Genomic DNA, 144,179 nt, shown 5'->3' with positions numbered 1-144,179 from the left:
GCAATGATATTATGGAAGACTAAATGCTGGAAATCGCAGTTATTTTGCACTTAAGAGATTGCTAACATCAAAAGTAATAACGAGAAAAACAAAGCTTCAGGTTTATAAAACTATAATCAGACCAACTGTTATCTATGGATCAGAGACGTGGACTCCAACACAGAAACAAGAAAAAATGCTGATTACCTGGGAAAGAAGAATTCTTAGAACTATTTTTGGACCTGTTAAAGAGGGTGATCTGTGGAGAAGGCGATACAATTTTGAAATTGCAAGACTATTTAAAGAAAAAGATATAATCAATTATGAAAAAGCAAGGAGAATTCAATGGCTATGACACCTTGAGAGAATGTAGGAAAACAGAGGCACTAAGAAGATATTCAAGGGGCAGTGCAGGGCCAAAGGAAAAGAGGAAGGCCGGTCAAAAGATGGTTTGACGAGGTGGAAAAAGACCTCAAGACTCTAAAAGTCCGAAACAAAGGGCTAGAGACAGGCAACTTTGGAGGAAAATTGTTAGTGAGGCCATGGTCCAACATGGACTGTAATGCCAGGAAGTTAGTTAGTTAGTTCTATCTCTTGGACTGTATTAACAAATTTAATCAATATGGATGATATACTAAATGAGTTCTCAAAGAAATGTCTTAATAAATAGCACAGTGCTGTTTATAAATTTTGCAAAAATGCAGCAGCAAACCAACCTTAAATAAAAAAAAGAAATTTTTTCTTCTCCTCCCTAACCCCACTAGTTCTTTCAAGAACTTCTGCTGCTGTACGCTTTAATGGTGCTTTTCCCTTATAACAGGGGCCGTACCAACCCTTGTGAGTCTGGTTTACAATATGTTTACGGAAGCTAGCCTTCTTTCCGTGTGTGCGAGTTAAAGCATTTACGGATTAAGTCGATTGCAATTCCCTAGTGTGTTTCGTCCTTCATTTTTTTCCAAAACAACTTTTAAAAAAACGACTTTGGAATTAACTTTTAATTTATGAAACATTAAGAACAGCCAAAATGCAAGTGTCTCCGTTAATTTCTGATGTTCTTCGCAATTATTTAAAGCCAGCCTTTTAATAATAAGATAAAAATGAACAAACAATAAAATAGAGCATTGTTGCAATATTCTTGATTATTTTAACTGTAACAATGATTGAAGAATGTTTCTTAAGTATAAGATTTCTTTGTTTATATTTTTTGACGACTTAGAAAACTTAATTAAATTATGATATTGCCCAGTAGTTGGAAAGTGGCAAGGCATTTTTTTGTTCGCCACATTGCCTGAGTGATATTGAATGCTAATATGCAATGCACGTAGCCCCCCTGTATCGCGTTCTTACATTTCAAAAAAAGGAAACTCTTCATTGTTCTATATTCTTATAGAAAAAATTATTTCGAATACAAGTCCGAGCCAAGGTAGATTAACGAATAGATCATGCGCCTCCCAATGAGTGACCCAGGTTTAAATCCCAGAGATGGCTGTTCGATTCAAGTGCTCACAGTGCTGACGTAAAAATAGCCTTAGTCGGATCATAGGTTAGATTACCCTTGCCGTCGGGAGGTTTTCATGGTTTTCCTCTCCATGTAACGCAGACGAGGTGTACTTTCATCAAAAAGTCATCAACGGAGACTAATTTGATTTCGATTCGGAAGTTTTTTCTTTTTTGTCTTCTGGGTTGGATTCAAATTTACAAGGCTACAGAGCTGAAAAAACCGATAGACGTAATCGCAAAAAATGGGTCGGCTGTTCAGCGCTGGTTATAAAATAAAATATTAAAACAAAATAAGAAGTCCGAATTTTCCTTTCAAAATCAAAAATTAAATTCATAAAAATTTAGAAAGACTACCTAGGCTTGTTCTTTTGGATTGTGTGCTTTTTATTCTCTCTTATTGTGCTAACTAAAACTGTGCTCGTTGCCTATTATTTTTCTGGCTTGTTAATTATCTTCCTGGGGTTTCTGGGTTAAACACAGGGAGCCCAGGGACTTGGCATTATGATAATTGAAGGAAAGCATGCTGAAGTTGGACAGGGAATCTTCATTTCAGACATTCAAGAAAACAGTGCTGCTGAACAGGTAATTGCATGGATTTTGTACTCTTTAAAGCACAAATTATTTTAAAGAGCCTGATGATGCATTTTGAAATTATATTTGTCGCATGACATTTTCTTTTTGTTATGCATTGTTTTGACTAATTCATTACTGTTTTTCTTCTTGAAAATGTATTTTTGTACTAATAATAAATGCTCTATTATGCTTCATAAGCTGATTTTTAACTATGGACAGTCTCGATTATTATTTTTTTTATATATTTTTATTAAATGCACTAGTAATCATTGCAATTTGTACATGCACCGAATGCATATTTACTAGTAATTCACAAATTAATGCAATTCATGCTATTTAAGTCAAATACGAGGTATGTTATGTAAAAAGTGGAAATTTTTAAACTTTCTGAAACTCGTGTGTGGTGTAAAATATATTTAATAATCAGCAAAACTCTCCAAACTCAATCACCGTTAAATTAGAAAAATGTGGGTCTTATTTGGTGTCAGAAAGTGGTTGGAAATTTGAAATATTTTACCCTCATAGACACGAAAGTGAGTTAAGGAAAACTTTCAAAGTTTAAAGTTTATAAAATAAAGTAGATATGTTTGAAGTTCTTTATTAAGTATTGTTAAGAAATAGGCATTGCTTGAAACACGAAGTTTGTTCATAATTAATTTATAAAATATCCATTTTTAAAAAAAATTTAAAAATCGATTACGAAAAGGCGTTTACTGGAAAATATTCGATAGATAATATGCTTGAATTTTAATGTGTTAATAAAATTTAAAGTTTTTTTCATCATTTGCGATTTTAAAAATTTTTGAATAAAATATGACGTAAAAAGACATATTTTAGAGCAATTAATTTTAAAGAAATTTTTGCAAGTTATACGAATTTGAAAGGCAATTTGAGTTTATTTCTAATTTAATCCAACATTTTGCATTTGCTAGCAAAATCTGAAAAACCAATATTTTGCATTTGCTGCAACATAAGCATTTTGCTAGCAAAATCTGTGTTCTCAGTAAATAATATTTTCATACAAAATTATAAACTGCTTTTTTTTAACTGGATGGCCCACTCCTCTAGGTTTTAACGAACCAATTGGATGCTTGTAACTCAAGAAAAAGTGATGTGATTATATCATGTGACTTAATTCAGATTTAATTGGAAGCCTGTAAGCGACGTCACGCGTGTGTGTCTAACCCGATTGACTCCTGAATCGATAAATGCCACGATTTACCTACGATGACGTCACTTGCAAGTATCCAACTAACAAGAAACTTTGAAAAGTTATTTAAATCTTGTCAATCTGATTACTGTGTGTGTTCTAGAAAGAAAAAAAGTATTAGAAATCACATCAGTTTTTCATTTTATAATTTTGTATTAGCTGGATTATTTCAAAATTGTTAAATCGTAAGTTGCTTCAATTACATGTTTTACCAAGTTTCGACTGGAGTAAATAAATGACAGCTGAACTGTTTCGTTCTTTGGAAAAGTTGACAGAGACTAAAGGTGCTTCATTGGCAATATGCATTTTTAATACCGAACGGAACGTTTAAAAATTCTTTCATCATATAAGAAAAAATATATCTTTCCTCCCATGCACTATATTGCATTTTTTTTATATAAAATAACATTATTTGCTTAGCCATTACATTAGAAACGCTCTATTGTGTATTAAAGTAAAAAATTTGAACAGTGGTGGACTGGATAAGTTGCCAGGTTTTCTAATGTTCTGTAGGTCCTCTTGAATAATATTAACTTTCACATGAGGATAAGGAAACCGATTAAACCATGAAATAGATTACGTATAAAAATAAGAATATAGAATAAGCCTTAAGTTGGCATTTTTATGGAGATAAAAATGTAAAGTTAGACATGTATTAGATTTCTTGCATAGATAGGAATGCAAAAATCATCCAGATTTTGGCCTTCTTATGCTGATGAAAAATAGAAAATAAGCCGAAAATTGAACTATTTATAAAGATAAGAATATAGAGGAAGGTACAAATTGTAATTTTTTAGAAAGAACACAAAATCAAAAATATAAAGTAAAAAATATGCCATAATTTGGAATTCTTACATAGTTAGGAATATGTAATAAATCATAAATTGTCCTTCTTACGTTGATAAATAATACAAAATAAGGCAAAATTTAAACCTATTATAAAGATAAAAATATGGAAAACCATAAATTTTCCTTTTTATAAAATTAAAAATACAAAATCAGTCATAAATTGGATTTTTTAATCATGAAGTGGCCTTCTTATACAGATTTAAAAAAATACCAAATAAGCCAAAAATAGACTTATGATACAGATAAGAACATAGAATAAGCCGTAAATTTTTTTTATGGTAATAACAATATGGAATAAGTCTGTATATGGTGATAACATTACAAAATTAGTCCCATGTGTTACTACTGGCAACTAATTTCTATTCAATCCACCACTGCATTTCATTATGTTTGTTTTCTGTAATAAATATTATTGAGGTAAATGAAAGCAATGATCTTATTTGTTTTACATGTTGACAGGCTGGCTTGAGTGTAGGTGATATGATTTTAGCGGCTAATGAAACGGATCTTGTTGGAGCAGATTTTGATACAGTGAGTACATCTTTTTCCTCTTTTGCAAATTTTAACAAGTTCCTTAAAACAATGCTGCTTCCAAAAGTTGAAATTCAACCAACTTACCTGATAAATAAAATGAATGATGGAAGCTTCAAAGTAAAATAAAACGTTCTGTAAATAAATCCCGATATTTCTATAGCTGAATTTTCAAAATTCAACCAAATATCACTTAACATTTTCTACCCTGAAGCTTTTCAATTCATTGTCTTGAAAAATACGTTGAAGTCTGTATTTCTTGAAATCCTCCGAGTTATTTTAGTTAATATAAATAATGTTTATTTAATGCAAATAATTTAGTTAATGATATCTATTTGCGTAGTAAATCAATGTAAATAACTGGTACATTTTTTGAATCAGTCAATAGCTATCACACTTTTTTTAATTAAATAACCGTAAATGTTTTTTGATTTGAAATTAACAGTAAAAAAACAGCGAAAGGTAGCTTTCGCAATTTGTTTCTTCGAGTTGTCCACTCTTTCCATTAAGCCACGCACTTTGGGTTTCGTCCATTCATTTAATTAATTTTGCAAATATTAATTTAATTCAAAAAAAATTAAGCAAGTCTGGGGAAATCTTCAACTCTTCTGTATTTAAGTCGCTGAAATTGAATCACCTGAAACTCTATCCAAATGTTTCTTGAATCTCTTTAGAATTTTCACGGAGAGAGTTCTAAATAGCGTTTCCCATCCCCTCTTGTCCATGTTCTGAAATAATTGAGCACACTCAGTTTTGAAGGATCTAGTCGTTTTATCCGCAGTTACTTCAGAATATACGTAAACGTGAGGTGTTGTAAAATTGAATTTTTTTTCCTCTTTGAAACATTCCCCTCGAATGAATAACGGAGACGCGTGATAGTACCAGAAATACTGTAACGATTACAAGGCAACCCTACGAAGTTATAGCGCACCGCAAATTGTGTTCAACTGACTAACCAGTTCGCATAAGAGCATTTAAACTAAATGTAATGTCTTGCTGAGATGGATGCGTACAGAATACCCTTATGAATATGTATAGTAAGATTTTCAGTGTCAGAAAGTGATCAAAGTGCAAACATTCATAGTCGATTGTTTGCTCTTTATGGCTAACAGTGTCTACAACAAATGACCGTGAATAAGTGCTCCTTTTGTGAATATGTTCAGGGTTAAGGACGCACTCCATTGATTCCATTATTGTTCATGAATTGATTAGAGGTAATTTGAGAGTTATGAGCTGTAACTTTGTAGCAGCATTTTGTCTAATAAGGAAGCAGTTCAATCACTTTCTACCACTAGAAATCATACTAATTCGCCTTGTCCTGTCTGGACGCATCGTTTCTAGCACGACTTAACATTCACTGCAAATGCTTTCACTCAAACTGGTTAATCAGTTACACGCATTCTGTGGTACATTTTTTTATAATCCTGCATGTTGTCGCTATCTCACGTATCCACTTTTCGTTTGGATAGCCCTTATCTTTGTAAATAATTTTAACAATTGACTTTTTATTCATTACTTATTAATTTTAAGCTATTTAATTATAAAAAACTTCTTTAGGCATCTACTGTACTTAAACAAGCCGAAGGTCTTTTAACGCTTATAGTAGCCAATCCCAATAAACCATCTCCTGGTTACATATACGAGGAGGAAAGGAAATCTGCTGAAATTATTGAAAGGAATCAAGAGAAGAACCTGACTATGAAGGTCTTAGATAAAAAGAAAGAGAAAAGTACAGTTATCTATTTATATATTTCTGTTTTCAAACACTACATCATTTTGCTGTATATCTACATTTTCAAACATATCTGTAGAAAAGAATATTCTAAATCAAATATTAATGACTCTCGGTTCGAAATCCCCAGTCTATATGCTTCGATTTCGAATTTATATATAAAAATTGTTATGCTTGTTATAAAATGATGTTGTTTTTAATGTTAGTGTATTAAAGTCTTTCGGTTCTGAATCCCTAGTCTGAATATTACGATTTCAAATCTATGAGGAAAAAATTTTAATGCTTGTTATAAAATAATGTTAAATAAAATCGACTTAATATGTACTTATTTTATAGTTTGGAAGAAGAAAGTTCAAGTAATATAATTTTTTAATAAGTAAATTTTTATTGTATTTACATAACAATAAGGCAGTCGTTTTTAGATAAATATTGTTTTTAAAATGTGTTTATTGTACAGAAATGTAATATTCGTGATTTCACGATACACGAGTTGAGTTGAAAGCGCTGTTGATAATTAATAAAAAATGTTTGGTATCAAAAACCTTCACGAAAGATATGTACGGTGAGCCAAAAAAAACGGATCAATCTGAATAACTTTTGATCTAATGATCGGTTCTTCACGTTCTAGGACTCAATCTTGATGGTGCGAAAGGGGGACTTCAAATATGCTAATTAATAATTGCAGACGATATTTTAAATTACGAAATCAGACACAAAAACTTACTTCCTCTGAATGAGCCTATTTTTTTTTCAACGGATTCAGAATTCTGACCCCCAAAATTGAGTTACATTAAAGATAAATTTCAGACACTATCTCACGTATCATTTTAAAGAATGTAATTGTACATGAAAAATACAAAATTCGTGCGAAATTGGTTGAATAGTTCCTGAGAAATTAAATTTTAAATATACGACTTTTCTAAAATTCGATTTCTCAGGAACTATACAGCCGATTTCGCTCAAATTTTGAAATTTGCCGTGTAAAATTGGATGCTTTAAGATAATGCTAAGTACTGCATACTTTACGATTCAAAATATTTTCGACTATTATTAAATAAGATTATTAAAAAAACAATAAATATTTACTAATTATTTTTTGTGTGGAATTATCTTTGGATAAACTAAATTTATAAATTTATTTAGGGTTCTAAAATCCGAATAGTTGATAAGAAGATATGTGTTTATTCAGAGAAAGTACGATTTTTGTCTGATTTCGTAACTTAAAATATCGTCTGCTCTCAAGTAATTAGCATATGTGAAATCACTGTCTCGAACTATTGAGATGAAGTCGTAAAACTTGTAGATCCAATAATTAGATCAAAAATTCTTCAATGTGATTGTTTTTTTTTTTTTGTTTTTTTTTATGCACTATACATTACTTAAATTGATTTTCATGAATTTTTTGTGAGTGCTGTATGCTTCTATTGAGAGTAATTTTAATAATTTATACAAGAACTGCATTTTTCAATAAGTTTGCTCTCAAGTAAATAGTAAAAGACAGAAATCGTAACTCTTGGACGCGATACCTGAATCTAACAATTACGAACAAAATATTTTTCAAATATATCAATAAAGAAAACTCATTTGAACTTTTTAATAGAACAAGCGTTCACTCATAATTGAAATTCTTTTTTTTATTGAATAGAAGTTGTGAAAAACAATTTTAATTTTTTTTGTACTTTTAAAAGCTAATTCTATGAATATTTGTATGATTTATATACTGTAACATTCTTTTTCAACTCTATGCATGCAACCTCTGTCCACTGATTATAAAAAATCATATGGCAATTCAATCACAGTAAGTATGAGCATTTTGGCTTATGTAGTTATAGCTTTGTGTTTTAATTCTGCCTTCATTGAGTTTAGTATTAATTTTGCAACATCTTTGTTTCTGTGATAATGTTTTAGTTCTTAGATAGTGATACAGATATCTTTTTATTAAATTTAGTGCTTTCATTTCTTTTTAAATGTGTTAAAATGTACGTTTTAAAGAGGGTTAAAAAAAAGTTTTTTTTTTTTTTTTTCTTGTCTTACCTAAATCTAAAAATGGGAGCATCCATTTCGAAAGACGAAGAAATTTTGGTCCATGATAGGTGTTAGTAGTGAACCCCATCTCTTTTTCTTTCTTTTTTTTTTTTTTGGTTTAAGTGTTGTCAAAAATAAAACTATTTTCTCCTCTATAGTTCTCTTTAAAAGCAAACTATTTAAAAAAAATTGCTATTTTCTTCTTCTTAATTTTATGTCTGTGCCGAAAATTCAATTGGTGATAAATTTTGCCTGTAGCGGTGAGAAAATGGTAGAAACTTTTATTTTTTTCAGGCACACCTCAGTTTTAATTTTAGCACTCTAGCTTGTTGTAAAATCTTTAAAATTTGTTAGCTATAAAATGGTTATATATCGTGCTTTTAATTTTAAAGAAAAGATTTTATCTCAAATTAGAGCTTCTCAAAATTCAAGTACTCTAACCAATCGGAAAGCAATCGAAATTTTTTTATTTGTAAAATTTTCATTCACAAGCAAACAGACCCGAACCAAAAACAAGTTGATTTAAACCTTATATTTTATTGTTTCAGGTCACCCTCCCCTTCCACCTCCCAAGCCCACCTTTCTTGCTACAAATACCTCAGAAACTAAATCTCAAACACACAATTCTCCCGAAACACTTCCTGTAACCGAGAGTATCGATTCTGTGGCCAAAACTGAGGATACCAATGGTAATGATGCTCTGTCTTTTCAAGAGGAGACCGAGCCGCTGTCGGATCCCAAAAAATGCGATATCAAGCCAGGCAGGGAGACAACAATAGAGATAACCAAGGAGAAGATTGGCTTAGGACTCAGCATTGTCGGTGGATCAGATACGCCTCTGGTGAGTATGCACTCCATTGTAAATTGTTATTTGGACAAAACCATAATTCAAAAAAAAAATACTTCTGTGTGTTTCGTATTGAACATACACCGAAGAGCCATTACATTATGACCACCCTGCTAATAACATGTAGGACCACATTTAGCCCTCAAAACTGCTGGCACCCGCCGTGGCATTGATTCCATAAGGTGCTGATAGGTAGTCTGAGGTATCTGGTACCAAGCACTCACCAACTGGTCCTGTAATTCCCTCACATTGCGAGGGGGTAGCGCGGCAGCACGAATTTGGTTTTCCAAGTAGGACCACAAGTGCTCTATTGGATTAAGGTCAGGTGAATTTGGGGGCCAGGACATGACTTGAAAGTCACTGGAATGTTCCTCGAACTAATCCATAACGATTCGACCCTTATGACATTGTGCATTATCCTGTTGATAAACACCATCCCCCGCAGGAAAAACTGTTGCCATGAATGGGTGAACCTGGTCTGCGACTATGTTCAAGTAGCTTACAGACGTCAGGGATTGTTCTATGAGGATTATGGGTGCCCCATGAAAACATATTTCCTGGGCGAGAAACCATCAAAACCAGGGCGAGCCCATCGTTAAAGATGATGGAGGGTGGTCATAATGTAATGGCTCTTCGGTGTTCATGGGAAAGGTTTTCAATGGGAGAGATGGTTGAGCTTGCGATTTATTTCAGGACTTTTTCCAGAAATCATTTGAAGAACAAAGAAAAATGAGTTCATGTAAACCCAGAGTAAACCGTAAAGTTTCAAATGCTGAAATTTTTGTTTCAAAATATCAAAATTACTTGCAGGATTACACACTGGAGAAGTAATCTTGGAATAATTTGTTTGCAATTTGATATTTTTCCAGAAATGTTTCAGCGTTTAAAACTTCGTGGTTTACTCTGAACTCTTTTCTATTCTTTTTGAATTATTTTCTATTCTTCAAATTTTAATACTTAACGTTCCAATGCCGCCATACAAATGACAAGGAACTTTTACATATATATACTGGTGAAATGAACTAAGAGAAAGGGCATATTTTATCGAATTTCATGAAAAGAACTGAACTGAATATAAAACTACTGCTTCTAGACAAAAATGCAAATCTTGTACATCAATATTGTAATCATGTAAACGGAGCCATTAGAGGAACAAGCTTTATAAGTGCGCGTAAATTAAGACGCATTTCGTTCGCTAGCACACATTGGAGAATTTCTTGGTGTTATTTTGCAGCAATAGGTTAAATTCAAATTGTAACAATAAAAATGAGTAACCACCAACATTTAGATGACGGAATGAGGTGGCGAATTGTGGGGAGGCAAGAAGCAGGCCAATCTCAGATCCAGATTTTTAGAGAGTTCAATTTAACGCCCAGCCTCATGTGTGACTTACAGAAACAGTTCCAGGGTACCGAATCCATCGAGAGAAAGCCTGGGCAAGAGCCACGACGCCAGAGAAGATCGCCATTTGATCATTATAGCAAGGCGTAACAGAGGGGCTGCAGCTTCTCAGCTTTCTCGTGACTTGTACGCAGCCACAGGAACCCGTGTATCAAGGATGACTGTTTCCAAACGACTTCATGAGAGAGGGTTGTTTGCAAGAAGAACTGCTGTTTGCGTCCCTCTCACTTCTACGAACAGAAGAGTCCGTTCAGCATGGTGCAGAGATCATAGAGATTGGAGTATGGAACAATGGGTGACCGTTCTCTTCACTACTGAATCTCGGTTCAACCTAAACACCGATTCTTGCCGTACGCTCATATGAACTCGCTACCTACCCGCCTATGTCGGCGAAATCAACCATTATGGCGGAGCAGGTTCAATGGTCTGGGCAGGCATCATGTTAGATGGCCACACACCTCACTGTCTTTGAAAGAGGCTCTGCGACTGGTGTGAGGTATAGGGATGGGGTCTGGGAGCCCTATGTGCTCTTTTTCAGGGGTGTGGTTGGCCCTGAGTTCATTTTAATGGACGATAACGCACGGCCACACTTCCGGTCGACGAATTTCTAGAGAGTGAGGATATTCGCCGGACGGATTGGCCAACCAGATCACTCCTATACTTCACTCCTATAGAGCATGTCTGGGACACTCTGGGGAGGGCAATTGCAACTCGCTACCCCCCTCCGAGAACCATCCAGGGAATAAAAAAAGCAACGTTGCTGAACGAGTGGGACCCATTGCCACAGTAAACGATAAACTGCCTTATTTCAAGTATGAAATCATGCTGCCAGGCCTGCATTAAGTGCTTTTTTTTTACTCCTTTTATGAAAGTAAAGTAAAGCATTCCCGCAACAGCCCGTTGTGAACCAGGGGGTCATGGAGGTTAAAACTCCGCAATTTCGTTACCAACTTTTGTCAGCTGTTCAACTAACCGTCATTAAACAGCCGATCCAATCTTTGGGCTTACGACTACTAATGTTCAAATCCGTAGCCTTGTAATTTTGAACCCAATATTGAAGACAAGTGAATTTCTGGATCAAGTATGGGAAGAAATTTCCCTTCGTGGAAGACGTTCTAATGGAAATAACCCGCATCAGCGTTACACGGCGAAGAAAACCACGAAAATCTCCCATGTTGAGCCAGATGGCGCCAACTTTATGATTGTGATAATGTGGTCAGCACTGCACACAGGCCACCTTTACTTCCCAGACAAGCTGGTACCCATCGATCTAAAGCGGGTTGGACTAGGTGGTACTAGGGATCGAACCCCAGTTCTTCCCAATGGCAGTTGAGTGCATTAACCTTTTGTTAATTTATTAGTTTTCAAGTCCATTACTCCTTATAATACTTCATAGATTTTCATGTCATTATTATTTCTTTCTACCGCATTCGTCGTTTTTCTTTATCTATCATCCACAATGAATTGTTCCATGAGAAACGATGAATAAAGGTTCTACTTTTCTATCATTCACAATGAATTGTTCCATGAGAAACGATGAATAGAGGTTCTACTTATCTATCGTTCACAATGAATTGTTCCATGAAAAAATATAAATAGAGGTTCTACTTATCTATCATTCGCAATGAATTGTTCCATGAGAAACGATGAATAGAGGTTCAACTTATCTATCGTTCACAATGAATTGTTCCATGAGAAACGATGGATAGAGGTTCTACTGTATATTCCTAATAAATTCTCCTTGAAATATGCTAATTTTACTCTTACATCATTATTTTATTAATTCTTTGATTTAACTGTTCATGATTTTATCACATTATTTGCATAACTATATCTTTGTACGTATTTATTATTTGTATATTTTAGGGAGCAGTGATAATACACGAAGTTTATCCAGATGGAGCTGCTGCTTTGGATGGTCGTTTAAGGCCCGGGGATCAAATATTAGAGGTAAGCTGAATGATTATTTACGTCGTATACTTTACTTGCACACTCACTGGTGACATACAGGGTGTCTATAAAAGAACTCCGGGGTTTTAAAAATTCATATCTCACTAACTATAAAAGATAGCAAATTGGGATGTTTGTATCAACTGTTGGCGGCGCTGCAGGGCGTTGACCTTGAAATGACGTCGCGAAATTTGAAATGATGGCGTCTTCGCAACAAAAGGCTCAATGTGTTATTTGGCTCATAGAAACGAAGTCTTTAGTTACCGTACAAAGAAACTTTCGACGTAACTATGGTGTTAACCCGCCTTCTGACAAAACCATTCGTCAATGGTTCAGTGCATTTAAGGAAACAGGAAGTGTTTTGAAGCAAAAGTCGCCGGGTAGGCCGAGTGTGTCTCAAGAGAAAGTGGACAGAATCCGAGCTTCATGCCTTCGAAGCCCTAAGAAATCGTTGACAAGATGCAGCCTGGAGTTGGGGTTACCAAGATCTCAGGGAACGAATAGTCAATTGTGTGGCAACCGTCCCCCCAGACATGCTCGCCAGGACATGGGAAGAGGTAGAATACCGTTTAGACGTCTGCCGTGCCACTAACGGGGCTCATATAGAACTTTACTAAGTGTTAAAAAAAACTTGATAATGTAAGCTTTTCAGTCATGTATAAAACATGTATGTATGTTTTTTATTTGTGGCTCTTATTCATAGGTAGAAAAAAATTTCGGTTTCAGACGGATTCAGCATAAAAATTTCATTAACTCTTTTACTACTTTGAAACAAGCGTTTAATTCAGTTGCTATGTTTAAAGAATTTAAAATTTATAAGGTATAAAAGGTCAATACATTATAAGGTCTCGCTACTTCTGTTTAGGTCATTTTTCTTTCTGAAGATAACACTAATTGTCGAATTAAATTTTTTTATCTTAAGATCTTGACTTTGATTTTTTTTTCTTCTAATTTAGCCGTGTAAATAACCACTTAACGATCGGTTAATTTTTAAGGAAACGGTCATAAAAGTGCCTATTTTTTGGCTTTTGTATTTGTATTACGTATTTGATTATTGCTGACATCTACTTTTAAAATAAACTATCTACAATTACCTTAAAAATATCCTGGTACTGCCATCTGGTGTGTAAAATCAGAAATACAATTTTTTCCGGGCAAAAGAAATGAATTTAATTTTATTTATTATAATTGAAGTTTTATCCTTATTGGCGCGTTATTACTGAAAACTACAGCCCGTCAATATCACGGGAGCGAGAAATAGAGGGCGAAACCCCACCCCGTCATTTTCACGGGAGCGACAAGGGACTAACGTAATGGATATTTTTCTGTTTCTTCTTTTATTAAGAATTTCTGTTTTGAAGGTGAACGGAGAAGATCTGCGAGATGCCCTTCATGAACATGCAATCACTGTACTGAGACAGACACCAACAGTTGTTCAGATGCTGGTATATCGCGAAGACAGCCAGAATCAGGATGAAGAGGCCTTCGAGACGCTGGACGTTGAATTGTACAAGAAGTCTGGGAAAGGTCTTGGCCTAAGCATTGTTGGACGAAAGAATGGACCAGGCGTATTCATATCAGAAGTCGTGAGTTAACAATTATTTCTTGTAGATTGTTCGATTTCGATCCCTGTGTAAAAACGATTTGCCGCATCACACACCTAAAAATGGTTCTTTAAAAAATGAACATAACTTTAAAAGATTTTTTAAAGAAGCGGTTATGAAAATCATTCAAAGGAATAAATGCATCGATACAAACAAAACAGATACAGGCACACAGATATAAAGCTGCACAGAGTAATACACAGGAACAAGCCACTAACTTGGCTTTTTTCACCGTTTAGAGCATCTTTTACAAATATATATATAATTGTTTTAGCCACGGTTTCTTTTAAATATTAAATTGAACTCTACTAATACTATACGACAAGAAATATTGAAAACGAAATCCTATTTCAAAGTTTACATGTCTGAATTCATGACGTGATTTGTTTTGAACAGGGGTATACATAGAGCTGTAATCTTGCTAATTTTGTCTCAGCTTTTGTAGTTTTAATGCTATAAAAGGATCTCAAGAATAATTTAATTTTCAAATTTTTATCCTGTTTTATTTATTGGTCCATTTTATATATCATAATTCCATTTTTATTCTTCCTCGACGAAAAAATATTTATTTCCGGAAGAAAAAAAATTAAGATTTTAGATAAACTTTTTAATTGATAGTCTTGTTGGTAGGGCACTGGCCTTATGTCCAATAGGTCGTGAGTTCGATCCCTGCCAGCCGAAGACTTTCCGGGTAGTAAATGGTGACTGGTGCACGCTAATTCTGTCGTGTCACAAAGTCCTCCATGTTCCCATAACAAATCAATACCTCTAAGGGTACTGATCCAGGAGTTCCCTTCCCTTGTCTTCTAGAATGGTTCAAAATTACAAGGCTGTGGAGTTGAACATTAGTAGTCGTAAACCCAAAAAATTGGGTCGGCTGTTCAACGACAGTTATAAAAAAATATTAAGAGCTCGACTTCGCGTGCAGGTCGTCGGGCTACCGAAGCGGGGGAGCCATCCCCTCTGCAGAGGATCGAAATTGTAATGGCATGTCTTCGGATCATCCTCTGCGATGTGCCCCAGACCATCGCCAATAGCCCATTGTGCAGCTCTAGTGCGACGCAAATGAACTACAACAACAACAACTGATACAATTTTAAATAAAGCAAAAAAATTTTAGATATTTTTTCTGAATTTACTGTAATCCACAAAAAAAAATTTCACTTATAAAAATCTAAATCAAATAGGTTGAGTTGTAATTAAACTGCAGTTTGTAAGTTAAAAAACTAGAGCATGCATTTGTGGAACAAGTATTCTTTAGACATTATTAAACTTCTGGATTAAACGGTAAGCAGTAAAGCAGAAATTATTTTTCAGAGTAATCTAATAATCGCTAAAAATTTTAATAATAAAACAGACCAAGTTAGATATCTCATACATGAGTAAATTATTTTGCGGAGTTTGTAAGAATCGCCATCAATTGAAACAATAAGTTGAGTAAATAAATATGTCCAGTGAGAATCATTCTGCAGAATAATCTTCCAACAAATTCGCAAAATTCAAACAAATTAGCTATATTTTACCTGAATTATTCTTAAAATGCTCAGACAATTGTATTAATAATTCAAACAACTAGTTCAATCATCTCGTTCAGAAAATCTGAAGAAACTTCTAAGAATTTCACAAAATTTTAAAAATAAATGTTAAATCCAAAATGCTTTCTTTAATACAATTTTAAAGCTTTCTTGGATATTGAAGCAACTTTAAACAATTGCACAAAATTTAAACAATGCATAATACAATCAAAATGCATTTGTTAATGCAATTTAAAAGCTTTCTTAGATTTTAAAGAACCTTCAAATAATTGCACAAAATTTAAAGAATCAAAATCCATTCTCTAATACCATTTAAAATCTTCCTTGAATTTCAAGAGACTCCTTAGAATTGCACAATATCTAAATAATAGCTAATGCAATCAAAACGCTTTCTTTCATACAGTTTAGAAGCTTTTTTAGATCTAAGGAAACATAAAATAATTGCACAAAATTTAAAGAATCAAAATGCACTCTGTAATGTCATTTAAAAGCTTCCTTGAACTTCAAGAAACTCCTTACAATCGCACAATATTTAAATAATAGCTAACGCAATCAAAATGCTTTCTTTTATACAGTTTAAAAGCTTTCTTAGATTTTAAAGAACCTTCAAATAATTGCACAAAATTTAAAGAATCAAAATGCATTCTTTAATGCCATTTAAAAGCTTCCTTGAAGTTCAAAAAACTCGAAACAATTGCATAATATTTAAACAATATCTAAAACAGTCCAAATGCATTCTTTAATATTGATCATTTCAGTTTTACAATGAACGAATTTCATTGAATTTGAATTGATTAATTGATTAAAATCTTTCTTGGACCTTTGTGCAAGCTTGCAAAGAGTTTCAAAGAGTTTGAGAGCTTGCAAAGAGTTCTTTGCAAAAACTTTGTGCAAAGAGTTTGAAAAACTTTTTTTAAGTTTAAAATTACTGACAGATTTCCTGTTTATTTCATGTTTAAAAAAATCTTATTGGAATCATATAGCAATTTAATGTTTTAACAGGTCAAAGGAGGCATAGCTGAAGCTGATGGTCGATTAATACAAGGAGATCAAATTTTAGAAGTAAATGGTCAAGATTTAAAAACTGCTACACAAGAGCATGCAGCTGCAGTTCTGAAAGTAATAAATAAAATATACTTCATAAACTGAATTGAGTTTTAAAGTTTATGAAAGTACCACTAATAAAACAATTTGTTTCAGACTACAATGGGAAGAATTCACATGAAAATTGGTCGTCTAAAAGCAGGTTCTAGAAGAAGCACTTCTTGTTTAACAACGACTCCTAAAATAAAGGAAAACATGGACACGTAAGTATTATTATAGTTCTTACTTAAAATTTACAAATAGAACACAAATTTGTACTGTTTTATTATTTAAAATCATATTTTTATTTTCATTCATGCACTAAATTTATTATCTGTTGTTTATTCCATGTATTAAATTACTTTTTAAATTATATATTTTATTATTTTTCAATAACTGTCAAGTTGTATGCCATTATTTTCTTTTCAATCCAATTGTATGTCTTAGAAATTTTTTGGATGGCCCATACTTTTAGAAAATAAGCAATTTAAATTTCTGAGAAATATGAAAATTCTCTGAAAATGTACAAATCTTAAATTTTTTAGTTGAGGCAGTTGTTTTTAATTACATGCTTTTTAATTACTAATATTATTGTTTGAAACTCTTTATTATTTGTTTAATAAAATGACACAGGATTTCAGTTAATTAACTATTTGTATTGTTTTATGAAAAAAGTCTTTAAAGTTGAATTATCCTCATATCTTTTATTTATTGAATTATCCTCATATCTTTATTTTATTTACGCCTGATACTTCCAATGAAGTTCAGCAGATATCGCATCATTTTGATTAGTTTTAATTGGATACATGACCCCTTGGAAAAATTATATCTCATATGTTCAAAATTCATTCTAATCATTAAAATTTCATTGTTTCAGTTATTAGGTCAAGTGCTCCTAAAACTAGTTTTTAAAACATTTGCTATCATGAACTGTTTTTAAAATATCGGTAAATTATTTTAATTTGAATAATTCTATTTAAACCGTTTGGAAATTTTCAGCATTTATCTAATTTTATATTAATTAAAAAAGCTTCAGCCTGTAATTAGAACAATACAACTTACATTATTTTTAGAAAAACCAAAAATGCAGCAGTAATTGTTTTATTTCAAAAAGCAGTTTATTTTATATTCTCTATAAATATTAGGCCTTAGAATGAATTAAAACTTTCTCTATAACACTAAATTTTTAAAGAAATTCAGAAAAAAATTCTAATGCTTTTTTAATGTTTAATTAAGGAATAATCAAACTTTTTTTTAAAAAAAAAAAGAAAAGGAAAATGTGTGCTTTATAATTACTTCCAAAAAAATGAAACTTATTAAATTAACAAAAAAGAATTCCACTTATTACGATTTTCTAATGGAACACCTGAACAACTTTTGATCTAGTGATCAGATTTTAACTTTCTAAGATACAATCTTATTGCTTCGAGGATTAAACCTTAAGTATGCTAATTAATTAGTGCAGACGATAATTTAAGTTACAAAATCAGACACAAAAACGTATTTTTTCTAAATAAACATATACATTTTTTGACGTATTCTTATTCTTGACCTTTAAAATGTGCAGGATAGCTCCAATCTGGAAATTATGGTCCCATTACTTTTATTAAATTGATCGGAAATGCATTTCTTAAATATTAATTTAAATTTTAATTTTACAAAAACTATTTGACCAATTCTTTAACTTAAATTGTTTAAAAATAAACAATTTACGCTCGGTATTTTGACGCTAAAAATAAGTGGAATTAAAAATAAAATAAATAAAGAAAAGTAAATTTCATTATGGTAAATACACAGCTGAAATAAAATTCGTTCGCTGTGCTCATTCAATTATGGAAAATACACAACTGAAATGAAATTCGTTCACTGCGCTCATTCAATTATGGAAAATACACAACTGAAATGAAATTCGTTCACTGTGCTCATTCAATTGAGTAATAGTAATTGAGTAAATATTCGATTGGATTGGTATGGAAGCGAGAAATTCTATTTTTGTGTCTGACTATCTTATATTTTCCAGCCATGTTAAATCATCATGAGAGCATACAAATGCTTAGGTAATTTTAACAACATTCTTTAAAATTCTGTCCCCCTATGGTGCCAAATTTCTTCTTCTTTAAGTTGCAGTCTTCTTCACTTGCATGTTCACTATGTGTCTATACTAATGTGCTTTTTCTTTTATTTATCTCCCTTCAATTTTACTTTGATCTGAGGATAAGTATTAGATGTTCTTTCTACTTACTGAAAGATAGTCTGCCTTTATTCAATACAACTTTAATAGAATATCTAAATAAGATGTTCTATCTACATACTGAAAGATATTCTGCATTTCTTTGATATAACTTTAATAGAACACCTAAATAAGATGTTCTTTCTACACATTTGGCGGGCCACAGATTTTACTATTTTTGAAATTAAGAAAGCTGTAATCTACATAGCTGATCATTAAGACACGGTTCCCATCAGATTACCGAAGTCAAGCATCACTGACTGCGGTCAGTGTGCTGGTGGGTGACCACTTGGATCAGTCTGCCTAGGGACCGAGGGTATGCGGTATTGGTCCTCCTTAAACTGTTCTACTGTAAAGTGCTCGACTTCGCACGCAGGTTGTCGGGCTACCGAAGCGAGGGTACTATCCCCTCTGCAGAGGATCAAAATTGTGATGGCATTTCTTCGGATCATCCTCAGGGATGTTTCTCAGACCGTTGCCAATAGCCCATTGTTGTGCAGCTTTCGTGCGGCGTAAATGAACTACAACAACAACAGAACTACAACTCAAAATACTCAAAACCTTTCAATTGCGAATACAAATTTTCAAATTCGAGACTGGTACAAATCTTTTGATACAAATATTTTTTTTAATAAGTTTATACAAAATGTACTTGTGAATTCCATGATTTTTTAAAGTTGCATGTACAAGATATCAAATCCAGGACTGATACAGATATTTCGGAAATGAATTTTTACAAAATGTACTCTTTAATTTCATGATTCATTCAAAGTACTATGTACCTTTGTTTTAAATACAAAATATCAAATTCAAAACTGATACAAATGTTTCAATGCAGATATTTTGGAAATGAATTTACAAAAAATTTACTCGTTAATTTCATGATTCATTCAAAGTACTAAGAACCTTTAATACGAAATATTAGAAATACAACTGATACAGATTCATTTCTAATCTCTACGATTTAATCACTCATCGCTAAAATTCTTGTCTAGAAGCGATATTTTGTATCTTTAACTGAAACGTTGTTTCTTTTTTCAACGTTGGTTTCTAAGTGTCAATCGGCTTCAACTTATCCTCAGAACAAAAGTGATTCATTTTTGTCTTTCTTAGTATTGTTTTGTGTGTGTTTGTCACTAAGTTATGCACTTTTTAGCTTATTGCGATCTGCATTAATAGCTCAGAAAACATTCCAATACATTTAAAAGAGATTTTTCCTCATGCATTCCATAGAGAAAGGAACTGAAGGTATGTTTATGAACTATAACAATGTATCCAGACTTAAAGATCTTCAGTTTTTATTATTTATTTCAATTTCATTTGTTTTTCAATTATGGTTTTTATGCACTTTATATTTTAAAAAATTATTATTATTTCTTTTCTAAGCACTGTTCCTTGAACTAAATGCATGCCTATGAATTGCATTGAAAATTTACTAGATTTTCAATTGTATATGTTTCCTTGGTTTTGAGCAATGCATACCTAACTTTTTGCTCTATTTTATTTCGTGGGAAATATTTATTTTATTATATTTGTTATTTTACTATTTATTTATTTTAAGTTGTTTGTTTCTTTCTGAAACTTGGATCTTTTTTTATCCCTTATTTATTTATTTTATTTATTTGTTTATTTTACTTTATTTATTTGTTTATTTTATTTTATTAATTAATTTATTTATTTTATGAATTATGATAAGAAAACTGTATTTGAAGCAGATTGTATTTCGTATCTGTATACATTTTTTAATAAAAGAAATAGTAATGTTTTCAGATTTATAAATTATAAGATTTTAAAATCAGGAACATGTATTTTGTAACTTTTACCTGTTGCTTTTAATTAAGAAACGAAATAAAATAATTTTTTGATTTACAGCTGACCTACAAATCACCCAATTACATTTATGCTTTAAGATAATAAACGGAACTATTGAAATTAATGAACAATACCTCTTATTTTCAGGTGACATTAAATTTAATGAATTAAGTAGATGGAAATTTTTTAAATGAACGAATTCATAAAGGCAATTATGAATAAACTAGTTATTTAGTTAAACAAAAATTAATGTTAACTTTGGTTTAAGATTTATCAAAGCAAACTTAATTTAATAAAATTTTGAGTGAACCAAACAAAGGATTATCACCCTGAATAATTTTTGTTCTAATAATTGTATTTTTACGTACTCAAAACCAATCGTTAGGGATTAAAAGGCTAACCTCAAATATGCTAATTAGTGCTAACTGCTAACTAAATTACGAAATCAGACGCAAAACCGTACCTTCCTTGAATAAACACACTATGCTTTTGGCGGATTCCTCAAAACAGTGGGGGTAACCGCAATCTGGAAAATACGGTCCAATTATTTTACGGAGAAAACGGTCGAAAGTTTGCGTTAATTTAATTTTTTTATGTGTATTTCAAATAAAATCCATGTCTTGTTCAAAATCTAGTGGTGAATCGAAAAAACTTTTACTCGCAATTTTAAAATTCGTTTAATTATTTAATGAAAAAATAATTTTCGAAATTTTTTTTATTATTTAATTATTTCTCATAAGTGATTAATTTTTTCATAGTTTTTAAATACGCTCAAATTGAATTAACATTAAGGGGTATAAAATGTCGACCGTTCTCCTGACTGAATTATTGGAACCATATTTTTGAGGCTGTGCTACCCCCCCCCTCCACATATCAATTTCAATTATTAAAAATTCAAATTTGTCACAAAAGGTATGTGTATTCAGAGAAAGTACGTTTTTGCGCCTTATTCCACGACTTAATTATTGTTGTTGTTGTCGTAGTCCATTAAGGTAAGAGGTGCGATTGTACTTGTTTTCCAGTGGCACCATCTATGGCCAAGAATTATACAACTTAATTATTAGTTAACATATATGAGTCAAACCATTGTGATTGGTTTTTCGTAAGTGAAAATCCGATCATAGGTTATTCAAGGTTATATCTTATTTTTGTTGAAACTGGTTTATCAATGTCGGTTAGTTTTGAGTGTAAATTTATTTCTCTTTTAAAAATTGAGATAACCGTTAAATTTCACCAGGAAATCCATATTGTCATTTCTGTCCGCCTTCATTGTGTATTTGCTGTTTTACTTAGATTACGTAGTGATGACGTTAGAAAGATCCATTAGTAATTAATATGCAGGGTGTCCCCTAATAACCGCCCTTAATTTGTATTTTTGGAATCCTTTTCAGAAAGTGAAAGCTGTTTTATATCACTACACTGAAATTTGATACTAAAACATCAAAGCCTGTTTGATTGCTGGAGGAAACCGGAAAAGCTTCACGATAATTGTTAAAAAGAAAACTTCATGTTTCATCAGGCAATCAAACGGTTTTTTTTTTTTTTTACCCCCGACCTTCGTTAACAATTGGTGACTCGTTAGATTTTCTAATCCTCGCTGTATTATTAATTTTTGATTCCTTACGTTTATTCGTTTTCAACTTCATTTTTTACCAGGTTTCTAAAAATATCTACTATTCCCGATTACTGGACTCCCAATATTACTGTATATATTTTAAAGCATTTATTTTGAACGGTTTTCTTTCTTTTTTTTAAATCAAACAATGTTATGTATTATAAATACATATATATATATTTTTTTTTTTTTGCCTTTTTGAACTGTTATTAACTATATTTTTATATAGTTGGCATTATCATGTAATAAGCTACTTACTCCGCAAAAATAAAAATTTCCAAAAATAAATTTTGTTTTAAATTTTATTTTAATATTGTAATAAATAAAAATAGTTGTCAATCTGTTTTTCTCAAAATCTATCATGAAGCACTTACGTAGCTTTTTTTTTTTTTTTTCAATTACGCGGCAGTATTATTCTAACTTTGAAGTGCATATAATTAACATACATGTGTTTAAATAATATAAAATTTTCGAAGTTGTCTATGCATATTAAAAGGCTTCTCCTGACTTACTGATTACTGACTGATTCATCATCGCAAAACCTAAACTACTGAAGCTGGAAAGATGAAATTAGAACAATGCGTACCTTTTATGACGTATGCAACCACTAAGGAAGGATTACGGAGATTGAATAGGGATTCAAAGATTGTTATCTAATTATGAGAATGAAGAGTTTATGTATCTGGAGGTATACTCCAGAATTATTTGTGCTAGCATCCTGAAGTTTGGACAGTGGGTAAAAGGGGCAATTTTCACCCACGATTTTGAAATTCGCTCAAAAATGTCAATTGGATTATTCAAAGGAGACGTTCCATAAATGGAATTTTTTCATTGGTTTAGAACTAGCCATTGTTTAAAATTAAACAGCAGATAATTATGTTTTATCAAGTATTTTAAAGACTGCATCAGTATCAATTCCCAGTTTACTTATAAAAAAATTGCTGGTTTTGAAAAATACATTTATTTAAAAAATTAGTGAGTTCAAACTAGTCGAAGATAAACTGTTGAAAAACAATTAAAACTTTTCAATTAGTTGAAACCGGAATAATGCAATTTAATTATAATTTTACTTATCATTTATTTGTTATTGTAAACCTGTAGAACTTTTCTAGGCTTTTAAAATATTTTTGGCACCCTGGCAAGTTACTGAACGAAACAATAGAGGCGACAATTATCTCCTAATTGGAGAAAACAACTGTGCATTCTCTTGTTGGATTTAGTCGCCAAATATCTTTTTTTAACGCCCTACAAAAGTTGGCTCGATTTACAAAACATTATTTATTTTTATCTATGTGTAATGCAACGTCGTATTTGGGTCTAAAGATTCTAAAATATTTTTTTTAAAAATTACTGACGTTACTTACGTGCAGTTGATTTTTTCATGTTAATAGTTTAGGGACACAGTTCTTAGTTTTAACTGTGCAAAAGTGTCCAAAACTAGCTTCAACGCGAATTTTTTGAAATTTCCGATTTTTCATCCCTATTTTTCTTGCAATGATTTTCATTGGCGAAAATCATTGTCTATATCAGTGATTTCCAAAGTGGTCTATATCGACCCTCCAGGGATCCATGTTAAATGAACAAAAATTGGGGATCCATGAAATAAAAATGGGGGTCAACGATAGTGGATCTCATATAAGCAGGTCGTGACTTTTAATTCTGACATTTCATGAATGGAATAATCAACATACACTGATAGTACCTATTTACTTACATTATACTACCTTATAATATAAAGACATATATCTATCTACGTTCTACATAATTTACAAAAGTAGCTATGAAGTAAAAATTTTATTACAATTTAAGTTACTAGGATTATTTTTTGTTGTATGAAACTGAAATATTATTAACTAGCATTTGTCTGCAGCTCCGCCCGCGTACGTTTTAATTTTCTCTGCGTATAAGGTTTTATTTTGTAACAAAAAAGTATTTTCCCTCGGTAAATTGTAGCCTAGCCTGTGTGAACTCTTTAGCTAGCTAGACCTCCAACTTTATCTGCTCACAAAGATCACGGAAATTTCTTAGTTTTTACGTTGCTTAGTTTGGAAGTTGCTTAGTTTTTACGTGAAAACGTAATAAACAGACCGACAATACACTATTACGGTTTTGTACACAAACTTACTTCCGCAATTATAATATTAGTAGCGGAGTACGGATCTTATAGTGCACTATTTTATTCCGTTTACATAATAATTAAATTAAATTAGTTTGAATTTAATTAATAAATTTATAGAATTAACATGTGTTTTTTTTTCTTACGTTTTTCACACTACATTTCACTACAGTTAAAAATTTAAATCTTTCACAGTGAGTAGAACTATACCAGCTGTCAAAAATACATTTGAAGTTGATGAATTTACAAAAAATCAATATCAGGTAAGCAGGGGGTCTACCCAATACCGAAAAACATGGCAAGGGGTCTACGAGACAGAAAAGTTCAGGAACCACTGGTCTATAACAATCATTCAGCTTTTTTTTTTTTTAATCAAGATCGTATTTTTTTTTAGATTTTGCATTTATATCCAGATCTCATTTCTTGTGATAATATTTTTTTTCCTCTTAAAAGCTATAAAAGTACAACAAATGTCCTCGTTCTGCCGCGGGGCGGATAATTACTATTATCATGTATCCTCCAATCTAAATTATGGTAATGTACGCATGCACCAGTATTGTCTTGGCTCATCAGTGATGATTAATTAAAAACCGTCACTATCAATCCATTAGTGTAATTTTAGTGCAACATTAACAACGATAAAAAAAAATCAAAGTTTAAGAAAATCAGCAAATGCACAACAATTTGATATTCTATATCATTATTTGCTTATTATTTTTATAACCTGTAGTGACATTTAGTTGCTGAATGAAAGAAATTAGTTCTATTATTATTCTAAAAGATATGATATCAGTTCGACGAAAAAAACTTATTAAACTCTCAAATATGTTGTCCTGATTGCTATTTTTCCGCCACCTTTTTGTTATCCATTAAGTACGATTTTGCTTAAAAACCATGTTTCATTACCTTTTTTTAATAATTCTTATCCCGAAAAATCGAGGTATACAAACTTGTACTGCATACAAACTTAAATTATAATAACATTAATTATTTATATATAGTTAAAGTATATTTTATTTTATATTATAACCGTCGTTCAACAGCCAACCCAATGTTTGGGGTAACGACTACAAATGTTCAACGCGGTAGGTAGCCTTGTAATTTTGAACCTCAGCCAGAAGACAAGGAAACTCCTGGATCAAGTATTGGGTGAAATTTGCCTTCGTGGAGAACTTTTTGATGGAACTAACCCGCATTTGCGTTACATGGAGAGTAAGACCACGAGAACCTCCCACGGTTATCCTGACGGCAAGGGGACTCTAACCCATGATCCGTCTTCCACTGAGGATATTTCACGTCAGCACTGTGGTCGGTGCAAGCCGGATGCGGAATTCTTATCGACCAGTCATCGCTGGGATTCGAACCCGGTTCACCTCATTGGAATTAGAACGCTCTATCTCCTGAGCCATCACGGTTCAGTTAAAGTATATCTTTTTAATAACCGTTGTTGAACAGCCGACCCAATTTTATGGGTTTACGACTACTAATATTCAACTCCGTAGCCTTGTAATTTTGAACCCAATCCAGAAGACAAGGGATGTCCTGGATCGAGTATTGGGAGAAGTTTGCCTTCGTAGAGGACTTTTTGATGGAGCTAACCCGCATTTGCTTTACATGGAGAGGAAGACCACGAGAACCTCCCACGGTTAGCCTTACGGCAAGGGGACTAACCCATGATCCGTCTCCCACTGAGGATATTTCGTGTCAGCACTGTGGTCGGTGCAAGCCGGATGCGGAATTCGTATCGACTGGGATTCGAACCTGGTTCGCCGCATTGGTAGGCGAATGCTCTATCGCCAGAGCCATCGCGGCTCAGTTAAAGTATATTGATTTTAATCATTTAATGATGATTATTGCTATTGCGTTTTATTTTTAAGTAACTGAAAAGATGTTAAATGGGTTTAAACTATCCGCCGAGGCCGTTGAATAATTTTAAATCAATTTTAATACGAATAAACATGTCAGTTTTAAAGCATGTATGACTATTTTTTTTTTCTACAATACATCCATTTCACGCATCTTGATTCAGTTAAGTACTCTATCTGAGTTTAAAATGAAATTAGTGTTTATTAAAAAAGTTCCTATGAGGCTGACACTACTGTATGAACTCCAAAACGAAGGAAATATCACAGGAACGGGTAAAAAGTTAAACGGTACAGTTCTCACAGATCATGTTCCTTTGGGACAAAAACAGGTGTTGTGAAGATCGATGTGGTGTAACGATATATATTGATAGAACCATTTAATGATTAAAAAATTTCCTGTCATCTAATGCTACAGAACAGCTCAACTAGAATGCGCGAGATATATAAGATTGTTCTGCTTTTGTTGTTGTATCTAATATGAATTACACACTCAAAACATGAATAATACAAAAACTGGAAAAACCTTGTTCGTCACTGGATAATTCTATTTTTAGTATAGTGATGGTCTCACCAGAAAACAAGTATTTTATGTATAAGTATTATATGAGAGCCTTCATTTGAATAGTAGCCCTACTCCACCTTTGTTCATTTTAAGACTGCCTTGTCTGATTTGTGGTGTTTGACAGTCGAAATAGGCTGTACTAATTTTAATGAATTTGTATGAATATAAAGGGGAACTAACTTTAATAAGTAAGAGTCGGGCCATTCTTCAAGTTTGACCTGTATTAAACATGTAATTTTTATGAGGTAAATGCATATGTAAAACCTTGTTTATTCCAACAGCCCAGCTGAATTCAAAACCATTTCTCTGGAGCGAGGATCTGCTGGCTTAGGCTTCAGCATCGTCGGAGGATATGGCAGCCCCCACGGGGATCTTCCGATTTACGTGAAAAAAGTGTTCGACAACGGTGCTGCGGCCAAGGATGGTCGTCTGAAGCGAGGTGATCAGATTCTAAGTGTCAACGACCGCAGCCTGGAAGGCCTATCCCACGAGGAAGCAGTCGAAATCCTGAAGAAAGTCACTGGAAGCGTCGTGCTTTCAGTACTATCCTAGTTGCAAATGTCGGCGGTGTGTTTGTACATTCCTATTAAACAAGTGAGAAATGAGGAGATATAACGAAAAGACTGGTGCTTTTTCTTGTTAGAAAATAAATATTCTATATACCTGCACAACCTCAAAATTAACTGCAACCGTGGCAGCTGTCTTCAACCCGAAGAATCTTCTGAACTGAGGTTCCGTTTTACATAAAATGTACATTCATTTAACAATCAGAGAGAAATGATTGAAACTTTTGAGATGGCTCAAATATTTTTTAATCTCAGGTACAATCACAGTGATTTGTGCTTGAGAACCGCAAAGACTTTTTCATGTTGTATCATGATATTGTGCCTTTTTTGTTCCCATCAGTTTGCATTGAGAAAAGAAGTTAAATCATAATCAAAGCTAGTGAAGCAAATTTGTTAAACAATATTCTTGCATCCATTAGAAGAATATTGCTGAAGAGTTGTTTCCACTTTTATTCTTTTTTCGGATGAAATTGTAAATCGTAAGCTTTATCCATAAACCGTTTCTTCGTTTTAAAACTTATTGCCTTAATTGTTGACACTTATGTAGATTATTAATTTGGTTCATTTATAGTTTAAATATTTATATGTGTTAGTTTCTAGGCTATATTATTCCTTTATTTGTCATAAAATGTTCTGTATGCCGGGGTGTCCGTACAACTAACTACTGTATTGATAAAGATCATGAAATATTCTGAGTTGACTAAACTTTTGAGTTCTAGAAAAGTTTCGTAAATCATTATTCAAAAACTGAATCCATTTTTCTCGAAGAGCCTTTATTTATAAATTAATGAATAGGGTTTTCCATAATTCCCTTCCTTAATATTTAAAAAAATTTTAAAAGAAAATAAAGTAAATTTTTATAAAAAATAAAGTAAAAAAATGCATTTGAAATCGCAAATTATTATTTAAATTAAAAAATAAAATTTTTATCTGATGAATCAGAAATATCAATCATCATAAAGGCATGATTAAATTCTCTAAAACTGGTTTGATTGTCAAATGAATCGGAAATATGCTTCTAATAATCGCTTTAAAAGTTCCTTTCAGCAGTAAAACTGGTTTTATTTTATTTATTTTCATCTTAGCGGGATTGATCTTAGTCATCAGCACACTTTCATTTACATTAACGTTCATTTTTTTCTAAATGTTCTTATTTAAAAAGAAATTGTAAATTGACAGTTTTTTTTTCTCCTGGCATACATTTTCTTATAAACAAAATTTTAAATTCAAACTTTAAATAAAAAAAATTTTCAACTCTATTAATTATTTAAATGTACTAATTTATTTATTAAATTCATTAAAAATATCTGATTGCTAAATCAAATATTTGGTTAAAATTTAAAAAAAAAAAAACGTTATGTCTGTTTGCAATTTTGTTTAATAAATGACCTTTAAAATTGTTGTAAGAGTTCAAAAACTTTAGCATCTGTTACTTATTAACTGTTATGAGTTATTAATATTCATGTGCAATTTCAGTTGTTAAAATTGCAAGCATTCCTGTCCTTTGACCAAATCACCTATTAATACTTTATTGATATTAAGTTAAGTTTTATGTGAAGTCATTGAATTTTATGATACCAAATAATAAATTTTTGAATGTATTCTAGTTATAAAAGTTTGTAGAAATGTAGACTGTCAAATTTTAGTCTATTTACAGTCTTAATTAGTGCCATTTGAGTGTATTATTTTTTTTATGTTTTATCATTTTTTGTGTGAGTTTAGTGTTTGAACATTTGTAAAATTTGTGTTTTCAGAATATATATATATATTTTTTTTTTTGAAACTTGTATTTTCAGAATATCATTGATTTGCTATTTGTTTCTTTAAAAATGTGTGTTTGTATCTAACCTTTAAAATCAGGGCTTCGTTCTTGTAATTTTTACATCAACAAAGTTAATTTCCAAATGTGGTAAGTTTAACTTAGTAAGTTTATTATTTTAAAAGCTATTGGTTACTGAAATTTAACGTTAACATTTTTATAGTTATAACTGGGAAGAAAATGTCTATTGCTACACAATTTATTGTTGTTTAATTAACTAATCATTATGAATATAAAACGTTTAATTATTTATTTTATAATGCAGCTAAAATGCTTTAAATTTGTTAACAGATTAAATAAAACAGCTTTTATCAAAATTAAGTTTTTTTATTATTGATCGTTTTAAATAACAAATATTTTATAATTTTTTTTACCCCTACATTTTATGATAGTTACTTTAAAATTACAAAAAGTTGAAAATTAACTGAGATAATACTTATTACAATACAAGGTTTTGTTTTCTTATCATATTATTGATCATTTAATTATTTACTTTATATAGCATTACAATTTATGATTATTACTTTAAATTCAAATAAAGTTGAAAGATAAAGAAATAACATTCATTAAAATTTAAAATTTTGTTTTGATATTTTATTTATTTAACTATCAACTTGGGTCTTTTATTCCTTCTTGAATTAAAAGCTCTAAACCTGACTAGTTATTGTACAACACGTTTCCAAAGTAGTGAAAATAATAGAGTCATTATTTTTAAATAAATAAGTTGTTAAATATAATAATTTTAGATATGGTTATGATAAATAATGCATTTAAATAATGACCTTTTCAAATATTTATATGCTAATGATGTGTATGCCTGTTGATATATCCGTTCTTTTCAAAATATCGTCGGTACACTTCAAAGTTTACTGTAAAAAGAAGGATATTGTTAAATTCCATTTGATAAAAAAAAGGTAGTCACTAATAATTTAACATTCACGCCTATTTTAAAACATTCTTTTGTTTAAGTTCTTCAAAATGAATTGAATGTCGATTATTGTGTAAATGATTCTAATGTTCATTTGGTTTAACTCTGTAAAGCCAAATAATTTAGGTCTTCCTGCTAATGAAGTACTTTTGTGGAAAAGTTTGAGCCTTTTAGAGTAGTATCTAACATAGTGAATTGCTGTTTTTTAAAACAGTTTATGTTTCTTCTTTTAATTATTTTTAATTGTAACTTTACTTGAAGTCCAAATTTTATTTGTTTTATAAATCAAATTTTAGTCGAAATGAAATCTAAAATCTCATAATTCAATATTATATAAAAAATTATATGACGTGTAAATATTTTTGAAAATCGTTTCTATTACAAATATTTTAGCTTTTAAAATTAAATTAAAATATTTGCTGTTTATTAATCCATTACTGCCCATAGTCTCTTTTTGAGAAAATTAAAAAATCTCAATTATTTATGGAATTTTTTTTTTTAAAAAAAAGCAGGTATTAGTTTTATTTAATCACCAAAAATATTAAAGAAAGTGGATAGAGATAAAAGTGTACAGTTTGCTACGTTCTGCTTATTGATAAATTTGATATTTAATATTTATTCTAAATTTGATATTTATTCTCACCAAGTAAGTGAAATGGTTTTAAATCTCATCAAAGGATCTCTGCTCTCTGGAAAAAATAATTAATCAATGTTTACTGCTGCATATTAAACTATCACATCTGAAATATTTTCTGGGGTGTCTGTTAATTTTGTTTCCAGAATGCACCGTTCTTTTTCTGTAAAAAAATGGTTATTTTTAAAACATTGGCTCATTATTTTTAAAACATTCCCCATGTGTTAATAAAACTTAACTAATTTAACAACTTAGAGATAAAAAATATTCTTTTGTTCTTTAAACAAAAAGCAGAGGATGCGTTTTTATCTCCTTGCGTTTCTCTTTCATTGTTTTTTTTTTTTTTCCTTTCAAATTGTTAGTTTTTTTTTTTTTTTTCTCCCATTCCCATTCCCAACTCCCATTCAACATTTAATTTTAAAAAAATTTTAAACTTTAGTTTAAGCGTAAATTTTGACAGAAACGAGAAGAAAAGTAATTAATCTATATCACTTTTCTTCTGGTTTTTTTTCTTAATTTATATAAAATATATTTTATGTATTTGGTAACTACAATTAGGAAAAATAAAATTTTTCTTATAATCTCGCATAATTTTGGATTTTGATAGCTTTCATCATTTTGCTAATCAAAGTTTTACGATATTTTCACCTTTTTTTTCAAATAAAACAAAAAGCTTTCAAGCAGAATTTTTTATAGTAATTTTCATTTGATTTCATGACATTTGCAACTATTATAATACAAATTATGTTTTAAAAATTACAACTTGGGCATTAATAGATTAAGTTTATGACATTGTTACGGTTAAATGCATTTTACTAAATATATAAATTATTAATTACGAAATATCTAAACTAAAGACAAATAGAGGTAAAATAAATATTTATTCTTGTACAGCTAATGAATTTTATTGCACTTTAAACGTTAATTAAGCTTAAATTTTTAAACAAAATGCACCAACTCTAGAAAATAAAGTTCTCTAAATGTGTAATGTGTTTAACTTCATAATGTAAATATATGTAGTTTCGTCGATTATATATTGTTCTGTAAGTAATAGTTTATTACAACTTTAACTGTTGTTCAATGGCTTTTTTTTACTGTTCCAAGCTATATTTAATTAAAAAGATAACTGAAACTGAGAAGAATTACGTGTTTTCCAAATCAAAATGTGTTTATTGCATAAGCTATAAATTCCTTGTGCTAGATTTGTTTAGAATACATATACTATAACATTTCTCAGTGCTGATTTGCTAATATTTTATTCATATTCTTATTCCTAATTATAAACAAAATTTAAGCGTAATTCACGTGGTTTTTGGAAGAAGTTAAAAATTTTTAGACGAAAAAAAAAATTTTGTATTAAAAATAGTTTATTTATCATCAAATTATATCTACATCAGATAAAATAATTACCTTTAATTTTAATTTTTAAGTATATCATTATCATTTATGATAGATATCAATTTCTCGTAAAAATTGAGATATTTTTAGACGAAGAAAAAAATATTGTATTAAAAATAGTTTATTTATCATCAAATTATATCTACATCAGATAAAATAATTACCTTTAATTTTAATTTTTAAGTATATCATTATCATTTATGATAGATATCAATTTCTCGAAAAAATTGAGATATTTTACGGATGCTGAATCAGATTTTAAAATTTATTTTTCGTAAAACAAAGCTTTGAACCTGAATCGATAATAGACTTGGAAAATTAATTTATGTGTTAGGAATTTTTTCAAATTCAAAAATTATTTTTTTAAGAAGTAAATAAAAATTTGAAATCAGAAGCGAACACTTTTTGTACAAAATTAATTGACAAAATCGTTTTCCATTATAACATTCTATTTCTTAATTGTTTCTTAAATTAATTAAATTATATATATTGCCATATAAGAATAGAAGTTAAGTAAAGTAATTAGTGAAGAAAATTGTTTACTAAATTAAGATTGCATGAGGGTTAATTAGGATAACATATCTTAAGTCTTGCGCACTACAGAAAAAATTATTAGCCAATTCAAAGTAAATTGCTCATTGAAAAATGTTTTCTTAGGTTTAATTGATACTTATAGTGACAATTATTTCAAATTAAATAGATAAATAAAGTCTTAAATTTTCTTCATTGTAAAACTAAAATGTGTTTTTAACGTTTCATTATTTTAAGAATTGCTTCTTATTAAAAATCGTCTTTAAAAAAATTTTTAAATTTAAAAAAGAATGCAATGAAATTATATTTGCACTTTACAAAAAAGATTACGTGTTAAATCTTAAAGAATAGTTAAAATTATCAAATTAAAGCCTGTGAATATAATTATGTTTTTTAATTTCTTTACATGGTTTAAATTTATGTAAACTTGTTAACATTTAAACGCAGAACTCTAGCATTCACTTCCATTGTATATGTATAAAATGAATATATATATTATATATTTTCACTCTATAGTCAATACGTAATAATGATACTACGCTTTTTAAATCAACTGCCATTTCTGTGTACGCAGATCAGATGTATACTATTAAAGACATATATTGTAGATATTATGAATTTTAATGCTCCAAAGTGATTCTTACTACATTAAAAAAGTAAATTTTTAATATTTGTTTTTGTGTTGTGCTCTTTCTTATTCACATAACACCAAATTTTCTAAAAAATTTTAAATTTCTGGACACATTTTTAGGTGCCTGCAAATATTAATATTTTCAAGTAGTTTTAGGAATTTAAAAGGCTTAAAATTAATTTTAAAGGCTTTCTTGACTTAAAAGAATTATTACAGTTATTGTAGAAGCTCGTACATATTGTTAATTTTTAGTTCAAAGAGTTTTAAAAATGATGCCTTTTAATATAAATTTTGTAGTGATTTTTTTTCAGTGAGAAGTAAACCCCTTTTTGCTATTAATATGTCTCACAGATGGCGCTCTGAGCAGTGATGTAAAAGTTAATTAATGTTCAGAATCCATTCATACACTACAACTCAGTGCTCGAAAAATCACCTGTCCTCCCGTCCTCAGCGGTCAAAAATTCCTCGCGGACAACGAATTTCTCGAATCTGACGTCCGCGCGGACGGCCATTTTCCCGTTAATTGTTCGTGATACATTTTCAATTTTTATTATCCTACAAGAGTCTAGCTCCTCACTTCTAAAATGACCCTCTAATCTAGAAATACAGCGACATACTGCTCATGATGGGATTGATGTTTTCTCCGTCTGGGAGTTCTGCAGCGGTTAAAAGGGGCTTTTCAGCAATGAACTTACAAAGAAACACATTACGTACTGGTCTTACAAGGAGCGCTAAACGCAATTATGATCATCTACCTAAATGGAAAAGCTCTTTCAGATTTCTGTGCAGAAACCTTAGTAAATCATTGGCTTGATTGCGGAACTGGCAAACGTCATATTTGTTTCATTTAAAAAAACCAAGTACCCTCGGATAAATTGACATTCCAGATAACTTGACCTTTGTCATTTAAATTATTTCATAAAAGAAATACTAGGTTACTATTAGTAACCTAGTATGTCTTTTATTACTGTATAATGAAATCCTGGTATTTGTAATCCTAGTAACTACTAATTCATTGTGCAATTTATATAAATGTTTGTAATGAATAGGAGAAAATTATATTTTTATTTGATTAGAAGCTACGGGTTAGTGTCAAAGGAGGACGGGTACATTGTTGGACAAGCCGTCCTCGGGGACGGGTAAAATTTCTGAGTTTTTTCGAGCTCTGCTACAACTTAAGCAGAATTTTTTGTTATTGTTATTAAATATATTTTTCTGTTATAAAGCGTTTTGTTATAACTTATGCAACATCCAGCTTATATGGATTAACGAACTCCGAGATTATCATATTTCACACCATTAATTTAACTCTTAGTTTAGAAACAATTTTTAAATCACCGCAAAGGAAAACATTTCATAAGAAGAAAAAAAGAACACGGAGCTCAAAATACATTTCAAACTTTGAGTTTATTATTTAAAACTCATATAGAGATCTTATTTGGAGAATACATATGTTGAATGTTTAACACATTTTGACTTTCACTACAGTAAAATGAATTATCGACATGAAGGAAAACTTTAAACAATTATAAAAGAATTAAATGTGCTTTATTTCACGCAAAGCACCAACAATATGATTTTTATATACTTAATGAAACTAACTAATGAATTTCTAAATACTACTAGAGCAGCAAATTGGGATTATAAAAAGAATACTAAATTGGTAAAACGTCCATAAAGCAACAACAAATACATATACAATATCATTTTTGTTCATAAAAATGACTTTAAAATCACCGGTGTGTATTCATTCAGAATTCTTTGAACTCTGGCTTAATTTTATATAATAAACATCAAACATTAATATAACACTAATATTTAAAAAAAAAACGATAACATAATAATTTGGTTTCTTTCTTTCGTAACACATACATTGCTAATTTTATGCTTCTTGCACAACTTATTTATTAGAAATATTGCTGGAAACCTTTCGCTTTAAACTGCCGTTTTATTTTAAAGAATATGAAAACTCGAACATCAGTACAATTTTTTATCTGTTTACAGTAGAATGTTTCAAAGAACAGAATTAAAAAACCGTTACTAAATTTTCGATTGTTTATTTTTTAAATGTGCAACGTCAACTAACCATTTCCTTTTAGTATCACTTGATGGCTCTACTGTAATTAGGGTGATAAGAAACTTTTAAAAAAGCGTTGCGATGAAATCGCAGTGGAACGTCCTTGATTATTATTCGTTCATAGGTTCACTAATTAATATTACATGTTTAAATCAGTTTTCAAAACTAAGGTGTACGTTTACATACATGCACTATTTTAAATTAACCTTTCTTCATTGTTAGATTACAAATAGGGTATAGACAATTTTCATTTCCTGGTTCAAGAACGCAAATTTTCAATGTACAAGTTACTTTGTAAAGTTTCCAGCAAATTTCTAACATTTTATTTTCTCTCAGATAAACAAAAGATTTAATTGACAAAAAAAATCAATTCTACAAAAAAAAAAAAAAAAACTCCATTCTTTAAAAATCACAGCTCATTGTATCACTCATAACTTTTGCAAGGCGAATAATGTGACTCAATCTTTCCTCCAGGTAGCGAAATTTTTTCGCCATTGAGCTAATAAAACAGCTCACTTTAATATTTTCTTTAAAATTTTAAAATGAAATTATAATACGAGAGCAGTTTTAATTTAAAATTAAGTTGCGCTCATGGGGTAAGGAAGATACAATATTAAAAAAGTATTAAAATTAAATTAATAAAAATGATTAAAAAGTAGTTATGAACAACAACAAAAAAACTCAAGTACATAACATTTTTAAATATTCATTGTTAGTGACAGTTGCAAATCGTGAAACTAATAATAGATAAATTATATTATATATTGATGAAGTTAAAATAAACAATATAAAAATTACGTTGTTCATTATTAAAAATTCTAAAATTAAAACTAATATTAATACTTAATTTATACTACATATTGCTGCATTCATAATGAACATAATAATTATATTGCTTTTATAATGAAAAGTGCAATATGTTTCATCATAAAAAATTATATTTATGATTAACAATATTTATTAAGTGATGTTTTTTGATAATTAACTACATGACTACATACTTATTATGAAAAAAAGTAATAAAGTTTTACAACTAAAACTGGTATAAATCATAAAACAAAACACTGTTATTGTTTTGATAATAATTTAAATAGTTAATTTTAACTCAAAAATTTAAAAACAATTATATATTTTATTCTGGCAGGTATTAAATATCACTTTAAAAATCTGCACTATATTATTTTTAAAATCGTCAAAGTTTTTATGTTAAATGAAATATAAATTTATTTCTTTTAAAATTATAACATTCTTAATATAGTTCTATTCATCAGATATTTTAAAAGGTGTTTACAATGCGTAACAGTTTAATCTAATTTTAAAGAAACAATTTCAATGAGATAACATTTCTTCCTAGCAAGCTCAGATGTTATAAACTTTTCTCCTTTATTACTAAAAAAATACGACTAAGTTAAGACACATTTTCGAAAGGATTTATTTTTAAAAAATTTTAACCTTTCATACCTTTTTTTCAGAAACTCTGTTTCATAATAAACTCTGTTCTTCTTTCGTAATGTAACCTTCGTCTCAAAATATATATCATTTGCATTACCTGTTGTTAATAGAATAACGAAATTTAATACAAAAGAAAAAGGTTCAGGTTTGTCACAGGTCTGAGAGGCATCATGATTTTATACAGTCGTTATTCGAGTAAAAAGATTGCAGGATACTTATCGGTTATAGAGGGATCATGAAGCCAAGTTCGCCAAAACGTACGCCAAATTCTTGTTTAAACAGGTCATCGGCTACCGATAATGCATACGGTGCATCAAATGCCGCAATATCGTGATCATTAATGATAACAATACATATTAAATACGAAAATATCGCGATCATCAATGACAACAATACATAAAACATTATGATAACTATATAAAATACAATAACTTAACATATCAAAAAGACAATATCACGAATAATATTCATAACGATAGTTATTATATTATTGTTGATAATTTTAACTGGATAACGAAAATATCGATCAATATTAAAGGTAATATTAATGAGATAAATTTTAACAGTTTTGTCATATATTGTTAAATATCGATATTTTTCGACGATGCATCGCGATAATCAAATTCGGTACTAAGTAGTCATAGGGAAAAAATTTCATGTCGGCGACAACTCGAAAAACTCATGGTTTATATATCCGATAAAAGCCTAGTACAATTACATATTGTTTTTCTTTTTAAACTGTAAGTAGTTTAAAAATGTGTTCTTTTTTCTCGATAAAATCCAACTTTTCAATATCTTTTTGATCTAGTTTATAATTCAAGTTAAATTATCCTGATAAAATTTGTTTGCGTCGATTAGCACCGAAACACCAGACATATAACAAACCTGTTCCAAAAAAAAATGATTCAGACCTATCCGTCTTTACACACTAAAATGTACAAACGTAATATTTACATACTATAAAATATTTTTTGCAAAATACAAATAGCACATATATAAGCGTGGAACATCTATATCCATGCCCGGCTGCAGTAATAGTTAAAGGCACATAAAATCACACATTGTTGAATATAATCAATAAGCTAATCACACACTATAAACAATGAAGGATTCAAAAGTATACAGATACATTATTAGTGTACATCATCAACAGTATACATCATCAACAGAACAATAATAGTATTAATGAACAGGGAGAGTACTAATTGTGATATCTTAACTACACTAACTATTATTTGTATCATTACTACTTAATATTACGCAATAAGAAAACACATCAACCAGTTAAACACATCGTAAAATTTCTTAAAAAAAGGTTGCTTTTATTTATAACTAACTAATACATATCATAATGAAAACTCAGCCATCGAACATTATGTGGATTAAATTTACCGGATGGTCAACGAATTTTTTTCACGTAAATTTCATAAAAAAAACTTTAATGACTAAATATGTTGAATTGATAAATGTTTAAAACTATTTAGTACTAAAATAAAACTTAACTATTCAATTTATGAAGACAACATTTATTTTTCAAGAACTGTTTACATAAGCCGGTTAATCGTATGTGGATTAAATTTACCGGATAATCAAAGCTTTTATACACGTTAATTTCATAGCAGTTTTTTTAAAAATTTTGAATTGATAAATTTTTAAAAGTATTTAATCTGCTAAAATAAAACTTAACTATTAAATTTTTACCATAAGACATTTATTTTTCAAAAGCTGTTTATATAAGTCGGTTAATCAAAGATTTAAAGCATGTCAGTTTCACAGCAATATTTTAAATAATTAAATCTGCTACAATTGATTTATTTTAAAACAACTCAAGCTGTAGAAAAATCATTTTTCGTTAAACCGAAATAAATGTATCTACATAAATTTCAAAGGCTGTACTAATATGAAAGAATAAATTTTTTTTGAGAAAGTTTAAAGGTGTGTTTTCCTCTTTTATTAGTTACAAATACTTTTTTTTATAATTCCTACTTATTAATATCATTTTTCAGGTTACGTAAACAAAGCTTTCTCGGTTTTAAAACTACAATTAAAGATAAAAGATTAGATATAAAAGTATTAAACTATAATTAAAGATAAAGATATCGCAAAACTTCTAAAAATCTGAATAAAAAATTCAAAATCTGGCAGTTTTTTTGATTATTTATTCTATAATTCTCTCTAATGCTTTAAAAAAAAGTAACTTAATCTTTCTGATGAAAATATCATTCATTTTTAATAATTTTTTTTTTTGCAACCAACTCTTTTTCTTAAACTTCTACATTATTAAAAATCATACTCCAGTTTTTTCAATGCTGTTTTTTAAAATCTATTTTACGTACTGTTATGTTTGGACAAAAAGTAGTTTTCCTTTATTTACATTTAAAATATTGTTGTTTTTTTCTCTTTATTCTAGGTATTTTTAATAAACCTTTTGATAATTAATATATCTATACATTTATTTTTTAAGCAAACTATTGATTAGTAATTTTAAATTACAGTTTTTTCTCCAACTTTAATTTAACTTTACTTAATAAACAACGAACAACTTATAGTTAATAAACAATTTATTTAATTTTTAATTAAACTGTTATTTTATGTCTTATAATTGTATATATTTACAATAACCATTTCATTTTTCTATATTTCATTCTTTTTAAGACACGTAATAAATTTATTGTATCAAGAGGTTATATATTCAACTTACCACACATAAACAAAACGTGCACATTTTTTTTTATCAAATATTACGAAATACATAACTTGGTGAATATTATAATGCTATTTATAACGAATCATTTTGTAACAAAACATATATCTGTATAAACAAAAACTAACAATTTTGAAATTGTAAAATATATAATAACTAAGAATTACTTTAACAAAAATTCTAAAATAACTAGTTTTCGACAAATATTTTTTATGTATTCAATATTATATACAGATTCTTCTATGCAGATTTCTTATAGCAAAAGACCAGTAATAAGACCAGTTTAATTAAAAATTTATAAACGTATGCCTCACAGTTTTGAATTTTAAGGATTTAAAATATCGATACAATTTAATTCGTGCAATTATTTAATAGCATAATATTTTTATTGCTACAATATCAGTGACTTGCAATTAGACTTAAATAAAAACAACTATTGCTGTAATAAATGCAATTCTAACTGTTAGAAACATTCAATTTAAAAAAATATTTTTTGCAATTATCAACAAAAGAAAGGTTAAAATGCATAAAATACAACTAAAAATTAACAGTTGCGAATTGCGAAATCAGAAGAATGTCTGAAACAGAAAGTTTTTAAAGGATAAAATATTTTTCTCTTTATAATAATTGACAAAATTAAAATAGAAAGAAATTGCATTTAATGAATTAATATAGTTGTGTGTAATAATTGCATGTAATAATAATGTAATGAATTAATTGCACATAATAATGTAGTGAATTAATTGCATGTAATAATAATGTAATGAATCTGAGGTAAAAGTTAATTGCTGAATGCATTTTTATTTCAAACTTAAAAATACATGTTCTATGCCTAGATTAAATTTTATAAGACTAAAATCCAAAAAAAAAAATTTACAATTAACATATTGTAGTTAGTAAATAATATGATATTATATTTTTAAAAAAATATATAATTTACCATATTTCGTTATAATTTTTGATTAAAATTAGGTAAGTAATAAAACTGTAATTTATTTAATAATTGCTTTCAAGATTTACAATATTATTTAACCTCCCAAAATGTTATTATTTATGATTGTTATTTGTTATTAATGTTTCCAAAATAATTAACTTTCGTCGTGATGTAATAAAATTTATATTTACTGAAGTATTTTTTGCTCGCAATTGCTCGTAAATAATAGGTTCTAAACAACTCTCGTGAAAATTTAATTTTCGTTTAAAATAAAATCCGCTTCGGTTTTTTTTTTTAAATGAATGTCGCACTGTTTAAAGAAATACATAAACGAATTTTCCATAATCCTTAAATGTTCACTTTAATGGATTTTGCATGGCACATTTAAACTTGAAAAAAACACAATAATTAATTCGCATATTTTCTTTTTTTTTTTTTTGAAATTCAACATTTTTTTTCATTAAATCTCTGTGGAAGCCTAACCTAAATTTCAATAGGTTTCACATAGAACTTTACTCATGTAGTCATGTTTATTATTAAGAAATGCATCCATTTACAAGTAAATTTTAATATTAAACTAATTGAACTTTTTCCTTGAGGATATGCTTTAGTAGAAACAGTATTTAATCCTGATATTTTCACAAAAATAATTATTTGTTTTTTTGTATCTTTCCATTGAAAATGATCATTTTGTATGATTTTATAATACTTGCACAATGCTTATTTTAACTAACATTTATAGTACTGAGAAATAATTGAATTAGAATCAATACTGTTTGTTGTAATCAAAACTATTTTATTATGATTGTAATATTATACTTTTTAAAATTAATAACTAAAAATCATACATGATTTAATGTGTTTTAAGATTTACTTGAAGGGTTAATATAAACTCTTTATTTTAAAATAAGTATTTTTAAAAACTAAATATTTTGTGGACAAAAAAACATTATTGTATAGAACAAATATTTTACCTCTACAGTGTATAAAATAAAAATAAATAACGGTAACAAAATAATATTATATAATATTATAATAAGATTATATTAAATTATATTTTGCATGAAACTTTGAATAACCGAATTTTATAATTATATTAAATTATTATATTATTTTAATCATATTATTTTAATTATATCATTTTAATTATATTAATTTTTTTGACTCGCTTAAATAGTTAAAGAGATGAGGCGAAATTAGCTAAAAGTGAATTTCATACTAGGAGGACTAAACCCCTATCCTAACAATATTCTATAAACACCATATTTTTCAAATGGACCCCCATTTTTTTTTTTTTTATTTGAGGGGCAAATATACGAATTCATCAAAGAAAAGGTACATTTATTGTAAAAAAAAAATATGTCTTTGTATATTTTTTGTAACTTAATATCGCTGACACAAGTTAATTAACATATTTAAGGTAGCTGCTCAAATCATTACGATCTTAAATTATTAAGAACCTCCATCCCCGATTCCTAGATCAAAAATCAAAAAAGGTTGTCCTTTTTTTTCGGCACTGTTCAAATTTTAATCTTGGATAAAAAAAAGTAGCATTTTATTTTCATATTGCTTAAAATTTTCTAAAGAATTAAATTAATTTACAAAAATATTTAATTTGATTCATAAAAGAATGCAACTTTAAATCTAAATTTAAATGAGAGCTTAAAATCGAGAAGAAGAAAAAATACAATACAAGAAAAAAATAAATCAATTGCAAGCCACATGATAGATTAAAGCTAGAATGGAGAAGGGGCAAAATAGCCAATTTTTAACGTTGAAGAGATTTACAAACAATGATAGACTTGCATCATTATTTTTATTGTTAGGTATACAGGGTTATTCATAATTCCCTCCGGGGTTTCGAAGCGTTATAGTAAAAAAACGAAGACGAATATGGCAAAAAAGAACATATGAAATTATTCCAAAAGTATTCAAGTTTTAATTTAAGCAGTTGCCGGTAGATGGCAGTAACATGTACCACTGAAGCCAGTTGTAGTAAAGAAAAATGCCGTTTACTGGCGGAGGGAATTATGAATAACCCTGTATGTTAATACACCTAATAATCAAAAAGGAAAAGTCTATCAATATTTGTGAATTCCACAAAAGCTTGAAAAGTGACAATTTTGCCTCCTTCCGTCTTTCTAGTGTTACCGAAGACTCAAAACACATAAATCGAACTCTATTAAATATGAGAGTCATTTATAAAACAATGTCAATAAGGTTTTGTGGATGTAAAAACAGACTGAATTCCTTTAAGTGTTGGAGAAGAAGCATTCTAACTGCTCGTCCGGCAGTTTGTAGAAAACCTGCCCTATGTTGAAGGATTTCCGGATGGCCAGCAACTCGTCTATGGACTCGATGGGATTGGCTTTAGTAGACCAGACACAGAGCGAGCTATTAGGAACTTGAAATAACAATCTCTGCATTTCTGGTATAGAATACTTGAGGAGCGATGCATGGACAGGAAACATAACAGGCTGCATCAGTGTGTACTCTTTCACCAAAGCTATCATCCGATCAACATGTTCTCGGGTATACCTATTACAGAATGAAGTAGAGCGTTATCAGGAATAACTTACATTGACGAGATTTACAAATAATGTTTATGAAATTTTGAAGTTTCTTGCAGATCTCTGTTAAGAAATATTGATGTATAATGGTCCATAATATGGAACAAATTTGCAACACTCACGGTTGAATCATAGTGCTCAGCAAGTTTATTCCTAATCCTGTGCAACAACATTCGAAATTTTATACTTTTAATGTACATAACTTAAAATTTGTGAGTGATAAGATTTAGATTTGAGATTCTCAGAGTTTTTTTTCTAATTATAGACCTTAAAACAACACAATAAATGAGGATTTCCTTTTTCAAATTATTCAAATATATTCCCAACATTTTATGCAAACAATAGTTTTAGTTTCAAGTTTTAAAATATTTTTCTTTTTTTTTTTTAATTTTAAACAGTTTTGATCTATTGACAGAGCATTAAAAATGCATACATCAATATGTTATATGTTTAATAACTGTGTGTAATTTGTTTGCACCGATCAAATTTTGCTATCTAGTAAATATCAGATTACAACACTTGTTATGTTAATTTCAAAATAATATTAAACTTTTGCTTAAGGCGGGTACACCATATGGACCACATGTGATGGTACAGATGATACACCATAAGCAAAAGGTTAAATCAGCGTGTTAAGTCTTGTTACGTAGAGAAACTTTAACATTTTTTCTTGTGTGTGCTGAATCTTTTAACATAATTTGGAAGATTGTTACAAGCCGAAGGTTAATGTTTGAATTTAAAAAGTATAAATTTTATGCTTTGTAAATAGCTAAGAACATCACTTTTGGAATAACTATTCATTACAATATCCACGATTACAACATTCGAAAACACATTTATTCATCACATGCATCAAAAAACGTTATTATTAATCGCTCGTTATTTTAAAAACCCGATTTATTACTTAAACAATAATATAGATAATAGAATTTCAGTTGTACCTTCATGAAACTAACTTTGTTTGAGAGATATAAAAACGGTAAAAATATTTTCTATTAATGAATACTAACAAAATATTAACACTTTTAAGAAAACATCATACATGCTTTATGGAAAGTATTTCAAATAACTTTAATACTAAACAAAATCTTAAAATATTATAGGATTCTTCAAGTTCTCACCCTATTTTAAGATAGGTAGATGGCAATATATCTGTTGTCCACCCAATAGATATGATTGACCGCGGAAATCGAGTTCGGCATAGAGTGAGGAACGTCCATGAGTCCACTGGCACATTCGAAGAGCTGTGGGGTCCGAGTTGAATATCAGCATTCAGAATAATCGGACCACGTAGCTGTAAGATCAAAAAAACAATACAAATTACAAAAAACTTCTAGATACGCTGACAGTAAGCAACATCATGTGTGTTATACATTACATCGAATTCCTGTTTTGAACCAGCGAGTCCATTAACAATATCTTAAGCGAAATAGAATATTTTGGTCAAAGTGTTAAATGTAATCACTGATTTAAAAAGAAAAAATATATTTAAAATGGAATGTTGCAGGAGTGGAGAGGATGAACTACACTAAACATAATTTTCAGAGTTTATATGCGAAACTGAAAAGCAATATTTATGGCAATTATGTATCACCAATAAAGAAACAGATGTCCTAGATCAGAAGATCCATACTTCCGCTTAAAGCACTTTCAAAAGTGCGTTTTCTAAATTATTTTTTCGAACTTAAAATTCTTTAGTAGTTAGCTTGTAGAATACTTTCGTAAGGAAGCAAGTTCAATTTATGGCTTTTAACGTTTTTAGTGAACCATGGTGAAGAGGAACACTCTATTGTGTTTGAGAAAAATTTCTTCTCAGACAAAAGTTCGTTGCTTAACAAAGATGGAGTACATATGAAAAATAGTAAATTATTTTTATTTGTAAGGCAACGTAGAGGGATTTTATTTTTTAAAAAAAATGCCTCTAAGCGCTGCAGAGCATTCCCTTAAGACATATCTCAGTCTTTTGAAAACTTTGCTTGATGAGTATTTTGTATACTATATCCCGAAAAAAATTCATTGATATAAAAAATCATAAGTTTTTTAGCATTTGGTTTAAAGATTCAAATAGAATCAAAGAGAAACCCTTCTTATAATAACTGTTTTTCTTTAAAACAATATGCACGGAATATAATTTTAGATTATAAGTCAAAAGTAAAGTTATCAGTTAGCAGAAGTTACAAATTATTGTTTTGACATAGAATAAACAGCCATTTTTGCAAAAACCAAAATAAACGTGGCGAGTTTTTATTCATTCATCAAAGATAAGAAAAATGTCCCCTACATGATCAGCCACTCTTGCCAAAACTCGACATGCTGGCTCAACCACCTCCGTGGACTGAAAATCCAGTTGGATTCCCTTGTTGTTATACCGAAGTACTTCTTGCAGCCATTCCTCGAGTAATAGATCACTAGGTACAGAAGCTGACTGTGACATAATGGGTACTGGATACCTGCTATTGCAAGACATACTCACATCACCTTCCACGAGGCTAGCTGGACCTGTAAATGGAATGTTGCTCTGTAACTTATCGTTTGCTTCACTTACACATAGTGCCACACAAAAGTTTAAGCACACCTGGAGTTATTATATACATTTAAAAATATCACTTTTTTTCAATTATTTTATTGTAAGTATATTAAACAGACAAGAAAATATTCGAAGCAAAAGGAAAAAAATAGCTACAAAAAATTAATGCTGGAAAAACAGAAATTTGAATTTTTTGTTCTAAAAATGTAAATAAATGCAGTTTTTTTTTCTTTTTTTGACAAATTACGCAATGTTAGAAGGTTTTAAAACTCTTAGCCATCATTATAATTCCTAATAGGACAAGGGGAAAAATTGTTTCGACCAATTTGCTATATCACCTAATTATGATACCTTAGTGAACCATACTGAAACAGTGAACTATCAAGTATGCATTTGTTCTTAGTGTTTCAAAAACATAATAAATTTCCCTAATCCTACTGAACATGGGTGGATAATTGATGAAGAAACTATAAGCATTAGTTGGAACAGTATTCCTTAATGTATCATAGGGTTTGCTAATTCTCCTGTATTTCAAGAAAATACACGCAATGCAAACACAGTTTCTTGTTTAGATTTTATCTCATGCATTAATCTCGGAAATCGTAACGGACAAGAAAATTAATGTTGCAGTTTGCGGAAAATGGATTCAGAGATAAATAGTTATGTTTCAGATTATCTGGAGGTTTCTTCTTTTAAAAAAATGTAACACAATAATTTAAGTATGTAATAAATTTGTTTCACATAATAATAATTTTCCCTCGTATTTTAATTTTCCCTCATATTTAAGTAAATTAATTTTATATGAAAATGAACATTGATCTATATAAATAACCTTATTTTCTTCAAAAATATTATGTATTTATTAAAAAGCGCACATTAAGTTGTTTGTGATGAAATATTAACATTAAAGATAATATTTTATCACCAACATGTAATGTTTTGTTAATTTCATCTCTAATTAAAAACATTCTTCTCCAGGTTCCCAGCAAATATTATTTCACTAAAACAATAATAGTATCTTTAAGTTCTTAATTTTGGGGTACTACTTTAATCTCGTGCTAAACATTAATGTGCAAATATTTTTTTTTTTGGTGAACTTCGCGTTTCTTAGTTAAGAAACACTGTTTAAACGTATTATCTAAAAAAAAAATTTTAATTGACAGAGTTGGTAAACGAAAACCATTTTTTAGCCATCTTTCATTGCTTCAGGTTGCTGCACAGGGTTACTTTTCGATATCAGTTACAATGATAAGGTCAAAGCAATTCACACGTAAAGAAGTTTTTTAAACTTTTAAGTTAATATTTTTTAAAAAAATACTACTTAAGATATTTGTATAAATCACTCAAAGTAAGGTATATGTAAAGTTTTAACTCTTGGTGAGAATTACAAACCTCAATTCCGATGGGAAATTACACGAAAGACGATTTTGAAAGAAGATAAAAAGGTTCAAATATCTGCTTCAAACCCAAAATTGTTCAACAACTGACATCAAAAATCAGATAAGTCATATTGTTTTTATATTTATTTTATTTATAGATGAACTAAAACTATATCAAAAGATGCAAGATGCCTCGATATTCTTTGTCTTAAACTACATTATTGACTAGATTTGACCCGCAATAAGTACTTGTCATATGGATGAATGAATTAATGCAGTAGTAGTTGTTGCTGTTGACGTATGCCTGTTTAGGCAGAGGGGGTGCGATTGTTCTTGTTTTCCAGTGGCGCCATCTATGGCCAAGAATAGCCGTAGTAGTTGGTTAGGCCTACTGATGAACGCAGCGAGTCAGAGAAAGAATTCTAATTTTTTGATTCACACTTAAAATACGAATGCCGAGTATTTAGAACAACACTGTCGAGGGCAGCAGAAACAAGCGGAGATCCGCGAAGCTGTGAGTTCTGGCAGGGGAAGGACAAAGTGAAACTGCGAAGCGTTGAGTTCGTATATTCGGACCAACTAGTCACCGCCAGTGGCTTGTAAGATATAAATGACTTGTATGAACAGGAAAGAAACATTAACTCCATATATTTATTCTTAATTAGTTGTATAGGACTATTCAAATGAAGCCTTCAGGACTTCACTTAAAAGTTATTTCAATTTTCGAGCTAAATGCAAATTTTTAATAGCATTTTTTTTTTAATTATTCTTATAAGCTTTTACTTCTAAGTCCATTGGCTAGTCGTTGTTTGCTGTTTGTGCCACGAGCCCACGTCACTCGGAGTCCATCGCCTTTAGCTTCAGGAAAATAATCCAACAATCCTGCAGGCATGGAATTCTGTGAAAGAAAAATATATATTAGTTTATCATAATTATAAAGGAGCAAAATGATTATTTGCCAATCCATTTATGCATTAATTTTTAGTTGTCTATTGTTCTGGACTCAATTCTGGCAAACATATTTCTTTGTATTAAATAATTCAATAAGTTTGTTACAGAATATGTAGTTTCAAAAAAAGTAAAATATTGTGCTTATTCCTACATAGCATGGAACTATTTTATTTCAAAATTATCTCATATATAGCAATCTTAGACTATTAAAATTTGCAGAGGGAAAAAAAATTTGTACGTAACATGCGAACTTTAATAGGACGCTGCGTCCATGACCGAAAGTTCGTGGGTTCGATCCCCGCCGGCTGAAGACTCCCCGTGTAGTTGGTGACTGATGCACGTAAAAATTCTGTCGAGTCGCAAAGTCCTCCATGTTCCTATAACAAATCAAAACCTCTGGGGGTAGGGGAGAGTGGGGTCAATTGTAACATTTTTTACTTAACTATTTTTAACTAACAAAAAATCCAATATATTATTAGTATTAATTGACAGACGAGTAAAGTAGACTATCCTCTACTAGAAAAAAAAATAAATACCTGATTTTAAATATTATTATATTAGTTATTAACAATTTTTGACAGTCGTGCAGTTGTTACAATTGTCCCCACTTACGGGGTCAATTGTAACAGTTCATAAATTCAACTAAAACAATTATACATATTATCATAGTTGTGATAGATTTTTTTATTGATCAAAATAGTAGTGATATTTCAGGAGTAAAAATAATAATGAACAGAGACCTAAAGGGTTAAACTTTTAACTTTAATGGGTTAAACATTTTAATTTATGCTGTGAAAGGTGTCAAATAAAATAATGCACATGCAACATAATATAAATGATATAGGAAACTATTGGTGGTACTTAAAGAGTTAAGTAATGGTTTGTAAACATAAGATTATTTATTTTCAGCTGTTACAATCGTCCCTTTACTTATTGTTACAATTGTCCCCAAGACGCCATTTCAGCTTCATTTGTTAAAAACAATGCTAGTTAATTAACAAAACTAATCTTTTTTTTTTTATTGAAATGTTAATTAAGGTGTCCACTTACATATTCGGTTACTAATTTTTATTTGTTTAAACAAAATTACTTTGTTACAATATAATATTCTAATACCAAAAAAAGTACTTGCGTGGCGTGAAAATATCTTTTGTGATGTAACTCTTTCAAAAGTACATAAAAATGGTTGCCATCAGGGGTGTACATGTAGATTTATTAAATACACCTTGTGCGCCACCTAGGAACCAAATCTAGAACCCGACACTCGAAATTTTTGCTCTGTTACAATCGTACCCTGTTACAATTGACCCCACTCTCCCCTACTGGGTTAGAGATCGATCGTTCTCTAATTCAGGTCAAAATTACGATCTGTGGATGAATGAATGGGTTCACCTTATAAACAGGTGTGACGTATGATGTGGCAGAAGTCGAATTCTTGGTTATAGATGGCGCCACTGAAAAACTAGAAGCGCTCCCTCTGCCTTAAATCTGCTCGGTTTCACCAGGCTGGCTTGCTAGTATGGCAAGTGGCATTAGAACCAACCAACCATCCAAAGTAATAATAAATCAAAATAGAAAAGAGCTGAAAGCAGCTAAATCCAAATTTGTTTTATTTTAATTTATAAAGTCAGAAATAATTCTCGCAGAAAACAACACAAATTTTTAAATACTGTTTAATAATAACTGTAACTGTGTGTTCCTGTAAATGGAAAGTTTCCTTCTTTCAATATTACTTGTCTTGTATCACAAAATGCTAACAAATACATTTTATATTTCATAATTTGTGACTTGATAGAACCAGATATGTTTTTTCCATAGAAAGCTTTCAAAAGGTAAAAAGAAAAGAAACGAGATCCATTAAAATAAACGTTGGCAAGTATGTCTCTCTTTACTAATACCCTTTGGCAAATTAAATATGGCCTCAACCTTCTCAAAAAATACATTAAATTTTTGTTATTTTCATGTAGGTTTATAAATTCTAAAATCTTATTAAAGTTCAGCGAGCATGTTTGAATTTTAATGCCCTTTCTATGACTACTTTAAAATGGTTTCTATTCGAAATGGAATTGCATAGTTAAAATTGGGTTTGCAAGAAACTTGCATCGTAATAACCTATTTTCTACAATCTTTATCTTAAGTCTTTTTCTATAACTTGCTATGTCTACATATTTGATGATGTAAAAAGAAGTTTAAAAATTACTGTTTCATTCCCTATTACTATTCTAGATTAAATAAAATATTTCATGAAAAAAGAAAAAAAAGTAAGTTAGAAATAGGAAATATGAGAGTGATTTTTTTTCAACTTCCGATTTACCACAAATAGTAAGAGTGCAGAAAAAATTTTTATTTTTTTACCATAAAGCTACGGAGAAACATGTTTACTTTTTGTGATTCAGTAAAGCAGCTTTCGAAATTGCTCTTGGGAAATTGGAGACCTGCGAGTGACGTCATCGTAGGTAAAGCGTAGCATTTGTCGTTTCAGAAGCCAATCAAGTTCAACACACGCGTGGCGTAGCTTATAACCCAATTAAATCTGATTTAAATCACATGGGTGGGCAAAGGCGTCATTACTTCACTTCTTCTCAAGTTGCAAGTACCCAATCGTACACGAGAGCAGCAAACAGCTCTGTTAGATGGGCATGATGAAAATTGAAGCTCCTCATTAACTAAATCCATGAATATGAGTAGAGACTACTCATATTCATGGATTTAGTTAATGAGGAGCTTCAATTGTCTCTTTTCTTCGTGAAATATGAAAGCCAATTTGTTTGTGCGATAGGTCTATTGTAAGATAGGCGTTTTTTTTTTTTTGTTTTTTTTTAAATACTACTTCCCCAGGTGAAGGGAACAAATGAGTAGCTTCAGTTCAGATTAGGTTCGTCTCATATGATCATTATTGGCTAATTTTTTCGTAGAACTGTTTTGAAAGTTAGTTTTGATTTTATTATTATTATGTTGTAACCCCAAGTCACAATTTCAAATTTCAATTTTAAAAAATGGTTTTAACTACGATACAGTAAATAAAATAAATACAACATTTTTGTGTCGTAACTCTATACAAAGAAAAGCATTGCGAGCGAAATTTATATATATTAATAAAGTGTATAAAAAAAATACAAATTTACAAGGAGTAGCTTTCTGCCCCACTTGGGCAGGAGAAAAAAATCAAATATGTATAAAGAAAGGATGAAATAATTCTTTTACTATATACTTATTTGCATAAAATAATAATCAGTAAAATTGTTTGGTAGCGAAAAAATTAAGATAGCACTTTAGATTACAGTTCGATAGTCAATCGTCTGCACCGTTAATTATAAAAACAAACAGTGTTTTCCTTTTATTTCGGAAATACGTTCTAGTACTTTGAATGCATATCTAATTATTCGGAAAAATTTTGTAAAATTAAATAAAATTAAAATTTACAACCGGAATTACTGATTATAAAAAGAAATGAAACTAGCTTTTTAAGATATTCAGTTCGATAATCAATCACTTGCACCATTAATTATAAAACCAAACGATTTTTTTTCCTTTTAGTTTTTAAACATATCACTCACAAAAGGAAGTCAATTTTCTGTTGCAATGCAGAGAAATGAATGCATGAACAAATCTATATAATGGAAAAGCATGCATAGAAATATATATATTAAGGTCAGTAAGAAAAACAAGTTCGAGATGAGAGCGAAATCCGGTGCAAAAGAGTAATAACCTTTGTTCTTTTCTGAGTCTTCATCTGGGGCAAATTTTTTATTTATTTTTTTTACTGGGATAAGCTCAAATTTCATCAAATAATTTAGAGTTTTAAGTGTTTTTAAAATTTTCCTTTCCTGTTGAATAAATTATAGCAGAGATAAGAATTAAATTATTTATAGCAGTTTTAGGAAACTTTTACAATACGAATATTCGAACAGTTATTTTTGAAAGTGGAATAAGTCCATTTGCAGCTAAAAAGTCGTTAATTTATTATTTTTTCATAATTTTAATTATCATTGTTGCATTTTCATGTTTCATTAAAATCTAGAGTCAAAAAATTATAGAGATAAATCATTGCCCAAATTGATTAACCTTTGCCAATATTTTTAAATTCATTCAAACACTAACCCTTAAAAGCCTGGACCTTTAACCACTTTCCTAATGAATTTATTCCACTTTCAAAATTAACGCCACATTTCAAAACTGATAATTATTTTCAAATTTAGCTAATTTTGAAACGCATCTTTTTTAACTAAAAGGAATAGTTTTTAACTTAGCTTTAAGCATTGCTTTTTCATAAATCAAATTTTAAAAAAATACTAGAATTAAGAATAATTTCTAGAATTGAAAGTATCTTAAACTATGTATAAACTATTCATAATTTGGTTTGAATGTAATAAAATGAAAGAAATAACTGATTTTCTCAATCATACAAAAATATAATAACATTAAATCAATCTCCCCGTTTTTTATTTATTTTATTAAGTTTAGTATAGTTCTGATTTTCTAAAAACTATACATTTTAAGCAATGTTCACAGTATCTAAAGAAGGAAATATTTTTATCTGATCTAAAATTTCATTCGCTTCAAAAATATATATTTATATAGACAAGTATTGAAGACCTCAAAAACAGACGCCCATTTTCAAGGCTTTTGCCAAACGTGAATGAGAAGAAACAAAAGTGATTTGAAATATAAAACGAAAAGTTGACAATGAAAGATGGAAAAATAAAGGTGAGAAACAAAACTAGAAAAAAACACAGTAGCTAAGAGAGAAAAACAAATTAAAAACAGAACAAGAAAAACCGCAGTGGCCGAGAGGGGCGAATCAGGCTAAAATGCATTTCCATGAGCTATGGAGACATGGTGAAGAACTTTTGTCGTTAATGTAGAAATAAGTTCTTTGAAGGAAACATTAGTTTTAGATAATTATCATAAAATCAAAACTTTAGCTTTAATGTATAGCAACCAATAAGGTATGGCAAGTTAATTTAGTTTTCAGGTATATTAAGGTATCATAAAAAAAACTGAGCATAATTGTCTGATTTGATCCAAATTTATGATATATAATGCTTAATTTAAATATTTTTCAAAATAATGCTTTCGCCATCTTTTTTTTCCTTCCAGTAATATTTTTTTTATTTCTTTCATAACTTTAAAAATTTTTATAAAAGTTATCTAAGAAGTTCTGAGATTACCCAAATATTTTTTTTTATAAAAATAATAAAAGTAAGCAGATAACTTGCATTAAAAATTATATGAATAAGCGATATTTTTATGAATGCAATAATATCAATATCAACTTTATATAACAGGGGTTACCAACTGGCGGCCCGCAGGCCACATCCTGCCCGTGAAGCCTTGGCCCGCGAAGTAAAATATATTAGTTGTCATTTTTTTGCGGGCAATTTTCGTAAAAAATCTATATGGGTTTAAAATACTTTTCTCGTTAAAAAAAAATAAACTAATTTCTTCGTTACTGTGAAATTTAACATACCAATGGTGCAAAAAAAAATTTATTTCTCAGGTTTTGCAACGAAGAAAATATTTATTCAAATAACAAAAATAATCCTGCATGTTGCTCTTTTTTATTTCGTTTTTTTTCTGACTATAATTTAGCATGTGCATATCAGAAATTTTCCAATTTGATTTTGGGCGAAATTATTTACATTTTTAAATTTTAAATATAAAATGTAAATATCTATTCTTTGGTGATTGCAGCAGACAAACCTCTCAACTCTCTCATTGAACTTTTTATGTGCTACTATGTAAGTCTTAATACCAACCTTTTTAAAGTTTTATATCTTAACAATTAGATATCTGTTGCACATTAATTGTTTAATACATAGGTGCACATTAAATTTATTGTAGTCAGAATTTTTTAATATGCATTTAAATATTTTTAAAAATCTACTTCTTATTTTAATTTGTAAATTCAATACTTTTGTTTTGTACAACTTGATAAAAATCTGTCAGTAATATTTAATGTTCCTTCAAACATAAAAAAGAGTCCTATATAAAATTTTGATAAAGTTGCGGCCCGCCATTTGACTGGTGTTTTTAATTGTGGCCCCCGGCCTTATGTAAGTTGGGAGCCCCTGTTATATAACATATGCTTCATTTAATCATATTACATAAAAATGCATAGTTTTCAAAAATGCATAAAATGTCATAAAAATTTTCCATATAAAAAAAGTATCAGAAGTAGGTAAAAAAAGGAAAAAGCCCCACTACGGCTTATAATTTGATAGCGAAATTTTAATGTCTTTTTTTATCATACTAGGTTCCGATTTGGTAAGGTATGTCTTCTTTCTAAGGTTTGCCGCTTAATTAGCGGTCCCTGCGATTTTTAAGTTAGATTACTATACAAATTGGTCTTCGAATATGTAGGCGAATAGTTACAGAAGCACGTAAAATATTTCAACTTACCAATTTTTTTCAAAAATGGCGAAATTTTAAAAAAGAATTCCACATCTGAAAAGTTACCAGAAAATTTACAATAGTAAAAGAAATTGAGCAATAATATGAAAAACACTTTTGTAAAGCTGTTGATTTTAAATATATAGTTTAAATTTAAAGTGAATTGGTAAAAATATGTTCGATTTATGGATTTGGTTGAATACGAAACGACTTATGAAATTTTCTAAACGCAAGCAGTGCACAGTGGGCCAGCATCCAAGGCTTCGTGGCCAAAATTAGTATTCCGATAAAATTTTTTTCAAAATTTGGGGGTTTTTAGGTGCAGGTAAATTGAATTCATAGTTAAAATTTTGAAATACACTAAAAATACCAACAAAAAAAAAAACGGAATGGCGACTGAAATATGGCGAGCAAAACTAAGAAAAATAATATAGTACGTTTAAATAATTAAATATAGCAATGAAAATATAATAATTTTCGTAATTTTATATTAAGAATGAAAAGCAAATTATATTTCCGAAGTAATATTACAAAATAACGGGCATTAATTACAAAATAACTCGAAAATATGAAGGGAAAAAAAAACATAATTTTTGTTTTTCGGTATATTTAGTCCACCTTTGCAATACGGGCAAAATGAGGCAGGTTTTTTCGAAAGAAGAAACCTCAAAGAAGACAACAAAAAAAGTTTAGCCAATTACCTCGTGGAACTTTTTGAAACTAAGTTTCGAGAATCATTCAAACATTGTAAAATATCAAATTATAAGATATAAACTATAAGTCTGTCAAGAGTATTAACTAATCCAACAAATTGAAAAATTGTACTATAATTTCAGACTAATTACTCTGATAAAAATGTAACAGTAAGGTGAAATTTCTATATATATTTCTGAAAAAAAAAATTTTAAAGTTGCATTTAAAAAAGAACTTTTAAAAAAAATTTCACTGCCTACATTGTACTCTCGTCGGTTCAAAAAGTAAATTATAATGTTTGGAATGATTATGAATACTTAATTTGGGCTACATTAAAACTGCCTACCCATATTTTAGTTGCAAATTAAATTTTTGACTTTTGGCCAAAGATCATGGTCTTCTGGCCCACAGTGCAGTGGAGTGTGAACAACATTCCAAAAATTCAAAATTCGCGCACTTAGCTTCCAGTTCTCAATTATAAATCTTGGATGTATGATTTTAAGGTTTTAATTCATCTCGTGTATAGCAATTATTAAATTTTTCTTAATTCCTTTATATGAAACAGATTGACAACGCTGTATTCATACGAAAACGACAAATAGCGCTTCTTTTTTGTAGACGATAAATAGTGCAAACTAATCGGAAAGGACCCAATGATGGTTTATTCATATGAAATCCGTCTGTCTTTATTTGTACAAAATATACCATTAACGGCTTAGTCCACCAATAACGCTTTGTTCCTATGAACGCAATTTGTAAATAGTGCTTTATTCATATGATAAGAACAATACCATTAAATAATGCTATTTCGCATTCAAAGTCCTAACAATTTTTTTGTTCGCTTTTTTAACAGCATTTTTTAAATCTAGGTTTATTCATAAGAACAGTAAAAACAAAAAATAACAAAAAGTTAAGTCTACATTCACTAAAGTAATAAACAGTATGGGATTTTGCATATACCAGTGCTTGGTATTGAATTTCATTAAAACTTAAACAAAATTTTCAGTAAGGTATTCAGTATTAAAAACTTACGTAAATTTTGTTTATTGCTTTTCCTCCATAAATTAACACTTTTGTTTACTTCCAGCTACATCTTGTAGCCCATTAGTACGACGTAAACAATTAAATCAACTACTTCGCTTTGCCACAATCTGGAGCAATGCGGCAATTCAAAAGCAAAGTGAAAAACTCCTTTGTGTTCTGATATGTTGCCATGAAAATATTAAAAGAAGTTCATTGGCAAAATTGTAATTCAGATCTCGCCAGAATCTTACTCTCACTGTCACTTTCGTCTGAAGTTTATGATAATGAGTTCAGAAAATCTCGGTCATTATTCCAAAACCTGTTAAGAGATTTTCTTTATTCTTTTCGTATAAGAGGTGAACGAGACTTCTTCTTATGGCTTCTTCCTTAACCTCCTGAGCTTTAAATAATGTCAGTAATGCGATTTTCACTTAGAAAGAGTAATGCTTAGAAAAAGTAAACTCATAATGGGATAAAATATTTTTTTAAAAAAATTTAATTGATTAAACTTAATTAACTTAAAGGTAAAGAATTTTTTTTCCTGCATATTATAGAATGTTTCTTAGTGTATTTTTTTACAATTGTGTAATAAAATCAAAATCGCTAAGCTCAAACAAAAATATAAAATTGCTTATAAAAGGTGGAATTTCTTACCTTTATTTTTTATTGCAATTAAAAATGAGAGTAAAGCCAATTTTACGTCCACATAAACAATCGCTTTGTAATGGAATATAAACAGAAAAACGTTTTAAAACATTAATTTTAAAATGATAAAATCGAATCAGATTATACGCTGGGTCTCAGGTAATTTTGCGTAAAAAATGAAGTTTTAATTAAAAATTAATTATCCTGAGTAATTTAGACAAGAGCCGCAGTAGAATTTAATTTTTAAATTCTACTGTTTAATTTTTAAATTCTGCTAAATTAAAAAATTTAAAAAATTGTTAAAAATTGAAATCAAACTGTCTGAAATAAAAGATAGCTATAAACTAGAAACAAATCTTATAAATTTTAAATTTTATCTAATTTTAAAAATGCAACTTTTCCAAAATTTGATTTCTCAGGAACTATTCGACCGATTTTGCTCAAATTTAGTATTTTGCCATTCAAATTTACCTTCTTTAAAATGGTGTAAAAAAATTTATACCTCACAATTCAAAAGGTTTTCGACTGTTATTAAATAAAAATAATAATAAATATTTACGAAAAGTTATACTTTGCATAGAATTATCTTTAGTTAAACCGATTTTATAATTGTGTGCAAAAAAAGTTTTCAATACTTTAAAAAAACAAAATTATATAATAAAATTATAAAATAATAAAATACGCGAAAAATAAAATTAACATTAGCGGGTCCAAACTTTTCACCGATTTCCTGACCAAACTATTGGGACCATTTTTCCCAAATTGCGGTTAGATATTTTGAGGATCAGAAATCTGAATCCGTTGAAAAAAAAGGTATGTTTATTCCAAGAAAGTAAATTTTTGTGTCTGATTTCGTAACTTTCGTATAATATCGTCTGCACTAATTAAAAGGCATATTTGAGGTCACCTCTTTGAACCTTTTATATTGATTCCTAGAACGTAAAGATCCGATCATTAGATCAAAAGTTATTCAGAGTGGTTCATTCTTTATTTTGCACACTGTACATATATTGTTCATACATTGTGATCGTTAAGTTCTAAATCACTTAATTAATCTCTTTAACGGTAACTTATAATAGCATATTAACGTAATTTACATAAAAAAAGGAATGCAAGTTGTAAAACGATAAATATGTTTAGACTATTTAGACTATGGTTAATATGTTAGATCGATTCAAAAAAGTTCATCCGAAAACGTAATAAGGTAATGTTATAGATATACGTTATAATAAAGAAACAACTCTTTTTAGATTTAACTCTTCATTTAAAAAACAATCAAAATCAAAAATCATGGATCATACCATGTGTTTTTCCAAAGAATAAAAACACCTACAAAACGGTCTGATTACAATAAGAAAAAAAAAGGGTTTTTTTTGTATAGAGAAAAATTTCTTTTTTTATATAAATTTTATAGTTACATTTTGTAAACAGTTTCTTTTTATTATGTTAATTAAGTTACGTGATCGTTTGCGAGTTAAGCTTACGATAGTTTATTTTATTTTCCAAGTTTTTGCAATTTATAGGTTACCTTATTCTTATAGTTAGTGTACTTCGTATCATTCCTGCTACTGCAATTTATTTTTAATCAATTAACTTTTAATGGTTTTATTTCAACTTACTGCTGCCTCAATTCATAGTTTCCACAGTTTATCACTTATTTTAAAGGATATAAAATGGAGCGTAAATAATAAATAAATTATAATACTAATCCCACTGAATAACTTTTGATCTAATGATAGGAACTTCACGTACTAGGACTCAATCGTAATGGTTCGAGATGTGACCTCTAATATGCTAATTGATTAGGTCAGACGATATTTTAAGTTTCGAAATCAGACACAAAAGCGTACTTTTTCTGAAAAAGTGTTTTTTTTTTCTGACGGATTCAGATTCCTTACTCTCAAAATAAACGATCGGTAAACAAGTACAAACCGATTTCAGTCGGATAAAAACAATAAAGCTGTATAGTATCACCTGATAATTAAGTATAATTAAGTATCACCTGATATTACATAGATTCGTATGGTGCGTCTAATAATTTGGTCAGGGATTGCAATTATAGAATAATTTGTAAACTGAAAAGTGTTGTAAGATGCCATGATTGTTTAAAATGAGAAAAATAAAATAATGTTATCAGACGACTTTTTCGTAAAATAAAATTTTTTTCCTATTTTTTTTCTTGTCGTTCGTAAAACTTGTCTTGACGGTATCGTTTTAGAACAATTGCAACTATAACAAAATTTCAAAACTCATTTTAAAAACATTTTTTCAATCGAAATTCAGTTTTCTTATATGATTTAAACAGGAGAAGACAACAGTCTTTAATACAAATCTGCAAAGAATGTTTCTGAAAGTGATCGGATACAAAGATCTCGCGTATATAAGAACAAACAAAGGCTACGAAAATGTTGAGTCACGCCAAATACAAAAGCCGTGTTCGACACAAGCAAACCGTTCGTTCACCTAGTGCGGAAGAATAAGAATAGCGGTAAAATAGAATGAATAAAAAAAAAAATTAATAATAAAATAAATTCTGTTATAGACATTGAAAAAAAAATGGGAACGCAACAGTCTCAGACTTCCGTGAAAACCGGCCTTTCCTTTTTCGAAAGGAGAGGGTTTGGTATGAAAGACCATTTTTCCTCATGGATGATCCAAACCTTCAATCTCATCACCTGCTTTGCGGTTTATTATTTCTTTTACCCCTGACTTCTTTTTTTTTTATCTTCTCTCTTTGGATTGTCTTGTTTCCCCCCATTACACAGTAAAGTTTGATTTAAATTCACTGCAACCATAAAAATGACTTGTTGGAAAATAACCACAGGTGTTGAGTAGCACTGGGCGATGTTAAGATTTCGGCATCGCGATGTATCGCTACTCTAACATCGCGATGCTTCGTTACACTAATTTCTTGACATTTGGTACTGTGTAATTTCGAATTCTAGCACTTTTTGATTGATAAATAAAGGCAATTATATTCTTGTAATAAACTCAATCCTCAGCTACCTTACACAAAATGTTCCTTACGCTACCTCAACGCTCCTTATGCTACCTAAACGTTCATTACGCTACCTTACGCTCGACTTCGCGACGTATCGCTACTCTAACAACGCGATGCTCCGTTACACTAATTTCTTAACATTTGATATTGTGTAATTTCGAATTCTTGATCTTTTTAATTGATAAATTGAGGCAATTATATTCTTGTAATAAACTCAATCCTCAGCTACCTTACACAAAATGCTCCTTACACTACCTTAACGCTCCTTAACTACCTTACTCTCGGCATCGCGACGTATCGCTACTCTAACATCGCGATGCTTCGTTACACTAATTTCTTGACATTTGGTATTGTGTAAATTTCGAATTCTTGCACTTTTTGATTGATAAATTGAGGCAATTATATTCTTGTAATAAACTCAATCCTCAGCTACCTTACACAAAATGCTATAAATTAGTCTTCTTAACAATAAATTGTAATTTTTTTTTAATCGATGAATCATAAGAGTGGCATGATACTTTGAAAATAAAAAGAAATTTGAATAACTTGTGCAGGAGGAGGAGGAGGGGGCTTGCAGCAAAAATTTGTCAACCGCTGCCTAGGTCATTAACTTTGAATATATAAAAATCAAAATTTTAATGCACATCGAGATCACTTATAAAAATCTTTATAAACAGAAAAATAAAAACTTTGCTGATGAATTGAGAAAGATTGAAAACTTAGGAACAGCTGACTCTAAAATGCACGTAACTTCCCAGTTACCCCTCCCCTCTTCAATTTACTTCATTACTCTCAATAATAAAGAAAATATCAATAATAAAAGCTCTTCGCGCGAGCTTACGGTCAATCTGTTTCATTGTCAGAAGTGCTCATCGTGCGCACTGGAAACTCTCGATGCACTATCCGAAAAAATGCTCATCATCGCTCGTATCTCGATAAATCACAATTTTCGATGCTTCGAAAAATTGAAAATCCGAACATCGATAATTTCCGATGCATCCCCAGCATTATCGCCCAGTCCTAATGTTGAGTACTACTATTATTTTTCCTACAGTTTCTCAAATGTACATGTTTACAAACAGACACCATGTCCCAAAAGAATAGGGGGAAAAAAAGCATAAAATTTATTAATCAGAAAGAAATTTTTTTTTTTAATAATTGTATATGTTTTAGTATTAAAGAGTACTGTTAATTTGCTTCAGTTTTGTAACAAATTTGTTTATAAAACAAATTTTTTATTCAAGCAACACAAAAATTCTATGTCTTTAAATTATACACGCGAAATGAGTTATAAGGGAAAATATATTTTAAATTAATGAGTAAAGAAAAATAGTTCATTTTGTATTTACTTCTTGCAACTTCTCTAAGGAGGACGAATTTGCTTTGAAAGTCTTAAACGTTTACAGGAGACATGTACAAAGAATTTTCTATTTCAATCTGTCAGTTTTTATACATAAATATTGCCTTTTTCGGAAGCTTTTCATCTTGTTAGGAGTCCCCATATACTATTCACGGACTTTATATCCGGGTAAAGTAATGACGACTTTAAAGCATTGAGTTTGAAGTGTGAATTGGTGCTTCATCTTATTGAAAAGAGCAATTAAAATCGCACAATAACCCGAGTAATAGTTCAGATTTATTTTTAAAAATGTCTTTGTACTATACCGAGTTTTTCCAATGAAAAAATGGTTAATGAGGTTTCCTATTAAATCAACCTAGATCCAAATTCACTACGTTGACGGCAGCTGAAATACATTTTTGGTTAATTTCTTAAATCTGACCGATAATTTTTATAATCATCAGGTTAATCTAAATTGTAATTTTTCTCATCACTAAAAATTGCCAAAAATCAGTTATCGACAAAACTTATCATTATTATTTTTATTTTGCCCATTAAAGTCAAACAACATTCTGCACATAATTTTTTAATATTTTATTCTTCTATAAAGTGGAATTCAAAATAACAAAAAATAAGGAGGCTAACGTCAATACGACGTTGGGAATAATCAAATATGTTTCGATTATAAATTAAAATAATAATGAATAATAATTAAAAATTCTTTTTTTGTATGGAATTATCTGTAGATAAACGAATTTTATAATTGTGGGCAAAAAATTTTTTGATTCGCTTAAAAAGTCTTAGAGCTGTGGTGAAATAAGCAAAAAATAAAATTTACATTTAGAGGTCCAAACAGTAGACCGTTTTCCTCATCAAATCATTCGACCATATTTTATAAATTGCGGTTATCCCCCGTAATTTGAGGGTTCAAATCCGTCGTAAAGAAGTAATATTCTTACAGAAAAAGTAAGATTTCAGTCTATTTTCATAACTTAAAATATCATTTGTACTATTAACTTAGCATATTTAAGCTTAAATCCTCGCATCATTAAGATATGTAAAAATTCAATCCTAGATCAAAATCAGTGTCCCGTTTTTTTCCGCGCTTTACATGGAAAATATCTTGAAATAATTATAGTTGTTTTTGTTTCCTTATGGGTAGTTTCGTCACGTTAGAATAAAGACAACTAAAAAAAACGCCTTTTTAACGTTTTTTACTAAATTTGCAATAATATCAAAGGAGTGTTTATTCGTATTAAAATTACGATACACAGCTATCTTTGTAATTCGCTTTTTCCCCATTTCTCAGATTTTTTTTCTTCTTTCCTAGATAATCGCCAACCCATCAGTTTTTCAACAGGTGACGCTGTAAGCGGACTCATATTATAGCACATAATCATGCTACTATACCTAAACAACACTTTTAATAACTGCTGCCATTTAAAAGTTTAGAACAGAGATAAGTCTTGCCCATAACAAAAGTAAACTCAAGTATTTATCACTACGAAATTTCACTGAAATTTTTTAATTTTAAATTTTTAAACTGGCATCTACCACCGTTTGTCTTCCTTATTTTGTATTATTTTGATTTCTAGCTTTTTTTATTATTCTCTTCGAGAAAAACTTACGCGTGATCAAAAACATACATTAATGATGCATCCCTAATTTCCTTTTAGCATCTTATTTATCGTCAAAAAACTACATACCGCTTTGTTTTTAACCAAGAACAAATTCCATTAATCACTTAACAACTCAACGCCTTATTGGTGTGAGTTAAATGCTTTTAAATGTATTTTTTCTCCCTTTTTAAATGATGAATCACGGTTATTGAGGCAGGTGTTTTTGATCGCCGTCTCGTGATGATCTGAGAAATAAACAACCAAAACTTAAGAATTACGTAAAAATTCAATAAAAGTTCATAAAATGGGAGGGGATGTTAAATTTCACTTTTATGTATCAGTTCAAGAAAAAATATAATATTTTGATTAGAATAGAATATATAATCTGTCATTATAGCGGAATTCTCGTTATAGGCTGTTCACATTATATCGATCGTTTACAATTATTTTCATATGATTTCATAAAATTTTTACAATTATTTTCATAATCTATCACTAGCAGCTTTCAATTACCTCAATTTAAACTATGACTCTTGAATCATTGAGATAGTATCGTAATACGTAAAAATCTGATTTTAAAACCAAGAAATATTTAGAATATTCACTTTTTTTTTCTTTTCATTTTGTTTCAAAGTGTTTCTCTTTGAAACTATCACTTGTCTTGCACCCTAAAAAACATTTTTTTCCGAAAAAAAAGAAAGAAAAAAAAGAAAAAGAAAAAAAATTATAGTAAAGTTTTGCTGCGTTTTATTATTATTATTATTTATTTATTTATTTTCGCATGCGATAGCTAAGCGATACAAATTGAGCTGGTGACAAAGTTGAGCCTGCGATGAACTGTGCCCGAGACGAATTGAACGGACGTTGAAATATCGCCACGACGTATTGTGTCGACGACGAACTGACGTCCCAACGAATTGTGAGCGATGAATTGTCCCAGGACGAACTGTATGCGATGAATAAACACGAGACCAAAATCCATGGTACCACAGTTAATATCCCTCGGAAGGTTAGATATAGTGTCTCTAATGCAGAGCCGGATTATACCTTTCGTAGGCCCTAGGCACAGAGCCGGATTATACCTTTCGTAGGCCCTAGGCATAGCCGTTTTTGGGCCCTCCCCTCCTTCCCCCACTCCTCCCCTCTTTTCAAAATATATGCTGAAATTTTCTTGCATATTTTTTTTTTACACTTTTATTAATATGGATTTTAATTTACGAATTTGTTTGTCGAACTTTATCTGCAATACCGACAAGTGTAATGCATAAAGTAAGAGAAAAAAGAAAGGTACTCCTAACTTTAAAGAGAAAAAAAAATGGTAGAAATATAACATTTAAAAGAATAAAAAATTTACAAGTTTAGACAAGAAAAACAAGTTTAAAAAAAATACAAAATTCTCATATTTATTTTTTATAAATAATTACAATTACTAAATTAACTTATGTAAACAAAACCAATGATTAAATAACGCAATATATTTCATACCTAATTAAACGGGGGGGGGGGAAACAATAAAATAAAAGGAAAACTTATTAATCTAAATCAAAACACTTGAAAATTATCGAACCGAAACGATAGTTAAAAAAGGCACTAGCATAAATATTAAAACCCGGAACAAGGCAAGATCAACGGAATTTTTTTAAAAAAAAAACCTAATGATAAAATTTATGAATAAAAAGAATTTATTGAAAGCGAAATTTATAGTGAAAAGAAAAAAAAATCAAACGCAGTGGAATCAGAAAAACAAAACTGTTTTTCTGATTCCACTACGTTAGATTTTTTTTTTTAAATTTTTTTCTCCCAAGTTTTTCGTAGGCCCTAGGCACGTGCCTAGTGTGCCTATAGGTTAATCCGGCTCTGCTCTAATGTAATAGAGGAGCACATGAAACTGTAGCATTGCAGGAAAGCACGATCAATGTTTTATTTGTAATTTATGCTCTTAATTTTGATCCACAAATTTGACTTACGATAAATTACAAACATATTCCATATATGTCCCTTGATTTTTAAGCTCCTGTTAGTTTCTCTGGGAAAAAAGGTCATCGCAGTAACTTTTTGCTATCGACAAGGTTGGATAAAACAGGATATTAGTATACCTTCAAAAAAATAATTTTTCATTTAATTTTTATTTACTTTATTTTTTTACGTTAAATAATTTTAATCTTTTGAACAAAAGAGATAAATTGTCATTGAAATAAAAATGTAAGTAATTTCATACTAAGAGTTGCTTAGGGAGGAAAAAAACTTTAAGGACCTGTTTTGTCTATCTTTCCAATATTAAAATATATATATATATATATACATACATACACCGAAGAGCCATTACATTATAACCACCTTTAGCCCTCAAAACTGCTAGCATCCGCCGTGGCATTGATTCCAAAAGGTGCTGATAGGTAGTCCGAGGTATCTCGTACCAAGCGCTCACCAACTGGGGTAGCGTGGCAGCACGAATTTGATTTTCCAAGCAGGACCACAAATGCTCTATTGGATTAAGGTCAGGTGAATTTGGGGGCCAAGACATGACTTGAAAGTCACTGGAATGTTCCTCAAACCAATCCATGGCGATTCGACCCTTATGACGTGGTGCATTATCCTGTTGGTAAGCACCATCCCCCGCAGGAAAAACTGTTGCCATGAATGGGTTGGATGAACAATGTTCAAGTAGCTTACAGACGTCAGGAATGTTCTATGAGGATTATGGGTCCTAATGTGCCCCATGGAAACATTGTTCCTGGGCGGCCCATTGTTATAGATGGAGGGTGGTCATAATGTAATGGCTTTTCGGTGTATATATGAGCCGCTCAGAAGCCAATGCGGTTAAGTCCATTTTTTGATATTTTCCGATTTTTGGAAATTTTGATGAAATAAATAATAATCTTCTTAGTTATTAAAGGATTTACTCGTTGGTTACTTTTTTCTAGGTTAGACAGCCCTTTTTTTAATAGCTTCTGAATATATTGTATAATAATTTCAGAAGCCATTGTGAATAAGTCCACCTTTTATCAATGTTATTTTATTATTTTTACATAAATTTCTTATCTTTTTCAGCTGCCAAAAGGTATAAGTCCTAAAAATTTTTAAGATGCTGTCATTATTTCAATAAATACTTACGTTTTTATTTACACATCCTGTACATATCTTGTTTTTTTTTGCAGAGTTTACACCTCGAAAAAAGACTTTATACATTTTTCTAATTAAATTAATAAACCAAGAATTTTAAAAACTAATGTATCAAAAAACATTAATTTTCTCAATTTTTGTGTTTTGGACTTCACCGCATTGGCTTCTGAGGGACTCATATATGAAAAATGAACTTACCAAAGAGTTGATTGGATACATAAGAGCCTCCCGAAGAATAACCGGAGGCTTCTGACCTAGACTGTCCCACTAGGGGGTGGTAAGGTACATAAGACAACCTTTTGAAGTAGGGTCATCCAAGTGTTGTAAATTTGCCCAATACAATCTCTCTCTTTTAATCTAAAACAAGGAAAATAAATATTTCGGTTCATTACATTTTCCATATTGTTAGCATACTGTTAGAATTAAAACAGATACCTTTAAAACACCTGTTTTCAAAAAATGTACAAAAAAAGTCATGTTTTCAAGTTTCGCACGCAGTTAGTTTTAGAGTTATCTTGTTATAGCATTTCAAATTTAATAAAAAATGTTCTTGAAATCAATAATATTGAATCATCTACAGTTTTAGTACTGTTGCCATTGATTAACTGAAAATATAAAATTATCTTTGATAAAGGGAAAGAACAAGTTAATTAGCTGTTGAGGGGTACTTTGTTGTACTTATATCTTGATGAATTTGCTATTCCATATAAACTGTGGTAAAGTAAGTTAACCGTGCTTCAAACTCAATTTGTAAATAAAACCAGATGTTTTAAAGCACGTTTTTTTACATGTTTATGAAATTTGGTACTTAATAAAGTTTTAGACACAAAAATTGAAATAAATACGAAAATTTGTAGTACTTAGGGAAAAAAATACTGTATTCGCCAGCTCTTTATCGACTAACAAAAAAAAACTTAGGTAGGTAGAACTTAGTGATGATTAATATTTTACTACAAAAATTTAGACCCTCTGAAAAAATACTTTTTTGGACCATTGTATTTTTAATCAAATATTGTAAATATATACAAAAAAGAAAATTTTGGAAAAATGAGTAGAAAAACGGGTAATACATAATTGATTTACGTATTTACGCAATTGACGTTACTATCTCTAGACTAGTACTGTTTCTATGCATTTTTTTTTTTGCGCTGAATCCAATGATTGATTTAAAAAAAGTCGGTATTTTTAGAATTCGATTTCTCAGGAACTATTCGCCCGATTTCACTCAAATTTTGCATTTTGCCATGTAAAATCAAATTCTTTAAAATGATGTAAAAAATTGTATACCTCACAATTCAAATTCTTTCTTTGACTAGTATTAAATATAATAACAAAAAAATAATAAATATGAACTAAAATTTATCCTTTGCATTGAATTGTCTTTGGATAAATAAATTTTAGAATTCCGAGCAAATGTTTTTCAATTCGCTTTATAAGTTTTCGAGATATGGCGTAAAAAGTAAAATTAACGATAAGGGGTCCAAACTTAGAACCCTTCTCCTGACCAAACTATTGGGACCATATTTACCAGATTACGACTATCCCCTCTATTTTGGAGGTCAGAAATCCAAATCCGTCGAAAAAAAGGCATGTTTATTCAGAGATAGTACGTTTTTGTGTCTGATTTCGAGAATTAAATATTATCCGCAGTAATTAATTAGCATATTTGAGGTTACCCTCTCGTATCATTGAGATTGAGTCCTAGAACGTGAAGATCCGATTATTAGATCAAAAGTTATTCAGGGTCGTCCTTTCTTTTCTTTTAAGCACTGTACACGCAAAATATCAGTGAATGCAGATCAGTGGTTCTAAGACTTTTAATGCAAAGGGAAAGATTTAATTGATTCACTTATCTTCTATTCCGACTACTTAACATCCATTTTTGACCACACATTTTTCGTAAGGAAGTTGATTGCTTCCTTTTTTTAGATCTCTGTCCATTTACTGGACAGTAGCAAATTAATATTTTGGTTTCGATTTTTCAAAAAGAAAAAACATTTGCTTCTATAAGGGTTATAATTTATATTAAATTATAACCCAATCTTTATTTAAATTAGATACTTTTTTTTGTAATTTATAAAAACGGAGGAAGGGATCTCATCATATTCAAACAATTTCTCTGAAGAATTTATTTTTAAATTTCATATAATCTTTGTTATTAGAGTAATTACAAAAATTATCAAGACTAGCAATTAATTAATTTTTTGGATTAATAATATTTAAGGATTGAATAATGCTATTTATTTTGTCTTATATTTTCCTGTCTACTAGCAGGTTCCACCCCCTGTTCGCTATCGCTGTTCGAAATCCTATCGTTTTTTCTCCTTCATCATTTAAGATCAAGAGCGGGCGGTTTATGTCCATTTTTTCATAAAAGTTATGATTAGATTGACGCATGTTGCATTTTGAGTATCACTAAGTTGAGACAAATCAATAATACAAATAACTAAAGGCCGAGATAGCCTGGTTGGTAGGACACTGGTTCCATGTCCAAGAGTTCGGGGGTTCGATCCCCGCCGGCTGAAGACTCCCCGTGTAGTAAATAGTGACTGATGCACGTTAAATCTGTCGAGTCGCAAAGTTCTCCATGTTCCCATAACAAATCAATACCTCTGGGGTACTGATCCAGGAATTTCCTTGTCTTCTGGATTGGTTCAAAATTACAAGGCTACGGAGTTGAACATTAGTAGTCGTAAACCCAAAAATTGGGTTGGCTGTTCCACGACGAATATAAAATATAACATACAAATAACTTGGAACCAGCCGTGGTGGCTCAGGGGATAGAGGGTTAGCCTCCAAATGAGGTGAACCGGGTTTGAATCTCAGCGTAGGCTGGTCGATACGAATTCCGCACCCGGCTCGCACCGACTACAGTGCTGATGTAAATTATTCTCTGTGGTAGACGGATCATGGGTTAGAGTTCCCTTGCTGACAAGCTAACCGTGGGAAGTTTTCCACTTCTTGTAACGCAACTGTGGGTTAGTTCTATCAAAATGTCCTCCAGGAAGGTAAATTTCTCCCCATACTTGATTCAGGAGTTTCCTTTTCTTCTGGGTTGGGTTCAAAATTATAAGGCTACTGAGTTGAAAATTGGTAATCGTAAGCCCAAAATCGGGTCAGCTTATTAACTACGGTTATAAATAAAATAAAATTAAAACGAATATAAAATTAATTACGGTTATAAAAGAAAATAAAGTTATAAAGGAAATTTATTCCCCCGTAGAGTTATTAAAAAGGGCCGTTCTGTGGAAAAACAGTTTCATCCTGTGCGAAAATTCTTTTTTTCTTCTATAATCAATTTTTATAAAAACATAAAGTTTAAAAATACAGAATGTGCGACACAATAAGAAACAATAAATGAGAAGTAATTTTACTTGTTAACAATATAAGGTTACAATATATCGTTATCGTTAACAATATAACGTTAACTTTATATATTACAGTTAGCATTGGAAACAGTTTTTCTTTCCCTTCGGTTCTTATATTTTTAAAAATCTTGATATTAATGTTAAGATAAAAAAGACATCTAATCTCCTTTTTATTCCTCATTTATTCCTCTTTTTTTTTCTTTCTAGAACTAGCTCGAAAGCTTTTCGTCCTCCTTGATCTTCTTAAAAGCTTTTTTTTTCCTTAAAAGTCGATTTTAAAAAAAGATAATTTCGTTTATAAAATAAATTTTTGTAACTAATTTCTAATTTTATCCAAACACATTTTATTAATATGTTTAATCGTAACGAAATGAAAGGATAGCTGGAATTTTAAAAAAAATCAAATGTACTTAAACGAAATTAAACTTAGAAATAAAAAAGTGTGACACAATAAGAAGAAAAAAACACAAAATTGCAATACTTTTCAGGGAAATAGAAATTTCAAAAAAATCTGTCTAAGTTTATAATTTAAAACTGCTCTATAAGCTCGTCGAATTTCAACTCTGTAATTGCACTTCAGTTTTTCAATCAACATATTTTTCTTCTTTTTTTTTCCACAACAATTTCAATAGTTAATAATTATCGAATTTACGATTATTAATGTTTAACTCCGCAGCCTTGTAACTTTGAACCCAATTCAGAACACAAGAGAACTCATGGATCAAGTATTGGGAGATATTTGCCTTCGTAGAGGACTTTTTGATGGAACTTGCCCACATTTGCATCACATGGAAAGGAAAACTTCCCATGGTTAGCCTGACGGCAAGGGAACTCTAAACCCATGATCCGTCTACCACTAAGGATATTTTACGTCAGCACTGTGGTCGGTGCAAGCCGGATGTGGAATTCGTATTGACCATTCATTGCTGAGATTCGATCCCAGCGATGAATGGTCACCTCATTGGAAGGCGAACTCTCTATCCCCTGCGCCATCTTGGCTGTAGATAGATTATAAGACTTCCAGGAAAATTTGCATTTATATTAACATAAGAACTGTACATTCATAAATATTTTTTGCATCAGATATATTCAAATGAAAGCCATATATAGATTTCTTTAAAAATTATGCATTTTTATAAAAATAATGTAAACATGCTTGCAACATATATTTTAATTTGATTCAACGTGCACATGCAGTTATAAATTAATTAAATATAATAACGATTACAAAATATGCTGTTTATATTTCGAATTGTACATTAATACATTTTTTTCACAGCTTAATGTGACGTACATGAAAAGGAGAAACATATGTTTCCCCGCATTTGAAAAAAAATTCGGTAAATAGGAATTTTTAAAAATCATCAAATTAATTGACACGAAAGAATAATGGAATAAATTATATTTCATGAAACTTATGCAAAGATACTTGCAATAAATATTTTAATTTATTTTAATGTGCAGTAAGACTTAATTAAATATAAAAATGATTACAAAACATGCTATTTATATTTTAATTTGTACATTAATATTTTTATAACCTTATATAATACACATGAAAAGGATATACTTAATGTTTCACCGTATTTTTAAAAAAAAAATCAGTAAATAGATATTTTTGAAAATCATCAATTATTAACTCTCAAGGAAAAAAATAGAATAAATTTTATTGATTCTAAAACGTACCTATATTTGAAAATATATGAATGTAATAAATCGACAATTTTCCGCACACACCATATTTTCATATTAAAATTCGATTATTTTTATTATCAAAGTATGATTAAAGTGCGATTATTTTTATTTATTTGATTTATTATTTTCAAGTAATAAACCTCTTAGAAAAGCTGAAGACAAAATAATCCTATAACTAAAATTATTTTTGAAATTATAAACCTTTAAAAAAAAAAATACTGTTATAATCTGAATATAAATAATTTAATTAAAAATTAATGTTAGAATATAAACAATTTTAAGAGCAATTTGATTTATAATTATAAAACAATTTGCGAATAAAATTGACAAATATTAATATGTTACGCAGGTTGAATATTATTTTTAATTTGAAAATAAATAAATAAATAAAACTACAACTAAAGTACTTACTTAGGTTCAAAATCTTACAAAAAATTCAGGTTTCAATTACTATCAATTCTAATAGTACCGTTATTAAATAAGATAAACGTAGTGAACTTCAAAGAAAGGTCATTCACACTGCCTTAATAAAACAAACACCGTCACATATAAATACGTACACACATCACATGCCGGTTCTTCATTTTTTTTTCTTCGAAACATTAAAATATTTACAACGATAAAAAATAAAGAAAAAATTCACCATACGAACTGTATTTAATAGAAAATTATTGTAAATTTTATTTTAATATTAATCCATATTAAAATAGGTAATAAATATCACATGCAGGAAGTGAACGTGAACTTACCTGTTATTTGTTGATACTTCGCAAAGTAAAGAATTATGAATGAAATTTTTTAACAAATCCACAATGTTTCTTTTAGGCACTCATTTTAATAAATTTAATAGCTTGTCATTAAGTTTCACTACTTGAAATCCATTATTAATATGGGAGAATTGCGTATCTAACTGTTCTTCCACAATCCGTTTCTACTCTTCTATGCTGATCTGTGATCACTGAACTAAAGGTCATTGACACCTAACGGAGCTGACGGTCATAGAACTGATGAACACTCAAAATGCTATCAGAGATAACTGTTTCACTGGGATTGTTAAGAATTAAGCAATTTATTACATTTTTAATACTCTGAAAAAGTAACAGTAGCAATTATCTTGATTATAAACAACTTTTTAGCTCAATTCAAAACTGTCAAAAATTATTTTAATTTAGTAAATGTTGATAAATTTGGTTTTAAGTATGGAAGCTTTTATTTTTTAGTTTTTTATATATATTACAGATGGCGCCACTTAAAATATTCTCCACTTCTAACATCTTCCTTTTGTTTTTTTTTAATTAAGTAGAGAAAATGGCAGACGTTCGCAGTGTAGTTTATTTTAGTGTTGATAATTGCGTTATTTCTTATCATTTAATAGTTCGCTGCCTATTAACAATCGTTCGAAGTAGAATTTTAGTTTTCAATCAATAAATTCTATTATTTATTATTAAATGAACTTTGTGATGTCTTTTTAAGTTTTGTCCCTTTAGTTTTGATACCTGTAGACTACTAATTTTCCCGACATTTTTAGTAATGAGTTATAATTCTTAAAATAAAGTCTGTCAAAATGAGTGATATAAACAACCAGTTCACTGTTGAAAACATTGAACAAGTAAGTTGACATAGTAATAAGGGTTGATTCTAAAACATATGTTTTAATGTTGACATTCTCTGTGGTTGACATTTAAAGATGCCAGTGTATTGTTGACATTTAAAATGGAGTAATCAAATGCGTGCACAATAGCAAATTGTTACAAATTTTAACAAAAAATTAATGTTATGAGCCGTCTCTGTTTTTAAAATAAGTAAACATACTAGTTTTTAAGCATGCTTTAGTGTTGACATTTGGAAATATAGTATTAAATTCATGCATCATACTTAATTGATATAAAAAAATGTATATATCAATTATGGGAACAATATTATCTTAGATTGTAATAAATTTTCGCATAAGTTTAATCACACAACATAAGTAAGTAATGACATAAGTTTTTATAGTAATAATTGATTCAATAATTAAATTTGAAAGTAAATAAATGTTATTACAGTTGAAAGGAATAGTGATTTAGCTGAATAGCAACATTTAAAAAAAAAATCAGTAATAAATATTTTTTATACTTAAATGAGTTTGTTATTGAAAACTCTTCAAAACTTAACTATATTATTGGTATGTAAAGGGCAAATATAATAGTTATCCATTAGAAAAATTTAAGATGAATAAAAAATACTATCTAACAGCTGTGAAAAAAAACTGAAGTTGTAAAGTTGAAAAAAATACTATTAAGTGTTTAAACAATACGTTAATGCTAAAAATAATGTTTTCCGGGGAAAAACTACCCATAAGCATTAAAAGAAGTCTATCAAAAACGCTTTTAAAAATGCGACACTATCATAAAAGCCCATAAAAAAAACAAAAGATTATATAAAACAGTGAAGCGGAAAAAATTAAAATCGATCTTGATTTTCAAAAGAAAAGTTTCAATCAACATCTCAGTTTTCCAATTATTGTATTTTCAAGAAAAAAGAAGTATAAAATAGAAGAAATAGAAATTCTTTTTAGAATAAAAGCAGAAATAGAAACTCTTTTAATTGCTGTGTCATAATAAAGACGTTTATGAAAAATAGATTTTTAAAAAATAAAAAGCTAGGTAGAAACGAAAATTGTTCTTAATTTTGAAACGAAAATTTTAACACCAAAAATCTTAATCTAATATTTTTCTCGCTGTCATATTTTTAACAAAAAGAGACGATAAAGGAATTATATTAGTTAGAAAGGCTCTTTAAAAAGATGCTGTGTCATAATAAAAAGTAGAGTTAATGTTGAAAATCGAAGTTTCTTAGTTACCAAATACCATTTGGAGAAAAAGTGACAATGAAAGAATAGTGTTATTAGAAATGTTATGTTAAAATACAGCAATATCAAAAGAACAGCTAAAACGAGAAGGAGAAAAAAAACTTTTTCGATTTTTAAATAAAAAAGTGTTGAAAAAACTGCCAAATTGATTTGCCTCAATGTAATTAGAAAACATGTGGTTCAGTATACAGTAAATATTCTAGTTTGAATTCTTCCAATTTCGCTTTTCCATTTGTCTTCCAAGACATAAAATTGCAAGCACTTGAATTTTAAAACTTAACAAATATATGTAAAAACTATCTCTGATAATTTATAGTCAAAAATACTATTTTAGATTATTTTTTATTTTATCTATTTATAAATTTTAGAAAATTGCTTTTCTAAGAAATATTTGACCGAATAGTGGCTGAATATTTGTTACATTCCTAATTGTTATAAAGTTTTCCTATGTAGATCGCATCATTAAGTGAAAATTTATTGATATTAAAACTATCAATTTTAAAACTTTATCCAGAAAGATTTTTCTCATTACAATACTGGTAATAAAAACAAGAATTTAAGTGAATATCAGAGATGAAGCAGTATTTTAATCGACATATTGCTAATTTTCAATTCATAGTCATAGCCTTTTTTAATTGTAATTTAGCTTAAAATGCTTGTAATACTAGCAAAAGGAAGACTAAGTTTGTTGCTAATGTGCTTAGTTTGAAAGCTATTGTGCGAGATTAGAAAAATTATCCACTTATATTACCCTTCATTTCTGTTTCTAAAAATGGTATTAGTAGCTATTTCTAGAAATGATATATCATAAAAATAAAAAAAATATCTTAGTTAACTTTTTATTTTATCCTTTCCCACAGTGCAGTGACTTGTGATCAATAAAAAATTTTCAGTACTAGTAAACTAGTTGTCTTTATGCTAAACTGTTAGATTTTCTATTTTGTGATCTGTGGCAGAATAATCATCAAGCTGCCGAGCTGCAAACTGCAAAAAACTAAAGTAAAATTTAAAAAAAAAAAACATCAAGGAAGACGACCAACTCTAAAGGTAAAACTTGTAGTCAGCTCCTTGCAAACCTAAACATGTTTTTGTTTTTTTAAATTTGATAGTCTAAAATCTATTCGGCGATTGTAGTTGGCGCAACATATCACAATAAAATATCCCTTATACTGTCTCTTTTTACATATTTTCACTATGATATTCTAGGTTTTCTAATCATAAAATCAATTCAATATACTTAGTCAATATTGATTGATTGATTTACTTAGTAAATATTGCTACAATATTGATTTTATTTTAAATAATAAGATTTTATTTATGTCTTATTTCTATTCTAGATTTTCTAGCTCTCTCTTTTTTTTTTTTGAGTGAAATTTACCGAAAGAATTTAAAATTGTTTTTCAGAATCTTTATGGTAAAATTAATCAGTTAAATGAAACTATAATATTTTATTTTAATGAGCTTATCATTCAATATTCTTACCATGTATGTTTTAACTAGTTTTAAAAAAAATACATGTATTACTCATAATACATGTATCTACTCTTGTTAGATAAAATTTGTGTCATATATGTAAAAAGAAGTCTTTAATTTATTAAATTTATTCAAACAAAAGTTTATAATTGTGTGAACAAAAATATTACAATAATGAATTTTATGAATGACAATTTTTTAAATTTAGGCAAAATCATTGCAACTTATTGCAAAATTAATTTATCATGTTGAATGTTTTGAAGCCTATTTTCCAGCCTGTATAATATACACAAAGGCCGTACTTGGAAAATTTGTCCTCATTGCCTAATTTTTCTTTTACAATTATTAAAAACTGATGGGGAAAAAAATTACCCTCTTTCCCATGAATGTAATCACAACTTAAGATTGCATTAATAATCTCATATCGTGATTCCTATTTACGTGGTTTAAAATCGTCCAGCATGTTTTGTATTTTTGCATTTTTTTTTTTAAATCAAATATTTTGTTTGTATTCAAAGGATTTAAAAGCCAGGATTATGATTTTGGTTCGAGTGACTTAAAAATTATACATCAAAATCCGTATTAACACAATTTTAAAATCAAATATCGATATTCATATTCACACGGTTTTAAAATCAAATACTGAAATTTGTAGTAACACGATTTTAAAATAATATACCGAGATTTATGTGCACACAATTTTAAAATCAAACATCAAGATTTGTATCAATGCAATTTTCAAATTAAATGTCGATTTTAGTATTCGTTTGATTTAAATATCACACAACGAGATTCAGACAATTTAAATAAATTAATGAAATCTTGTATTGATATTTTTCTTAAAACGTTGATAACATTCCGTGGATAAATGCTTCTTACATGCACTTTTTCATGCTTAAATTTCAGGTATTTTTTCAATTATTTAAGAAGTGTTTTTGCACATAGCATTTTTGAATTGCAATTTACCAGTTTTCTATCAAACTCATCCTTGAGGAATAAATCAATATAGAGTTTCATAAAAAGCAGGGTTGACAAGATTTTGCCACAGGTGGAAAAAACCATGGTAAATACCGGTAAAAACCGTCCTGGCAAAAACAGATTTTTGCCAAGCAAATTGGCAAAAAGTGGCAAAAACCTATATTTTCCAAGATGAGAGGACAAAAACACATTTTTGGTACAAAATTATTCCTAAAATTGAAATACATATTATATATATAAATTATTACAAAAAAATTAACAAAATTATTATTCCGTAATTAAATCATAATGTAATAATATATCATTTTAGAAGTTTAAAACATTATTGATTGGAAAATTTGCGATTATTCTCTTTTTTCCAGTGAAATGAACTTATTTTAAGTTAATATAACTGTAATTTAAAGCATAAAATATCTATCAAGATATGTAGTTAATTATTGTACAAATAATAATTTTTTCTAATGTAGCAATAATAATATTATACAAATAATAATATTTATTTATTTGTAAAAAAACATTTATTTAAGGATTTTAAAATGAAAAGAGATCAAAACCTTTCAATGTTTTAAAAATTATTGCTTTTATATTAATTATTAATATGTTAAAAATAATTTTTTCGTGTAATGTATCAAAATTATTATTCCTTATGATTGATTTAAATTTGTTTCAAGTATTTTGTAATATAATATTTAATCAGCAATTTAGATAATTTGGTTTTTGCCACTGTCCTGGCAAAAACCCCTTTTTGCCGGCAAAAACTCCAACCCTGATAAAAAGACATTCACAGCTCTGGGTGCCGTAAATGAGTGACTTTAAACTTTTACTTTCTTACTTTTAAAATAAAGTGGTTTTGTCCTTAATTATTTCTTGAGAGATTTTTGTACTGTGTTTCTTTTTTTGCATCCAAAGCTTATTTATGATATTTGTTCTAGACATTGCTTCACTTTTACAATGATGCAGAGAGTCAGGCTCAAGCAAATCAATTTCTCATTCTTGCTCAGAGCTCTAATCAGGCATGGGATTTTGCATGGGAATTCTTGCAGTTTTCCAAGGTAAGTTTTCTAATTTCACAATCTTTTTTTTTTAAATCTATTTTTTGCATAAAAATTTCACCTTTAATGGTAATTTGTTATTTAACTCAGCTAACAAGAAAGATATTTGATTTTTCATTGGCTGGTTAGGCTGAATTTCATTAGAAAATAATCAGAGGTGTGCAAAATTTCTTGCAGCCAGCATATGAAATATAAAGTAATATCACCTTGTTTTCCTTTTATATAATAACAAAAAAAAATTATCATTTTTAATTGGGATGATCGATAAATAAATAAATATATTGGTTCAAAGTATATCTACTTTCGAAAGTCTTGAATTGAATAAACCAGAAAAAAAGGATTACAGCATTTGATAAAAAATTGGCTGTAATTTGTTAATTTTATAACCTTTTGAAATCTTAGTAATTTTAGCTCGAGATAGTTCAGTGGTTAAGGTCGCTGGGCTGTCATTGTGAAGGATAGAGGTTCGAACCTCTGTGGTGACTACAAACCCACCCTGTTTCAGATTGAAGTGTACTAGCGTGATTATCAACTTGTGCACAATGCTAACTACATTGTCACACTCATGCCTTTGGTCACAAAATTGTGGAGTCTTAATACTCTCTGGCTCACAAAAGGTTATTGCAGATATGCTTTTACTCAAAATTGTAGGGATTCACACTAAATCTAATTTTTTGTCTTTATGCAATTACAAAATTTACCCATACATATGTTAACTTTCTTTTAGCATTTCTTAAAATTTTTTTTATACATAAACAAGTGTTAAAAATTACTTTTTGGTTAACCAGGTGCAAGTAAAAAATCGCTGAAAAATCTAGTGCTCCCACAACTTTTTTTTATTTTATTAATTTTGTAAGCACATAAAAATATAATAGTAATTTTAAAAAAATTATAAATATTAAAAAATTGAAAAGAGTGAAAGCTTTGTTATACTTCACTTAATTTGATAAAATGTTATGAAAGATTTATTATCGTATTACCTTTATCATTAGTGATTTTAACATTTTTCGACATAATTACTTGGGTAAATTTTTTGTCATTCTGGCAAATCTTATCGCTGAAAATTTACATCATCTAGCCAGACGCTTCTAAATTAAAATTTTTGTTATTAGTTTAGGTTCCAAATGACCTCTAATGCTTTTTTCTAGCCTCCTGAAGTCCAGTTTTTTGGTGCAAGTACCTTGCAAGCAAAAATTTCTAAAAATTGGAATGAGTTGCCTCCTGATCTCTATGCTCCATTAAGAGATAGATTAATGAATGCTCTCTTTACATATACATGTGGTCCAAGAGTTGTTTTAACTAGGCTGTGTATTTGTGTAAGTATCATCCATCAACTTTCTCCACGTTAATAGTTATATTGTATTGATGTTGTTTCTTTCCAAGTGATTGTAATGATTGTTTGCTGAGAATTTTAAAAGAAAATGTAATATTCGATATAAAGAATGTTTATATAATTACCTATTTTAAATACTTGATTACTATTTTTTTTTAAAATACTAATGATAATGAAATTCATATTAACTTTTCATTATTCATTCAACTATTTTTTTTGCAATAAAATCCAATTCTTTCCAATGTTTCTCAAAAGCCAAAACTTGAATTTTGCTAGAAAAGAATTACTATACAATTTCACCCAAATGCTTATTGCTTGAAGCATTGAATTTAATGAATCCAATTGTTGTTTGAGAAAATTACTAATAATAGCCTTAGTTTGGCCTTTCATGGGGATTTTTAAGAAATAATTATTACTTGCATAATAACATTTTTAAAGTCGACAATGCAATTGATAATATGTTTAGTAAAACCTAATTTTACATGCCTTATAAATTGTTTCGCTTTCTGAAAATTTTATGTAAATTAAGAAACGAAATAGATGGAGGACCAAGGCCGATGCCATCCCAGTTTTCTTGACCCTAGGTTCTAGGGTGCTGAAACAGATGTTCCGGTTCGATGGTCAGCCTTACACAGAACCCTCAGTTTAGATGTTTGAAAATGCATGATTGAAAAGTTACCTGGTAAAATATGTTTGCTAAATTAGCATGAAACTACCCTCATTATGCTTGTCACAATACTTACGCTCCTCTTATTGGTTGAGAAGGATGGACTTATTTTTTTCAATTAAAAAATTTTCAGCGCATATAAAAAATATATTTTGATGTTGTATGGAACTACTACTGTTAGTACTGGTTACAATTAAGGTAAAACAGAAATTGATTCAAGCTAACAGAAACTGTTTTTGTTTTTTAAGATCAGGTGTTAAAAGTTGGAGAGAAAAGGTGTATTGTGCTATACTTGACCGAAAGAGATTGCTTAGTGAATTTTTGGCTAGGAATTCTATTTAAATTTGAATACAGCTTGTTGTTCCGTTTTATTTATAAAATTAAATATTTTTAAAAAAATAATTCAGCATGAAATATTTATCTGCCATCATACTTAACAATTAATTGCACCAACAAAATGAAAACTCCGATTGCAACTATAAATATTTAACCAATTACAGAGATGTTCAATCGAGCTCCTTATTCTTAACTTTTGTGTAACATTATTGTATCGATTTTTTCAATATTTATGAATAATTCCTTATGTGCCATTATTTTAATCAACTCTAAAATCTTAATAATTTGTGTTGCAATATGGCATTAAAAAATTAAAGAAAAAGCAAAACCAAAGATCTGTTTCATATTTTATTGTAAAAATTTTATTAAGCATCAGTTCAATTTAAAAAATTATTCATTTTTAAATTTTAATTGCAGGTATATTCCAAATTAAAAAATACATACTTCATGTCCATCAAAAATTATATATTTTTTTAAAGAATTTAATATTGATTTTATAGTTAATTAGAATTATAATAGGATATTTTCAACAAGACATTTTTTTTTAACTTTCCTATAAAGTCATATAAATTTCAACACTTTCTTAAAGTAATTTGAGCAAAATATGTATTTTGTAATCAAGTACAAAAATTAAGAATAAAAAGATTTTTCTCTATTTCAGACTCTTAATTGCTCTTTTATATTGTAGAATATTATAACGAATTTAGTTTTCAGACTAATCTAATTAAAACTTATCAATGTAATGTAAATCAATGTAATTCAGCCTGATCAATATAAAATTGAACTGAGGAAGTCTAAATGTGTACTTATATGATATAGTGCAATTTTCTTAAGATCGATGTATTTTTATTTATATACTGAAGTTTTATAATTGTTTATTCTTCATTACAATTTGTTTAGGACACAGCAACACTTTATGTTAACAAAAATCTTATATGTTACAGATGTCGTCTTTCATCATTAAGACAATCACAGATTTTTGGCCATCTGCTATATCTGACATAGTGAAAGGTTTCCAACCCCATAACATTCCAAATGCTAGTGTAAGTCTCTTAAAAATATTAACTTATTGTATATGTGTGTGTTATTTTTATAGCTTTTTAAACCTATATTTCTTCAGAGAGAGAGTGTTTTGTCTTTAACATTTTCCTGAACATAGTCATACATACCAGTTTGTAAAATCATCCACTTCATAAAATCAAACTTCTCAGCACGGATGCACTATTAGATGGTGGACCCTGTATACTTTTACTCCATGTGTTCATTGTATTTTTTACTGGGACAATTCTAAATTAATATGTACAGATCTTTTAATTTCCTGATGAAAATTTTACTGTCGCCTAAAATTCAGGAGGACTGAAACAAGTGTTACTTTCTTTGAAAGCTGCAGCAAGTAAAGTTTTTTTTAATAACATGGAAAAAACTAAACATTCAAATTATTACAACTCACTGCCTTTTTAAATTACGGGTACAGTATTTATCATTTTATGAAACAGCATTTGAATAAAAATATACCTAGATTGTGAATTTGATAAACACAAGATAGTCTTTTTTATTCTTTTTCAAATGTTTTCACTAGTATTCAAATGTAGCTGTTCTTGAATAATGGATGTGTGACTTCTCACCTTGCATTGAAAAGTTAACTGAAGAAACTTTTAAATTTTTAGTCCTTTAAAATTTTATAGCTCTTTTTAAATCTAATTTCAGTAAACTCAGAAATTATAATTTTCAAAATTACGAAATGTAAAAAGATAAACTGTAGGTGCAGAAAAAAAGAAAAAAAATTCCTGAAAATTTTCCTTAACTATACCATTTTAAATCATGTCTAGTTTGGAGATTTGTTTAAAAAGGTGTAAGTACATACATGTGCTCATATCGGAAAAGAAAAGAAAAAAAAACTGGATGAGAAGTTAAAAGCCTACTGCAATTTAATTTTTTTCTTAAAGATAAAGGCGTGTAAATCTTCCGGCAAGGGCTGACTCTAATGCAATTTTCTGGGGCCCTGAACCTGCACTGGGAATCTCTTCCACCTCATTTAAGGCATCCATATTCAAGCTTTATGGCAAAATTGCCCATGAGCAATGGCGCGCTGCTGACGGTCAGAGACAAGCTGAGGAGCTAAATCCTGACTGTCCTAGTGTACGCCAAAAAGAGCTTTTAAAGCTTAATAGAGACAGTTTAAGGAAGATCATTGGTCTTCTTACTGGACACTGCATCCTCAGAAGACACTCTGTGATTGTGAGGTCTATTCTGCTCAAAGATTTGAGCATTTAGGGCAGCATTGCGTCAATGCCTGGGAACAGCAAGATGTTCCTGTAAGGTGCTTGCTGAATTTTATTTCAGCTATAGGGCTTTCATGCTAATCATGATTTTAAGGTTTGGGTACAATAGACCTCTGGTCGATGTGTCCTGCTCGTCAGAGCTGCCCAACCTCTAAGTCTAAGTGTAAATCTTCAAATATTTTCTTAATTTTAAAACATTGTGCATGTAATTAGTAAATATTATATATAATTTTTTGCATTTTGTCTTTTAATCTTTAAACAACTGATTAGAAAATTGATATTGATAAACAAACACTAAGGAATTAGGAAACTATTGTTAATTGTTTTAAAAACTGAATTCATTGTCATTCATTGATACCATAAAAATAATACCATACAAAAAGTCATACCATAAAAAAAATTATGCACTTTTGAAATTTTGGCATTTTTTTCAAATTATCAGAAACTTCTGCAAATTGTCTGTGCCAATAAATTAAATTATAACTTTACTTAATCTCTTTTTATTCCAGCCTCAACAAGTTGCATTAGTTTTATTAGAATTGTTGACTGTCCTTATAGAAGAAGTAAGTGTTATTTCTTCCTTTTTTTTTGACAATATTTTATTTTTTATTCGTTTAAATTTAAACTTTACTGGGAAAAAAAATTCTGGATTTAAAAGAATAAACGTGGCTTTTACAATTTTTTAAAAAAGAAGTACTTAGTTTCATTTTAATAATTTAATTAATTTAGTAATGCAAATTTTTAGAAAATTGATCAAAATGACCTTTTACAATTAAAGTTGCATATTTTATATGTTTTATCAGTGATTGTTTATTATGAATAACTTCCTCTGCATTTGGGATTTTAGCATGGGTGTTGGTGACTTTTAGCTTTTGTCGTGAGGACAGTTTGGGTATATGTCCCCCTCAATAATTGGAAGTATATATATATGTGTGTGTGTAACATAAAAGGCTTCAATTCATCTTTTTATGTTATTCCTTTCCTGAGTATCCTTTTCTCGTTTTATTATTTTAATCGAAGCACTTTCTCACACTTTTAAATTCACATCCTGTCCTTAAATCTATTTTTGGCTCAAACATGCATTAATTGAAAGTAAGATATTTCCCCCCTTTACTCTTTGTGGGAATCGCGTGACAAAGACTTTTATCATTTGTTACTTATTACGATGTTAGTTTTTCTCGTTATAAACTTCTTTAAATCTAGTTCTTATGTCAGGTAAAAAATTTTTTCAGTATTTAGCTTGACAAAGTGATGTCAAATGCAAGAAACTTTTCCATGACTGAAATAGTCTGTGTTGCTTATTGTCTCGTAAGTTTTGATTCGGTGGTGTAAAATTCAAATTGTAATGAAATTTTGTTTCCTATGTAAATGATAAAAAGTTTATTATTTAAGAATTTAAATAAATAAAAAGTTAAAAGAAAAATGTTTTAATATCACATTTTTACTAATTTTTCTTTTTTCCTTTAAAATAGTTTCAGACTGTTCATTTGGCTCATGGAAAAACTGGGATTGTACGTCACACCTTAGAATCATCATTAAGCATAGTCATGAACATTGTTGAAGATATTTTATCCAAAACAACAGCTCCTGCTGAGCTGTGTGAAATGGCTCTAAAATGTTATGCCTCCTGGGCTTTACTAGGATCTTCAATATATGATTACAAAAATCTTTTAATTCTCACATTTGATTCTGTATATAGAGAGGAGATAAGCCAAACTGCTCTTGAAGCATTAGCAAATATAGCCAACCATCCAGAATCTTCCAAGTAAGTTTTAATTTTTTTAATCATCAAATGCAATTTTTATGACTGATCCATTTTGGCAGATGTTTGTTTTTATTGACTACTGGAACTGCATGTCGAAATATCAAACTTTCTAAAATACAAAGCTTTTTTTTTATCTACTCTATCTGAAAAAGTAGGTTTTAAAGTATCATAAAGAAATCCAAAGTATTTCTTAATATATATCTATATAGCGAGAAATATAAATAGATGTGAAAGTAGAAAATTAGTGCTTGTCCTAAATTTTGTACCTACTTTTAAAACTATTTTGTTAGTTCTGTTATTCAACCTTCGTGAAATACTTAGAAAAAAAATTTTTTTTATCCATTTTATCAAGTTGAAAAACAGGAAACATTCCAGTATTAAATTTTAGCCAGCTTTTTTTTTCTTCATATTTTATCTGTAGCACAAATATCTCAAAAGTCTTTGACCTATAGTAGGTTGTTATAGTCTTTAAATAATTTTTATCTCATCTTTGGTGTATTTTTAAAACAATGTATATTAATTCTGAAGTTATTATTACTGCTGTTAAAATTGAAATTTTTATTAAAACAAGTAATGGTTCACTAATTTGCTTTTTCATTTTTTTTGGTTTAAACTTTTGGTCTTGTTTCCAACAAAAAATTGTTTGTGTATCTTCCTCATTGTGTGAATATTACACATTTCTTGTAATGCTCTTCTTTTTTTTTTTACCCTTAATAATCAATATTCTACTTATTCTCTACTTATCGTAAATTATCCACTCATGTTCAAATACACTTTTTAAACTTGTGGTGGAAGACACTTGATGTTAATACAGTTTTTTTTAAATATTAATTCATTCATTAATTTTAGTTTTATATGGGAGAAAATTTTTTAATTATTTAGTAAAAAGTAACTAAAATAAAAATTTTCTTTGTTGAACTAGGTAGGAATTGACTTTTAAAAAAAAAAATTTATTACTTGTTTAATTTCTACACCCCTTGATCCTTAGACTTACCTATGTCTTTTTATTCCTAAATTTCTAAAAAGAAAAATTTATTAATATGAATTATGATCTGTATTCGCATAAATTTCCATTTGTTATGAATTATTTCAAATTGTTTTAGACATCCTGCCACTATTCTAGAGATAATTGAAAACTTCACGAAATTTGACGTCCTTCTTGAAAAGTCTAGTCAAGATCATAATGTCGTAAGTAGTTTCATTTTGTTATCGTATTTTATGCCGATAATAAATATAACAAAATATTAAAAAAGTTAAAATTTCAGCCTTTTTGAGAAAAAAATTTCTTTGGAATACCTTAACAAATATGTGTCAGCCTTGTGGTCTTGGATTATAAAAACTTAATTCTGAAGTTGATTAAAGTTTATTCAAAATAATTCCAATAAATAAGAACAACTAAAATAAAGCTAGTTTCATTTTTGAAAGCTTTGACAATGTGGGGAGAAATTCAATGCAATGAGCTACCCATTTCTTAGAAAGAATCAATATGCAAATTGCTTATGATTGATTTAAAGATCAGGGATGCTACGCCTGCGCCATTTGCGACAAACTGAGACAAAACGGCATAACTGCGCCATTTTGCGACATTCAGCTCAGTTTCTGCCAAAGCTGCGCCATTCTGAGACAAAACGTCCAAAATTTGGCAAACCTGAATTCAGTTTCAAATATTAATCCGCATTGCCGTGAGTCATTGGAGATCATTTTGCCGTTCACGTCTCCAAGGGATGAAAGACTTCCACGAAAAAGCGGAAATCCGCTTTTTTCTCCCAATTTTTAAAATTTTCGACCATGTTCCAAAAACTAAAATTTTTAGGGAGTCCAATTAGAGAAACCCAAGCCGCCGGAACGATAGTCGGATTCCCGCGACTTCCGCTATAGAGTGGAAAGGAGTCTAAGTGTTTCGTTTCNTAAGTGCATTCATAATCACATTTTATGATTGTATATTTAGCTATACAAATTAAAAGAACATAGTCAACTAACTAATCTTGTGAATGCAAGAAAGTACAATCTACTAGTCAATGCCAATAAACTAAAAAGTTTACTTTTATACTTAATAAAGGATGCAAGTCATTTTAGAAAGAAAATTATATTTATATGTGTCTTTTTAAATTGTTTATAATAGTTTTTAAATATTTCTGTTTTGATATAAAAATGTATATATGCTAATTTTTGGCTATTAAGTGCTCCCTAAAATTTTCTTGAAAAATTCCTACCTAAAATATTTCAAAATTTCACTGCACCTCCTGAATTCTATCAAAGAGTGTTTTTTTTTGTGTTATTTGCATTTTCTTAAACTCTCATTATTTAATTACTGAATTTCTCTTTTAATTATTGAAATCTGTAGACCTTTCATTGTAACTGAATAGTTATATATTTTGAGATGAAATTTGAGCTCAAAATAAAATGGGTATTTTCCCTTTTGAATTACTGAAACTAAATAGATATTTCTTTTTAGAAAGTTAACACCATTATATTTTAAAAAATAAGAAAGTTAAAATTTACTTTGTAAAATTCTGGAACAGATACTATTCATTGGCATAAATGATAAATGCAATATATATGAAAACAACAGAGTCCATAAAACAATTTTGTGGACTCTTATAATCAATCATATGCAGGTTTTTTAAAATCCTAGCAATAGTGAATGTATGTATAATTGTAGTACTCCTAGTATGCTATTAATGGTTTTATGGATCCTGAAAATTATCTTTATATTGTTATCAAACTGATTAATAATCATTTTAGCTGAGATAAACTGAGTGAAAAAAATAATTTTAGCTGAGACAAACTGAGCCAAAAAGAGATTTTAACTGAGACGAAATGCAATTTCTGGTGAGACAATTTGATATTTTGCGAGTAGCATCCCTGAAAGATAGAAGAGACTTTTTTTCCTCTTTTTCTTTAAACTATTTTGTATTAAACAGGGTTCTTAGTTTTGATATTCCTGATTTTTGTGCTTGTTCAGAACATACCAATTTCTAAGAATACAAATTCTAATTTTTTTTTTGAAAATATTGTTGAGGAATCGAAAAAGTTTAGTTTCCAATCCAACATCTTTTTATTTTAATTAATTCTACTAGAAATTTCAAACTTCTGTAGTTCATTAATTCAAGGTATACAGCCTTACCTGCAAAATTCATTGTGTCAAAACTTTAGTTTTACGTTATAAAATTTTTATGGTGATAAATTCAGGGTTCACATGCTTATATATTGTTTTAATCAATTCCTGAGAATATATATTATTTTAATCAATATCTGAATGAATCAATAATTATTGATTCATTCCTATGAAAAATGATTAATTCCAATCAACAGTACAATAATTATATCATAGAATCATAACATTGAAGGATCATCCACTAGAATTACTTTGGTACAAAAATGTTTTGTGGCATATTTGTTTCCATCCCAAATTTATTTAAACCTTACTTATAAATTATTTGATTAAGAAAATCTTGAACTCTATTTCAAATACTAATTATATATTGTTAAGAGAGAATATTAACTATTTGATGTTGGTAATTTTTGTGAATGCAATGGTACTATAATAATTTTCCATGTGTTGATGTAAAACTAAAGTATTTATAAAATTATGCAGGAAACTGTTAAAGCTTTCTGTTCTAAACCAAGCAATTCTGAAAAACAGCATATTAATGAAATAAATTGAGAATAGTTTATTATTCTTTAGTAATAAAATTTGCTTTTATTATTTAACTAGAGCAAATGACCCTTTTTTGCTGTTCGAAATTTTTATTTTTTAAGTTGTCTGTTATATGGATATTGCTCTAAAAAAAGCCCTGATTTTTTTTCTTTGGACCACTACGAAGCCTGCATTATTGTCTTCTCATGCAAATACTCCTTATACTCTACTAAAGTAATAATATATTCTTACACTCTATGGAAATCAGCAAAATTTCTATAAACACTTAAACTATGAAATTGCATAATAACATTTGTTAATAGTGTGTGTTCAATCTAATAAATTCTTGTTTTTCATTATAAGTTATGGGTATGGTAATTTCCACTTACCTTTTATTATGGACCGCCTTTTTTAAATGTGAATAAACATTTATTGTTTCTAAACTACAAGGTGATAAAGATGATGAATATACATAAAAATGAAATGATTCATGATTTATGGTAATTAAAATGGTGATGAGGGATTATGACGGTTAATTGCTGCAAGCCGTACAACAACTAACTTGTAAGTTTTTAAAAACAAAAGTTGTTATTTTCTTGTGTGCTCGCAGCGGAACCTGGAGACAGTTTTTACTGCAAGGGCTTGCGATAGTCTGAATGTAAATACATATATTTTGTTACATCAGTTTATAAAGTTAATTTTTTATTAGGTCAAATGTAGCCTATAGTTTGATTTGCATTGTTATGAAAACACATTTATAAATCTTAAATTTAATTAAGTTTTTTGATTTGTCATTTAAGTCACATTAGTTCTTAATATTATGTTAAACTTAACTTTCTGATTTTAGGAAAAAATAATGCTAATTTATAGCCTAATTATTTGTGTTGCTGAAACTCATTGTCAGTTACTCCTGGAAACTATTTTAGATAAGCCTGAAAAGAAGGATTTTATACTGAAACTAATTAGCATCATTCTTGTGAGTATATTTAAGTTTATTGGTCTTATTTTATGTTGCAACTTCATATGGCTAAGAATGTGTATATGTGCTCTAATTACGAAAAAGTGTTTAAATAAATGAAAATACAATAACTACTAACTTGTTTACTTCAAAATAAATTTTTTATGTAACATTAAGAGAACAAAAAGCAATTCAGCAAAGTTGGTAGATTAAAAATAAAATAAAAATGTTGTTACTCCTAACTTTTTAATTTCCGAAAGAAAAAAAAAAGGGTGCAACTAAATCTAAAATTAGGGGAAACGGAAGTAATGCTACATGCATAGCAAATCATTAATTAACAAATCATCAGAGAGCTGTTAATATTATTTCTTATATTTAATGTTGTATTATTAAATCTTGTATAGATATATAATATTTGCATCAGACTTGGTTAATTACTTTAAAAAATGTTCAAATTCAATCAATCAAGCTATTAATAAATTTTCACATAAGAAATGTTTAGTATCATATTACACTATAGTGTATTTAAATACTTTAATCTTTTTAATGTTTTCTTTTGTATTTCAAAACAGACTTTTTGCTTGATCATTATAAGTCTGGCTTCAGTATGATCCAATGAATTTATATTAGTTTTCATCATTTGTACCATAATAAAATTATTTGAACTTGATAGCATGTTTGTCAATAGATTTTAGGAACTAAAAGCTTTTATGATTTTAAATTTAAATGATTTTTTCCCCTTAAATGTTGATGAGCTAAAATGTTTGAAACTTTAAATTTTTAACATAGTATATTTGCACATTTTGATTGTTGTGGTTACATATTATATTTTGGTTGCATGAAAAACCTGAAAAAAATTATGGCTAATTATTAATCTAAGTATTATGTAATTGTTACTAATTCAGAATTGCTAGCTCTTACTTTTATAATTGTCATTAGCTCATTTGTATAAAAGTTTCTGTTAAGAGAGAGAAAAAAAATAATTTGTTTTAATATCATTTCTTTTATTAATATTAGTTACCTTTCACTGACTGATTGTTAGTAAATAAGTTAAGAAAGCTTACATGATATTATTTTGTAAATTGTTTTTTATAAATACTTATTTCTATTTAAAAACACTATTAATAATAGGTACAATGTCATATTAAAAAAAAAAAAATAAATTTCTAGGCACTTAAATGCTATTAATTACTGTTTTGTGAAACATCCTATTAGTTATGAATGCAAACTTTCTAAAATTCTGCCTGGAACTAATTTTTCAGTCTAAAATTATAAGAGTAATTCTTTATGATGAAATTAAATTTTCTTAAAAAACCTATACACGTTTGGGTGCATCAAGGACACGTTTGGGTGCATCACCTTCATCAGTAGGATAAGTAGCAGGGTTTGTAAAAACATATTATTTAATCTGACAATGGTTATTTTATACTTAAGAGATAAATACAACAGTCAAAAGTAAACATTTAAATAGCAGAGAATGAAAAATTAATAATTTCCAAAAAATTGGACAAATGTGGTATAGCAGCAAGATCACTAATGACAAAGTTTTTTTTTTTTAATCCTCTAATTTTAATGTTTCGCTTTTATTTTACTACCATATTTATCTCTTAAGTATAACGTAACCTCTGTCAGATTTCTATCATCTCTGTTTTTACCATTCCTGTGTTTTATCAAACTGATGAAAGTGTACCAAAGTAACACTTTAACGTGTGTATATTTTTAATAAAAGATTTTTTTCATTTTTGTTTTTAAACTATGTTTTTAATAGAAAAAATTTAATGAGTTTAATATTTTTTAATTTTTTTCATTTTCACCTTAATGATACAAAAGTATTTTTAAAATTAATATATTCGCAATACTTAGAAGTGTTTCTTTTTCTTCCTCTGTATTTTATAAAACACTTTGGTTGGTTGAAACTCTTGTATTTTCGCAATCAAATCTCATCTTCTGAGATATCAAGGAGTTTTGGTGTATAAGCTCTGAATTATATATATTTTTTACTGTTTGCATTTCAGTTTTCTGCAAAAAAAAAAACTTTTTTGAGTATTTGTTCTCATTATTTATCAGAAATGCAGCTCAACTCCTGGTCAGTATCCTGTTGATGAAGTCTGCAGCGAGCTTGCTTTTGGATTTTGGTATGCTCTCCAAGTAAGTAGTGATTGCATAAACTAACTCTTTAAAATATCGCATAACATAAAATATTGAGTAATTCTAGATTATTTCAGAAATAGTTATAATTTATATTCAATTGTGATCATATATTTAATATATATATATTTTTTTAAAATATCGTTTGTTTTTTAAATATCGTCAAATTAAGACATATTAAAGTTATGGGCCCAAAAAAAAAATTTTTTTTTTCTTCATTTTTATAATGATTTTATTATTAATCCCTTTAGTGTTTTGGCAATTATTCCATGGATTTTCGCACTGTTTTAAAAATCCAAATATTTTTATAGAATTTTATCATGACATGAAAATTTTGAATTACACGTTTGAGTATCTAATCTCCCTTTGGTGCACCAATTCCATCATAAATTCATGTGGTCTTGCTAGTTATTTTTGTCTGTAATAACTCAATTTTTCTTAAAAATTCTAGATGATTTTGATCCTATCCCGCAATAGGCATCCTCAATTAACTAATCACTTTTTAATGTGTTCGATTCATGACAAACTCATTATAAATGTGGCTTTGTCCATTGCTTTTTCTTCAGTTATTGCTATGAGTTTCAGTTTCATTTTTAGAATTCTGATATTTTTAATAGAGTGGTAATATAGCAGTTTTTGATATGGTTTTCTGCAAAGTTTTTCAAATTAATTCATTTCAATGTATTATTATGCATGTGTTTATCTTCATTTTGCCTCTAGACTTTCTAAGATTTAGTTAACTTTTAGTTGATTAAAATTGTCTTGTTTTTAGAGGTTTCTGGATTGTAGAAGTCAGGTTTTTTGAGGTTATAACTGCATAATCATAATATTTACCTGACATCAGGTCATGTTGAAAAATTTTTATGAAAAATTTTTATGAACAATATTTGATGGACTAAATTTTTATTTATGTTTTTAAGTAAATTAAGTTCAGTTGTCAAATCTATTTTTGCGTAGTATGAAAATGTGAAGAAAATTAATACTAAGTAAGACCATCTCATTATTTACAGGGTATCCGGACACCTGGAAAGTCATGAATTTCAGTATTGAACGAAATTTTTCATGAAATGTCATGATTTTTACTATTTTTTTAAAAAAATCTTGGAAAGTTATGGATTTAGGTCTCTGAAAAATCTAATTTTTAAAATGGAATCCCCCCCCCTCAATTTCATCCTGTTCCAAATATCTGAATTCCTAACAAATTACCACTCAGTCATATTTTATTAGAATATAAAATGATTTTATGTTCTTTAAAAATTATGGTGTTCTTTCAAAAAAGGAAAGAAAAAACATCATTTCTAGAGCAAATTATCTTTTAAACTCTTCTGTGATTTAAGAATTTTTATTATTATTTTTTTTTTTTAATTTTATCAATTTAAAATTCTATTTGAAGCAAATGAGTTATTGACGAATTTTTTTTATTCCGAAATGAGAACAGAAAAATCAGGAGTATTTCTTTCCTTTCTGATGAACAAGAAAAGTATCTTTAGAATATAATTCTGCTGAAAAAAAATTATTTTCTTTTGTAATTTTGTTAGCTATTTTATTGTTTCAACTCTTTCTTTACTCTGTTTTTAAAATTTAAAATCTATAAATATGAAGATGCAGAGTATAACAGTTTTGGTTATACCTATCATTTCAATTAATGTTATTATAATGCTTTTTTTTAATTTATTGTTATGTTTTTGTCAGAGAAAATAGTAACTTTGTTAAGTCATGAAGAATTCTTGGAATTAGTCATAAAAAATCATGAAAAGTCATGAATTTGAAAATCTAAAATGTAGCAGATACCCTGTGTTTAAATGTTTTATTTCTGTTTCAAAAAATTCGGAAATTAGGTATTGTATTGTTTTTTTAATTCAACAGTGACTATTTAGGTTAGTCTTGTGATTGATTCTTTATTTTAGGATTCCATCGTTTCCACCTCCCGAGGTTTTGAAAGTCTTCTCTTAGTGTTTTATCCCTTCTTCCAAACATTATTAGATTCCTACTTAATAAAACTAAGGTATCCTGCTGATGATGTTTATAGACGATGGAAACTTGGTAAGATAGATGTACCTTTGCATTATCAATGATTTTTCTTATTAACTGTCAATAAATTTTTTTGTTGAAAAAATTATTTAATTTTATTTTTTTCTTGTAAGTGACTTATAAAATTATGTTTATTTCTGTTCTTTTTTGTTTCTTTCTTTTTAGATGAGAGAGAATCTTTCCGTTGTTATCGTCAAGATATAGGTGATTCAGTGGTTTGTACACTTTTATTTCAAAATTTATTACAGAAATTCCTATCGATAAACATTTCTTTAAAAATATTTTTCTCAGTGTTTTCTTAACCAATTATTTAAATTTATATGAAAGGAAATGAATTTTACTTCTCTAAGGAAAATCTCCAATGGGCAGGGAATAAAATTTAGTTATTTTTACAAAATAATTTTGCTTTTTACAATGGAAAATAAATCACTAATATTTTTATGGCTACTTAGTTTAAAATAGATTATTTTACTGCTAAATAAATGTGGAAATATTAAAATTTTTCATTTGTATGCAATGCTATTTTAAGAACATTTATTATAGAATTTTATTACCGAATCATGAAATCAGAATATTTTATGCAATTTAATGTTATAGTTGCAGGGCTGATTGTGCTCCGGAAAAATCCAGATTTCCGAAATTTTCACTAACAGTGATCCGGAAGTTTCTGGAGATCAAAGGTCCAGACATTTCAAAAAATCATTGATCGCAGAAGTTTCTGGAAATCAAATTTTCAAATGTGGAACTTATAAACACAGTTAATTTTATTTGTTTGCAAGGGAGAGCCAGAGAGATACTTTATAAGCTTATATTCATGATTAATATTCTTTTTTTATCAGTAAATAGTTATTATAATCATAAACTCAGGAAAGAAAGACATATTTGTAAATTTTATTTACTTCTCCAGGTCATCATAGGTATGTGTAAATGGTATAGGTATGTGTAAAATTTTAAATATATTTTAAGTAAACTAAGAAATATTGAGAAAAAAGAAAAAAACTTGTTTAAATTTTTTCTAATTTTTCAATTGAAACTCTTGTTTTTTTAACTCAAGAAATTTTCCGGAATTTTGACTTGGGCTCACAATCACCCCTGTTTCTTAACCAATTATTTAAATTTATATGAAAGGGAATGAATTTTTCCTTTCTAGAGAAAACCTCCAATGGGCAAGGAATAAAATTGAAGTTATTTTTACAAAATAATTTTGCTTTTTACAATCGGAAAAAAAATTGCTAATATTTTTATGGCTACTTAGTTTGAAATAGATTATTTTACTGCTAAAAAAATGCTGAAATATTAAAATTGTTCATTTGTAATGCTGTTTTAATAACATTTATTACAGAATTTTATTACCTAATTATGAAATCAGAATATTGTATGCAATTTAATGTTATAGTAGATTAAACAAATATATTAATGAAATTTTCTTGGCTTTATTGGCTACGGCTTTGTTGAGTTTCGTTTAAGAATCTTTCAGTATCTTTTACAGAGATTTTTTCTGCTTGTTTTTAGCAGTTTTGCCTGAAATAACTTAAAACATCATTTCTTGAATTGATAGTTTACTTTTGAATGATTTTTTTTCTTTAATAATTTTGTAAATATGTTATATATTTTTTACTTTGAAAAACAATTGTTTTATAATACTCTTTTGACTTAAGCATAGTATATTTTTACTGATTTAATGCCCTTTTATTTTAACATTAGAATTTGCTATGAGTTGCTTTATTAAGTTTTGCTTCTTATAATTTCTGCATATTTTAGTCATTAATCTAACAGATTGTCAGTTTTTAGTATTTTTCTATAGATGAATTTGTGATAAGAATATAATTTAAGTGAATAGTAATAGAAAAGTAGTGTGGTCTCATTAGGAAGTTAAATATATAAATTTACTTCTGTTAAATAAAAATTAGTGTTTGATACTGCACATTTTGTATCTTAATGCAACAATACGTAGGTTATCTAGCTTTTTAAAAATCAAGAATTGAGTTATAATTTTTGGTATCAGCATTTTCGATTGAAAACAAATATTTTGAGTGATTTTATTATTGTATCAGATGCATATTTTATTATTGAACTTTCTTTCAGATGTATTGCTATAATGTATTAAAGCATTCAGCTCTGGCTAATTTAATGGCTCACTTAGAACTAGCCACTACTGCTGCAATTAATGACCCAACACAATGGCAGGTAATAATTATATATTCAAGATTATGCAGTAAATACCATATCTGCTAAGACTGTAAAAATGCTGACATGTATGAAGTTTCATTTACTGATAGTTGCATTTTTTAAGTGATAAAAATTAATTATACTTTTAACTACAGAATTCTGCTAACTCCTGCCATTTTTGAATTTACTGCAATAAATTTCCCTGTAATTACTAACTATACAAACTTTGTTGGCAAAAGAAAACCTTAGTCTATGTTTTTTCAACTGTACAATGTCAAACGATTAAAATAAAACAAAATTCAAAACATAAAAGTAAACTGAGTAATTGAACATACTTAACAAACAATACAAGATATAGGTGTTAGGATCTGTCAAGGATTGCACAAATTCAAGCTCGAAATGCTTTTCTTTTTAATAACTACCACCCAGGATTTTGATGCTTGCGTACCAGCAAATCCCGACGGTCATGATAACTTTGAGGAAGACTGCTTTTAAATGCCTACAAATGAAGTGTGCAATTAAAAACTTTCTGAAGCTCACATAATTACTTATAAATATTAAAGCATTGTAAATATTGTTATCTCTTTATGCAATAAAATCAAAAAGAAGCAGTAGCTGCTTATCCATCATTAAAATATTCAATTATATTTTGTTTAAAAAGATGGAAGTGCATATTGTTTGATCCATCAAGTAAACGAAACTTTTTACATTTTCGTTTTTTGTATTTTTGCAGTTATTATTAGCCTGTTATGAATAATTATGCCACTCTTTTTTTCTTGTTTTATTTCATTATTAAATGTTGTAACATGTTTTAATTTATTCTCCCACTTTTACTTCAATTCATATTTATGTTGAATTTTGCTAATCACAACAATAAGACTTATTAAAAAATAAGTTCTAGTAATATTTAAGCTAAAGTATATAAATTCACTGTATAATATAGGTTGATATTATATATTTAAAGAATGTTTTTTTAATTGTTATGATGCATAGCATTTTACCTTCCAAGTTTTAAGTCCCTGGGTAAAATTGTATTGAAATTTCCTTACTGTATACTAATTTCCTACTAAATAACGGGGGAAACTAGTTTGTTGATGTAAGAAAGCCTGCATCTAAAAGTTTTGAAAATCCCAGGACTAGCTCAGGGAGTTAAAAAAAAAAATACTAAGCAATAACTATATAATCGAATCAATCAAATGTTTTTTCTTTATTTTATAAGTTAAGTAGACCTGAAATAGTTTATCTGATGGTGCTGCGCTGAATCTTTTTCAGTTTTAAGTTTAATCTGTTTATATATATATACATGCCTGTGACAGCTATAAATTTTTATTTTCTTTTTTTTTAAATATTGTTAAACTGCTCTTGATAGACCTTAGACTACTGTTCTATAGGACGAAAAAACAAAACATCTTTAAAGGAGAAGGGAGAGATAAAGGATAAATATTATATATATATATATATTATATATATATATACATTATATATATATATATNAAAGAAATAACATAAAAAGATTAATTGAAGCTTTTTATGTTACATATATATATATATTTATATTTATATATATATATATAGAATTTTATAATTAAATCAATGACTTTAAAAGAAATCGCCTGTAAGAGTAAATATTTTTGTAGTTCATTATCTTTCATTTAAACCCTTATAAAATCATATGTATTAAAAATAAATATAATAAATTTTAAAAATGTTTCGAAAGTATTAAAAATTTACTAATAATACTAGCAAATAATGCTACGCGGCTTTCTAAAACCACTATATCATTCAAGATTTTTGTAATATTAAATTGTAAAAGTATCAGGGAAATAAAAAATGAAAGATAAAAAATTTTTATTTTTCATTCGAACTTGAATGAAATGTTTCAAATAATGATAAAAATTGTACTCATCTTTTGAAATCTTGTAAAAATTAAAATTTTAATTTATTCCTGTTATTTGTTTTATGATAAGACGAAAGAATTTAACTTTTTTCTGAGATATATTTTATTACTTAATCTCCTCTCATTTTATGCCATTTTTTTACTACCAAATTCATTTGATATGACATGATGTTTATTTCAGTATTTAGAAGCCTGCCTTTTTGCTTTCAAAGAAATAGCTGAAAGCGTGGATATTAAAGAAAATTCTTATTTACCAGCATTTATGGCTCATTTAAGGAATATTCCTCTTCAACATGTAAGAGTGATTTCTGGTGCTATGGAAGCTATAGGTATTCTATTTATTTATTATGAATTGAAAAATTACTTTCATTCATTAATATAATGTTGTAAAATTTCACATTCTTTAAAAGTGCTTTAGAAAGAGTATAAAAATGTAATATTGTTTTGTTATTATCCATGCCTTTGCTTCCAGTAATAACAGGGTTATGTTTTTCCCTGTTGAAAAAAAAAATTGTAAATTATTAGCTCTGTTGATTTAGTTTTAATTTAATGTGTTTGGAGACTTCTATATCTTTTAAAAGCTGTTGTAAAACTTGATTATGCTGCTTAAGAGTATTTTTTTTTCACTTCTAACAACCTTGTCAGTCAAACTAAGAATACCATTATGGTGACTTTTTCTGCACTCAGTGGAGAATTAAACTTAGTAAAAGGGATTACAGTCTTATTGTGTTTAATAATTGATGAAAGATTCCTTCCATTAATAATGCAAATTACACTTTTAAAAAATAGTGATGAGTTCAATTATCTATATTTATTTATTGTTTTTGAAATAAATAAATGTTATGTTTTATATTTATATATGTTATCTTAATTTTGATTAAGAATATTTAATTATGAAAACCAAAAGGAATCTATGCAAAATTTTAGTACTATCATAATTCTTTGAGTGATGCTGAATTATGAGTAAATATTATGAAAATAAACTATTAAGTTTTGATTGGAAAGTATGTTAGGAAAAAATATCTTGTCTTGTTAAATAAAAAATGTTTAGTTAGGTTGTTATGATTTAAACTAAGTAATGAATTCAGGAAACTAAATGTTGTGAAAGAAATTTTGTATTTTAATAAAATGATTTGAACAAATGTGCATATATGTTTGCACAAAGGGAAAACATGTGATGTGCCTCTGAAAAAGGGTTAAAGTGGGCTTGCCACGCAGTTTTTCCAAGCGTTTGATGGTAACACTCTCTGACCATGAGAGTATGGCAAAGGCTCCTCTGTTTGAAACTGCACAAACACTCACGGTGACTGCAACATAATTTTAAGGAGGAATAGGAACAAGAATAAATTACTTAAATAGCATAAAAGTTAATATAACAACGGATGCAACACAAGGACAAGCGCAGTAGATAGTAACAAGTAAAACAATGGTGGTAAATACAAAAAAAAAGCTATCTGCATAGAAGTAAGAGTAATATGTTTATTTAAACCTATCCTGATTCTCATAAGATTGATACTAAGACTATATCGTAATCTGGAAATGGCTGAAGTCAATTACAAGTTGCAGTTTGAATGTACAGATTATAGTAGACTATTATATAGATTGTAGCATGTCTACCACTACAATTATTCAATTCCAATTCACTAGTATATAAGACTTGTTAGCTAGATTTTAGTTAACATGTCTTATTTCCATTCACTAGTATATAAGACATGTTAACTAGATTGGGGTACCTTTTCATAAATTAAAGTTGACATTCTCGATAGCCTCGCCCCACATTGGTGACTTGCGGACGTGGTCTGAACACGCTTTCCTCGACTGAAACTCCCACTTCGATTTGAACACTCTTACTTTGATGGATGGTCCACATTGAACAGTTGTCTTGCTATTTGTAACTGCAACATTTTCCTCGTCACGCTGTTGTTACACAGCTTCGATCACAATTAATGTCGACTCATATACACTCGACTGCTAATGGCAACACACGAACGACACCACAACTGTTAACTTAATACAGTTCTCATGATCAATACTCAAACTCCGGCGATCTGAATACAGCTCCCACTTTTCACACAAAAAAAACCAATGAATCGACTAGTGGTATCCGTTCATCGAATTCTATCACAGATAAAATTCTTATGGGGGAGTACTATAGTGTGTGTACCTCTACAATTATTCAATTCACTAATATACACATTCACTAGACTTGTTAACTGGATTCTATGCTGGGGTACCATTTTCATAGATGAATGTTGATATTGTCGATAACACATGCTCCACACGATCTTGATGTATGGTGCCAAAACTCTATAATAAAATTATAATTATCTCTAATTTAAAATCAATGCAAATTCTGATATATAATATTAAATAATGTGGTATGACATTGCATTTGATAACTTCGCTCTCTGGTGACAGATCCCATGTTTACCTAAACTGACAAACACAAGGAAACCTCAAAAGTAAGCAAACATAAGAATTTGGAAAGTAATGTCCGTTGATTGACGCATTTGATGTCATCCATCCAAGGAACGTTACAAACAGGCATGCTCTACACCGGGTAGTTTAAAAGCATGCGAAAATCATAAGTAATATTTGAATAACTGATTAAAATGGGGCATAAGAAAAACAAATTTAATCTTAAAACATGGGAACAATTTAAAATGCATTTATTTTAAGTTAAAACAAGGAAAATTCCTATAAGAGAGAGTTTACATTCTCAAGTTAGTGGTATGTTCTAATGTTAATCTTTTTGAGAATAGAGGGGAGGGAGTGATTTCCTCTTGCTAAAAAAGAACTGATTTATGCTATAAAACTTGACAGGTTTGTTATGCCGAAATGTTTTAACACTGTTATTGTAAACTTGTTGTGTGCTGATAATTAGTAAGTATTTTGCAAAAGAAATTATTTCTACTTCACTTTGGCTGTGAGTACATCAATAATTAAAAATGTTAAGTTTTGGGAAAAAGTTTATAAAGAATAACTGTAATTTAGGAAAATGTGCAATAATGGATATAGTTGAAATTTCTTCGCTAATATTTAATTCAAATTTTGATAGTGCAAGATTTAATAATATTTTGGCTTAAATTATGGGAAATAAAAATAATTTTAAATGTTTTCTTATTATAGTTCTGATAAATCAAGTCCATTATTACTTTAAAAAGCAATTAAAATGCCTGAACTGTGCACCAGCTTTGGAATTTATTACTTAAAAGAACTGTATTTTTATTTTAATTTTTCAATTGAATCTTGGTTTCAGCCTTATAACACCCAAATATTAAAAACTAAAGAACATGAAATTAAAACAAACTTTTAGAGCCTACAGTGCTCTTAATCTACTTTATGAATAGAACTTGATGATATATTTATTCAGGTAAAACTATGTGTTTTGAAGCGTTTATGCCTAAATATAATTATTTTAAAATTGACAAAATACTTTTAATATATTGTTCCCTAGCATAAAAAGTTCTATCTTAAATAAAAATTTCTGCCTGATTTAACGTGTGGCATTTTAGATAGTTATTAAGAAACAATTTGTAAGTGTTAAATAAATATGAACTGGTTTTTTGTTTAGGGTCTTTTGCTGAGTGGATCAACTGTCACCCAGATGTGTTAGGATGTGTTATTCCTTTGCTCCTTATGGGGTTACAGAATTCTGAATTTGCTATATCAGCTACATTTGCTCTAAAAGATATATCTAGGGACTGTTATACGTCAATGCATCCTTTTGCAGAACAGATACTTCATGCTAGCTTGGTAAATATTACTTTCATATTATACAAATTGTAGTTATGTTTTTAAAACTTTGTTTAAGTTTTTGTGATAATTTAAGTTTAATGCAGTCTAACTTTTTTTTTAAATCTAACTTTTGGACCTTTTTTTTATCTGTCAAGTTTGTAGGGACTTTTACCATGTTTCTTTGTTCTATGGGGAATGCACTAGATCATATTCTTAGCTCATTCAAGGTCGCAATTAGAAGATTAAAACGAAATTTTTTAACTAAATTTAAAAATGCTTCTAAAGGCAACTTTTACACATTTTTATTGTTTTAAAATGTTTAAATACTTTACAAAGTGTGTTACAATTGACTATAATTATTTATTACTGTACAATATATACTATTTTCCTATTCTGCACACGATCCTGAGCTATGTTATAAGCTTTCTATTTTATCTTCCGCATCCACTTTTTGAAACTCCATCAATTTTTCAATTAATTCAATCATTATTTAAAGGGCAAAAAAATTTTAAACCATTTCCAGTTGTGGTTAATGAATTAACCTAAACTTTAAAGTAACTTAACTCAGAACTAACCAAAATATTGGTAGTATTTATTCTAATTGTAACCATAATATCTTTTTATTCAGGAAGCCCTGAAAGGCGATGTCTTGAAACCCAGGGAAAAAATAAGGATTATGTTCACAATTGGAAAAGTGTTATCTGTTATGCCATATTCTTATATTCTGCAGTATTTTGACCCTCTACTAGAACCTGTATTCATTGAATTAGATCAACATCTACGAGGAAAAGTAGTAAGCTATTTTGCCAGTTAACCTTTAAAAGAAATCCTATGTTCTAAGTATTGTTTATTTATTATGTTTATGTATTATGTTTTTTTATTATATATATCTTTATTATGTTTATTTATTATGTATATCTATTATGTATTATGTTTATTTATTATGTATGTAAATGTTTTGTTTTATTTATTATGTATCTTGGTAAATAATCGAACTTAATTTCTTATATTAACAGAGAAGTACCCAAAGTTTGGTTCACAAAAGGTGAACTCATTTTTTTTAAAAAGAACATTTTGTAATTTGATATCTTCATTTGATGTTTATTTCTCAAAATGAATTGTGCTGAAACTTATAAAGAACAAAATTCAATGCATAGTTCATGAAAACTTATTTTATGAAATGTAGGGAGGGAAATGTGTTTTAATTTCTTTTAGAATAATAAACTGTTTTCATTATAGTTAAGTTTGTACCTTTTTTTTTTTTTTTTTAAACTAAGTGGCTGTTATTATTTTTTTTATAGATGAAAGTTCTTCGACAAGTTGCTGCTGTCAATCTTTTCAACATGTTGTCAATGCTCTTTTCAGCTCTTGATACTCACTGGGAGAAAGATCCTGATGAAAGTATAACTCCAGAATTGCTACAAATCAGGGAAAATAATTTAAAACTGCCCCAACCATCTCATTATGTTTTAGAAAAGTTACTCGAAGTGATGAAAGAGCACAGAGATACATTTGAAGTGACAGATGAAATAGCAGAGGTATACATGCATGTTTATTTATTGTTAATACAGACTAATCACTTTATAGGTTATTTTTTAGATCATATTTTCAGGCTATTATAGTATCCTATCTTTCCAATGTGTATTCTCTTTGATGCATTTGCAAGAGAAACTTCATTCATAAAAAAGTTAAAACTGCTATGATTTCTATTTTCACATCTAAGCAATTATTGAATATCACGCCTCTTGGCCACTATGGTAATTATAGATATAAATATAAAAAAATTCCTATTTCTTCAGAAAATTTTCTTTAAATTGGTAAATATGCAAAATTGGAACAAGTCAGTGCAATAAAATGTGGTTGTGCAGACCAGGATATGATTTCACTGCACTCTTGCTAGTCATGACTTAGTTTCTGTTGACCAACTAAACAACTGGCATGTATGTACAGGAAAGTCAACATTGTTCAATTTTTACTGTTTAAAGTCTTCTCATTTGCTGTTTAGGGAGACGGGTAAGAGTTCAAACGCTGTTTAAGTCATTGGATGAGAGTCGTTATTTGTTATTTGATTATGTCAGGATTAGTTATTTGAATAATGTCATTTAGCTAGGTTGAGTGTTATTGCAACGCGAGTTCAAGAAATTCTTTTCCATTCTTATGTTATGACATAAAAACAATACAATTCTTTGTTTTGAATCTTTTCAAAAGTAGTTATGATTTGACTGTATATTCTTGCCAAATTGTTAATTTTGATGACTATTCAAGCAAAATTCTTCACATTCTAAATTTACAGTTACAGTGCAACACATTTTTCTATTTTATTTAAATTACATTTACCAACAAAAAAAATTTTTTTTTTTTAATATTTTAAAATGGGGGGCATTAAGAGTATTTTAGTGACCGAAAATAACTTTTATACATATAATAGCAAAAGAATACAAAATATTTAATTCAAAATTGACAAAACTATCTTTCTAAGAAACACGCTTAAGAGCAGCAGAATTTTCAGTAGAAAGAATAAATATAGCAATAAAGAAAAAAAATAATAAAATTAAAAATATGACCACCGAAGCCAACGTCTTCAGGGGGTATCGGCCTCGGAAGCCATAAAGCAAAACCTTTTCTATTGAGAGAGAGGCCAAATTAAATGCCAAAATTAACTCTCTCAGTACCCCGAAGGTTTTGTAGAAGTCCAGGAAAAAATACATGAAATACATAAAACCAATTCAGAAAAGAAATTCAACCAAAATCTTGCGAAAACAAAAGCTCACATTAAACCGGTCAAACAGCGATTTCACAAACAAACCAAATGCAAAGAAACACTTAAAGCAAAAGAAAACAACGCCCTCTATTAAAATGCGCAGAATGAAAAAAAAGAAGAAGAAGAGAAGTAAAAGAAAAGATTACATAACAAATTAATATAATGCTTAACTGGGGCTGCTCAGTTAAGACTTGAATTGCGCTCTGTTAAAAGAAATAAAGAACTAGTATAATAAAAACAAGTATTATAGAAATAAAAAATTAGTTGTGGTCATATTTTTAATTTTATTTCCTTCGTTTTCTTTATTGCTATAATATATATTTATAAGTTTCACAACCTAATTTAAAAAATTATAAGCAGTTATTTATTTAGAAATATACTAAGTTTATTTTTTGATCTTTATCTTTACATCATCAAATTAAATTTCCCATCCAAAATAACTAACAGCCCAATTTTATTGCATTACAATAATATGTTTTGTTTTTCAAATTGTTATTTCCCTATCTTGATAGACTAAGCTTCTTTAACAAAACCCTTCCCCCACCCTCAAGAAAAGAAGTGAAGGTAGTGAGTGAAAAAAAGGTAGTGAACATTTCATGTTGTGTGATATGATTGAAATGCAGGTCTGTGTCATGATGTGAGATAGTTGACACTAAAGTAGTCATAGAATGTTTCTGAATCAAGCCATAGAATGTTTTTGCATTAAGTGTTGGTAGAGGTGGAGAGTTAGTCATCCAGTGAATCAAATGATTACAGAGTGATATATTTGTAGTGCTGCCATCTATGTATGCATAAGAGAATTCCATATTCCTGTAAGCCAGGTTCAGTAATTGAGGTGAGAGTATGTTGCGACAACAAAGGAAGATGGATCTCCCAACCTTGTTGACCACTCAGCACTGAATTGTTTTCCTTGGCTAAGTGTAATTCCCGCCCCACCTATATTCCATGTTTTTTTTTATTTGTTTGTTTTTTTAATTTATTTTTTCTAAAAGTATTTAGCTTCAAAATGACACTCTATCATCAAAAAATTGATGAAAACGAAAATTATCAAGAAACAAAAATTAACTATTTAACTGAAAAACCAAAGATGATCAGGGAAAAAAGCTCTTGATCATTTCTGAATTTGACTATAATAGGAAAATCTAGTCTTTAGAAAGATTCATTTTGCATATTCTCTCCTCTAGTGGATTCTTTACAGAGTTAGATGCAAAGATATTCTAATATTGGAACACTTTTACTAGATTGGCATTATAATCATAATACTTCTGTGACTTCCCTATCCTGTATTTTTGATTAAGTTTTATATTTATTTTCCAGTTTTTTGTGATACATTACAATTAGGGTTGCAAGTTTGTCTCTGGTAAAAAGGTCTGAAATTCGTCGAAGATTCACAGGAAATTTTCAGTAACGAAAATACAAAAATGTAACGTATATGCATTGAAAGACATGGATATGATACAAGTAATAAATCAAAAGCATATAAAACCGCTGAATTTATTTTAGTTTTGTGTAATATTAAAATTTATTAATAAAATGAACAGAATCAGAGTTTTCAGACAAAATATTATATATTGTTAATTCTTGTTAACTTTTTGTTGATCATCAAAAGCTTTTTTACCAGCATTTCCTTGTCTTTTTAATCACAAAAGATTTAGAACTTTTATTGCCCAGTGCAATAGCCTGTTTTACCCTCTCATTTCAATAAATTTACTGGTTAAGGATTTAGCTAATTGACTTTTTCTTATTTTAGTATTCTTACTGCACCCTGGGGAAGCATACTATTTTTAATTATTTATCATGAAAGGTGTAGAAAGGCAATCTGACAAAGGATTTGGACCATCTCTGTACTTTTTTCTTATCTTTTTACTTTTAATCTATTCTCCTAAAAGTTTTTTCAGTTATTGAGAAACAGAAAAAAAAAATCGCACATTTTAAAAACAATTTGCGCCAAATCTTAGAATTTCGAAAAATTTGCTAACTTTGGAAAAAATAAAAATTTACACTGTGAAAAAATTTGTAACTCTAGTCATAACACTTCTGCTATGTCTCTATTTAAAAAGTTTGCATGCTTTATTATTTCTGACTAATTTCTTTTGTATTACCCCTGACTGAATATTCACTTTCTTTTAGGCTTTGTGTGATGCATTAAAACGAGCTATTACTTTGCTCTCAACTGACAGCAAAATGTTCCTTCCAGAGATTTTACTTCTAATGGTCGCTGCTTATAAAAAATTACCCCATGCTCATATACTCGATATTACAAAACAAGTCATGATTCTGTTTTCTGAAGATGTGGAACAGAGGCAGATTATAAATGAGTATTTCTCCCAAATCTCTGAACACACCATTCAACTGTCAATGAAAGACTTCCGCGAAAGCACAACTGTGATTGAGTCTTACTTGCAACTTTTGGACAATGTTATAAGGAAGGCATTCATCTTCTTTAAAAGTGAAACTGTGAATCCTCTAGTCCTCTTCCAATTCGGTGTTGCAGCTTTGAGCTTACCTGAAAAACCCACTGTAAAAGCAGCTGCTGGATTTCTGGTAAAGATTTTCTTAATCTTTTTTTATATATATCTATATTTAACTTACTTATTTCAAAAAGAATTTTTCATTTTAATATTTATTTTGTAATGCTTGATTTTGTTCCAATAAAAGTATCGATACTATAAAACACTTGATTAGATAGTTAATCATTTCTATATCAAATTTAAACATTAAATAATGCTCTTGTGGGGGTGGAGTTATTGACCATGCCAACCTTTATCTATCAAAAGGTACCTCGTGATTGAATCAAGTTAGCATGTCTTATATCCCAATGAATTGATGTTTAATTTTCGTAGTTTTAGTTACGCCACATTCTTATTATTCTATTTATTATTCTGAATTAATATCTTATTATTCAAAAGTGCCTATAAATTTGAAAAACAGATTCTTCCTTTGCTTTTTGCCTTTTGAATTAAAAAACATTTAAACACTGTTAATTTGTAAAAATTAATTTACCTGTTCTTTAAATTTTTTACCTTGTTACAATTCTTTTTTTTTAATAATAATTTTGAATTTTTTAAGTGTAATAATGTGAAGTTTTTGGAATATATGGGCATTTTATTACATGCATTTTTTTCCCTTACCTTTCGTGAGAAGATATCTACCACAAAAAATTGTACTTTTGATTTCAAATTGATGAAAACTAGTATTTTGCAAAATTTGAGCATTTGTTTCAGACTTGATGATTGAATTGCCACAACTAGAGTCCGTCACATAACTATTATTCAAGTGCATGTTTCAAAAATTGCATTAGTCTTATTAGTTTCCTATTAATAAAGAAATCAAGACTTAAAAAACAACATAAAAGTACATAGCAATAACTATTAAACATACAATTTACAAAATAGCTTGGATTTACAATAAAATAATGCAAATCGATTGTATTTAAGAGTAATTCTTATTGTGAATATTCAATGAGTGCTCTGTCTATTCTAATATTCAGTGAGTGCTCTGTTTAAAATTTTAAGCACAAAAAACAACTTCAATATAAACAAGAATTAAAAATCCTCGTATTTTCCCATAGCAATATCTGTCAAAAATGTTAGAAAGTGTCGAAAATGTTACTAATTAAGCTCATTAATCAGTGATTATTTGAATGTGAGATTCAAAATTCGTAATACATCATACAGTCAATGGCATTTCTAATTTCAATATTTTTCTGCTTTTTTTTTAAATTGAGTGTTATAGTTTATTATGCATTTTATCAGAACTCAAAATTTCATGTGGTAAATTATTTTGATTTTTATAAATTTTAATTGCACTTTGTGAAATTGAATATATATTCCCACAATTTAATATAAACTGCATATTTTGACATTTTCTGCATATTTAATATCAATTTGAGGCTTAATTTTTCAAATAACATGCTTTGCCTCACTTTCTAGATAGGCAAAAATCATGATTTTTTTTCTAAACAAATTGAAAAGGCCTGATTATTTATTTAAATCAGATTTTTATTTTTTGACATTTGACAATCAAAATTCTGTTGAAATATATTAATAATGCTTGATATTATGAAAAAACAATATTATGATTGAAGTACTTAATATTTCTAACTTGAAATGATTAAAATTGTTAAATAATTTTAAAAAACTAATCATGGAATCGATTTGAGCTCAACACCATTTTTTATTTAAGTTTAACATCCTCATGAATTTGTAAAGACCCAATTTGTCTGTTAGATTTCAAATAAGGTATGAATTAATTAGTCAGGAAAAAATATTTATTATTCTTCGTTACTCTTGACAGAACATGTCTTTCTTCATTATTTATTCATCTTCATTTTATTATTTACATCAACTACGTATTTAATAAGTTTTAAAAGTATGTAACTAAATAAATATAAAACTAAATTGGTATAAGTGAAATATGTAATAAAATATTAATTACCTTACTCTATATACAGCCAATGGAATTTTATAGTTTAAAAGTTTTATGTCCCTTTTATCCACATTTAATCTCTCTTTGTTATTTATTTATTTTGACCAGCAGTAATTGACATACATTACTCCATCTCATTATTTCTCAGGAAGAAAACCTTCAATATTGAGAATGTAATCTGACTTTAAATAAACATCACAACAATGAATATATTTACAAATTATACTATATATAAAAATAGTTTTGACTTAAATCAAAGGTTTATTTATTTATTTTTAAACAAAATCAAGTGTTTTGAATCGTGCTATACCTGCTCACTTTTAAAATTTCCACTTTGAAATACAAATCAATAAAATGCAACACATGAAGAATGAATTTGAGTACTTAAAATATATTTGAATTTCTTTCCTTTGTCCTGCTTAAGTTTTATTTTTTTGCCAAAACTTTATTATTTCTTGTACAACTGTAGCATATCGATTAGATAAAATCAATAACTGTAGTATATTGATTTTATCTATTATTTATTTGTATAATGTAAGATCTTTTTGTGTGTTAAACCATCACCAAGGGAAGTTTTGTTTCATACAAATTGTTATGTTTGGTATATTTTCTATTAAAGCATAAGTTTCTTAGGTAATGTTTATTTAGAATTAGTATAAAATAGTATATTTCTGATAAAATTTTGCCTCTCGTCGTAAAAAATATGATATTGAACTGACATTTTCTTGGAAAAGTCTGAATTTCAAAAAAGTCTATGTCTTATTTCTGAAATTCAGTTATATGGCATTCCATTGAATGAACGGTATCTTGGTACAGTTTTATAATAAATACGAACACAACGTATACAAGTACAAAACTCTGGTTTTATCTGTAGTGTTTTGATTAAATGTAAAGCAGCATTTTATCAAACTCTTAAAATGTTGCATTGACATAAATTCCTATATTTGCTTTTAATATGTTTGTTTTTATTATTAGGCAAACTTTATTTCTCATAGCAGAGAAGTTCCTAGCATGCTCAATGTTGTTAATAGTGATGGAGAAATGTTGGTGCTACAAACATTAAAAGTATGCTGTTTTTTTTTTTTTTTTTTTTTTTTTTTTTTTTTTTTTTTTTTTGAGTGAAATGGATTAATAATATTTGAAATTGTGAAAGTATAATACTTTTTACTTGTGTTGATATTTATTTCTATTCATACTAGCTCTGAATTTCAATTTTTGAAATCATTTCATTTCAATATGTTATTCAGAAAAATAAATTGCATAAATTTGATTTGAGCAGAAAAGTGAGTTTAAGCTTTCAGTTTAATGTTTGAATTATATTCTAGTTCAGGACATTTTCTTAGTATGCATTTTAACAAAATCTCCATTTAAAAATTTACATGTTGTAAATTTTTGTCTCTAATTATAGAAATAATTTAAAATATTGTGTAGGCAGTACTTCTATATAAAAATAATAATTTGTATAATAAGTTTAATTTGATGATCTATAATAAGTTTTTGTGATAAGTTTAATTTGATAAAAATTATTTTATTTGAGTAATAGTTTACAGTGATTCTGCTAGACTTAAGAACAACAGCTCCTAAGGACCTAGGACTTCCAAATTTGTCTGTCTTTTTACTGATAGCCCATTGTGCAGCTCTAGTGTGACGTAAATGAACTACAACTACAACAACAACTCTCTGTTTACTTAAAGCAAGTCCCTATTTAAAATATAAATTCTTTACTTCTATCAATAGGCATTCTTAATTATTATATCTTTTGATAAACAAAACAATTTTTTAAAGAGGAGTAATATTTGAGCTATCAAGGTTTTTATAAGACTTTCAAGACTTTTTCAGGACTGATCAAACACTTCCATCAAGGAAAAGCAATAATATAATGTGATACTCGAAATTATTCTTATTTTTTTCTCTTAAATTTTCTCTATTAATAAAAACGAAAAATAATTTTTATGTATGAATCTACTCGCTCACCATTTTTTTCTTCTTCCACGCTTAAGATTTATATGTCCCAGAGAACTCATAACTTATTTTTCGAATACCATCCATGATCTTTGAACTGTTTGACATGCTATAGTGCATAAGGGAAATCGCTGGTTCATTTATTTGGCTGATTGAATATTTTGGATTATTTCAATTGATATTAATTTTTGAATGTTACACTAATATTATAATTTTTCTTGTAGCTTATTGGTGGGGAAGGCCCTAGATATAATGTAGAATTGATGCCTGACATTCTAATGGCTTTTAATAAGAAATATTTTGATAATTTATGTCGCTGGATGGGGCATCTGATTCAACAAGCAGGTTTTCCATCTGCGAGGGTTAATCAACGCCAAAAAGAAGAATTTGTCAGAATGGTACTCAAGTAAGTATCACTATTTTAAGTTATTTTTACGTTTATTTTTTTATAAGCTTGGGCTCTTGCAGGGTGTGTAGTTTTTTTAAAAGGTGCTTAATCAGGGTTCCCGCGGTCCTTGAAAAATTTAAAAAGTGGTAGTAAATTTAGGGTGGAGCTACAATATATTTTTTTGTTTTAATATGCTTTTTCATCGTAAAGTGCTGAGATTTTCGTGAATATATATATTTTTTAGAAAACATCTTTTAGTGGTGGCTACACAGAAATAAAAATGTCAAAATTTCTTTTATTTTTATTACCACTTTTTAAAATTCTCAAGGACCGTGGGAACCCTGTTAATGGTGTTTATTTTCAATTTTTGTTTTTTAAAAGCCCTTAAAGTGCTTTTTTCATTGGGTGAAGTGCTAAATTTTCCCTTTACCAGGTTGAATTTCTCCACGTATTATACAAAAGACACTTTACATTGTTCTGCTCAACGTTTTCACAATTAATTCAACCCTAATCTATTTCGGCATACCGTCAGTCAGTAACGTAGGAAAACGCCATTCGTTTTACATGATTCAAAATTTCATGATTTTTGACAATTGTCAAAAACTATGCCATAAGTTTTTTTTTTTTCTAACATGATGGATAAAACCGTCAATTGTCAAAAACTTGCCAACCCTGCCTAATTGTGATATATTTTTTAAAGCGCTTAAAAATATTTTTGAGTGCTTGAAAAGTGCTTTAAAGATGCTTATTTTTTGTTGAAAATTTTGACTATGCACCCTGTCTAGTAGATGTCATTTAAAAATAACAAGAGAAGAGAGAGAGAGAGATTAAATGTTGCCACATAAATCTAAATATTTATAATGAAATTTTGAAAAACATAAAAACTTAATAAAAAGCCATAAAAACAGTTCCTAATTGAATTGCTATAAGTCCCTTCATTTATTTCCCTTATTGTTTCACACTATCTATATCTCTTAGTTTAATTTTTTTTTCAAGTACAGATAATTTTTTTTTAAGTCTAGTTAAACCTCTATTTCGTTATGACTGATATGTTAGCAAATGTTGTTGTAGATACATAAAGCTTCAATAGTATTTTGAAAACAAAATGCTCTGTGTTTTAAGAAAAAATATTGACTTTTAGGAAAAAAACAATGAATGAGAAGCAATCATGGGGGTTAGCGAGTTGAGCAAACAGAGGCCAGAAATCCTCTTTCCTTAAAAATTTCTCTTCAAATTTGTTAGTGAATAAAAGTATAATTCAAATTTTTAAGTTTTTCAAGTTGTATTTGAGCTACTTGTTCTTGATTATAATTTTTGAATTTTGTCTGAATTTCTCTTAAAAAAAAAAAAGTAATGCTCTAATAATCCTTATCTTTCTTGTGTAGGGAGAGAACAAACAAAAGAAAACTGAAAGAAACAGTGAATGAATTCAGTTTGCTCTGCAGAGGTTTAATTGGGACAGAATACGGAGCTCAATCTTGTCTATCATTCTCTTGATTTCTGTTCCTGATTTTTGTTTTAAGTGTATTTTAAATATTATATCTGTATATCTGTTCTTGACTCTAACTGTGCTTGTGTCATTTCTGCAAAGTGCAAAATTCATAAATTCATTATATTTTTTGTTTTTGTTTACCCATTGACTGCCTGAATGTAAATTATGAAAATCAGTTTGTTGAGAGATTAAAGTTTTTAAAGATTGAAATAGCTGTTTATGTTATTTTGTTTATTAATCAACAATGCCATACGTAAGCATTTCTAAATAACAAATTTCCTTATTGAAATGCAATTATTTATTTATTTTCTACGAAATGTTTATAACAATCATTAATTCAAAGTACCAACTCAGTTTTATAAAATAGTTTATAGTTGTAATAACCAGTATTATATTCAGATATTTTTAATTATTTAAAAAGGAAAGGTCTGAATATTTAAGTCCAGATATAAATAATTTTGACTTTATGTTCATTTAATTATTAATTTATAAGAATGTAAATTGGATACTGTTGTGATGTCCGCCGACCTCACCATCCGTTATTATTAATGAATTAGTTACGGAACAGCGGTGCTGCTTCACCAATCCAGAGATTATGTAAAGACGTTACTAATAGATGTTAATCGCTAATCTTTGTTACTTAATGCTAGCATGTTATGTTATGTTGGTTTATTAAATATATATTTTAAGTTATCATGATTCGTAATTAGAATACTTCGTCAAGGATGCACACATTCTAACACGTGGTGATGAAAAATGGGATCTTACTCCACGGCATGAAGTAGAAGTTCAACTTCAATTGAATTTCCAGGTAGATGCAATTTCTTAAAGACCGTCGGCCATGCATATATTTGAGGTGTCCCTATCACTGGTATTATTTAATGCTTTCGGTATGTGTTTTTAAATGTTTAAATACTCTTTTACATGGTGCGTAGCATTTTTGAAAAGTGCTTAAAGGTGCTTATTTTCGTTTTTAAAAGTCCTTAAAGGTGCTTTTTTCATTTAGTGTTTTTAAAAAGTGTTTAATTTTCCATTTTCAAATTCCATTCATTTTCCATTGCGTACCGTCAGTCGGTAGCGTATGAAGGCGCTAATCGTTTTACATGTTAGATTAAATACTTACAAGTCCACATGTGCGACTACTGAGCTGGGTTAGGTGAGATTCTTACTCTCTCATGTGCAACTCTGCTGCATTTCGCAAGATATTCTTAATTTCAGGCTTCATTTTCCACCTTCTGATATCGAACCGAAAATTCTCTTGGATCATTTTATAATCGCTAATATAATCAAAGAAGGAGTTCTAATCCTCATCATAGTAGATGCCATGTCGAAGTGGATAGAAGTGCGTCATATGACTTCAGCATCCGTCTGTGCAACAGTTGGATGTCCTGTCCTCTGAGAACTCTTTGCTGCCCATGGAATACCTGGAGTCATCCTTTCCGATAACGGAGGCCAGTTTCGAGCATTGGAGTACCAGACTTTCTTAGAGAGGAATCTCATCCGAAGGGTTATGATCACTCTAAGACGTCCCTTCGGAAATGGTCATGCTGAAAAAACAGTCCGCACCGTGAAAGATTCCATAAGACGTATTATTGTGAAAGGAAATTGAAAGAAGCGTCTAGCCAAGTTCCTTCTTCAACAACATTGCACTCCTACCACAACATTAGGCGCTAGTCTTGCAGAACTGTTGATGGGGAGGAAGCTGAGAACTATCTTAGATCTGAATGCTGAAAGAAAGTTGAGGCTGGAGCAAGATGTGTGTAAAAAATATGATGGTTTTCTTCAAAGATCGTTCAGTGTCTACGATCCATTCTTTGTGAGAAACTATGGAAACGGTCCAAAGGACAATGGAAAGTACTGCACTGCTGTATTTATAGATCAGTGTGACAATTCTTGAACTTAGTATTATTCCTTATTTCTTGTTTCAACATTTTTTTGTGCCTTTTATTCATTGGATTTAATATCGATAAGATCAAACATGAAGATTTTCTGTAAATCTGCAATTTTTTTTTCTCTCCAGAGCTTGGTGTATTGCATCACCATCTGCTCTCTGATCTAAAGTGCATAATTTACACCAACGTCTATAATATTTTTTTTAATTATAATGAGAAAATGAATCACAAACCATAACCAGTTGGCTCATTAATATTTAATCTGCAGTGCATGTACAATTAAAATTAAGTAATGGGCAATGTTGTATTTTCTTCGCCAGCAGTTCCCAAATGATACTTTATGGAACTCTGTTTTTTGGTGGAATGATCACAGGGGTTCTAAGAGTTAAAATTTTATTAAATGAGTAATTATTTTTTAAACTTGTAATTATATTTATATCAAAACAATAAAGCATTTCTTTGATGACATGGTTATTTTATAAAATTATTTAACTAAAATGCCAGTAAAAAATAGAAATATCAAAATTTATAAAAAAATTGCATCAGTATCTCTTGTCCAACTTTTCATTTCAAAGTAGAATGACCAAATTAAAAACTGATGTATTATGTTTCTTTAATAACTGTTCTCGATGTTTATAAGAGTTCTTTTTCGAAACCATAATTCAGCTTAGTTTATTCATTTTCAGCTTATGTATGCACCAAAAACAAATTAAGAACTAGATTAGATATCACTCCAGGTGTGTAAATTCTACTCTTTGGCATAAAACCTATTTAAGAGTTTTATAGATAAAATGATCATTGAAAAAATCTTCAGTGTTCACATTAAATATCATCAAAATAATAAGTAGTCTCTCTTTTGTCAATATGCTCTATGTTGCTTATAAATTTTATTTATATTTTTGAGGTTCCGCCTAAAGATGTTCAATTATTTAATTCTGTCTCTGTAAAAAATTGGGAAACCGTTGTTCTATGCAAAATTAACTGCTAGTTGACCTAGATAAACGAAGCGTAAATATTTGCCTCGCCACTATGTTCCCCATCAAAATAGGTAAACACACACTTCTGTCAGGGCATTCAATCAAGTGCCGTAATATTGAGGTTAATACATTGATAGCAAAAGGTTGTTTAAACCATATTATTTTGAAATGGTTCCTGCTATGGTGTACTAGATTGGAAAAGAGTACCGGGGATGAAGTTTGAGGGTGCTATTTTCTTTTATCCTCCTGCCCTTTCATTGAGTTGTTTGCAAGTATGTATTATTGGGAAAGTTGGTTAATTTAAATATAGGCCCTAAAAATTAAAAAATATGAAATCCAAATTTATTTTTTACAAACAAAATTTAACAAAAATTCCTTTTCAGAAAAAGTTTGTACTACTACTACCATTATTTTACTATTTGTTCATTTGTCTCAAAATTACTGAATATTGAATAAATGAAACGGGAATTTTCAAAAATCGAAGATAAGTAAATAATAAAAATTTGTCTCTCGTATCACAAGATCCTAATTTAATAAATAATCAAAATTTCATGCAAAGAAATATATTATAAATAAAAAAAGATACGAAAAATAAAAAAGATCCCATTTTTGTTTTTTTCGCTACATATTTTCAAAACGAATTGGTTAATTTAATTTGATTACATGTTCATGTACAGCGCCTAAAATGAAAAATGGAATACCCTGATTAACCTTTGATCTAATAATAAGATTTTCAATTACCGTCTCTCGATCTTAATGTTTCAAGATAAATATGCTAATTAATTAGTTGTGTTGAGGCAATTTTTTTAAGTTACGAAATCAGACACAAAAACGTACCTTCTCTGAATAAACATACCTTTTTTGGATGGATTTGAATTCTTGTTGCTCAATATAATTTGTAGGTGCTTATTTCACATTTTGCGTATTTCGCCATACTTCGAGAACTTTATAAATGAACCGAAAATGTTTTGCACATAATTATAAAATTCTTTTATCCAACGATAATTACATGATATTCTTTTTTTAATAATCATTTATTTTTTTATAAAACTTTTAACTGTAAATTATAAAAAAAATTTACATCTTTTTAGGAAATGTAATTTTGTATGACAAATTACGAAATTTGAACAAAATTAGTTCAATAATTCTCGAAAAATAAAATTCTAAATACAGTGCACTCCCGATTATCCGGGTTAATCACCGGGACAGGTCGCACGGATAATCCGAAAACTCCTTTTTATTAAAGAAAAAATCAATACCAGTACAAAAAATAGAAAAATTACTGATACTTGCACGTTGTATAACATCAAATTAGGAATTTTCCTTTTAACGTTTGCTGCTTAAAAAAATTTTTAATGCAACTTTACCATATATTGACACATATTTTACAAACCGCAGTAATGTAAAATCCTCCCGTATAATCTAATAAAGTTTCCACAGAGCAGCAGAATGAGAAATTGTATTTCCCTCATTTACTACATCTTCTGCATCAGTTACTATCATCACTGTTTGATTTAACAAGTAACGATGTCATCATCTGTCAAATACAGGAAGACAGGCTCACACTTTGAAACTAATCTTCTAAATTTTCTTCATCAAAAATTTCGAAACCTTAGATTTATTTTGCTTGCTCAAGAATACTATTATCATATTGTTCTTGAATATCTAAAGATTGTTCATCAAGCGGTATGATCTTTCTCCACGATCGTAATAACGTAGATGATTTTACCTTTGACCATGCTGCTGATATTACATATACTGCAATCCAATAATATTGCTTCTAAAAATTTTTTAGTGTTATAACTTCATGAATCAAATTTTTTAATCGTAAAAATGTTTCTCGTCAAATTTTTTGTTTGACTCCGGAATGAGCACGGATAATCCGCAAACCGGATAATCCGCGCACGGATAATCGGGAGTGTACTGTATAACTTTTTCTTAATTTGATAACTTAGAAATTCAACAGATTGCTCACAAATTTGGTATTTTGCAATTGAGAATTACATTCTTCAAAATGATGTAAAAATTATATACCATTAAATTCAAAATGCTTTCGGCAAATATTAAATACGATGTTAAAATTGTATTAAATAATGTTTAGAAATTATTTTTTGCATGGAATTATCTTTGGGTAATCAAATTGGGCAAAAAATGTTTTTATTCGATTCGCTTAAAAAGTTCACAAATAAAAGTCGTATTAAAGAAATCCAAATTTTTGCAACTTTTCCGACCAAACTATTGGGATCATATTTATCCCCTTACATTTTGGGGATCAGTCATTAAAAAAAAAGGTATGTTTATTCTGAGATAGTATGTTTCTTGTATATGACTTTGCAAATTATATTTTGTAGAATTATATCATCTTCACTCATTAATTAGCATACTTGAAGTCAGGCCCTCGAACTATTCTACGAACCATTGGAGATCGAAATGAGCTACAGGTGGAGTAGAGTTGAACTCTCTCATAGGAGAAGGAAGTACATTAATTTCTCCCCCTCCCTGAAAATCCCTGAAGATAATCCGAAGACATATCATCGTAATTTCGATCCTTTGCAGAGGGGATGACTACCTTACTTTGGTATAGCCTGACGACCAGCTTGCAAAGAAGACCACTTCACGATCGAACAGTTTAACGAGGACCGATACCGCAATCCCTCGGTCCCTACGCAGGCTGATCAAAGTGGTCACCCATCCGCTTACTGACCTTTGCCAGTGATGCTTGTTTTCGGTGTTTTACTGGGAACCGTGTCTTTACTATCAGTTCACTGCTAGACGATTTTCAAATAGATTAAAAACTTTTAAAGTAGGAAACTATATGGAACTGAAAATTATATTGAACATAGTAATAAGAGAAAGCGTCATGGAAATTTAGAAAATAATTTTGACAAGTAAATACGAAAAATTTTAAGAGGAGACATTATAGCACATTTCTATACAGCTGAGAAGATGGGGGGAGGGTCAAAATATGGAACCTGTCTTCTCCCTCGATAGCGTATTCGAGCTACGCGGAAATATTTGTGATGTGTAGACACCTAGGCAGTGGACTGATCGTTAAGACACGGTTCCCAGCAGATCACCGAAGTCAAGTATCACTGGTTGCGGTCAGTGTGCATGTGGGTGACCACTTGGATCAGTCTGCGTAGGGACCGAGGGTGTGCGGTATTGGTCCTCGTTAAACTGTTCTACCGTAAAGTGCTCGACTTCGCGTGCAGGTCGTCGGGCTACCGAAGCGGGGGTGTCATCTCCTCTGCTGAGGATCTAAATTGTGATGGCATGTCTTCGGATCCTCCTCAGGGATGTTTCCCAGACCGTCGCTAATAGCCCATTGTGCAGCTCTAGTACGACGTAAATGAACAAATCAACAAATCAAATGTAGACATCTAAGTTATTAATAAGAAAGTGCATATTTATAATAGATAAGAGTATAATAATAGGTGGACTGATCGTTAAGACACGGTTCCCAATGGAACACTGAAGTCAAGCATCACTATCTGAGGTCAGTGTGGGGGGTTGGTGACCACTTGGATCAATCTACGAAAGGATCGAGGATGTGCGGTATTGGTCCTCGTTAAATTGTTCTACCGTAAGGTGCAGAGGATCAAAATTGTGATGCCATGCCTTTATATCATCCTCAGGCATGTTTCCCAGACTGTCGGCAATAACCCATCGTGCAGCTCTAGTGCGACGTAAATAAACTATAACAACGAAATTTTAATTTAAAAATTGATTTAATTTAAATCGATATTATCAACCAATCGATATTATTGCGTTCCAATCCATCTTGTCTCTCAGCCATCCCGGCATGAAAAGAAAAGATTGAAAGAATACAAGCGAAGGAAACGAAATAGGGGATGAATATGTGAACGAAAAAGGTTTAATCGTTTTTTTCATGCAGTTTTCCGCATTGGTTATAAAGCATTATTAATATTTTTAAATAGTTTAAACCTTTTCAACTGTATGACGCTGAACCGTTTTTTTTTCATTGTAGAAAAGTTGTACTGTTGACAACAACGAGTTGACAATTTGCGCTTGCATCACGCGCTCGAAGTTTAAAATCGAAATGAGCTAAAATTTTATTTATAATCAATTAAAAAAGCTATTAAATAACATTAAATATTTTTTACTCATGGTGGATATAACAGGAAATTGTTCTTTTGAGGAAGACGATGTAAGATTTAGATATGTTTCAACCATATTTGCTCTATTTCTCTAAAAAAGTGTATTTTTATTAACTAAGTCTATATTTGATTTTTTTTTTTTTTATAAATGGTTTGACGATGTGGTTATTTTTGGCTATTTTAGTTTTCTATTGTTAATGGTTGCAAATATGTTTTGTAAAATATTCACTATTCATCTTGTTATTTAAAGATGTTATAAGAAATTATATGAATATGAGATTAAATTTAATTTGTAAAACTTTTGATTGCTATAAAACTTTTAAGCGTGAAATTTTTGCTTGTTTGCTTGAAATCGGAAATAACGTTTCTCTAGTATTTTTAACTTAACATGGTGAGTATTGGTGAGAAGAGCATTAAATTTTTTTTTTATAGCTTTTATTCTGTTAAATTACTATTGTTTGAAGTATTAATAATTTGAATGAAATACTTAGTGAGACATAAATTAAATCAGCATTTTTTCCTTTAAAATTCATAGCTACCATTAAATTATTTTGTACTATTAATAATTTAAAATATTCTCAGTGGTAAAGACATATTGCAATATAAATAAATTTTAATTAACTAATTAAGAAGTATAATTGTCATAAATGCCTCAAATGAATTAAAGATAAAGCTTTTAGATATAATGAGTATTTTTGAAATATGTTAATACTAATTAGAATAATAATTTTAATATGAATATAAAGGTAATATTGTAGAAAAAATTAATTATAAATTAAAAAAAGGATTACTGATAAATTTAAAGATAATTGCGTGTAAAAAATGTAACAATTTCACATTATTTATTAGAAAAAGAAAGATTTAATAATTATTCTCACATCTACAGCTAACCATATTTTTATGAGGCATTTTTAATTTTTTTAGCTTTTAATTTCAGTTACTTCATTTTAGAGTTATAGAATAGTAAAGTTCTTGAATACAAAGTTGAATATAATATAATTATTTGTGCACAAGAACTAAAAGATATCATTAGTAAAATAAAAATGTTTTTTAATTTATTAACTTGGGCTCAAATATCCATATCTTGATCTATCGCACCAACAACTATTGCCAATTCCCCAAATGGATTTTAAATTTGCATTTATTTATTATTTTTTTTAAAAAAAAGAAACATGTAAAGGTTTGTCGGATGTCTCTGAGAATTCTACTCTTCAAGTTGCTTACCTTGTGTAATGTATTTTTTTAGTTTCTCGCAGGTCGCTGCCCAGAAGTTGTCAAGACTTGTCTTTTTTTTTTTTTTTTTTTTTTTTTTTTTTTTTTTTTTTTTTTTTTTNTTTTTTTTTTTTGTCATAGATCATGATAGAGATATATTCCCATAAACTTAGATTTTTTTGATTCAAACGTAGGCATTTAAAAATATTGGGCAATTTAAACTAAGAAGGATTCCTATAGATTTTCTATTGACATGGGAAACATTGCGTAAAGTTCATGTTTTGATAAAATAAAAGTAGATATTGTTACTAGTATGCAGTGGCGTAGCGATGGGAGAGCAAGGGGGGGCATCATGCCCCGGGTGCTACTCACAAGGGGCGCCAAATGGTCAACAAAACAAAATTGTTGGATAATTTTTATTTTAATTTATTTCTGGAAAATATATTTTAAATTTAGTGCCAGTGCAATATAATAAATGTTAATTCGTAAATAAAAAGGAACACTAATCAAACTGTAATAATATATTAATAATAGAAATGACACGTCTTTTCTAATGGCAGGGCTGACTCGACCTGTGTCTGTCAGCACTTCCTTATGGCATCTACGCTGTGTGGTTACATATATTATCTCCAAATATTTACAGGGTGCTCCAATTCTGTTTCAATATATACTAACTTTTAGTTTCATAACTTTATTTCATTTCTGATATGAAATCTTAAGGAGCAATGATCGTGTGCAGCTCAGATTACAAGATCCTAGAATGAATTTTAGAGAAGCGTTCCATGATCTTGAATCATTGGCAACTGAACTAGCCGAAATTCGAGACAAGCTCTGTGAAGAGGCAATAGAAAAAGCGAAGTCTCTTTGTGAAAAATGGGATATTGATGCAACAATATGTGTAAGAAGACGCCGCAAAATGCCCGGAGAATTGGCTAGAGATGTCAGTCTTTCCGCAGAAAGTGAAATTTCTCGCGTTATGAAAAGTGTTCTTGATCGTCTCCAACAAGAAATATATACACGATTAAGTGACCTTAATTTCAAATTTGGATTTCTACTAGACGTTGAAAGCTTATTAAACAAGGATAATGTTGATAACGACCTTGAAATTTTTTAAAAATATTTGGGTGAATTTTATAATACAGATTTCAATGGAATAGAACTCTTTATCGAAGTATGTGACTGCAAAATGTTACTCCGCAGTAGAAAAGAAATTGAACTTAAAACTCCATTAGAATCTCTTACTTTTATTATCCCATATTGAGAAGATGTTTTTCCAAACCTAAGAGTGGCACTTCAAATACTCCTGACTATCTCAGTATCAATTGCTAGCTGCGAATGGTCATTCAGCAAATTAAAATTAATTTTGACATATCTACGATCAACGATGGAACAAGATCGCCTAAGTGACCTAGTATTTTCAAGTGTGGAAGGAAAAATTTGAAATTATCAACTTTGATGATATTATTGATAAATTTGCTTCATCAAAAGCGGAAAATTTATGCATAGTAATTAGTTTTATTAATGTATTATAATCATATTATTGAATATATGTATCTCCTTAGAGATAATAAATATTTACTTTTTTATTGTTTTTAAAACTGCATGTTTTTAAAATATTTCTTTATAAATATGTAAAATAAATAATGGGTATCTTTTGAACTAATTCTAGATGATCATATACATTTCAAAATCTAGTCTTGTTTTCTCAACTACATTTTTTGTCTCAAATTTAATGCCTAGCTTGAGCCTATGACTTTATTTATTTTACTTAATTTATTTATTACTTTGCGAGTATATTTTACTTACAATATTAGATGGTTTTTGAGTGGGGGGGGGAAAGGTATTGTGCCCCGGGCGCGAGTTAAGCTCGCTATGGCACTGCTAGTATGGTTATTGTTGAAGTTGCAAGTTTATCGTAGAAAAAAGAGCTGAAATTTGTGAGAAATTTGAAAAACTTCCAGGAATACAGGTATAAAAAAAAATAGGTCATGGTCAAAAAAGTCGTACTAAAAGTCATGGATATGGTACAAATAACAAAATAAAAGAGTTGAAAAATTATATTAATATTAATTTTATGTAATAGTAATATTTTTATTGAAATGAATGAAATATTGTGCAATGATAAATTATTTTCATTATCGTTTTAACATTCGTCAAATTTTCATTGGACGGATTTGACATTTTCGCAAAGGATTTGAAATTTTATTCGTCTAATGCAATAATCTCAAGAAAAATCCACTTAATTAGCAGTATTCGGATCATACCTGAATTATTTTCTTATAATTTTGATTTAGACATTTTGAAATGTTTAATTAGTTATACATCTTCAATTTTGAATGTTCAGAAAGTACTAATTACTGTTAAAAATTAAATAAAAAATTTAAAAATATAAATCTCCCGTTTTTAAAATAATTTTGCTGAATTTGTACAATTTAGAAAAATTTGCAGGTTTTAGTAAAAACATTAATAATTCACGGGAATTTATGTTGCAACAAATTTGCAACCTTAGCAATTGTGAAGGTTGCATAATTCTTTTTAACACTCTTGATACTTGAGCAAATTTCTTTATAATGCCTCAAAATTTAATTTTGTTTTCCAGGGATCTGCCTAGGCCTAATTTACTACCGTTTAGCGGTACCTTCACAAATTCAACTTTGGGAAAAACGGTAGTTTCACAAATTCAACTTTACAAAAAACAATAGTTTCACGAAATACTTTTTCTTAAAATTTTATTTTTGTATCCCTTAAGAAACGATAAATTCTTATTTTTACCATATTTTTGTGTTGATTTTTCAATATAATTTTTAATTTTTCACAAATTATGTCTAAATTTTAATCATTCTGTGTTTTAAAATGTCTATCGATAAGTTAAGTTGTCTGCATTAGTTTTGTATATTTTCTTTATTATACCTGGGATCAAAAGATTCCAGTGATCTCATTTATTGATGATATTTACTAAAAGCTTGATCTATCATTAATTTTTCTTAATCAGGAGTTCTTTGCTGATGCTTTACGAAGTATATCTGAGATCGAAGCATCTTCACAGAAAGTGGCAGAAGAGAGTAACTCAGTGAAACTGAGAAATGAGTTACTTCCATCTACACACCAAAATCAATTAAAAAACTATCATTCCGAAATCTCTAGTTCCTATAAAAAAACTGATTTTTGTGATATCAAAAACTCTGATGATTATCATGATATTAATCCTGATATAAATTACTCAAGTTTTGTTCAAGATGAAAATTTCAGTACTAATCACCGTTTTTTTCCTGGATATACACCAAAAGCAATTAAAAGAAAGTTTCCAGGCCCAGCTGGAATTTTCTTTGATGAGGTAGTAGTTTATTAATTCTTTGGAAAATTTATAATACAATATTCAAGATACAGTAGAAGATGTATATAATTCAATTCTATATATTCGTATTTAAAAAGTTAAGCAAGCAAAATGGATTAATTTGCTTCCTGCTAATTCTGCAAAAAATTTCAGTTTTTTTGTATAAATAATAAATAGGTATAAGTGCAAATTTTGTGTTTTTAAAACTATTTACAAATATTAAAGCATTTAGTATAAAATTATTAAAGCATTTTAAGATTGATCTGTCTCAGACTAATATTGCCATATTTAGAAAGTTTAAAGATAAGTATAATGATCTATTTGTTAAGAAATCTGTCTCAGACTAATATTGCCATATTTAGAAAGTTTAAAGATAAGTATAATGATCGATTTGTTAAGAAATTCCTTAAACCGCTAAGCCACAGATTTCAAGATTTGCGTTATAAAGATCTTCTACTATATTATATTAATTTTTTTTAAATCCCTTTTTAGATTTATATGTAATATTTACTTTTATTTAATATACATTTAGTATAACAATTTATTTAAATTTACTTTTATCAAATTAAACTTTTGAATATTTTTTTTTTCACTGAAGACTAATTTAAGTTTCTTATTTTTTATCCAAATTTTTGCTTAGAGGAGGGAAATAAGCATAAATTCACTTTTAAACTGGCATTCAAATAAGCATAAATTGTCTGAAAGTAAATTGAGCTATTTTTGAGGTAGTTTTGTTGCTAACCTAGAACAAAAATGATATTTATAATTGCAAGGATTAGAAAAAGAGGGATATTTTGATAAATAAGTTAGCAAGAACTGAATTTACCTCTTAGATTTCTTAATTAATTTCTTAGGATTATTTATTTCATATCTTTGTTTGAGTCTAAAGTTTACATAGTTGCATAAGTTTTTTCTTCTTCATAAATTCTGAGAATTAATTGTTCTAAATTGTGTAAAGAAAGCATTTTACAATGTAGTATAATATTTTTAAATAGTGCATTTTGATATGTATAACTTATCACATTTTATATTTCAATTAGCCTCCTAGAAAAGTGTCAGTTGGTAGTTCTGATGTTTCCGAGATCTTTAAGCCTACTGATTTGGAAGTTGAAGTAATGTTTCTGTTCCTAGCAAATTATTAGCTCTTTTATCAATTAGTATTTCATTATGTTATATGACATATGTGTGTATATATATATATATATATATATANCATATATATATATATCTAACAAAAAACAGCCTCAACTAAACTTTTTATGTTATTCCTTTTCTATTAATCTTTTTCTTAATTTATTGTTCAAAATGAAACGCTCTTTCTCACACTTAAAAATTCTCTTCCTGTGTTTTAATCTATTTTTAGTTCAAGTATGCCCTAATTAACATTTTGACATTTTTCCCTTTGTGGGAAAGACGTTTTCCCTGGACCTATTTAACAGACCAATTATAATTTCTCTTTTTTTTCCTTATTCTCTTAAATGAAATATTTTACGGATTTACTTTGCAAGAGTTTTCCTAACTCTTATTGAGGAGCGCATTTTGTGTCACTTGGATGATTGCTGTCTCTCTAATAGTGATTAAATAAATATTGGTGCCCTCTTTCCCTGCCTAAGACCTGTTTTTATCCTTCCTCTCGGCAACGACTTTAGATATTTAAATCTTGATAAAGCAAACTAAAATTTAAAGTTAAATGTACAACATAGTATTTTTCATTTTTATATAATTAAGATACTTTTTTTCAATACTTTCTGAAATATCATTGAATGCCGAATTTGTAAACACCTTAAAGGCATTTTAAAGCGTGCGGCGTCAGCTTGAGCAAGTTTTCGGCTTTCTTATCGTAAATATTTTGAATACCAGCCTGACGTAGATTAGATTTGTTTGAACTCTAGCATACCTGAGATTTAACATAATTGGTTAAAGCTAAAATTTTTTAAAGATATAAGGCCGAAACTCGTGGAGATATAATATACATTATTTTATATTTTTTTATACTGTCTGTTTATTTGAAGGTAGTTAAGCATATTAAAATTTTTCAAGAGCCTAAAAATTTATTTAAGCCAAAGAACCTGTGCTGGAGTAGGGCTATTGTATTGCGACTGTCTCATCTCTAAATGGCATAAAAACATTTTGTATTGGTATCATAATAGCCAACAGATGTTGCTGTCAATAGCAGTTTTCCTACTAGGATTGAACTGGGTAGATATGAATAAAATACTTATGTCCAAACTTGTCATATTTTATATATGACATGGTACACTAAAAACAGCAAATAAAGTGCACTCTTTTTTTTTTTTTAATATTCTTTTTTCTCCTCAAATTAAAATCATATGAAATTCTTTTTAAAGTTAATTTTTCCCATTTTTTTTTCAATACTGTCTATGCATGGTTAAATATTGCTTAAATTATTAATAGCAACTCGTGTTAATATAATTTATGGTTATCAGTTTATCATATTTGCTATACTCAAATTAGCTTATATTTTTTAGGTAGTAAAATTGATTGCATTTATGTAGTATACAACCAATTCTTGATTAAATATTTAATTTCAAAACTTAAAAACGTAATATGAGATGATACCCACGAGCCTAACTGCTAGCTTAAAAGCCTAAAATTTATCTTTATTTTTTATGTGAAAAATATTTACCTTGTTTTAGTATAGCTAAAAAATATAACAATATTAAAATGCTGTTATATTTTTCATTATTGTATTAAAAGTTCAGTTTTTTTAAAAAAAAATTTGTATTTCACAATATTTATAATTGTTTATATTTTTGTAGCCAATAAAAAGCTCTCAATTTTCTGTTGAAGAGTTGCTGGCGGCTCCCTCGTGGAACAAACTTCAACTAGATGTTTCATCCAACCACAGTTTCCTCTCAAATGCTCAAAACTTCAGTGTTCAACAAGTTCGAAGTGATGTAAGTAGAAATGTATAAAATAGTAATTAACTCATGTAAATTATAACAATAGTGTAACAAAATGAAAGCTGCTGTAGATACAGTGTTACCATGTTTTACTTAATTTTCTTTTATGTCTGTTTGTATCTTTGTTTGCGAAACACAAATTTTGCTATTCAAAATTCAACAACTTTCTGATTAGTCTCAAATTTCTAATGGGGAACTGGATGCCTATATAGGTTTTAATCATTTCTTAATCACTACAAGCAGAATATATTCGCAATCAACTGCTTATATTTCAATTGAAGCCCTGTGTTCAATGACTACACAAGTTGTAATTAATTCCTGAATGAGACCAAGCTAAAATTATTGCTAATCAAAGTCTGTGCTGAATGACATTACAAGTTTCAATTAATCCTAATTGCTTGTAGCAAAATTAATTACTAATCCCAATTTTTACTTTTCTTTCTGACTAGCAAGATAATTCATTAATCATTCATAGCAAAACGGGGAGAAAAAAAAATGTGTTTTGTAAAAATAAATATCCAATGTATTATTTGATAGAATGCATTGCTATGCTGTTATAAATGTTACCAGAAAATTCCACATGAAGTCTCTGTACACTTTTCCATTTTTATATATCCGTCGTTGAACAGCCGACCCAATTTTGGGATTACGATTAATAACGTTCGACTCCATAGTCTTGTAATTTTGAACCATTCCAGACGACAAGGAAACTCCTGAATTAGTATCCCCAGAGATATTGATTTGTTATGGGAACATGGAGAACTCGACAGATTTAACATGCATCAATCACCATTTACTACACGGGGAGTCTTGGGCTGCCGGGGATAGAATTTATCACTGATCAAAATTTTGACTATTTAACAGCATAAACAAATCAACAGATACAAAGCTAAAACAAAAGAAATAATAAAATGAAAATGTTTTAATATTCATGGTTTTCAAGTGATTAAAAGAAAAAGTTTTTTTTTTCAATCCTAATACAAAACAATGTTAGGGTGCATCATTTTATCCATAAACTTTATCTATGTAAAATCAGGATGACCACAGAACTAGAAAAATCAGGGAATTAAATTTAAAAACCTCCCCCCCCCCGCCCAAAAAAAATCAGAGAATGTATTAGTTAAGTTTTTAGGTACCTAAAATTGGAATTTTCTTTCCCTCTTCAAAAAATTAGTCTTGTAGTAATCTTTTACTTTTATTAAGTCATTTATTTTCTACTCTAATAGTTTTTTTTATAAGTGTTTTGTAATGTATTTTACGTTTAAGAATAATACACAGCTGAAAATTAATAATGGGAAATTTTTAAAAATCATTCTGGAATAAGCACAAAATGTTGGGAAATTTTTTAAGTTAGTTTTCACATAAGGTGTGACAGATACAAAATAATTTTTTTCATTTTTAATAATTTGAAAAATTTTATTTTTAAAGCTTTTTATTTATATGATTGAATATTTCTGAAGAAAATGTTAAAAAAACATTTTGAAGAAACAAATTTCAGGGAATATCATCTTTTAATTATCTTCTATTATGGAAGTTTTGTTGGTAATTTGTATTAAGCCAAATTTTTAATGCCTATTTATTTTGTATTAGGAAGGCTTACATCATTCTAAAAATATTTTTTCAACTAATATTTGAAATTGTTATTGGCTATTAATGATATTCTCTATTTGTAGAATTTTTTATATTTTTTAAAATAGCTTCCATTTTAAGAAAATAAGATTTTACAAAATTGCAATACAGGACTGATAATTTTATGAAATAAATAATATTTACTCACGTCATGCCAGTCTTTAAAATGGTACCATATATTTGGTGTTTGATTTGTTTATTTGTTTTAAATGACTTTTAATAAAATTTTATTTTGTTGAAAAAGTGATTGAAGAATTAAATTTCTACTAATTATCCTGAATTTATTTATTTTAGACTTCAAAGAAAAAATTGCCAAAACATATAGTTGTTCCAATTCTTTGTCTGTATATAAAGCAATTTGACTCTGAAGAACCAGTATCAATTTATATGGATGACACTGGTTAGTTTTGCATGCATATTTGAATGTTATTAAAGAGAAAAATATTCAGATAATTTTGAATTTTTCTATAACATTTCAGGTGAAATCACAGGAAAAGTTGATAAAGAAGTTCTTGAACATTACAGAAATTATATTAAAACTGGAACTTCCCTAGTTCTGAAAAAAGTAATACTTTTCAATAATATAAAAATGAATTTTTTAATGCATATTTTGTTTTTATTGTTATCACTATGGATTATATATGTACAGTGCACAAAAAAAAGTCACCTAGAATAATTTTTATTTCAATTATCGGATTCCATGAGCTAAGTGTATATCTTAATGGTTCCTGAGAATGACATCAAATATGCAAGTTATTGTTAAGTGCTAACTGTTAAGTTATGAAAACAGATACAAAAACATATATTCTTTGGATAAACATATTTGGATGTGATATATATATGTTACGGGATGTAATTATTTAGGTCAGTATTCATAATGCTTAGTTATTATGAATAATGACCATTAAAATTGGGCAATTTGATAAATTTGAATTACTTTACGATAATTTCTCACAATGCCCGGTCATTATAAATACCGCTATTATTTCTTTGGGCACTTTGATTAATTGACAGCAATGGGACAACCACGTGCGTGTGGTGTGATTCTGACTGGCCAATGTTCACCGGTGAATGTTGACAATCAAATTAGTCGCTTTGGTGAATGTCCAAAATATTTATTACATCCAATTTGATACTAATTTATTCGTGGATATAATTTTTATTCGATATTATAATACTTATGACGATAGATTAGAACAAACATCAGTGTTTGGAGTATCGGGCAGTGGCATTTGACCTTAAAAAAACATCAGTGTAGGGTATACCGGGTAGAGACCTAGTATGACTAGACCTTCGGTAAATGTCCGAAATATATACTAGGTCTAGTGCCACTTTTGCTATAGCTTAAATATTTAAAAAAAATTAAGCAAAGCGTTTGAATCAATTTTAAACTGATACCGAAATTATTACTTTAAAATTAAAAAAAAATTAATAAAAACTGTGCTGGATAAGAGTAATTGAAGTAGTTGCAATCTTACAGTTCAACTACTTCATCTTACAGTGCAAGTGCGGGAAAAAATTTAAAAAAAAATTATCCAGGTGCATCTAAAAGTGGATGAATATCCCATGACACCCTGTGGCTGTGTGTGACACAAATTGCCTACTTGACTTTTTGCATTATACATAATGACCGGGCAATGTAATAATTGCAACATAATTTATCATTTTGTCATATCCTTTTGGGCACTTTTTAAATTGCCCGGGCATTATAAACAATGCCCAATTATTTACATTGCCCATGACATATATATATCACTTTATTTGGCTTTATGACCCTTGAAATATGGGGCTAGCCTCAATCTGGAAATCATGACTCTTATAGTTTTGTCAGGAGAGTGGATGTAAGTTAGAATGTTAATACCCTTTATGTTGTACCCTGTATTGTTAAGATAATACCCTTAATGGTATGTTCCTTTAATTTTTGTGTTTTTGATCATATCTTTGAAACTAATTGAGCAATTTCAAAAAAAAAATTTCTCACAGAATATAGTTTCATGTGAAAAATAAATTCTAATAATTTTTTATTATTTAATTTAATAACGGATGGAAAAATTTTGAATTATGAGGCCTACGTTTTTTTTTAAAACACATTAATCTACATATTTTTCTATAGAAAAATCTAAAGTTTAAATTGTTTTTAAATAGTGAAAGCTGTGAAAAAATACAATTGTTTTTAAAAATCTAATTTAGTGACAATGAAAAAATATATAAATAGAGCAATTAATACCTAAATGTAGTAAACTTACGAGAAACTTTACTTTAAGCTTAGCGTAAATCCAATTTATGATTTTTCATTGTTTTTTAACGATATCATTTTATCTTAATTATAAAAGATATCTGCTAATTTACACTTAATTTAGTAAAGAGATTTGAATTAAATATTATATTTAACGATTGTCAAGTTTTATAAAAACATGTTTTTGATTGAATGTGGTTATGCATCTGCTTTATTTTATTTTTTAGTTGTGTGCTTTAGTATGCATATATTTGGAATGATATATTTTTAGAATTAAGCAATAAAAGCTTAAACAAAGATACTTGTTTTGCGAAAGGTATCTTTATAGCTTCTAAAATCAAACTCTCGTAACATCAACAATGATTATATGAAATGGTGTTAAGTCACTCCTAAGAGTAATGAGTAGAGCCCGGATTTTGATGACCTAAAAAATCTCAACTAATGCCCCTAAAAAGTGCAAAAAATGCCCTTAATAAAGGCAAAAAATGCCCTTAAAAATCCAAAAATTGCGCAAAAAATGCCTTAAATAAAGTAAAAATATTGAATTAAGAAAATTTTTTGCTCTTTAAAATTATTATGAGTCATTTAAAAACTATAAACAATGCAATACTTGTTCTACGCTCATTAAAGTTTGAAAAATTTGTTTTATATCCTAAAATAACAAAAAAAAGGAAAATATATTGACACCAAAATATTTTTATTTTGTATCGAAACTTTAATGGATATAACAACTTCCATCTCATAATATTACTAAATATCAGAATTACATTGGATTATTATTTTTTTTTGTTGATAATTTGAAATGTAAATGAGCGTCTCTTGTCTGAAAGTAAATTTTCATTCCTGCAGAAGCTTCTTTCAACGTCTACTGATGTTATAGGTGCGTACATGAAAAAGACGGTCTCACTTGCTGACAATTCTTCTTCAATTTGAAAAGATTTTACTTCACCTGTTAATATTCTATAGATTTTCTTGATTGTTTGGAAGCCAGTGTAATAATGAAAATTGATTAAAAAAATAATAAAAATTGGAAAAAATTAACAAAAAACTTTAAAAAATGCATTAAAATGCAAAATACGCCCCAAAATTTTTAAGAAAAATGCCCTATAAATCTAAAAAAATGCTCTAAAAGACAAAAAACGTCCAAAAATGCAAATGTCATCAAAATCCGGGCCTTAGTAATGAGTTACCAAACATCTAGAACTGCTGAATATATAGCCAAAAATTTTAAAAGTTTTAAAGTATCTCAGTATCTAATGTATCATCCTAAACGTCTTCATTTTAAAATTAAATTTTGCAAAGCTATTTAACTAATTATTTGATTATTTACATTTTTAAAATTTTCCTTTTTGCCACTGCATAGATTTTTTTTATAAAACACTAATATATTTTGTTCCATTTTTATTAGTACTTAAATTCAAGTTTTTTTTTATTTATTTAAATTAAACATTCCTTTGAAGTTCGCTCAAAAGTCTCAGATCTAAAGCCAATGAGCTGAGAATTAAACCTTGTTAAGAATTTACATTTTTGCTATTTTAAAATTTACACACCACATTAATTAAGAGGAAATTTTTTATTTTAATGTTTTTTTTATTTGTTAGATTTAAAAAAATAAATACATATTAGTACAACTCAAGACACTATAACAGTTTGCTTGGTTTTTTAAATAAACAAATTTGAACTACTATTTTATTTTGACGTTTTAACCTATTCCTCTGCAAACTTTAAATAAGCTTTTCTTTTAGAAAAAGATAATTTGTAAAAAATATACCCAAAAAAGTTGTTAAAAATTATTTTTCAACTGTAGCACAATTCATAAGAAATTATTGCAATATAATTTGTTTTCTGGAAAAGGCCTCACTGCACCTTATGTTTTATAATTCGCAAAATTAATACAAGCTTTGCTAATGAAACAATTTTTGAAAATAAATTAAACTTGCTAGAACTTAATTTTGTTTAATTTTAGAGATTTATTGATAAAGGTGTGTTCTTCAAACCTTTTTTTTTTTTTTTGTTCCATTTGAAATGTAAATCTAGATATATTATTATAATTAACTTAGTTGGTTGAAAGCTGGTAAAGCCAATTAAAATTTGTCCTATAGATTTCCAACGGTATATATTTCATTTGCAATGTAACAACCATATTCAGGTTGCAAATAAGATTTGTTTGAGCTTATTGAATTTACATGTGCAATTTTTCTCAACACCTAGTTTTGTTCTTTTAATATTTAGTCTGTTTTTCTTTCATAAATTAGATTTATTTCTACTTTTTAGATTACATTTGTATGTAATGTTATGCTGTTAGAAAAGACAAATTTAGTATCCATATATCTTGATGACGGAACTGTTCATCATATACAAAACTGGGATAGTATAGTTGAAGAATCTTTAAATGGTTGCATTTTTCCAGAGACTCCAAAACTTTTAAAGAAGTCTGGGAAACTACATCATTCAAAAATTACACCAACCTTAAAACAAACACTTAACAGAAACGATGAATTAACACCATCATCAGGATCTCGAACATTTCTACCCATAAGGATATCCCATGCTAATGTCAATTCTCCTTCAAACTCAAATGTAATTAATCATTCAAATAGGTCAATTGATGCAGCAAATTTGAGTCATCCTGATTTAGAAATGGGTAAGTATTTATTACTGTAAAATTTATCCTTATGGTGTATTAATCTTTTTGTTGTCTATAAACTAAAAGTAACTTGTTAAGGGTGTTCTAAAAGTGACATAAGAAGATTGGAAATGTAGTTAGCTGCGTTCCGCTCAGGAAATGGGCTGATTTATTTTTTATCAAGTTTCATGTTTAGTTACTAAGTCCATCAACAAGTGGCACTGTTGAGAACAATTATGAAACTTTCATTTCAAAAGAATGATCATTTTCAATAACTATGCCACACTGTAGTTTTTGTACTCAAAAGAGCATATTCTCTCCCTTTAGGGTTTAGTTATATTATTAAAACAGTTGTTGATGGGTGTTTAATAAGAAATGTTTGAGGTCAGTTTTGTTGAATTTGATCTTATTGCTTTTTTGTAGTAAAAGTAGTGTGTCAAGGGAGCCATGAAAGTTATGGATTTATTATTTTGTGATACTGTCCACTACCTACAAACTACCTTTGATATAATTCCAGTATTTTATACTGGCAACCCTCCTTTTCTATAGTACCGCAGTAAAATATATAGTATTTCCAAAACAGTTTTTTAAATTATTGGTCATTCAAACTATTGACTACTCAGTATAACGTGGGTAACATAACAACTTAATCAATGTACTTATTGTTATTGTGAGCTATAGGTAGTTAAAAAAAAAACTAACATTAAGTGATTTTTATATTTTATTTAATGTGCTTGTAATGATGAATTATAATGAATAATTATTGAAAAATGGCGGAGAGAAAACTACTAACTAAGAATTTGATTTTATACAAGCAATATGGGAGCAGGAAATAACACCTAAGGAAAAGGAAATGAGTATAGCCTGTGTAATACACAAGAAAGGAGATATACTTGGGTGTTACATTGCATAGAGGAATCGGCTTATAGTGTTATATTGTATAGAGAAATCGGCAAGTTTAAGTATTTTCAAATATTCTATTTAACAGATTTTCTGCAGCTATAGATCAGATATTCAACATCTGACAGATTATGAAGACAAAAGAATTTGGTATTGATACACACCACTGCGTAATCTAATTTAAAACTTCTTATAGTTTTAATCAAAAGGCTCCCATAGCAGAGTTTGAAATTCCAGGCAAGTTGTTAAGCCTCATATTAAATGAAACTAAAATCATAATCTAATACAGAATAGTTTATGGTAATGAAGAAGTGTGTTTGACAGAAGGATGCACCAACGTGCCTTATTTTTAATAGAATTAAAAAAAAATGGTTAGAGATTCCAACATCAAAACCAGAGAAAAGAAGCTTTCTTATCTTTAGAAAAAGAGTCTCTTATGACGGGCCTCAGAATTAATGAGATACATGCCTTGCACAAAATCTTGAAAATCTACTTCAAAAGTGAGGAGTATAACTGTGAGGCAGTTGATAGCTTCACTCATCTAGGCTTTGAAATTAACAACAGAAATGATATCACTTTTGAAATTAAAAAAGAATTACTATGTCCAACAAATGTTTTAATGTAATACGGAAATCGGACGTTATATCAAAAGAAAGACGAAGTTTTATTGTATTAAGATCTATTTCCACATTTTATTTTATAACCGTCGTTGAACAGCCAAACTAATTTTGGGTTTACGACTACTCATGTTCAAATTTGTAGCCTTGTAATTTTGACCCCAATCCAGACCCTGGATCAGTACCCCCTGATGTATGATTTGTTATGGGAACATGGAGGACTATTTACTACACGGCGAGTCTTCGGCCAGTGAGGACCAAACCCCCAACGGTTGGACATGGGCGCCTTACCAACCAGATTATCCTGGCCCTGCACATATGCATGAACTAAGCAACAATACTAAAGAAAACAAAATCAGTATCGATTTTAAGCATCAATTATTTAGATTTAGACATGCATTTTAAAATGACCATAAATGAAGCTTTAAGACATCTCTTTCTACTTTCTTCATTTTAAAAATACGAGCGAGCTCAAAGCTTTGAAAGGAACAGTGAGTGCAGTGCCAGGTGTTGAGTTGTGCAAGGGGTGGATCCCCTAGTTAATAGTATTTCATTTAAGAGTTTTACTATTTTCTATGTAGCTGATAATATTTCGTCCATTTTGGAAGTAATATGACCGAATCAAAATTCTGTTTTTCTTTATAAGCATATTACTAGAGAAATTTTTCCTTAATAATTTGATTTAAAAATATTAAAGAGTTCAGAATAATTTTTTTCTGTGTATTAAATAGATGCATTCGAAATTTTCAAACTAAACTATAAATAATGGATTTTTTTAAAAAAAATACAATTTAAGTAAAAATTTTTGAACTTAGGGTTATCAAATGAAGTTAGGAAATACATATCTTCCTAAATATTTCATATTTTCTGTCATCCACTACAGAGCAAAACAAAAATTATGTCGTGAAACGCCTAAAATAGCAAAAATTGCTTTTTTTTCTCTTTTCTATATTGAAAATAGATAAAATACTTTTCGTAAGTAAGTTTTTGCAGAAAATTTAAAGAATTATTTTATGATTGAAAATGTTAGTGCACAGTTTTCTTAGAGTGGCATTTAAAATAAAATTTTCTTTTCGCTGCAGTTTAAGCTCTCTTTTATATCATTCTACAAATAGATACAACATCAAATTTTTAGAGTTGGAAAGGTCAGCAAAATTGCAATTTAAAATTTTTCTACTGAGCATGCCTAGTTTCCTTATTGAAAATGCAGTTTTTTTTATGCATTTAAATTTTTTTTAGATGATTTTGATGAACTTTTGGGAAATCTTGATGAAGAGACTTTTTGTGAGGATTTATGAAGATTTTTAAAAATGAAGTTACAAGCTATGTATATTTATTTTCAATTGTTAAAGCTGATCAAGAAAGAGAATTATTTTTGTTTCTAGCTGCAATGCATCCAAGAATCTGAGTTAATGTATATATTAAGTGAAAAGAGTATTTTCATTTACATAATAAAAATGTATTATATCTAGTTTCTTTTAAGCACTCTACCATGCATCTGAAAATTTCAAATTAAATTCTTCAAGCAAGTCAAAAGTAATTTTTATAAAATTCAGTAAAAATTCTTCTTCTATAACGGAAAAAGCGAAAGTTGTTACTTTTATTAACTATTAAATAAATTTAATGGGTAATAGGCATTAAATAGGTTTTTTATGTGTTTAGATATGGGCTAAAGTGATTTTTCAAAAAAAAAAAAAAAAAAAGAAGTGTTTTAATAGTGTTTAAAAGTTATAGTTATGATCAATTGATTTTTTTGCTCTTATTAAAATTGTATTTTAAAAAAAAATTATAAGGGAAATTTAAAATGAATCTAAGGGATTCTTCTGAACTTGTAAGCACTTTTTTATAAAAAAGACAAAACCTTTCAAACAAAACGATATTGTCAAAAAAAAAAATCTTTATCAACAGGAATGTAAAAAAGAAATTTATTGAAAATTTAAAAAAAAAAAGTGTTTTAATTAAATGGGGCTTACCTGAGGGTGTGGAAAACTAAGCGATTTTTCTGAATTACTAAAATTTAAGATATAGTTTTAAAAAATGAATTTTTATCTGGGGCTAATTTTTTTTTATCATTTCAACACAATTGGCAAGCTATATTTTTTAATGTTACACAATGTATAAAACTTTCATCATCAAAAACTGTAGCAAGAAATAGTCTCGTGAAAACATGATAAAAATTACTTTTAGAATGTTCCTTAAGTAAGAAATAAAACGTTTTCTTATATTTACTATTTAGTTTTATAGACAAGCTTCAAAGGTATTGACTAAATAACATAATTAAAATGTTTATCAAAATCTGAAGATGACATATAAGGTTTTGTCTGATGAAATGCAAATAAAATATTGATAAAATCCATATTTTACATTACCTTTTTAAAATTGCATGTAAAAATTTTTGATTAGCATAATTTAGAATGCAAGGTGTACAGTGCGTACATTAGAAAATGGAATATCTTAATAACTTTTGATCTGAGGATTAGATTTTTATGTACTAAGATGGAATCATAATAATTCCAGGATATTTAAAGTTAAACACGACTCAAAACATACTTTTTCTAAGTGAGCATTAGACATTTTTTTAATGGCTTTAGACCTTAAAATATGAAGGTAGTTACAGTCTGGAAAATAATAGCCCAGAGTTTTAACAGGAAAGCTTGGATCCCTTTATGCTAATTTCAGGGTATCTGCTACATTTTAGATTTTGAAATTCATGACTTTCCAGGACTTAACGAAGTTACTATTTTCTCTAACAAAAACACAAGAAATTTAAAAAAGCATTATAATAACATAAATTGAAATGATAGGTATAACAAAAACTGTTATACTCTGTATCTTCATATTTAAAGATTTTAAATTTAAAAAAAACAGAGTAAAGAAAGAGCTGAAAAAAATACAAAAGCAAATAATACTTTTCGTGTTCATCGGAAAGGAAAGAAATACTCCTGATTTTTATGTTCTCATTTCAGAATTTAAAAAAAATTGCCAATGACTGGCTTGCTTCAGCTAGAATTTTGAATTGATAAAATAAAAATTCTGAAATCACAGAAGTTTAAAAGATAATTTGCTCTAGAAGTGATGTTTTTTCTTTGAAAGAACACCATAACTTTAAAGAACATGATAAAAACATTTTATATTTTAATAAAATATGACTGTGAGTGGGGATTTTATTACAAATTCAGATATTCGGAACAACATGAAATGGGGGGTGGGGTAATTTTTAAATTCGATTTTAAAAAATAGATTTTTCAGCGACCTAAATCCATGACAAGTCCCGGACCCATTTTGATGTTTAATAACTCATAAAATAATAAAGATAGATTAAAATTAATAACATAAATGGTGAGATAGACTCAAAAAGTTTCATGACCCTTGTCAATGAACTTCCACGTGTGCCCCCTTCGTCGCACGGAGAATTTCAAATCAATAGTCAATTTCACTGCAGGTAGCGGCAAGCATGTCGGCATCCACAGAGACTATTGCGGTTGCAATTCTGGTCCTGTAAACATTGTCCTTTATAAATCCCCAAAGAAAAAAGTTCAGCGGCGTTATATCAGGTGATCTGGGTGGCCAAGGAATTGGGCCTCCTCGCCCAATCCATCTTCCTGGAAAATGGTCATCCAAAGAACTACGAACGATGATACCCCAATGAGGTGGTGCACCATCTTGTTGCAAAAAGATATGTGGCTGAAGCTCTTCTAGTTGTGGAAATACGAAGTTTTCCAACATGTCTAAGTATACGACTAATGAGACCGTCTTTTCTGTAAAAAAGAAAGGCCAAATGACTCAGTCGTGCTTTAATCCACACCACACATTAACCTTTGGGGAATCCCTTTGCGTCTCACGGTATTCATGGGGGTTTTGAGATCCCCATATGCGCACTTTATGGCGATTAACAATGCCAGAAACATGAAAGGATGCTTCGTCGGAGAACATTATGCGCTTCAGAAAACCAGCATCATCTTCTATCCTTCCTACCATATCTGTTGCAAAAGCTATCCTTCAAGGCCTATAGTCCGGTTCCAAACCTTGAACTTTGTATGCATGCAGTCTTAATAACCTTGTACACCGTCGAAATTGGCATATCCAATCTCCTGCCGCTGATCTCACAGATCTTCTAGGATTGTCTAAAAATGTCAGTCTGACACGCTCGACGTCAAAATCACTTGTGCATGCACGTCCGGAGCCTTTCTTATCTGAGATACTTGCAGTTTCTAGAAAATTCTTTTTCCACTGCAAGATGCTTTTGGATAGAGGATCTTTTTGGTAAATTCTTCTGCAATTTCTCAGTGCTTACATTATCGATTTCGTTTCTATGAACCATCATAAAATCTGTGCTTTCTCTTGTGGTGTATGCATTCTCCTTAATATCTGCTCGAATAAAACATCACATAGAAAAGTACTACATAGAACAAACACATCAAAAGTAAACAGAACATTGCAATAGTTGCCAAAAACAAAAGAGAGAAAAATGCAATTAATAAGCAGACAGGGTGCGTAGCCAAATCCTTGAATCAAAAATAAGCACTTTTTAAAAACTTTTCAAGCACTTTACAAAAATTTTTAAGCACTCAAAAAATTCATATTCAATCAGTGATATCATTGAAAAACAAAAACTTTTTATAAACAGTTTTAGCGTTAAAAAAAAACCCAAAAAGAAATGGACGTAAATCGAAACAATCAGTACTTTCCCACATCATTGAGTGAATTCAACTTGACCCTGAACTCAGAACAAAAGTACCCGTACCCCCTACGTCAAAAAAGTGTTAGAAGTAAAATAAAATAAACAATAATAAATTAAAAAGAAAAACATTTCATAAGGATCTGATATTCTCCATCCGAATTTGAGCACTCGTGTTTCGGTTTCAAGTGTGCGTGTATGCGCAAGTCATAACGTGGGTACGACATGAAGTCCGCGTGAATGATTACGTAGCAAACACCCCATTTTTCGTGAAATGCATAGGATCCACCAGATATCACTGAAGGGGAAAAAAATTATTCGGGAAAAAAAAGCACTTTTTAAAAACGCCAGCTGAAAAATGCACCTTTAAAAGCTTTTAAAAACGAAATCCCCAAAAAAGCACCTTTAAGTACTTTTTACAAACGCTACGCACCCTGGCAGACGATATTTACAAAAGTAAAGATATTCAAACCTGAAAAGGAAAATATGAGTTATTCCATCAATAAATGCCATAAGTTTGTTTATATCTTCATTAATTTATGAGTTATTAAACATCAAAATGGGTACGGAAACAAAATGTTAAACGATTTCAAATAAAATTATAACAAGTATTTCAAAAACAAAGGAATTCCTTGAATTAGATATTTAATCCAAATAAACAATAACTTTTGACTTAAAAATTAGATATGAACACATTTTTTTAAAAACTTCTTTTATAAGATCAGTTGAAATGCTTCTTAAAGAAAATCTTATCCAGATTTTAAATGACATCAATTTAATCATATAACTAATTTCAATTTAATGAATGATTTATTAAATTGAATGTTACAAATACCTATGCATCATTATTTTTTAATGAAACAATGCTCTTCCTACCAAAAAAAGTCTTTTTTTTAGGCAGTTATTTCTTTTGTAGCTGCTGCAAATTTGTTGTGTACCTTAGACATTTATAAAATTTTTAGAGCAATAATCAAGAGAAAGGGTTTGGCGCTTTGAAATGATCAGGTTATGATTTTGGTAAAAACTTGTTTATAAATACTCTATCTTTATAGTTATTGAACAGTAGAACCTTTATATTTCTATAGAAGTACCGTATTACCAAAATTAACCTTGTTCAAATCATTGTTTAATGATAACTTTTATTGATATATGGAAACGTCTTCACATTTTAATAAATTTCTACTAAAAAAATAAAGGCATTTCCTTTTATCAGCCTCAAAGGCTACAAAAATTTAAGGCGATAAACAAATGTGAAAATCGTTTGTAATATTCAATAAATATAGAGAGGAGGGGAAGTAAAGACTTGTGGCATTTAGTCCTCATAACAAATATATAGAGAAAAATATGGCAGGTAATTTTACTTAAAAAATTCTTGAAAGAATATATAGATTTCGCTAAAGAAAATTTTTCTTTTCTTTTTTAGATATCCATTAAAATAAACATGCATCACACAAAACATAGGTTCTGAATCTTTTTTGCCTTTCAAACCTTTTATAGAGGTTCTAAAATCTGAATGAAATTGCTGAACGCCCAGCATAACTGGTAATAAAAGGTAATGAAAAATATAGAATTTTGTATGCAATGTTTACAAAATTAAAATTATAGGTAGAAGAAAATGAACACTTCAACAAATGAACTAGCATACATAGTGGAATATACTAGAAAACATAGTGTAATATTTAATAGCTCCTAGAAAGCAGGATAGTTGAGTGAGTTTTCTCAAAATTTACATTTCCTTGAGGAGCTTTGAGAATCTAGTCTTTTGACAGGGAAATATATAATAATATAAGTTCATAAGGAAAATAGTCATTAGTAATTAATTGAAAATGCTCATCTAGTTCAATGGAATCCTCTGGCTGAGAGAGTTAAAAAATTCGTAATCCTTCCTCAAAAGAAATGGAGACACTTGAATTTTATAACAATAGATTTAAGCCTTTTACATAATATTTGGGGGGAAAATGGCTCTTGAGAGGCTAACCAATATCTAAATTACATAAAAGGGAGCAAGTGAAATACAGTTAAACCCCGCTATAGTGAACGAAATGTTCTGTCCCGTGCCTTGCTATACACGTATAATGTTATTTTTTATGGATATAGTGAACCAAAAAAGTGAGGAAGTTGGAACTTTTTTCTGTCTTAGACTGATTTTATCTTCATTTTTTTGTAATAATTTTAAAATTTCTACTTCAAATTAAATACATATACTAATGTTTGAAACCATCTATAGAGGCGAATGTAGCGATAAGTATTTTTTCTTGCTTGCTTCTTTTATCTCACTTTCCAATCCCTAAACAAACCAAGCAGATGATGCACCTGTAAGGTGTCAGTGGGATCAATATGCATTTTCTGTCAGAAGGAATGAGTAGTTATTCGTTATTGGTCAAAGGGTTGGACATTAATATGCGTTAATAAGGCCCTCATTTCAACTCCTTTTTGCTCTCAGTTCAGTTAAAAAAAAGTCTGCAGACAAGTGTCTTAAATTTAACTATGGAGACCAGTAAACGTAAAACGTTCTCCATTGATGATAAAATGGGCATAATCAGAAAAATTGAAAATGGATGCAATCAAGTTGATAATTGCAAGGAAAAAAAAATAACCAAGTCTCCAAATCTGCAGTTTGTAACATATGAAAAAATAGGCAATTAATAATTTCTGCTCATGAAAAAAATGTAGAAGGCAGAAAAAAGTCGAGAAAAGCAGATCACAAGTATGTTGAAGAAGCATTACTGAAGTGGTTCACCATTCGAAGAAGCCGCAATCTTCCAGTATCTGGACAAATGTCGATGAATTTGTTAAGCGATTTTATGAGACTAGTACTTTTATGTGCTCGAATGGCAGGTTAGACATGTTTAAAAAGCGGAATAACAGAAATTCAGGAAAAATTATCTGAGTCGGGAAGTGTTTCCAAGTCTGATGTTGAGGATTGCTCATCAGCTAAAAATTACTAATTATTTTTGCATGCAAGACGAAGAATAATGAAAAGTAACACATTTTTCGCTACTACATAATATTTTTCAGTCATTTATTTGAATAATGCGTAATAAAAGGGAGGAGTTTGGGAACCATTAGTTAAATTGCCTATGTAACGGATATAGTGAACACCTGGTTATAGTGAATCAAAATTTCGGTCCCTTGAAGGTTCACTATAGCGGGGTTTGACTGTATATGATAAGAAAAAGGCATAAATTTTTCTTATTAAGATTCCAATGTAAACAAATTTATTAGTTTGTTATTTAATCTATTCAAAGTTCAGCAGTTACTATAATATTTTTATGAACTAACGCTGTGAAACAATGACACAGTACCTGCATTTTTAAAAATTTTATTATCAACAAACTAGCCCATTACTGTTATGAAATTAGTAAGTAGGCAATTAGCAACTCTGTAATTTACATCATAATAATATGTTAATTCTTTTCAATAAAAGTAGTGCCAAATAATTTTTTTTTCTTCTTTTTGTTGTGACAAGACTAGGAGCATTACAAGGTGAAACAACAGTATAATACAATGCACTGTCTATATTTAGTTACAAAACAAATGTGCATTAAATGCAAAAAGAGAGAGAAAAAAATCACAAGTAGTTTATTCAAGGCACACAGCAACTTTCATTCCTTAGTTCTGCCTTAAAGGGCCTTTCTGTTAGACAATTATAATAAAAAAAAATTGTGCAAAACATAAATGCATTTTAATTTATCAAATATTGATTCTAGAATAATAAAACATAAAATTTTCATATGAAAAATATCACACTATCAATGAAGCCTCCATACACTTACAATATTTCCTCATTACAGAAATTTTCCTTAATGACACATTAAATAGCTCAGAATTTTACCTAGTGCCTTCTTTTCCTTTCTATCAATTATATTTTTGCAAAAATGAGATTTTTTTCTCTAAAAATACATTTAAACTGTAAAATAGATAAGATTGAGGAATACCATTTGCACGAGTATATTGTGTTTTGAAAGTTTCCACATTTAAAAAAAAAAGGTAGACTAAAACTTAGAAAAAACTTTTTTTTTGTGTGTTATGTATCGAAATAATTATTAAAGATAGATGTAAACGTTTCAAAATTACAGAAAATCTGTAAAATGTTTAAATAAACAGATATTCATTACTAAGATTTCTTGAAATAACTTAAAACAGTTATTTTCATACACATTTTTGGTTATTCTAATGCAGAATTTTTTTTCAAAGTTAAAATAGAAAATTACAAAGCAGTTTTAATTATTAAAACTTTAGTAAATATTTTCATTCCAAAAATAGATATACAAAAAGAATCTTTAGAATATGTAAATATTTATAAAAAATAGTTATAAATATTTTTACGCAAAAAAAAAAAAAAAAAATAGTTAAATGGTATTTTGGAGGATGCTATTAATTGTGGAAAGGCACTGCTTACAAAACTTTCTATTACATCCAAAATATTTTAACATTTTTATTTTAGTTAGCAAGAAGAGATTTGCAAGCTAAAAGTTAATGAACATGTTTTTCATAAAAATCTGATTCTAAGTCTCTTACAAACCTTAAGGCAAATGCTTTACTAATTCATGAACTATTTTTTTTTCTAAGTAACATTACAAGAATGAGAAATGCTTTGAAAAAGATAAAAATTGTGAAATGATTTGCTAAATTAATTCGTTATGTTATATATCCTATAAAATTATAAACACAATTTTTCAATCACTAATTCAGAACTTTTCTTCCCTGCATTTTTAATTAAATTTGTAACTTAAAAGATTATTGTTTGAACTTTCAATAAATAGACATTTACATTGTTTGTAAATGACATAACATTTCTTTAAATAACAAAAATAAATGAAGATTATGTTCATGTACGTTTTTCAGTAGTTCTCTGAGTGGAATAAGCAACTAGGTTTTTTTTATAAATAAATATACATTTTGTTTTAGCTATATTAAAAGATGTTACATTAAAAAACAACTATCAATTACATGCAATCATACTGCACAACACGACATATTTTTTAAAAAGGTAACAACCAAAGAAAAATTAATACATAAATCACTTAGTATTTAAAATAATGAATCTCAGATAACAAATAGTTGCAATAAAATTTGTTTAAAAAATATATATAAAGCTAATGATAAAATTCGTGACATTTATAAAGGGAAATATTTATAGCAAAATAAAATATTTTAAAGTGTTTCCAAACACACAAAATTACGCTCTAAACAAACACTTATGTTTATATTTATTCTAGAAATATATATATAAAAAAAATTATGATAGAATACGATGACAATATTTGATTAGAATGAACTTAAAACTTTCGACTAGATAAATTAGATACAGCAAACTTAGCGCCCATAAAAGAGAAAGGAATGTGTAAGTAAGCAAATCACAAAGATAGTTATAATACTTATTCACAGGATTAATTTTTTTTATACATATGATTACTTAAAATTCCCACATTTTTCAAAGACATATCTAATTTACAAACATACTCGAATATAACAAAAATCTCACAATACAAATACAAGGAGGAAAAAAAAGAAGAGCATCACATACAAGCACATAAAATTCAAGTGCACATAATTTAGTTTAATTTGGAAACATTCTCTCTATATGTGCAAGATCATTCACAAAACTCTCAATAGTATATGAAATCAGTGTATAATTTAAAATTTTGTTTTACATAATTTAAAC

At 28.8% G+C, this 144,179-nt stretch overlaps 4 protein-coding genes across 15 annotated transcripts in view; 3 read left to right on the top strand and 1 right to left on the bottom strand.

The window, feature by feature from the left end:
• Positions 1 to 28,816, top strand: part of LOC107448785 (multiple PDZ domain protein) — a 646,665-nt gene extending 617,849 nt beyond the window's left edge. For 5 of the 9 annotated variants that reach the window (XM_071183400.1, XM_071183401.1, XM_071183402.1 and 2 more), the window contains 9 exons: positions 1,960 to 2,061; positions 4,571 to 4,642; positions 6,200 to 6,371; positions 8,948 to 9,240; positions 12,514 to 12,597; positions 13,959 to 14,183; positions 16,739 to 16,855; positions 16,937 to 17,043; positions 27,301 to 28,816. In XM_071183400.1, the coding sequence (XP_071039501.1) occupies positions 1,960 to 2,061; positions 4,571 to 4,642; positions 6,200 to 6,371; positions 8,948 to 9,240; positions 12,514 to 12,597; positions 13,959 to 14,183; positions 16,739 to 16,855; positions 16,937 to 17,043; positions 27,301 to 27,571 (1,443 nt within the window). In that variant the 3' untranslated portion in view covers positions 27,572 to 28,816. The other 4 variants (XM_071183406.1, XM_071183404.1, XM_071183405.1 and 1 more) reach the window with 4 other exon arrangements.
• Positions 28,817 to 41,977: 13,161 nt separating this feature from the next.
• On the bottom strand, positions 41,978 to 71,994 carry LOC107448796 (protein FAM151B-like). Of its 2 annotated transcripts, XM_016064136.4 has the most exons (6): positions 71,769 to 71,994; positions 66,155 to 66,313; positions 47,953 to 48,067; positions 45,545 to 45,762; positions 44,385 to 44,557; positions 42,848 to 43,231 (listed from the first exon to the last, which is right to left on the bottom strand). In XM_016064136.4, exons 2-6 carry the CDS (start codon positions 66,173 to 66,175, stop codon positions 42,946 to 42,948), a joined length of 813 nt encoding a protein of 270 aa, XP_015919622.1. In that variant the 5' UTR covers positions 66,176 to 66,313; positions 71,769 to 71,994; the 3' UTR covers positions 42,848 to 42,945. The 2 variants fall into 2 exon arrangements, with proteins under 2 accessions (XP_042901629.1, XP_015919622.1); XM_043045695.2 differs by lacking the exons at positions 66,155 to 66,313; positions 71,769 to 71,994 and adding an exon at positions 56,239 to 56,467 and having other exon boundaries at positions 41,978 to 43,231.
• A 257-nt stretch (positions 71,995 to 72,251) lies between these two features.
• Positions 72,252 to 111,578, top strand: LOC107448795 (importin-13-like protein cdm). The gene is made up of 20 exons (XM_016064135.3): positions 72,252 to 72,628; positions 77,254 to 77,373; positions 78,522 to 78,689; positions 80,654 to 80,752; positions 82,501 to 82,554; positions 83,464 to 83,756; positions 84,860 to 84,944; positions 88,244 to 88,372; positions 90,422 to 90,502; positions 92,410 to 92,545; positions 92,699 to 92,748; positions 94,619 to 94,720; positions 96,781 to 96,928; positions 100,174 to 100,355; positions 100,966 to 101,130; positions 101,639 to 101,875; positions 105,229 to 105,642; positions 108,502 to 108,591; positions 109,713 to 109,894; positions 111,262 to 111,578. The coding sequence occupies exons 1-20, from the start codon at positions 72,584 to 72,586 to the stop codon at positions 111,371 to 111,373; spliced, it is 2,892 nt and encodes a 963-aa protein (XP_015919621.1). The 5' UTR covers positions 72,252 to 72,583; the 3' UTR covers positions 111,374 to 111,578.
• A 6,491-nt stretch (positions 111,579 to 118,069) lies between these two features.
• LOC107448801 (homologous recombination OB-fold protein) lies at positions 118,070 to 135,304 on the top strand. Of its 3 annotated transcripts, none has more exons than XM_016064141.3 (8): positions 118,070 to 118,405; positions 122,560 to 122,901; positions 123,942 to 124,013; positions 125,682 to 125,819; positions 127,749 to 127,854; positions 127,934 to 128,019; positions 131,965 to 132,334; positions 135,073 to 135,304. In XM_016064141.3, exons 1-8 carry the CDS (start codon positions 118,364 to 118,366, stop codon positions 135,129 to 135,131), a joined length of 1,215 nt encoding a protein of 404 aa, XP_015919627.1. In that variant the 5' UTR covers positions 118,070 to 118,363; the 3' UTR covers positions 135,132 to 135,304. The 3 variants fall into 3 exon arrangements, with proteins under 3 accessions (XP_015919627.1, XP_042901630.1, XP_015919628.1); XM_016064142.2 differs by lacking the exon at positions 118,070 to 118,405 and adding an exon at positions 118,729 to 118,746; XM_043045696.2 differs by lacking the exon at positions 122,560 to 122,901 and having other exon boundaries at positions 118,228 to 118,405.
• The last annotated feature ends 8,875 nt before the right edge of the window (positions 135,305 to 144,179 follow it).

The sequence above is a fragment of the Parasteatoda tepidariorum genome, chromosome 7 (assembly GCF_043381705.1).
Source record: "Parasteatoda tepidariorum isolate YZ-2023 chromosome 7, CAS_Ptep_4.0, whole genome shotgun sequence".
In the NCBI taxonomy this organism is placed as follows: Eukaryota; Metazoa; Arthropoda; class Arachnida; order Araneae; family Theridiidae; genus Parasteatoda; species Parasteatoda tepidariorum.
Note: the sequence above shows the minus strand (reverse complement) of the source record. Positions and strands in the feature narration are given on the sequence as shown.

Excerpts from the sequence above, each read along its gene's own strand:
- LOC107448796 (XM_016064136.4), bottom strand. The coding sequence starts at position 66,175 with ATGTATCCAATCAACTCTTTG. Across the intron at positions 44,558-45,544 it reads TGGCAAGAGTGGCTGATCAT|CTACGTGGTCCGATTATTCT; the intron begins GTAGGGGACATT and ends TTGATCTTACAG. Across the intron at positions 43,232-44,384 it reads TCTACCTATCTTAAAATAGG|GTATACCCGAGAACATGTTG; the intron begins GTGAGAACTTGA and ends ATTCTGTAATAG.
- LOC107448795 (XM_016064135.3), top strand. The coding sequence starts at position 72,584 with ATGAGTGATATAAACAACCAGTTCACTGTTGAAAACATTGAACAA. Across the intron at positions 78,690-80,653 it reads TAACTAGGCTGTGTATTTGT|ATGTCGTCTTTCATCATTAA; the intron begins GTAAGTATCATC and ends TATATGTTACAG. Across the intron at positions 88,373-90,421 it reads AACTAATTAGCATCATTCTT|AAATGCAGCTCAACTCCTGG; the intron begins GTGAGTATATTT and ends ATTATTTATCAG.
- LOC107448801 (XM_016064141.3), top strand. The coding sequence starts at position 118,364 with ATGGTGGATATAACAGGAAATTGTTCTTTTGAGGAAGACGAT. Across the intron at positions 125,820-127,748 it reads TTCAACAAGTTCGAAGTGAT|ACTTCAAAGAAAAAATTGCC; the intron begins GTAAGTAGAAAT and ends TATTTATTTTAG. Across the intron at positions 127,855-127,933 it reads AATTTATATGGATGACACTG|GTGAAATCACAGGAAAAGTT; the intron begins GTTAGTTTTGCA and ends ATAACATTTCAG.